Genomic DNA, 127064 nt, shown 5'->3' on the forward strand with positions numbered 1-127064 from the left:
ATATATGGCAATAAAATAATTGTGTACTATTAGACTAGCTGTTTGTTTTTTAAATTGAACATGGCCATATTTCTTTACAACTGTTTGTTTATTAGTAAAATGTGTTTCCAACTGGGTTTTTCACTTCATAAATAGATTATCAAGAATTATCTTGGCGAATGCATATGGTATGGGTGTGTTTTAGTTAAGATAAAGAAACTTAAAGAAACTTTAAGTAGTTTCAAATGGTTTCTGATTCATCATCAGGAACAATTTAAAGTATTCTTATAACCGTACTTTATAAATGTTATTTTAAGAAAAAAATACATTGAAATTTGGGTATTCGGATTGGGGTTTTTTAACATTGAAACTGTGTTCTAAATTGCTACTCCTATATTTATAAATATACGTGAAGAATTATAAATTTAAATCGTGTAATAGTAAATTGATATGAGTCCTGTTTTAACTCAATAAACACATGTTTGAACAAATCATTAATGCACACTAATATTTAAACATAATTGTATACATATAGCAATTTATGTACTTAAATGACACTATTACGGTACTACAGTAACAATTAGACCTATAATTGCACATGTTAATGAATATAATATGTACAAGTACATACTTGTGTTTTAGGTGCGACTGTATGCAAAACTGTTGCTGCTGCCTGAGTAATATGTGAGCAAGAAACATAATTTGGATATACATGTACAGCTGTTTTGTGAATATGATAGCTTAAAGTATGTTTGTTATTTTTGCATATTTGATCGGTTTTTTCATGTTCAATGTTCAATACATCAGAACTCTGAAGTTGTTTGTTTAATTTATTTATAGAATATTAATCTTTAAAACAAACTCACCAGTACTACAACCATATGTTTATAGCTTTACACTTCAAGAACAACTATTTTTTGTATTATGATTATATATGTGTTAATACGAAACAATTCAAATGTGAGCAATTTAATTTTGAGTTGAAATGTTATTAATTTTGTTATACCTGCGTAACATTTGAGTTTGGGTCTGTAAATAAGAAATTATTTGAAATGCAAGCGATTCACTTTGGAGTTAAAATGTTTCGAATTTTGTTACGCTGGCATAACCTTTAAGTTGGGGTCTGTAAATAATAAATCATTTGAAATGCAAGCGATTCACTTTGGAGTTGAAATGTTTGGAATTTTGTTACGCTGGCATAACATTTTAAGTTTTTTGTCTCCCAATAAGAAATGATTCGAAATGCAAGTGATTCACTTTGGAGTTGAAATGTTTGGAGTTTTGTTACGCTGGCATAACAGCTTAAGTGTTGGTCTGTTAATAACAAATTATTCGAAATGCAAGTGATTCACTTTGGAGTTGAAATGTTTGGAATTTTTTACGCTGGCATAACATTTTAAGTTTTGGTCTGTAAATTAGAAATCATTCGAAATGCAAGTGATTCACTTTGGAGTGATATGTCTGGAATTTTGTTACGCTGGCATAACATTTTAAGTTTTGGTCTGTAAATAAAAATTATTTGAAATGCAAGTGATTCACTTTGGAGTTGACATTTTTGGAATTTTGCTACGCTGGCATAATATTTTAAGTTTGGTCTGTAAATATTTTGATTTTATTTCTAGAAGGCCAATGGCCCATAGGGACACATTTTAGTACAAGCAATATAATAATAGACATACAAAAATGATTATAACAAGCACATGAAATTATTATGAGTAAGCGAGGTTACACAACTTTTAAATAATAATTACATAAGTAGTGTCAATAAGTAATTCACAGCATTAAATACACATTAACCGCAATAATAATATTTAAGAGGAGTACTCGTACTTATCAATTCATAGTGCATTAATTTTAACGTACATTTACTCTACCAACAAAATATAAAGAGAGTAAAACAAGAAACTCACGCAGAATACTGATTATACAGCTAAAGCAAATAGTCGGCAGCATTCATAGTTTACACAACTTTTTAAATAATAATTACATAAGTAGTGTCAATAAGTAATTCACAGCATGAGATACTTATTTCTTTTAACACCCAGCAGACTTTTACAAAATTGCATATGAATACGTTCTATAGCATCGCCTTCGACAAAACCTCAAACTTCACTTCCATAATTAAGAATAGGTGATATAAGTTTATCAAACAAATCTAATCGGTGTTTCATTGTAATGTCGGCATATTTGTAAAGGTATTTGTTCATCTTGAAAATAGCCTTTAAGGCTAAATAAGAAATCGTTTGAAATGCAAGCGATTCACTTTGGAGTTGAAATGTTTAGAATTTTGTTACGCTGGCATAACATTTTAAGTATTGGTATGTAAATAAGAAATCATTTGAAATGCAAGCGATTCACTCTGGAGTTGAAAGGTTTGTAATTTTGTTACGCTGGCATAACATTTTATTTTTTTGTCTGTAAATAAGAAATGATTCAAAATGCAAGTGATTCACTTTGGAGTTGAAATGTTTGGATTTTTTTACGCTGGCATAACATTTTAAGTTTTTGTCTGTAAATAAGAAATGATTCGAAATGCAAGTGATTCACTCTGGAGTTGAAATGTTTGGAATTTTGTTACGCTGGCATAACATTTTAAGTTTTTGTCTGTAAATAAGAAATTATTCGAAATGCAAGTGATTCACTTTGGAGTCGAAATGTTTGGAATGTTGTTACGCCGCTATATCATTTTTTGTTTTTGTCTGTAAATAAGAAATTAATCAAAATGCAAGCGATTCACTTTTGAGTTAAAATGTAATGAATTTTGTTAAGCTGGTGTTACTTTTGTTATCTTCAATAAATTAGCATGAGAAGTTTATCACAAAAAGTGGAGTTTTTAAGTAGAAAAATCCTGTAAACCCCCCCCCCCCCTCCCCCCCCCCTTTCAATTGAGATTCATGGACATTCCCTTTTTAAAATAGACACAGTTTTAGTCAATATTTGAACAACTTTATCCGGGATAAGAAAAACTGTAACATGCTTTAAGGCTCTAACTATGAACTTGATCTGTTTGTTTTTGAATTATCCATTAATTAAACATATTTAATAATATTGGTATTTTATAAAAGTTCGTTCAATACAAAAAAATCGCAGTGAATTGAAGGTTAGTCATTTCTGATAACACGGTACACGTCTTCAATATCACTGAGGAATTTTTGTAAAAGCGCTGAGATCCGCATACACTTAACATTTTCAATGTAGATTCAACTATCAAGTATGTCAATAATGGGGTAAAAACCTAAGCTGATAAAGAAATGCAAACGGCAATCCTCTAATAGAGTAAATAGAAAAGAAAAGAGGAAGAAATGTACACTACAACTTTGGACTGCACATTATTTTACCTTTTCTGATTTTTTTTCCGATACAAGTTCAGATGAAACCGATACCATAAAACTCAAATATCGGTAAGTAAATAAACATTACTTTTCAAAGTTTTGATATGTTTCAGAAATGGAAATTGCTTTCTACATGAAAAAGGAAATGACACTATTATCAAGGAAATGTTCTCGAAACGGAAATGTTTCATAACGAAAGTTTTGAAATAAGTAACTTTAATAAATTCACAGCGAAAATACAAAGTTTTGATTTCGAAAATCATTCGTTAATTGTTAAACATTGAAAATCTTTTATACATGACACTTTCTGCCATTGGTCTCATAGCAATTGCATTCAAATAAATATAGTTTTGTCGTAAATGCAATTTTTAATTGCTTCCGAGTAAGCCATCATTATAGTATACCAAGTAACAAGACGACAGTATTTCAATGTGCACGCGTGTTTTTTTGCAGCATACATTGTTGATGCCCATTAAGAAACATAGTTATAACTGAATGTATTTAACACACATACACTGGTCGCTTTGTTCCTGCGTTGACTAATATGCCGAATTAAGATCTTCGAACCTAATTTAATGTTTATTATTAATTCTTCGCTTGCGAAAAACTAAGGTTATGAGTGTGTGTTGCAAGTCAGTCTGCTATTAACTACGCTAGAACGATAAACACATCTGCCTGTTTATACTCTCCCATTGGTACACTGCATACAGCAGTGTGTGTATGTAATAAATAGTGCTTAATAGCTTGTGAGATGCCATTGGCCAGTTGGTCCTTGACATCTGTACATATTGGCTGTTTTCAGGGAAACGGGGCTTAATGCATGTCAAATAAGTGGAGTCCCAGGTTAGCCTGTGCACACTGATTAGCCTGTGCAATGCACACAAGCTAATCAAGGACGACACTTTCTGATTGTATGGTGTTTTTCGTTTAAAGAGACTCTCTGGTACTGGGAAAACAATTAATGCATATGCATTAAGCCCTGTTTTTGCCAAAATGAAGCTTAAATTATATTTTCTATCATGTTCTTCATCCTATTAATTAAAAAGTGAAATACGACAGCACGAACTATTAACTACAAAGTGCAAACAGTGTAAAATAGTGGTAAAATCCTATTATTACCAACGTAGCCCAATTTCTGACATGATATTTTTTTATGAATTAACATCGTTAGATATCAACGAATTTTGGAAAACGCAATATGTAAGAATTTGGTTTACGTGCTTATTTTGTGCTGGAAATGAGCTTTTAAACAAAAATAGTAAAAAAAACACACTTGGCGCAAATTAGTTAGAACAATCTAGCACAGACCGAGTAAAATGTTTGATGAATGGAACATATAAGAGCTATTGGACTTGTCAACATTTGCATTTAATGTCACGTAAGCACGTAATAGCATAGGCTTATTTCTATATTTTAGACCTATCTGTCGACGTTCATATGTAAATATAGGTTAAACATTGTTTATTCAAAACTGACAATGAGTCTAACAGTGTCCGACTCAATATCAAATTGCGTTGTATTGGTGTCCGACTCAATATCTAAAATGGTTCATGTTGTCGGTGGGGAAATGTGTTGATCAATTCAAAGAAACTACGATCAAACTTTAATTTAGTTTACAAAATAATCATAAATATACAGCTTAAACAATGATGTAAATTGCTCAAACAGATTTCAACACTGCTAAACTGTTTTAAACGCAAACAACTCTTACTTCTTTTGCGTTGTCAATTTTGACATTAGCGCCCGTGAAGGTATTTATAGAAATGAACTTCAGGAATGCTGGGAAGAACGCCACAGCAGACAAACTACTTATTTGATTGGTTTAAATATTTATTTCGGTTAATGTACACTTGTTTACATGCTGAACTTAGTAAAAATCGACAGAAAAACGGGTCCAAAAACGTCCGACTTCAGATCGTGTCCGACTCACGATCACTTTACCCTAATAATTTGAGAGAAAAAAGGATATAAGTGATAATTACTTCAAAGTAACCTCGCTGACGAGGCAAATCACGTTTAAATCAAATAAACAACCAATGAGTTCTAAATTTTTACTTTGTGGCATTTTTTAGTAAACATCTAAAAAAGTACTTTCACAATTTGTCATTAAATGCTTAATATTGATAAATGTAAACAATGGATTTTAAAAGCTTTTAAAGAAAAAAAAAGTTACCCTCAACTCGTTTAGACCACTCGGCCATCCGTGCTCATACAATGAAAAATGTATTTTATACTTAATAAGAGCATTCCTCGTAGTATGAAAAAATATTACGACAACAACAGAACTCTCCAAATTATTAAATCGTTTAATTTTGTCAATTTACCAAAACGTGACAAGGTCCCTTTAATGTCTTCAAAATTGCAAATTGAATGAGTTCAATACACTGTCAGATCTTACATCATGAATAACTTACAGGTTTAGTGGTTGCACGTTAGCCTGCGGTCAATAGATTTAAGCACAGGAAACTCAATCTCAAAAGTTGGTTACAGTTGGGCTAAAAAGCAGCGCAACTTTTCAAAGCTTAAACAAGTCAATCCAATTAAACAAATATTACAAATTGGCGACGGTGGATCAATTAGGCCTAGGAAATGATTCCATTCCGGCTCACAACAAGACATGATGCATTAAAAGTCTGTCATGTCGGCAAAATTGTTTCTCAATAATTTAAAGAAAATAAATAAAGTATTAGATACACATAAAACAACATGTACATGTTTCTAGGCGTGTTATTCTTTAGCAAGGCAACCAAAATTATAAAGATGGTTGCCAGTGCAGAAACCAATTGCGAAAAAAGAGACATATTGTTGTTATTAGTTGGTCGCGTTAGCGGCCAGCTAAATTTACAGAGCATATTTTGCAAATCAGTAAGTGCTTAGAAGTCTTAAGTACGATAAGAACCACAACTCACTCTGCAAGGGACGATTACCGCTGCCTGTCTGCAGCAGACGATAAATGATTCTGCCTTAGCAGTGAGTGTATATACCCTCTAGCAGTGAGTTTATATACCAGCTTGTAAGTCGACATTGGCCAGTCTAGTGTCTATCATTGAAATCTGTACATATTGGCTGCTTTCAGGGAAAACGGGGCTTAATGCACGTCAAATAAGATTAGCCTGTGCAGTGCGCACAAGCTAATCAAGGACGACAACAGCGAACAACTGCAGTGCCTTCAGCGCTTTGATTTTGTCTAAGTTATCTCTATAACATAAATACGAGGATAAACAGTGCACTCACATCTCGACCTGTGCTTTAAGACACACTCTTTATACATTTGAATGGGTTGTGTTCATTTCAAACATTCGATATAAAAAGCTACAACATAATTTTGAAAACGGAGTTGCGTCTAAGATATTGCAATAGCGAAGAACTTCAGTGCCTCCAGCGCTTTGATTTATCTTCTTGATTGTGTGCACCACGCCATCTCAAACATGTATTCAAAGTGCAAATAACAGTACATGTATAACATTACTCGTTCATATAACGACGGTAAAAGAAATTGTATTACAATATTCATCGGCAAGCTTAACCGACCGTAGCGCATGTTCAGTATTATATATACACACCTATTTGCAGTAGAAGTATTTGGCGAATGGCCATTGAAACAAAAGATTTAAACTTAAACAAACCGCATCTGTTACATAATCTCTGAGCTGGCCGTACCAGGAGTCTTTGCATGAGGTTTCGCACGATATGATTTTATTTATATTTAACGCGTATGTCATTGTATTGACATAACGCGTGGTTATGGGGATGTTTAAGTTCTTGCGGAAGTATATGTCGTGTTTAATCATTTTGGACCGATCCTTCTATTGATGGTGACAAGTGCAAATCCGGCTAGGCGTCTTTACCACAAAAAATCGTGCTTATCTATTTTTAAGCCGCTTAATCACTGAATATGACGATAAAATCATGTTGTTGACATTAATGAAAACTGCGAAATATTTGAATATGACGATCAAAAAATAAAACTGACTGGAGATACGCTATATGAAATGCATATTTTCACGGAAAGTAATTGGGAAATATAAATGCAATTGAGATAGTTGTTTTAAAAGTGTTTTTTAGTTACCTGAAGAGGGCAAACATTGGTCGCACGAACAATAGATTACTACAAAAAACATACAACAATGGTGTTCTGCAAAACGCTTATGTTTGTGTAAGGCAATCAAAAGGCTGTCCGTGCTGGGTGTAAAACACATATATACTAAGTGAAATATACAGTATACTTGTAAAAGAAGGATATATTAACAACACAACACATCGCGTGGAGACTGGTTCGAAGTTGTAAATCAATACCATATCAACTTAAGATATAGGCAAAATGTCAATTTATATGTTTTTGCCTTAGAAGCAGTTATGTTTGTGAAAATATTAAGCCTATAAAGTATAAATAAATTACTTTTAGTACAAACACATATTATTGAATTAGTTTCGATAAAGAAACTCTTTTGTGTCTGCATGTCTGATAAGAAAAAATATGATACATGACGAGGTAAAAAAGGAATGTTCTGGCTTCTCTGTTACTGCAATACACCATCCGTTAACAAAATTAAAAAAAACACATTCAATATAAACATACTGATTGTAGAAATAAAACGATGATTGGATGAATATGACAAAAAAGTAAAACAAAAACCCACGGATGCGAAAATGAAAGCAACCTTAAAAAATGAAAACATCCGTAGGTTATTTATCTTCTGTTTCACATAACTTTTCTTTGCATGTTAGTACAGGGAAATCGCTATGAATGATATGATTCATATCATGTAGTTAATGCAAAATTATTTCCCAGAAGTATCATTTTACTGAAAAATGTATTAGTACAAAACTGATACGCAGCTAGCAGGATTGTCTAAACAAAAGTATTCAGTTTTATTAATCATTTATTTTATTGGAAATACATATCATAAACTCATATAAGAGTATTTAAAGGGGCCTTTTCACAGATTTCGGCATTTTTTTACGTATTCATTAAATGCTTTATATCGATAAATGTAAACATTGGATCGTAAAAGCTCCAGTAAAAAATCAAGAATAAAATTTAAAAAAGGAAAAGAACATTGCCCGGACCAGGTTTCGAACCAGTGACCCCTGGAGTCCTGAAGTAAAAACGCTTTAGCCTACTGAGCTATTCCGCCGAGTACATATTCGTAAAGTATTTTATACCTTATATAAGCAATCTTCGTAGTTTCGCCAAATTTAACGACAAAAACAGAACTCTCCAAATTATTCAATCGTTTCGCGTTGCAACGCTTTATAATTTTTAGGTTTTAAAATCGTCAAAAGATGCATATAATGGCTATATTAGACCATGGTAAATGTTCAGTATTACTGTTTCCTCACAAATATCATAACTAAAACGAAAATTTGCGAATCTGAAACAACTTTTTTCAATTTTGTCAATTTACCAAAGCGTGAAAAGATCCCTTTAATACTTAGTTCAACCGCGAACTGTTTATATGGACTAAACGACTTATTGTATTACGTTTTTAAATCAATAACATATTATGACACCGTTGCAAGCATATTCATTTTTTCGTAAGTACCGTAACATATATACATATAAATATGTCCAATAATATTAATAATATTACTCTAATTCAAAAGCACGAGTTTACATCGAATCACTCTGACATATGTTAAATTAAATACGTTATAGGTAAATTTGCTTTCAGACATGTGATGCGCGTTGAAAATGTTTATATTATTTACAAATGTGTGTGTAATTAATTTTAAGCAAGTTCGGATAACTTTAAACTGGTTTAAAACTCCAAAGGATTTTACTATTTATGTTTTAATGTTAAACTGGTTGTCGTTACGGGAATTTTGTGTATTAACTGCATTTATGTCCGGGAAATTTTAAGTGTTTATTGCGAACTTTAAGCATCGTGCGCATTAATTGTCAAACGATTGTAAATGTGTAAAAACAACAGATGCTCGGAACCCTAGTATTCCACCCGACTTGCAGCAAGTTGTCGCCGTGACAATGACCTTTAAAGACTAACCAGCATACGAATACGTATCATCGTAATAATTGTCTAGATATTGTGTGCGTGCACTTTTCATAATACAAAAACAACGGGGCCCTGATCTTGGACATAATCACCCCAAAATCAACAAGAATCTTTATTTTCTCCAAAGCAATCTGCATTATCTTTATATTCTATGGAAACCTATATAAGTATACACGCCCCATGTTACCTTGATCTTTAATTTGATGGCCATAGTTTTGATAGGCGTCTTCTTTGCCAATCAAGTAACTACTATACCAATTGTTATGAAAGTGAGTCGAAACTGTGTAAAGATAATATGCGGAAACGAGTTTCCAGTTACAATATCCTGTTTTTATGTTACCTTTACCTTTGACGTGTTGACCTCAGGATAAAATATAATCATTCTTTTTTCCCAGATAACGGCACATATATTTAGATGCTCGTTCGTCAAAACGATGTCTAGAAAGCAATTTCTTGTCAAAGCTCATATGACCTTGACTGTTGAATCAGTGACCAAAAAATACAAATGCGTCTTCTTCCAAGTATCCCCTATAACAATGTGTGTGATCGTATGTCACAACGTTCACCAATCATATTCCAGAGACGAATTTCTTGTTGCAAGCCTCTGTGACCTTGCCCTTTGACCTGTTGACTTCGAAATCAATAGGCGTCGTCTTTTCGTCAAAATATCAATCACACCACTTGCATGCCTGCCAATCTCAGCGTTTTCTAAATATCTGTCGAAAAACGAAAAGTCTAAAAAAACAACCGACTACCGACGTTCCTACTTTCCGACCGACATACCGATCGATCGACCGACCGATAGACAGGCACGTGGAATGCAATACATATTCAAATGATATAAGAGCAGACTTAATCAGAAATAAGGAATAGATGCCTTTTTATGTTTCTATGTTATTATTACTTTATATTGTTGGTAGTTTTTTTATGTTGCGTTCTGCTTTTTGTGATTGAACGAGCTATACGGTTGATAAATACCATGGCAACACGCCGTTGATATTAACATCTAGTAAAAAATAATGTGTTTTTTTTATATCAGACAAGAAATTACACATCCTCGGTTTGTCAAATGGAAGATACTTGTTACAATCCCTAAGTTTATATAACATATCGAATTTCAGTACGAAATACTTGTGTTGTAATTGGATCGTACTTCCTTATTTACCATAAATATGTCTAACTATTTACATGTTTCTCGTTGTAAACAGACAGATTTTAATACGTCTTGTTTTAAACATTATGTAAGTCATAGCCGAAAGCAATCAAATTCATATCATGTTTTACCGCGTCTGTGATATTCAGCTACAGATTCGTATCAAGGATAGTTAGTATATTGCTATGGCGATATAAAGCCTATATAAAATGACCTATATATGGAGAACACCCGGGTATTACCTCATCGTTGTGTAAACACATAAATAGAAAACAGGTCACCGCCAAATAGGTTTGAAAAATATCCGGCCCGGTACGAATACTACAAGTATTTCTGAATAAGTGTTTGTGTTTTTACCCGTATGTTTTATTACAAAGGACCAGCATGGTCCACTCGCTGCTTTAATCTTTATTGTAGTAGTAAGATGTTGTGGATTCTGGTTGACATTGGCAAGATCAAGGCATTGTGTGAGACGTTCTGAACGTATAGCATCATGAATGACTATTTAAAGAAAAACACTTCGTGAGAATCCGTTTACGTTATAAAATATCGATGTATAGTTATGAACAGCTATCACACATGTAAATATGTACGATATGATATTACCAAAAACGATTGTACTGTATAGTTTTAAATCATGATCAAGCACCTTTGGAAATCGCAGCATGCTTTCTCTACCAAATGATCGTAAACAATCAGTTATTGAATCATGTTTTGCTAAATAACGTAGTAACTGTCCAGACAGCCTGTATGATTCCGATATTTGACTTTTGGTATATGATCAGTTCGTGTGACTTTGACCGCTGAACTTGAGATATAGTTGCAGTCCTCAGATCAAGCTGGATTGTGGCCATTCTTGAGCTGTTTTCACCGCATGAATCTTTGAGCATGTTTTGCACATCACATTGTGCCAATAAGTTATTTTGTCCGCGGATGACGAAAGACAACGGAAATAATGTAAATGCATCATATAACAAAATTGCCGTATACTTTAGCATTGCATTAAATACAAAGTCTGACTGATCCAACTGCTTAAAAAGCTATATGTTTGAAAGATTAAATACGTACGTATACGTCAATCTTCTCTGTTTGGTAAACAATCTTCTTGTCAGTAAGTTATACTGTATAAAGATTTCCGGTCGTTTTAATTATTATACAACTCTAAAAAAATTAACACAAAGTCGTAGGTATCCAAACACACGGCACCCGGACAATCGGTACCCTGTCAATTTGTCGACCAGGATAATCGGCGCCCAATTATTTATCTTTTGCTCGCAAAATATTCATTTAAAATGAAACCTCTATCGATTACTTTGAAATCCGATACAAATTCGCTTTGATCCAGCGTTGACTTTATATTTAGGTCTTCAAACACAATTTAATGTTTATAATTTATCGTGTGGATTTTGTGAAGCACAACATCTCAAACATTTATTTCAAGTGTAGCTGAAGAAAAAAATGTGAAGCTCAAAGTGGACATGTGTATTTTTATACTAGGAGACGGAAATTTTGTAACGTTTTACTTTTTTTTTTACTTTTTCAACAAAGGCCCTTTGTATTCTAAAGTAAAAAAATACTGCGGCATTTACTCGTTTTTAGATACAAAAACATATTCCCAAATGACAATGTCCGAAAGAGACACTATGAACATATACATATTTCATACACGTTGTGATATTCCAGTTACTTACAACGAGCAATTCAAGGCATTTTGATGTACCCACTAACGTCTTTTTTAAAAATTATACTTTCATTTATCGGCCGATTTTGACAAATTATATCGTTAGAAAGCCTATGTTACGTAGTTAAAAACATTACATATATTTATATATCTTTATATAGCAGAAAACTACGTAACGTAGCGTTGTGGATAAAGAGACTTAAAACTATGAAACCGTTCGGATGTAATCTAAAAGACAGTGTGTTCCAGTCGGCAACATTAATAGACAGCATATAATGCTTATAATAAATAATAATATTTATGTTTATTTTATAGACATTATATATGTTATGTATATGTATATTGTGAACATGTATATGTATATATATATGTATGTATGTATGTATGTATGTGTATATGTATGTGAGTATATGTATAAGTGTGTTTATATATATATATATATATATGTGTATATATGTATATGTATCTATGTATATGTATGTGTATATATATATATGTGTGTGTATATGCGTATATGTGTATAATATCTATATAATAATATATACACAGCGTATAACCAGGGACCTATACAAACTGTTTGTTTGTATAGGTCCCTGGTATAACTCATAATATGTAGCGACTTCCGATTATTGGCGCGTAACGTCACGTTCACGTCGGGTAACGTTACGTCCTTTGTTTGTATTTACTTCCGTTATGATCGACAGAAGAAAACGCTATGTAAAGTTGTCTTAATAATCGTTTACTGAAGAAGGCCTTTGGCCGAAATATTTAATAAAAGAGTAAATGTATGAAGTTATAATTTGTCAAATCGGCCTTGAATTGAAAGTACGTTCAGCCTCGATCTGAAATTCGACGCGTCACGTGATAAATAAATAGGAAAATTGTATGCACATAAAAACAAATCTATTGGTTACCAATCGACAACTTATGTTACAACGTGTTTGATTGGTCGATCAGTGGGAAACCAGCATTTACTTCCAAGTATTAGAACATCGAAACTGGTTGGGATTGTTCTGGGTGTAATATCCTGTAAAACTGTTGATACTTACACGGTAAGACTTACTATTTTAATATTATTGTAATCATCTGAACAAATAAACGTTAAAGAGCATCGAGATTCTTCTTTATTTCTTAAACAACTTAAGCGAATACTGTTAGAAAACGACCTTCATCGATTTATCAGTGACAGGGTTTATTTTTAGATGTACGCTTTAGCATTCATTCTCCTAGCAGCTAAAGCATTCATTCTCCTAGCCGAGTTGTCGTTCGTGAATGTAATGAACCGCAGTGTAAGAGAGTGGCGCTCTACATGACAAGTCACATGCTACATCATTGGTATTTCCAGTCGGGTATCCCAAATATTCTATATATAACAATGAAGCAGGAAACCTCCCGATCTTACGGGAATCCCAAAATTGTTATGAAACCGAAAACGAGATCTAAAAAGGCGGTTGTTTTAAATTCGAAGAAAGTCAGTACTGAATTGTATTTTTATGTTTCTAACATAAACGCGTAACGGATTTACACGAAACGTAAAAATGTTATGGCAACTCGTCCTTGATTCGGACGGGTTAGCGGTATAAGTCTTTGAAACTCTTTGTGATCAAAGCCGAGACTCAGCTTGTGCAGGCTTTAACTTTAATAACAATCATATCATTTGAATCTATTTTACAAATAATTATTAGATTCACAGCTTATGTTCTTTGAAAATAGTTGAATAACAATACCCACTGAATTTGCCGTAGTTCTTCTTGTATGCTCTGAGCTTTTATAAGTACATACGTACAGCTCAGAGACCCGGAGGGTCAATAGCTGGGAGTTGGATTATTGCAACTAGAATTTGCCGATGAGTCGTACACATTCACCCTTAACATGGACACAAATTTGTATTTAGCATTTATTTCGTTATCCATTCCCTTATTTATAAAAATGCAAATTTCACAGTAACAGCCATGTGTTGATTTTATAAGTTTATTCTGTTGACGAAAATAAGTTATAAAAAGAGGAAAAATGACATCATGGTCACTTGTAGTGTCTATCCCACCTTTACAACAGTGGAACCATTTGTAGCAATGGGGGTGACAAAGAAATGTACAGACATAAAAAGATAAAACATTGTGTGTTTCTTGTTGTTTGTGAGCTATGGGATTCTTTATAGATTGAGTCATGTTAATTGGAATGACTATGTGGTTAATTCTCATCCGTATGCCTCTGCCATTACATTAACTCATGTTCGCCATAAGGGTGAATTGTGTTTGCCTCAAGGGCTAATTGAGTTGTAATTCAATTGTTTACTGTAATACCTATACAATAGAGCAAACCACTGAAAATTACTTTTCATTATTATCCCCACGCTTTTTGAAAAAAAGGTGGGGATATTGTGGTTATCTCCGCCGTCCGTCTGTCCATCCGTCCTGGCCACTATCTCCTCCTACACAAAAAGCACTAGAACCTTGAAACTTACACACATGGTAGCTATGAGCATATGTGCGACCCTGCACTATTTGGAATTTTGATCTGACCCCTGGGTCAAAAGTTATAGCGGTTGGGGTGGGGCCGCGTCAGAAATTATCACTCATTTTTTTAGGTTATTTTACATTTACTTCTTTATTTCTACACCGATTCACTTCAAATTGATACTGGACCTCTCTTATGACAATACAGTCAATCTCAACCATGCATGGCCCCATTCCCAACCCTGGGGCGCCCCGCCCACATAGGCCACACCCACCAAAAATTTCCATTTACTATAATTTTTTCATTTCTACACGGATTCACTTCAAATTGATACTGAACTTTTGTTATGACATTAGGGTCAATCTCAACTATGCATGGCCCCAATCCCAACCCTGGGGCGCCCGCCCACATAGGCCACACCCACCAAAAAATTCCATTTACTATAATTTTTTCATTTCTACACGGATTCACTTCAAATTGATACTGAACTTCTCTTATGACATTAGGGTCAATCTCAACTATGCATGGCCCCATAACCAACCCTGGGGCCCCGCCCACATAGACCACACCCACCCAAAATTGCCTTTACTATAATTTCTTCATTTCTACACCGATTCACTTCAAATTGATATTGAACTTCTCTTATGACAACACAGTCAATCTCAACTATGCATGGCCCCATTACCAACCCTGGGGCGCCCCGCCCACATAGACCACACCCACCCAAAATTGCCTTTTACTATAATTTCTTCATTTCTACACCGATTCACTTCAAATTGATACTGAACCTCTCTTATGACAATACGGTCAATCTCAACTATGCATGGCCCCATTACCAACCCTGGGGCACACCTAGGTCAAACATTCGGCGTGGGGATACGCGTCGGCGTCTGCCGCGCCATTTCTAGTTATAGAATAAGGTTATGTTTTCAATATAAATTCATTTGTGCATGCTGTCAAACGTATCTGACCAAAATGCCGATGGTATACAGATAATCGATAATTGAAAATTCTGAATTTTCCGTCTCCAGAAGTAATTAAAACTTAAACGAATCCAAATTCAGCGTGAGATAATATTTGATATTTCATCGCAAAATTTTATTAATTTTGAGTATAAAGGGTAAATTGTATGTTATAACGTCACAAATCATGCTAAACAAAACTGATCTTTGAAAACTACAAAGAAAAAAATGTCCGACTCAAGGGCAAATCGACTCGAGGGCGAGTTACCCTAGCAAACTGTTTATTTGTGCAGGGTGGACGCACAGGGAAAAGTCTAGATTTTTTTTACTATACTATATATAGTATATACATGTAGTAAACAAAATAGAGACTTTTCCCTGTGGGGCCACGGCCCTCGTTGAACGGAGGTTTGTTACACTGCAGTTTCGAGACACTGAAAATGCATAATAGATTTGTCACGGTAGTTACAAAGTGAATTGAAGTGGGAAATTAAGTTCCTTTGACTTTGATTGACACTTCTATTCAATGGAACAATAACATTGTTGTATTTGAAGATTACTTATTTATAAATGTAACATAATTTTACAAGCATTTTGATACTAAAAAGCTATGAAAAAAGGGGTGATTGACGTTTTGTGCCACTATCAGATCGTGTCACTGATATTTGTGTAGGGTGGCATTGGACGATTCATCCCACTGATAATATATAGGCGGATAGGTGTGAATAATACCGTATATAAGGCTTGAATCATAATGGGAAACTTCCGCACCTTTTATTGTCACCTCTGTGCAACGCAAAAACAACATTGTTTTATTTCATTGGCAAGATTATTTTTAGGTTACCGGTAAATGTATTCTTTACACGCATGTGAAAACCGCTTGACTAGGGGATTTTCATGGCGTTGGTTGATGCATGTCAAAATTCTCCTTGGTTGTCCTTTTTGGCAGACAAATGTGGTCCAACCATGGCTGGGCACTTTTTAAAAATGACATTTGTTTGGAGATAATAGGGCTGTTTTACATACAAATATTGTAGCCAGAACCTGATAACTGTGACCACCACATGTAGCAATCATCAGTCTTGTAGTAAACTTAAAAGAAGCAGCACTTGATTTATCTCTTGAGTTATCGCGCATTTCACATTGGTGGTTGACTGTCAACTGTCCAGGAAAGGTGAAATATAATGCACGTTCCATTGAAATTAGTGAAATACAGATCCCATGGTAAATGGTCGGTAATTGTACAGTTAGTGTGTAAAGTGTTAACCCACTGTTGAAAAAAATATTGATAACAAATTAAAGATTGCTTCACAATGATTTGACGACAAAATGACCAGACTTGTGGAATTAACCCCCAATTAACACAGTATATTTTATTGCTATCTTAAATAGAAATTAGTATGTGAAATTAAAAAAAGGTTGTTGGAAATATATCTTTTTGTTTAAGTAAAACTAGCTGTTTATTTGTAATGTGTACAATGTATGTCTGTTTGTTTTAAGTGTTTTTCACAAAGTTCTGAACATCAAGTTTTCCAACATTTTCTCTCCACATAGATCACCATCCTGTCATCTCCTTTTTTATACACCCGTTTAAAAAAAAACGGGACGTATTATAGTTTCACCTTGGCGGCGGGCGGGCGGTGTCCACAGCAGTTTCCGCCCTCTAATTCAAATAGTTATCTAGGTCAAGTTCGAATATAGGTCATGCCGGGTCAAAAACTAGGTCACGGGGTCACTTAGTGCATTTCAAGCATTTAGCATGGTGTCCACTCTCTTATAGAAGTAGTTTTCATCCGATAATCGCCAAACTTGGTCAGAAGTTGTATCTAGACAATATTTAGGTCAAGTTCGAATATGGGTCATGCCGGATCAAAAACTAGGTCACAGGGTCACTTAAACCATTTCAAGCATTTAGCATGGTGTCCGCTCTCTAATTGAAGTAGTTTTCATCCGATCTTCACCAAATTTGGTCAGAAGTTGTGTCTAGACAATATCTACATGTAGGTCAAGTTCAAATATGGGTCATACCAGGTTAAAAACTAGGTCACGAGGTCACTTAGTGCATTTCAAGCATTTAGCATGGTGTCCGCTCTCTAATTGAAGTAGTTTTCATCAGATCTTCACCAACTTTGGTCAGAAGTTGTGTCTAGATGATATGTAGGTCAAGTTCAAATATGAGTCATGGTCAAGTTGTCCAAAGCATTAAAACGGGTGTATCTTGTGACAGTATGGCACTCTTGTCTGTCTTTTGTCAACATTTTATGTTTAAAAGACTTCACCTTATCCCCTTTGCAGGTTTTCACCCTACTTTACAGGAATGATTTTTAATATTGACCCTCATTCTGAGTTGTTCAAATGTTATGTTAGGTAACATTATATTTATAATTAACCAGGCTTTCGTCAGCAATTATATATTGTTTAATCATTAAATTGTTGTGAAGTGTAAAACATACTACAGAATACCTTCTGATCTAGTAATATGATGTGTTAAATATGCATATGGTATGACTATAACATGTACTTTGGTGTCATATGATAAATGTGTACCTTGTACCTAAATCACAATGACATGATTGTGCTTATTTATCTAACATTTATTTATTTCGAGTACTACAATGCAGTATTTATCATGGTGCAGAATAAAGTGACTTTGTGGAGTTCACAATTGAACGTTAATTGATGTAAATACAATGGTATGTGGTGCTTTTCTCAGGGTTTTTTATCTGATTTTGGGGAAAGGGCCTGGCCTTTTTTGAGGGGAAAAAATCGCACGAAACACCAGATTTTGGGGAAAAAAATCACATGAAACGCCGGATTTTGGGGAAAATAAGGAAAGTCTTAAATAATCAGTTAAGCATATTTTACTGTTTTTAAAACAAATTCAAGGAAACAGAAAATTTAATTATGCAATATTTTTCTTTTTATGCCCCCCTTCGAAGAAGAGGGGGTATATTGCTTTGCTCATGTCGGTCTGTCGGTCGGTCTGTCAGGTGGTTGTCAGACAATAACTCAAGAACGCTTAGGCCTAGGATCATGAAACTTCATAGGTACATTGATCATGACTCGCAGATGACCCCTATTGATTTTGAGGTCACTAGGTCGAAGGTCAAGGTCACAGTGACCCGAAATAGTAAAATGGTTTCCGGATGATAATTCAAGAACGCTTATGCCTAGGATCATGAAACTTGATAGGTAGATTGATCATGACTAGCAGATGACCCCTATCGATTTTCAGGTCACTAGGTCAAAGGTCAAGGTCATGGTGACCCGAAATAGTAAAATGGTTTCCGGATGATAACTCAAGAACGCTTATGCCTAGGATCATGAAACTTGATTGGTACATTGATCATGACTCGCAGATTACCCCTATTGATTTTGAGGTCACTAGATCAAAGGTCAAGGTCACGGTGACCCGAAATACTAGTAAAATGGTTTCCGGATGATAACTCAAGAACGCTTATGCCTAGGATGATGAAACTTAATAGGTACATTGATCATGACTGGCAGATGACCCCTATTGATTATCAGGTCACTAGGTCAAAGGTCAAGGTCACAGTGACCCGAAATAGTAAAATGGTTTCCTGATGGTAACTCAAGAAAGCTTATGGCTAGGATCATGAAACTTGATAGGTACATTGATCATGACTCGTAGATGACCCCTATTGATTTTCAGGTCACTAGGTCAAAGGTCAAGGTCACAGTGACAAAAAGCATATTTAAAAAATGGCTGTCACTACAACTGAGAGCCCATATGGAGGGCATGCATGTTTTACAAACAGCCCTTGTTTCTTACACTGTATCAGGTTAACTTATATATTTAAAGGTTTAAAATAAAATAAAAAAAAATTGTTTTGTTTTTTGGAGGGGAAAATGAAATCTAGGGGAAAATTTACCAGCTGAGGGGAACAAAAAATCGGAGGGGAAAGGGCCGATGATCCGAGGGTCACAAAGAAGGAAAAAAAACCTGTTTCTTCAAATAACTTAAAAACAAAAAATTCTAATGAATTTCAACTAGTGCATAAAAGACATTTTTTATGCTGCTTATAGCAATACTTAATACATCAGGGGAACAAAAAATCGGAGGGGAAAGGGCCGATGATCCGAGGGTCACAAAGAAGGAAAAAAAACCCTGTTTCTTCAAATAACTTAAAAACAAAAAATTCTAATGAATTTCAACTAGTGCATAAAAGACATTTTTTATGCTGCTTATAGCAATACTTAATACATCAGAATTACTTTATTCAATAAACCTGTGTTCTTGGCCAACAATTCAATGTGAAATGCATTCATGTTCACTGTAATGCTGCACGCAACGTAAAATTTTGGCACCGATTTCAGACGGATTCAATGATTTATTCTTAAATCTAAAGATATAGACACAAAATGCAAGACAAACTGTGTTTTTTTTGCACTAAAGATTTTTGCAAATGTATTTCAATAACTTGATGTATAGTAAACAAAACAACTATTCACATAATTTTACAAGGGGAGGTCATATTGCAATAAGAAAATGATCTAAAGTTAAATTACAGTTGCTGCACAGTGGTTATTTTCGTTCAAAATCATGGCCGGTACTTGGCCCAATTTCCAATGGAAAAAAGAATATTTGTTTTTCAATTAAAAAAAATGACCATAAAATTCCCCAATTGAAGATCCCCCCCCCCCACCAAACAAATTATTTATTTTTTTAGATGAAAAACACATAAATTCTCAATTCCAAATTGACCTGGTCCCATTCCTAAAATGGTGAAAAAACTCAGCTCCATCTGGCTCTATTTTGCTCCCACCAAATTCCCTTCTTGAATGATCAACACAAAAAGTGTGAAATATTTCTAAAATGATCAATATAAATGTACAGCTATTTTTGCAAAAATTCAGTAACCCTCAATATTTTTTTGATAAAATTTAAAAAAAGAATAAAAAAATCTATCAACTCTTACAAGTTTCAAGGTTTTAAATGCCATTACATGTCTTGTGTTTAAACATGACATACATGTACAAAAAATGTATCTGGAATAATCAAAAGCAAATGATCAAAGAGTTTAACAGAGTTCATTTCCCATGGGTTTCAAACGTTAGGCCTTAAGTAGTTCTTATTAAAATTAAAATTTAATGCCGGCCAGGAGGTCCAATAATCATGCAGCCTTTGCCGGCCCGGACCGATCTTTTCCGGCCCAAAAAAGAAAATTGATCATTAAAGACAAAAATGATATTTTTTAACAATATTTTAATATTTTTATAGCAATAAACTATTTCAATATTCATAAATGTGTCTGACAAATAATTAAACTTAATCTTCTGCTTAATCAAATAATGTACTTTGAGAGCTTCATTACATTTATTACATTGCGAGCAAGTTAAAAATTGAACTGAATACTTAAAGTTTTAGTGTTAGTTATTTTAATTAATGTTAGGTAACTGTATTGTAAGTCCTGTGCTGATTGACAGTTCGCTGTTATTTCACAATGACCTTTGTTTATGCCCTGCTTACATACGAATTCATCCGACTAAATGGGAACCAAAACGCACATGGTTGTCTTAATTCCCTTTGCAGAATGTACTCATATAGTGATGACGTAGAGTATATTTCTATTTGACGACACGGCAAAAATCTTAGGATACTTTCGATATCAAAAAATGCAACCATTTACCAATAAAAAACCATTTTACATTATTTGAAGATTCATTAATAATTCGGTAAATTCTAACTTTAGCCTTGAAACTTTTATGAAAATAGCTTATGGAATTCCAAATTTCGTCATAATTTTATTACCGGAAATGAGGTCCTGCAATAAAAGAATCATTTCCGGATTTTTATGCCCCCCTTCAAAGAAGAGGGGGTATATTGCTTTGCACATGTCGGTCGGTCCGTCTGTCGGTCGGTCCGTCCACCAGGTGGTTTCCGGATGATAACTCAAGAACGCTTGGGGCTAGGATCATGAAACTTCATAGGTACATTGATCATGACTCGCAGATGACCCCTATTGATTTTGAGGTCACTAAGTCAAAGGTCAAGGTCACGGTGACCGAAAATAGTAAAATGGTTTCCGGATGATAACTCAAGAACGCTTAGGCCTAGGATCATGAAACTTGATAGGTAGATTGATCATGACTAGCAGTTTACCCCTATTAATTTTCAGGTCACTAGGTCAAAGGTCAAGGTCACAGTGACCCGAAATAGTAAAATGGTTTCCGGATGATAACTCAAGAATGCTTAGGCCTAGGATCATGAAACTTCATAGGTACATTGATCATGACTCGCAGATTACCCCTATTGATTTTGAGGTCACTAGGTCAAAGGTCAAGGTAACGGTGACCCGAAATAGTAAAATGGTTTCCGTATGATAACTCAAGAACGCTTATGCCTAGGATCATGAAACTTGATAGGTAGATTGATCATGACTCGTAGTTGACCCCTATTGATTTTCAGGTCACTATATCAAAGGTCAAGGTCACGGTGACCTGAAATAATAAAATGGTTTCCGGATGATAACTCAAGAACGCTAATGGCTAGGATCATGAAACTTTATAGGTACATTGATCATGACTCGCAGATGACCCCTATTGATTTTGAGGTCACTAGGTCAAAGGTCAAGGTCACGGTGACCCGAAATAGTAAAATGGTTTCCGGATGATAACTCAAGAACGCTTATGCCTAGGATGATGAAACTTCATAGGTACATTGATCATGACTCGCAGATGACCCCTATTGATTTTGAGGTCACTAGGTCAAAGGTCAAGTTCACGGTGACCCGAAATAGTAAAATGGTTTCCGGATGATAACTGAAGAACCCTTATTCCTAGGATCATAAAACTTGATAGGTAGATTGATCATGACTCGCAGATGACCCCCAATTGATTTTCAGGTCACTAGGTCAAAGGTCAAGGTCACGGTGACCCGAAATAGTAAAATGGTTTACGGATGATAACTCAAGAACGCTTATGGCTAGGATCATGAAACTTCATTGGTACATTGATCAGGACTGGCATATGACCCTTATTGATTTTCAGGTCACTAGGTCAAAGGTAAAGGTCACAGTGACAAAAAACATATTCACACAATGGCTGTCACTACAACGGAGAGCCCATATGGGGGGCATGCATGTTTAACAAACAGCCCTTGTCCAAATTATTATCAGAAAAGTTCGAGGACTCAGACGGTAATTCGGAAATACCGCTTCAGAACTAAAATCTTTTGTTATGTGGGTGAACTTCTTGGATATTTTGTTGGAAACTTATAAGAATGAAATTATAAATAATTTAGTGTTTAAGTATTTCACATTGTTTGTTAGTTATCAGGTCTGGTCTGGTGATGAAAATATTTTGTACATGTTTTAGTTTCCATTTCAGGTCATGATTAACCATAAACTATTTTCCCAAAATTATGTAGTTTATTTTATCATATTGTCCAGAGTATTTTTTTCTTGAATTATATAAAACTGTACATTTTTATCAACTTCAATAAGCCATTCCCAGGGCAATTAAATATAAAGGAATATACTTTTGTAATTTCAGATTTGGACTTGATTTGAAACAATCATGCAAGATCTTATCCATCATGGCTGTGAAAGTGAAATTTCTAACTCAAACCATTTCTTTTCTGTTATCCTAAAGGGATATCGTGATCGTGAAAGCATATTGTAAGTATATTGTATTTATTATCTGTATGGCAGTTACTACTATCAGGTGAGCTTTTGTGACAGGTCTTTGTCTGTCGTCTGTCCGTCCGTCGTCAACATTTGGTTTGTAAACACTCTAGAGGCCACATTTATTGTCCGATCTTCATGAAACTTGGTCAGAAGCTTTGTCCCAATGAAATCTCGGTCGAGTTGGAAACTGGGTTGTGCCCGGTCAAAATCTAGGTCACTAGGTCAAATAAAAGAAATAACTTGTAAACACTGTAGAAGTCACATTTTATGCCCAATGTTCATGTAACTTTGTCAAAATGTTTGTCTTAATGATATGTTGGTTGAGTTCAAAAGTGGTTTCGGTCCGTTGAAAAACATGGCCGCCAGTGGGCAGGGCAGTTTTCCTTATTTGGCTATTGAGAAACCTTGTAAACACTCTGGAAGTCACAATTTTTGCCCAATCATCATGAATGTTGGACAAAACATTGGTTTTATTGATTTCTCGGACGAGTTCGAAAATGGTCCAGATCGGTGAAAAAACATGGCCGCCAGTGGGCGGGGCATTTTCTCAATATGTATATAGTGAAAACATGTGAACACTCTTGAAGTCACATTTTTGGCCCAATTTTTATAAAATTTTGCCAGAATTTGTTTCCTAGATACGTGAGTTAGGTTTGAAAATGGTTCTGGTCCGTTGAAAAACATGGTTGCCAGGGGGACGGGACAGTTTTCCTTATATTTATATAGTAAAAAGGCTTGTAAACAATCATGAATTAAGGTCATGTAACATGCGAGACAACTCTTCTAAATATTGCATTTAAGTTTACTGTAGTTACTCCCCTTTGATTATTAATGTTTTCATAATAATACAGTGTAGTTGTGTGTATCATTTATGTGTTAATTGTTATTCGAGGTTGGATTTTTTTTAGCTCACCTGATTGCTCACGTGAGCTTTTGTGACCGGTCTTTGTCCGTCGTCCGTCCGTCGTGCTTCTGTCCACATTTGTTCGTAAACACTCTAGAGGCCACATTTATTGTCAGATCTTCATGAAACTTGGTCAGAAGATTTGTCCCAATGATATCTCGATCGAGTTCGAAACTGGGTCATGCTGGGTCAAAAACTAGGTCACTAGGTCAAAAAAAAAAAAGCTTGTTAACACTGTAGAAGTCACATTTAATGCCCAATCTTCATGTAACTTTGTCTAAATGTCTGTCTTAATAATATGTTGGTTGAGTTCAAAAGTGGTTCCGGTCCGTTGAAAAACATGGCCGCCAGTGGGCGGGGCAGTTTTCCTTATATGGCTATAGAGAAACCTTGTAAACACTAGAAGCCACAATTTTGGCCCAATCATCATGAAAGTTAATCAAAACATTGGTTTTATTGATATGTCGGACAAGTTCGAAAATGGTCCAGATCGGTGAAAAAACATGGCCGCCAGTGGGCAGGACATTTTTCTCTCTATGTATATAATAAAAACATGTGAACACCCTAGAAGTCACATTTTTATGCCCCCGGTAGGGTGGCATATAGCAGTTGAACTGTCCGTCAGTATGTTAGTGTGTCAGTATGTCAGTCAGTCTGTCCGTCCGTCCGAAAAAAACTGTAACATTGGCCATAACTTTTTCAATATTTAAGATAGCAACTTGATATTTGGCATGCATGTGTATCTCATGGAGCTGAACATTTTGAGTGGTGAAAGGTGAAGGTCAAGGTCATCCTTCAAGGTCAAATGTCAAATATATGGCGTCTGTCTGTCCGAAAACTTTAACATTGGCCATAACTTTTTTAATATTGAAGATAGCAACTTGATATTTGGCATGCATGTTTATCTCATGAAGCTGCACATTTTGAGTGGTGGAAGTTCAAGGTCAAGGTCATCCTTCAAGGTAAAAAAAAAAAAATCAGAGCGGCGTTCTCATGAAGCTGCACATTTTGAGTGATGGAAGTTCAAGGTCATCCTTCAAGGTCAAAGGTCAAAAAATAATCAAATCGGCGTTCTCATGAAGCTGCACATTTTGAGTGGTGGAAGTTCAAGGTCAAGGTCATCCTTCAAGGTCAAGGTCATCCTTCAAGGTCAAAGGTCCAAAAAAAATCAAAGCGGCGTTATCATGAAGCTGCACATTTTGAGTGGTGGAAGTTCAAGGTCATCCTTCAAGGTCAAGGTCATCCTTCAAGGTCAAAGGTCAAATTTTTTTATTTCAAAGCGGTGTTCTCATAAAGCTGCACATTTTGAGTGGTGGAAGCTCAAGGTCAAGGTCATCCTTCAAGGTCAAAGGTAAAAAAAACACAAAATTTTCAAGGCGGCGCAATAGGGGGCATTGTGTTTCTGACGAACACATCTCTTGTCTTGACATTGTATAATGCCTTTTATTTTGTCGAGAAATTCGATAGTTTCTCTTATTTTATTTTCTTAGAAAGTTCAAACAGTGTAAGGAGAGGAATTTTTAAAACTACACGATTCTATTAATTCAAGATAGCAATATGGCAGGTTTATTTTTGAAGAGTCAGACATCAGGAATAGGGATCCTTCACCGTAACATTTTTTCAGAAAAAGTTTATCAGATATTTGGATTCTACACTGTTACTGTTTTTCAGAAAACAGTGTATCACAAATTTCGAACCCTACACTGTATTTTTATGCCCCCAAAGGAGGGCATATAGTGATCGGACCATCCGTCTGTCTGTCCTTCCGTCACACTTTGCATTTAGGTTTCCCATTTAGGTTTCAAATAATGCTCATAACTTCTATGTCCCTTCACATAGCAACTTAATATTTGGCATGCATGTGTATCTCATGGAGCTGCACATTTTGAGTGATGAAAGGTCAAGATCAAGGTCATCCTTCAAGGTCAAAGGTAAAAAAACATGTATCAAAGCGGCACAGTAGGGGGCATTGTGTTTCTGACAAACACATCTCTTGTTTGCCAAATTTTGATGAAATTTGGTCAGAACATTTGTTTCCTTGATACGAGAGTTGAGTTTGAAAATGGTTTCGGTCAGTTGAATAAAATGGATGCCGGGGGGGGGGGGGGGCACTTTTCCTTTATTTATATAGTAAAAAAAAGCTTGTGAACACTCTAGAAGTCACATTTTTTGCCCAATCATCATGAAACTTGGTGAAAAGATTGGTTTTATATATATCTCAGATGAGTTTGCAAATGGTCCCGATGGGTCAATAAACATGGCTGCCAGGGGGGTGGGGCAGTTTTCCTTATGTGACTATATAGAGAGAAACCTTGTGATCGAACACTATAGAAGTCACATATTTTGCCTAATCATCGTAAAACTTGGTCAATACATTGGTTTTATTGATTTCTTGGACAAGTTGGAAAATGGCTCAGATCGGTGAAACACACTTTTTAGCTCACCTGATTGCTCAGGTGAGGTTTTAGGATTGGTCTTTGTCCGCTGTCCGGCCACATTTGGTTTGTAAACACTCTAGCATTCACATTTCTCAAGCATTCTTTATCAAAGTTGCTGAAAGATCTCAGTCAAGTTTGATAATGAGCAAAATCACATAATTAATGCCATAATTATTGCCCTTAGATTGTCCAAATTTTCATTATATTATACAAAATCCTTGTAAGCAAAGTTTGATGTTTGGTAAGGGGGGTCAACTCAAAATATAGGTCACCATTTCAAATCTTACAAAAACAAAACACTCCCTACGCCAGAGTTTTGGTTCAATAATGATGAAACTTGACCAGGATGTTTGTCTGGTCAATATCTAGGTCAAGTTTGACATTAGGTAAAGATTGAATGAACCGACTCCTCTCAGGTGAGCGAACTAGGGCCATCTTGGCCCTCTTGTTATAATTAACAGGACTATACTTTGTCAGCCCGCCTTTGTTCTTTCGAATTTTTGTCCGGTTGGGGGACCCATTTCCAATGGAAAAAAGTTTCTATTTTTCCAAAATGGGGCTTAAAATTCTCAACTAAAGGTTTCCCCCCACAAAATGTGTTTCTTAAATAAGTCTAATTGTTAAATTAATCTCAATACAGCAATATACATGTAAGTTGAACTATAGTAAATGTAAAATTGAAATCACTTAAAGTATTTTGAAGCAAATATTCAACAATGCTAATTTCCCAATATTAGTCAAAACAACACCTTTTTTAACCAGGTTTTCCGAAGGAAAAAACTGGTTATTAGATTGGCGAATGCGGGCGGGCTGGCTGGCTGGCGGGCTGGCTGGCTGGCTGGCGGGCTGGCGGAACAAGCTTGTCCGGGCCATAACTATGTCGTTCATTGTCAGATTTTAAAATCATTTGGCACATTTGTTCACCATCATTGGACGGTGTGTCGCGCGAAATAATTACGTCGATATCTCCAAGGTCAAGGTCACACTTTGAGTTCAAAGGTCAAAAATGGCCATAAATAAGCTTGTCCTGGCCATAACTATGTCATTCATTGTGAGATTTTAAAATCATTTGGCACATTTGTTCACCATCATTGGACGGTGTGTCGCGCGAAATAATTACGTCGATATCTCCAAGGTCAAGGTCACACTTTGAGTTCAAAGGTCAAAAATGGCCATAAATAAGCTTGTCCTGGCCATAACTATGTCATTCATTGTGAGATTTTAAAATCATTTGGCACATTTGTTCACCATCATGGGACGGTGTGTCGCATGAAAGAATCACGTCAATATCTCCAATGTCAAGGTCGCCACGACTAAAAATAGATTTAAAAAAAAAAAAACTTACAAAGGGGGTTAATTTTGTTTGTTCATTTAAAAGTTCAGTTTGAGTTTTCTCCCTTTATCAGATTTTTTTTCACAATGAAAACCTGGTTTTGTGACAATTTTGTCCCTTGTTCCCAATGCAAAGGGACCTGGCCCCATTCCCAAAATGGTGAAGAAAAACACAGTTGGGGGAAGTTTTTTTTATGTCTTTCCATATTATTTCTGTGTTGAATGTACTACATTTGTAACTCCTTAGTCAAACAGTTGGAGTAATCAGGCCTTTTCCTGGTGTATCTTTGGGTCTGTCAAACCAATTGCAGAAGCAAATTTGTTAAAAAAAAGATCAATTTGCTTTTTTTGCAAAAGTATTTAACTATAATTATTTTGTATGATTTTGTTCTTATACTTTTAATAACAGTAGATTTCGCTTAATTGAATAGCCCATTTGTCACGTCCGAATATTCAATTATCCGGAGTATTCAATTATACGGAATCAGTTATATTTTCAAATGTTATCACTGACCCGGTGTAATCCTCCTGGAAATTGTGCTTTTCATGCATAATCAAAACATTGTTTCGACACGTAAAGCTTTAAAAAAAGTTAATATTGGAATTTAACATTGAATCCATTATAAATATAATATAAATGTTTTGTTGAATTCCCAAATGAGAATACAAATTTTGTAATTCAAAACACACTTTCTAGCTTTAAATAAAATGTCCACATGTATTTCCTTTGCCCCCAACAAAAAGCTAGCGAAAACTATGCAGCAATGTACAATGTCACGCCATACGGTGCCAGTGATTTTTTTTGCTCAAATTTACAGCCGAATTTCGGCTGCTTCCCCATCGCAAAAATACACGTTTTTTCCCAAAATTCTGACCAAAATTTCCCAAAAAAAGCCAAACTTCAAAAAAAAAAAAAAAAAAAAAAATTTTTTTTTTTTTTTTTTTTTTTTTTAAAGAAGTCTCATATAACTTAATTATGATTTCTTAAATCTAGGTCTCAACTTTATTTTTTAAACATCGTACAAAATATATAACTTGAATTTAGTCATTTTTGTCCATAAATCATTCCCAAACTTGCCACTTTTATTTTATTGATTAAAAAAAAAAAAATTTGACCAGACTCCTTTTCTAGAAAACTCCCTGAACATGCACTTAAAAACAATATCCCTTCTGTTACTTATAATCCTATTTATAATGCTTAATTTTTCCCAATTTCATGGTTTATCGCGCTATTTTTCCCAATTTCACGGTTTATCGCGCTAATTTTCCCAATTCAAAAGGCACAGGCTGTAACAAATTATAGCAAAAAAAATCACTGGGTGCGTGTAATGATTTTTCCTATTTTCATTTTATTGCTTACCCAACGCTTACGCTAGCAACATCTGTTGCTCATGTATTGTCCTGGTAAAAAGCGCGCGAAAATCAGCATGGGTGTATATACACTGTCGAAGGGAAACTTTGTTGCGAGGAGAATGCTGTATCTTTGACGTTACGCTCTTTCAGGTAGTTTAGTATTGAAACATATAATGTACTGTGTACTGATTTACCGGAAAATCTGGTCAATACTGGATTTAATTTTGGTTATTGTGAAAACATGATCAGCAGTGTTAAGACTGCGATGTTTTGACAAATGTGTGCGTTTTCGATTGTTTGACATCATGTTTAGATATGATATACTGTGAAGCATTTGTGTAGGTTTATATACACGAACTGAGAATATAGTGTAACATTCCATCACCTATTGCAAACTGTCGAGCAAGACACGTCAACAGTTTGTTTATAATCAGCAACACACTCTTTAATTGTTTCTAAGCGACAACAAACTGTTGAAGTGTGTTACTCGACAGTTTGCATTCGAAAGTTTGCACCTGACTGCACACGGGAGACTCCAGTGTTTGCATTTTACTTGCTCGCATACTACATCTGTTAGTCACGTGACGCTTGACAGACGCTGCATACATGAATGGTGTGAAATGAAAACAAAGGCAGTCAGTTGAGCGTGTCTGTCAAAATCGTCGATACGATGCGTATCCTTGGAGATTTATGACATTCTTTGCTGGATTATAGTGTGGATTATAGTGTTCAATAGAAAATTGGCTTTTCAATTAACCGAAATACGCCATATTTCCTATCAGAATATGTGGAGTTTTTACAACGTTAAGAGATGCAAATGGTTTGGTGTTTTCAATTTCTATTCAATTAACCGAATTATTTGATTATCCGATATTCAATTAAGTGGAATCTACTGTATAATAAAGAGCTATAATAAATAAGTATTTTCCAAATCAGTGGGCATTTTGCCTGAGAAAAACCACAAAGAACCATGTTTGCAACTGATCTTATTTGTTAAGTAGCAGTACATGTACCTCTATGAGTAATGTGGGGATTTAACATGATGAATGACATACAGTGATATTTGAGATTTTGTGGAAGTGCAGAGACCAATTCCCATACATTTTGAAATTTCTTTCAACATTTTTCAGTTGCTACTTAGGACTTTGTTTTAGCCAAAGGGTTTCAAATATTACTTCCAATTATAATGACTTTAGTACCGTAGATACCATTTAGACAAATAGTACAAGGATCATATAACTCTTTCTTCTAACGAATTGCTGCTGACGTGACGATGACCATGAAAATTTCGAGTCAACAAAAAGTTGACAATTTTTTACAGTACCGGTCATTGGATAATTTTTTTACTAGACCATTTCTGTTTACTCAACTGAAACAAGCTTTTTTATAGGATTAAACAACCCCTTAAACCAATCAGCGATCATAATACGGATGTGTATAGGCAATTCATTGAAGATGTCGGTCAGAGAAAAATTTGTTCCCTTTCTTAAAAAATCTAAGAAAAAAAAAGAAGTTTGGAACTATTTTAGTGTCAAACTGATCGATCCTATTAAACCAGCGAAGGAGTCTTGTCAATCATCATTGCGTGTACGATCTGCATGTAGCAGTCGCTTTTTCATGTATTCTTGTGGTGGTTGGGCATTCTGTTGCCGACCGTGTTGATGAACATGCGGATATGGAACCCCATATCCCATAGTGTGAGCGGTTATTGTTATCAGAGGTCCAGATAAGGGTCATATTTTCATAATTACGAATTATTTTCAAGTCAGTTACGTATTTATTTTAAAATCTTGTCGTACCATTAAGAATTACAAAATTAAGTTACGAATATTATTTTAACATCGGTTCGTATCGATTTTTATTGAGTTCTTTTCACGTATTTAAGATCTTATAGGTGCTTATATAAAATGGTTATTGGGTTTGTTTAACAAAGTGCAATTTTTTCCAATGAAAGCGGCGTGTACAGTCTATCTGTCAAAAAACAATGGCGGCGCCCAGAGAGCGTCCTAAAAAACTGCAAAGTGTGCAAAAACACGCTTTTAACATATTGTACGCAAAGTGAGCCGAAGTTAAATGTTAAGAAAGACATTATAGAAAAGATCTTATACAATGTGGTATATTCAGTTGCCGAAACAGTTGGAAAAGCTTAAAAAACGTGACACCCCGGGTCCAAACTTAAACAAAAAAACATTGAACGAGTGGAAGGGACAATGCCCATGGCCAATCGTTGAAAAGATTGAAGGGGAGACCCGTTTTAATTGTGAAATATGTAGAAATTCATCGAAGGCATGTAATCTAAGCACAGTTTGGGAATATGAATGTATATGAAAAATAAAATTGTATAATACTGAATTTACACTGTTGAACTCGTATAAATAAAGTATCTAGTATGTTTATTTTGATTTTATGCATGAAAATAACCATTATTATTTATTTTTACCGGTAGGTCATTTAGAAAAGTTAAGAATTATTTTCCAAAACTTAGTAGTAACGTTAAGAATAAAATTTCAGAGTTGAGAATTCTTTTTGAAAATCTGGTAGTAACATTGAGAATTTCACAAAACCTTATCTGGAGCTCTGGTTATATGACATGTTCATGTGATTGTTCTGATAATGATCATAAAGTTGTTCTTTTAAAATAAAATTACTTTTTATAGATATTTTTATTTACCAATCTGTAATATTCTTCACTCTGTACAAGATTTGTTGTTGTTATTGGGGTTTAACGCCGTTTTCAACAAAATACATGTACGTAACATTGCAGTCACAAGATTTTCCACTCATTCGAACAAATTTTTTTAGCATTTATTCATTATTAAATCACAAAACACATAAGGAGTGGTCATGATATAGAGGATATTTGTTGGATTCGGTGAATTATCGTTTTTAATTCACGAGTGATCATAGACAATGATATTTTCACAAGTGGCGCAGCCACGAGTGAAAATATATATTTTCTATGATCACGAGTGAATTAAAAACGATATTCCACCAAATCCAACAAATTTTCTTTTTATTTTATGCTTTTTTCGCAGTGTATATACATTGTTAAAAAGTTTTACTTAAGAATGTCGTTGGGATTAAGTTGTCATTTTGTCAAATAAATGACGTCATTTCACAGTAAACAGTGAAAATTATCGATAATTCTCACTGATAATTTTCATTGTTTGAAACAGTGAAATTATCAGTTTTAATCCACTGATATTTCTCTATAAACCACCGGAAAGCATTAAATAAAAAGTTCTTTTTGATAAAATATAGCAATATAATGTTAATATCAACAAAAAAACTGTTTAATTATTAAAAACTTCATTTTTTGTTAAAAATGCTGATTAATCGATTAATCGCTGATTATCGCCTCCGATTAATCAACTCGGTTTTTGGGAACCGATTCCAACCACTAATTGAAACAAAGCTTCACTGGCATTTACCATTTTATGTTGTTAATGGTACATGTAGTATGATTTGGACCCATCATTTGTACTATTAAGCAGTTTATGTGTTGTGTATGTAATGTAACTTGTTTTTGTTTTTTTACAGAAATTCCTAAAATGGAAACGGTGATGTAATGAAATTTCAAAAAAAATAAAAAAAAACAATTATAACTGTGTTAATAGTAGTGAATCGGGAACTTGTATTATATAAACAAAAGCACACTATTAAAGTGCATGTCGATGTAAGGCAATTAAACAGAGAAGGACAAGCTTGAGAAGAAAGTTACTTGGAGACTACAACGTTGTCATCGTAAAACTTATGTTGGTCTCTACATGTACTAATTCTAAAACAGGTAATGCTTTTAATATTAATTTTCAATTTAATTTGTCTTGTGTTGTCACTTTTGTGGGAGTGGACTGGTGAGCCCAGAAGAAACACATTTCTGTATGGTGATAACAAGCCAACTTACATGCTCCAGGAGTGGGTATTTAAACCTTGTTGCGGAGGGGAGATAGATGCATTTTAGTTAAATTTTAACTCTGTATTTTCAATTTGGAACTCATTTATCTGTTTGTTGTTTATTATTAATTCAATATTATTGGAAGTGCTTATTAATATCATGAACCCAATCTCATACCTTTTATCATTCACAAAAAAGGAAAACCTCTGTTAAAAGCTCGGCATGTTTTTCACCTACCTTAGTTTTGCGGTTTTACATATAAACAAATATATAGGTAATAGTATGATTATATATATATATATATATATATAAGTGTGTATACATGTATTATTTGTATTTTTTTTTTTTCAAGTATGGACAAACACCCAACATTGGCTCACATATTTGAAGGGTTTAAGAAGATGATACCCTCAAGATTTGATCACATGATTGAAGGGTATAAGAAGAAGAAACGCTGGATCAGCACCGATAAATGTGGCTCTCAGAGAGGGCTTCATGCATGTACAAATTACAGAAATTTAAGGTAAAATGTTAGGCAGTCATATCATCAGATACAACCTATTTTCGAATTGTGATTTGGGACTTATTTTCAATATTGTCCTTTGGGACTCATTTTCAATATTGTCTTTTGAGACTTATTTTCAGAAAGTGCATAATTAACCACTTATTGTCTGATTGTCCTTAACATCATTTTTTTGTATATTGCTTTTCCACTTAAGTTTAGATTGTGCTTTCCCAATAAATTTCATTCTGTGCTTTACCAAACAATTCCTGATTGTGCTAGTTTACCACTAAATGTCTGATTGCGCTTTACCAGTACATTTCAGACTGTGCTTTACCACTAAATTTCTGATTTGCTTTACCAGTAATTTTCAGACTGTGCTTTACCACTTAATTTCTGATTGTTCTTTTCCACTAAATTTCAGACTGTGCTTTGTGACTAAATCTGAATGGCATGATCGGGAGGGGCAGATAAAACAAACTGTTGATCCAGTGAAAAAAGATAAATTTGGTGCCCAGAAAGGAATAAAAAAGTGGATTCCACAAGGCAGTCCCAAATCATTCCCACATTTGAGGTAAATTGCTAATGTTCTAGATTGCATTGTGTGAAGAAGTTTTTACAGATGCACAGTCTGTGAATTGTCCTTGAAATTGCAAATCACATATGTCAAATACGCACAAAACAATCAAAAGAAATGCAGAGAAAATACAAATTAGGGTGAGCATTAAAGCCATAATCAGAGGAGACATTTTGTTATGTCTCCCCAGATGATTTTGCAGTGGATTTGTTCAGTAGAATGCAAAAATAATGGACAACAATTGTTCAAAATGCAAGCAGGTATTTTGTTATTAGCACAGCTGTTTGCGGAGAAAACCCGAGGTATTGTCATAGCCAGCTCGTAGCCCGGCGTCCGCCTACTAACACCGTTACATTTTGTTCTAAAATCAAAGTGCTTCCACCTACAACTTTGAAACTTCATATGTAGATGAACCTTGATGAGTTCTACACACCACACCCATTTTTGGGTCACCAGGTCAAAGGTCAAGGTCACTGTGACCTCTAAAAAAAAAATTCTGACAATCTTTCATTTTTTCAAAACTGCACCTGCAGCCGAGCATTGGCACCCGTTAAGTGGTGCTCTTGTATTTTCTGTATGCTTATACTTCATCATAAAAGGTTATTTATTGTCCCCTACCAGTGAAACCGGTGGGGACGTATGGTTTGCGCTCCGTCTGTCAGTCTGTCTGTCAGTCCATCACACTTTTCTGGATCCTGCGATAACTTTAAAAGTTCTTCATATTTTTTCATGAAACTTGAAGCATGGGTAGATGGCAATATGGAGATTATGCATGTCATTTCATTTTGTTCCTACGTCAAGAATTCTGGCCGCTATGGCAACAAATAAAATTAAAAAAATACTGACAATGGTGGAGTTTCACCGGTAGGGGACCATATTAATTGGCAATCACTTGTTCCCTATCCAGCTTTATAAGTTGAACCTTTGTACATGTAAATGTAATATTGGATACGCTTTAATTCTTTTTTGTTAAGTATTTGTTAGCAAACAAATCAATAAACAACAATTTGTTAAATTGAAAAATGCAATTAAATTCCCAATCAAGCTCAATGAGTTAAACCTTGAAGGGGCCTTTTCACGCTTTGGCAAATTGACAAAATTGAAAAAAATTGTTTCAGATTCGCAAATTTTGCTGGAAGTTATGATATTTGTGAGGAAACAGAAATACTGAACATTTACCATGCTCTAAAATGTCCATTATGTGCATCTTTTGACGATTTAAAAACCTGAAAATTATAAAGCATTGCAACGTGAAACGATTGAATATTTTGGAGAATTCTGTTGTTGTCGTTGTATTTTTGGATACTACGAGGATTGCATATATAAAGTGAAAAATACGTTGGAATGTTATGAGAGCGGATGGTCTAGTGGATAGAGCGGTAGACTTTTGCTTCATGGCTCCAGGGGGTCAGTGGTTCGAGCCCTGTTAAGGGTTACTTTTTTTAAATTCTTAATTTGTATTCTTGTTTTTTTACTGGAGATTTTTAGACCCAATGTTAACATTTATCAATATTATGCATTTAATGACAAACTTCAAAACATGCCAAAATCTGTGAAAAGGCCCCTTTAACAAATATAATGTTACAAATACTTGTTTTCATTATTTTTAGCTCACCTGAGCACAGCGTGCTCATGGTGAGCTTTTGTGATAGCTTTTTGTCCGTTGTGCGTTGTGCCTCGTCAACATTTGCCTTGTTAACTCTCTAGAGGCCACATTTATTGTCCAATCTTCATGAAATTTGGTCAGAAGATTGGTTTTAATGATATCTTGGATGAGTTCGAAAATGGTTATGTTTGCTTGAAAAACATGGCTGCCAAGGGGCGGGGCATTTCATGTCCCCCACTATAGTAGTGGGGGACATTATTGTTTTTGCCCTGTCTGTTGGTCTGTTTGCGCCAACTTTAACATTTTGCAATAACTTTTGCTATATTGAAGATAGCAACTTCATATTTGGCATGCATGTGTATCTCATGAAGCTGCACATTTTGAGTGGTGAAAGGTCAAGGTCATCCTTCAAGGTCAGAGGTCAAATATATGTGGCCAAAATCGCTCATTTTATCAATACTTTTGCAATATTGAGGATAGCAACTTGATATTTGGCTTGCATGTGTATCTCATGGAGCTGCACATTTTGAGTGGTGAAAGGTCAAGGTCATCCTTCAAGGTCAGAGGTCAAATATATGTGGCCCAAATCGCTTATTTTATAAATACTTTTGCAATATTGAAGATAGCAACTTGATATTTGGCATGCATGTGTATCTCATGGAGCTGCACATTTTGAGTGGTGAAAGGTCAAGGTCAAGGTCATCCTTCAAGGTCAGAGGTCAAATATATGTGGCCCAAATCGCTTATTTTATGAATACTTTTGCAATATTGAAGATAGCAACTTTGATATTTGGCATGCATGTGTGTCTCATGGAGCTGCACATTTTGAGTGGTGAAAGGTCAAGGTCAAAGTCATCCTTCACAAGGTCAAGGTCATCCTTCAAGGTCAAACATCATATAGGGGGACATTGTGTTTCACAAACACATCTTGTTCCTTATATGTCTATATATGGCTATAGTAAAATCTTGTTAACACTCTAGAGGCCACATTTATTGTCTGATCTTCATAAAACTTGGTCAGAACATTCATCCCAATAATATCTTGTACGAGTTCCAAAATGATGCCAGTTGGTTGAAAAACATAGCCGCCAGGGGGCGGGGCATTTTTCCTGATACGGCTATAGTAAAACCTTGTTAACACTCTTTCCGATCTTAATGAAACTTGCTCAGAAGATTTGTCTCACTGATATCTTGGATGAGTTCAAAAATGGTAACCTTTTCTTGAAAAACATGGCTGCCAAGGGGCGGGGCAATTTTCCTTTTATGGCTATAAATGGCTATAGTAAAATCTTGTTAACACTCTAAAGGCGTCATTTATTGTCCAATCTTAATGAAACTTGGTCAGAAGATTCTTCCCTATAATATCTGGGATGAGTTTGAAAATGATGCCGGTTGGTTGAAAAACATGGTCGCCAGGGGTGGGGCATTTTTCCTTATATGGCTATAGTAAAACCTTGTTAACACTCTAGAGGCCACATTTATTTCCAATCTTGATGAAATATGGTCAGAAGATTTGTTTTAATGATATCTTGTACGAGTTGGAAAATGGTTACGTTTGCATGAAAAACACGGCTGCCAAGGGGCGGGGCATTTTTCCTTATATGGCTATATAAGGCTATAGTAAAATCATGTTAACACTCTAGAGGCCACTTTTATAGCCGATCTTCATGAAACTTGGTCAGAAAGTTCATCCTAATTATATCATGACGAGTTCAAAAATGATGCCCGTTGGTTGAAAAACATGGCCACCATGGGGGCGGGGCTATATTCATTATATGGCTATAGTAAAACCTTGTTAGGACTCTAGAGGTCACAGAACATTCATCCCAATAATATCTTGGACGAGTTCCAAAATGATGCCAGTTGGTTGAAAAACATGGCCACCAGGGGGCGGGGCATTTTTCCTGATATGGCTATAGTAAAACCTTGTTAACACTCTTTCCGATCTTCATGAAACTTGCTCAGAAGATTTGTCTCACTGATATCTTGGATGAGTTCAAAAATGGTAACCTTTGCTTGAAAAACATGGCTGCCAAGGGGCGGGGCATTTTTCCTTTTATGGCTATAAATGGCTATAGTAAAATCTTGTTAACACTCTAAAGGCGTCATTTATTGTCCAACCTTAATGAAACTTGGTCAGAAGATTCTTCCCTATAATATCTGGGATGAAATTGAAAATGATGCCGGTTGGTTGAAAAACATGGCCGCCAGGGGTGGGGCATTTTTCCTTATATGGCTATAGTAAAACCTTGTTAACACTCTAGAGGCCACATTTATTTCCAATTTTGATGAAATATGGTCAGAAGATTTGTTTTAATGATATCTTGTACGAGTTGGAAAATGGTTACGTTTGCATGAAAAACATGGCTGCCAAGGGGCGGGGCATTTTTCCTTATATGGCTATATAAGGCTATAGTAAAATCTTGTTAACACTCTAGAGGCCACTTTTATAGCCGATCTTCATGAAATTTGGTCAGAAAGTTCATCCAAATAATATCTTGGACGAGTTCAAAAATGATGCCCGTTGGTTGAAAAACATGGCCACCATGGGGGCGGGGCTATATTCGTTATATGGCTATAGTAAAACCTTGTTAGCACTCTAGAGGTCACATTTATTTTCCGATCATCATGAAACTTGGTCAGAAGATTTGTCCCAATGATATCTTGGATGAGTTCTAAAATGGTTTTGGTTGTTTTAAAAACATGGCCACAAGGGGTGGGGCATTTTTCCTTATATGGCTTCAGTAAAACCTTGTTAACACTCTAGAGGCCACATTTAGTGTCCAATCTTCATGAAATTTAATCAGAAGATTGGTCTCAATGATATCTTGGATAAGTTCGAAAATAATTATGTTTGTGCTTGAAAAAAATGGCTTCCAAGGGGCGGGGCATTTTTCCTTATATGGCTATAGTAAAATCTTGTTAACACTCTAGAGGCCACATTTACTGTCCCATCTTCATGAAACTTGGTCAGAAGATTCATCCCGATAATACCTTGGACGAGTTCAAAAATGATGCCGGTTGGTTGAAAAACATGGCTGCGAGGGGGCGGGGCATTTTTCCTTATATGGCTATATTAAAACTTTGTTAACACTCTAGAGGCCACATTTATTTTCCGATCTTTGTGAAACTTGGTCAGAAGATTTGTCCCAATAATATCTTGTTATCTCAGGTGAGCGACTTTGGGCCTTTCAGGCACTCTTGTTAAACAGTTGTAAGAAAAAAATAACACAATTTCCTCATTTTAGTCAAAACTATGAGAATTTTTCCAATACACAGGGTCCCAACCAAAATTCCAAAACGGTGAAAGAAAACACTATTTCAATATGTTGAATGCTTGTGTTTTCCAATTCCCAAATACTTGCCTTATCAAGTCCTCCCATGCTACGCATGGTTGCATGAAGTGTTGTAAGCAGTTTAACTGCAGAGGTATTCACAAAAATAGACAAAACATTTTTACATATTTTGGTTGTACATGTATCTGGATGATTTTATGGCTGTGCGAACATTAGTTTTCTCGAAGGTGGTGTATGTATTGTAAATGTTTTGCATGCGCAGCATCTGGTTGTGTTGAAATACATAGCCGAACAATCGCTCAGCCTTCAAATGTATCATTGTTCATCTTTGTATTTAATCAAATGCAAACAGAATATTAACAAAAGTTTTTTTTGTAATCAAATTGTTCTAAGAGAAATATTAAAAACTATAATCAATCATATTCCTATATAACCCCCAGATGTGTTATCTTGAAAACTATCTTTCTTTACCTATGTTTCAACTCAAATGATCGTTATTTCACAGTTTATAAACTTATCTCTGTCTTGGTCAATTTTGAATAATGAGATTTAATTGGACATTTATCCGAATCTCTGCTTTGCATAATTCTTTATTTCATTTTTGGACAGCTTACTCGATGTGTATTATTTTTTGTTTGAAAACTTACTCTTGATTGCATTTCAGCATTGTCAAGGAGAATCCAGACTTCTCTAGAGCTGTAAGTTTTAAGTTGAGTTATCTTAGGTGCTTTAATCCCTGTAAGAAAGGCCAAATAAAAAGGAGAAATACTTTATAAAAAACAAATCAGGTAAACAAGTCAGTGAATCGATATATTTGCCAGTAGCTATTTGCTGATAGTGGGTTATTTTTGTTAAAAAATCCTTTTTACTCATTTATGCAGATGAGTTATTCTCAAAATACAAAACTAATATTACAATTGCGGGTCTAACATAATTTTCTGACATAAACCAGTGTTGTTTTTTTCATTCAAAAGGAAAAAAGTATATATTTTTCCCAAATTGGAGCTAAAAATTCCCAATAAAAGGTTTCAAAAAAAAAATAAAAAAAATAAAACTCAATATTTTGTTCATCTCCCATGCACATAAGGTCAACCTAAGTAAATAAAATACCGGACACAACTTGTTTCCTCAATTTTGAGGCATTTGTTAGCAAAACAACAACAACACTAATTTCCCAAGTTTAGTCAAAACGCCGCGAATTTTCCCAATCCAAAGGGACCTGGCCTCATTCCCAAAATGGTGAGAAAAAAACACTGTAAGCATAAATGAACTTTTGAACCAAAAAAATGACTCAGTAGTATTGTGGTTACTAGCGTACCTTTAAATACTTAAAGGCATCTTAGAAATGGTTAATGCAAATTTTGAGTTTAAAGTACCAATATCAGATATAGCTATTAACAAAGTTTGTACTAACTGTAACTTTGTCATTCATTATGCAATTTTGAAGTTACTTGCCTATAGTGCCTACCATAAGGAAAAGGCATACACCTGTTCTCCCTACACATGTACCTTAAAGGTCAAGGTGTCACTTAAAGTTTAAATGTCAAAATTGACAAGTAGACAGTCTGTTCTGACTGTAACATGGGCTTAGACATTTTGCCGACAGGGATCGAGTTTGGAGTGTGTTTAATCAAATACTTTTACTTCCTTTTCTATAGAAAACTGACAGGGTGTTTTGTAAAGAGTAATGTTCAATTGCATCTCTGAGTGTTAAAGATATCAACTTGCTTAACTAACTGAATATTTATTCCAATTTTAAGAATGAAGAGAAGGAAAATCTACCGCCACCGCCAATTACAGAAAAAGACAAGGGGAAGTCTGATTGTAGTGAAAATGAAGAAGATGAAGATAGTGACAAATACTTATCATCTAAACAAAAGTTGCCTCATTTTGGCTTAAGAAAAATGATATCCAATGTTGCAATGTATTTGCGTGACCGAGAAATCTTGGCTCGACCCAGTAAACATGATATGACAAAGACTCTCAAAATACAAAGATACATGTATATGAAAGATTTAGAAGAAGCTTATAGTAAAACAAGCACTGACAGAAAACTGCAAACAGCACTGTATCCAAGTTTTTATCAAATGAAAGTTCATAAATGTGATCATGAAGAAGTTGGAACTAATGTTGATCTTACTGAATTGCCTATTAAGGTTATTGACACTGATGAACATGAAGCAGAAACAGATGTTGCCTTACCAGAATATGGTGAGAAAGAAACAGTTTGTGACCAAACACATACTGAAATTGATGTCTATGACACCCATTCAGATAATAGTTTTGAAATGTTTTGTGATTTGTCAACACTGTTTGATGAAGAAAAAGTACCCAATTCTGCACAAACATCTCATGAAACTGATGTTTTTGACACAGAAACAGAAGAGAAAGAAAGAGAAAATATTTCAGAGGTTGAAGATTGTATCATGAATAATTCGTTTGAAAGTGAACATGATAGTAGCCAACTATTAACATATGAAAAACAACCAGATACTGCTCTCGTACATATTGGTGTCAAGATCCGGATGAATGTTGTAAAAGTACTGCCAGCACCTGATGCCAATCCTAATGTTGAAAATCATAGTCCTATTACAAGAAAGAAGCTTACAGTTGAAAATGATCCAGTGAAAATACTGTCCCGAACACAGATGATGATGCCTCGAATATCAGAATGGACTGTCTTCACTGTCATTGGTATAATAGAAAGGTTAGCCCTGGGTCAGCAAGTTCCAGCAAAGGAAAGCATGAAATACGAAATGTTGCGGTTTTGTACTTTCCGTCAATATCCGCCATCTGGGAAGCCCTCAACAATAAGGCTCGCTAAAGCGGGATTTTATTATGCCACAAATCGAGATGAGGTCATCTGCTATTGCTGCGCTAAACGTATCAGCAACTGGAAAGAAAATGATGATCCTTTGCTTGCTCACAAACATGTCACACCAAACTGTGACTTTCTTTTGAAGAATTCTGAAGTCAATATTCCGATAAGCATAACAGACGAGTCTGATGTTATCCAGCGTCTTCTACGCCTGGAATTCGATCCAGTATTTGTCAACCAAGTGTTTAATGAGACGTCTACAGAAGCGCTCGAAAGACTCAATAATTTGTTGACCGACAGCATCGGAACTGATGGAAGAACAAATGATGATCCTAGCAACATTGATGTAACTTCAAACACGTACAGGGCTAACAGAGATAGTCCCGTTGCAAAGGACAGTATCCCAGCAGGTAGTTTTGCAAATTCCTTGCCACCAGTTGGAGCTGAAAACATAAATGAATCTGACAGGCGATATATGTCACTAGTGGGGGAAGATGTCAACAATGCAGCTAAATTATCAACATTTAATAAAATGGAGAATATGACGGGTATAATGGTGTCAAACTTGAATATGACGGGTATAATGGTGTCAAACATGGCCAAAATACCTGATTTTGTCAACACAAAATCTGAACAGCCCACGGATGATTCAAGTACAGATTTGACTAGAGGTAAGGGCTTTGTATTGTCATGGTAAAATAAATTTAATTATTATGTTTATTTTTCTAAAATGTTTATTTAACAAACACTTTTTTGTGTGTGTATATTTTTGTGTTAAGTCATAAAGATATGTTTGTTTCATCAATTGAATACATTTACATAGACCATGAGGGTCAATTTTCAATGTTTCAAATCAAAGGCCTCAGGGAAAACATGTTCACATTATCATTACTCTTAGTTTTCTCCTCATAAAACAAGACTATCCATACATGCACTCATTAAAAATATTTTCCTTTAAATATTAAATTGTAAACAACCAAGTAATCTACGGTGTGTCGCTGCATATTTGCCAGGTTTGAGTACCAGCAGTACAACATCCAGCAACAGCACTCAAAGCACAAGGGCCATATCCCAGTCAAACCTGGCGCCCCAGCTTCCCTCAACAATCACAAGCACCTTGCTCCCAAAATCCAGCCATATTCCTACCACAGTAAACGCGGCCAATGGTGTAACAGTCAACTCTGCAGTGGCAACCACCCTGCCAAAGTACCCAAAGTACTCAACCCGCGCAGCCAGGCATGCTAGCTTCCGTGAATGCCAGCAGATTGCTGTACAGATTGATTTTCTCTGCGATGCTGGATTCTTCTATGCTGGGTCTGGCGATTCTACACGCTGCTTCTTCTGTGGAATTGGTAATTGATTTCTTTTGTAGATGTTTTCACGGCATTTGTACAATAAATAATATCATTAATTGATCATCAGTTTTATTGATAGACATTATAGACATTTTAACTTATTGATAATGGTTGCTGGTCTAGAACAATTTGTTTTGTGAAGTGTTTATGATTTCAAATAGAATTTTAACAAACTTGAGCCATGTCTCAGTCTTTTTGAGAAACAGTTAATTGCTAATATAGGATTAATATCAAGTATAAATATACATGTTGAATAAAAAGACAGTTTTAGTATTCATTATTTTTATTTATTTTTTTACTTAATTCTTTTTTTCATGATATTGTTTTGATGATCGGCATGCTGATCCAGTGCAGATCTGGATGTGAGGTTTGTGAGCGATCTAAAAAATCGCTTCGTGTCAGGATTTGATTTTTTTAATGAGATTGTTTGGCTAAACTCGAAAGCTCACTGCATTGTTTACAGCAGTATTCATGTTTAATAATAGCTATGTATTCTACCTATTTGCCTGTAAGTCAGCATATAGGACCAACTAAATACCCATCTAATGTAGTTGTGTAAATGGATGATTGTACAAATGGTGAGGTCTGTTTCCTGGGTTGAACCAGTAGTTGGTGTGTGTATGTGAAATAAGTCACATATTTATGATATGTTTGCATATTTCCCTCATTTAATTTTATCAGTAAGTAACGCACTGTGAAAATGGAACTTGCATAGCACCTTACTTGAGACCAGTTTGGCCATGTCAAATCAAAAGTGTTTACCAATTATCTACTATGTTAGCGTTACCAATTATCTACTGTGTTAGTGTTACAAATAATCTACTACGTTAGCGTTACCAATGATCTACTACGTTAGCGTTGCCGATGATCTAATACATTAGCGTTACCAATGATCTACTACGTTAGTATTACCGATGATCTACAACGTTAGCGTTACCAATGATTTACTACGTTAGCTTTTCCAATGATCTACTACGTTAGCGTTACCAATGATCTACTACAAAAGCGTTACCAATGATCTACTACAAAAGCATTAGCAATGATCTATTACGTTAGCGTTACAAATGATCTTCTACGATAGCGTTACCAATGATCTACTACGTTAGCATTACCAATGATCAACCATGTTAGCGTAACAGATGATCTACTATGTTAGCGTTACCAATGATCTACTACGTTAGCGTTACCAATGATCTACTACAAAAGCTTTACCAATGATCTACTACAAAAGCGTTAGCAATGATCTATTACGTTAGCGTTACCAATGATCTACTACGATAGCGTTACCAATGATCTACTACGTTAGCGTTACCAATGATCAACCATGTTAGCGTAACAGATGATCTACTATGTTAGCGTTACCAATGATCTATTACGTTAGCATTACCGATGATCTACTACGTTTGCGTTAGCAATTATCTACTACGTTAGCATATCCATTTATCTACTACGTTACCGTTACCAATGATCTACTACGTTTTCTACGTTAGCGTATCCATTTATCTACTACGTTACAGTTACCAATGATCTACTACGTTAGCATTACCAATTATCTACTACGTTAGCGTATCCATTTATCTACTACGTTACCGTTACCAATGATCTACTATGTTAGCGTTACCAATGATCTACTACGTTAGCGTATCCATTTATCTACTAAGTTACCGTTACCAATGATCTACTATGTTAGTTACCAATGATCTACTACATTAGCTTTACCAATTATATACTATGTTAGCATTGCCAATCGCCAAAATCGTTTTTGGCGATTACAATTCCTGGTTCGCGATCATAAATAAGATTTTCATGAAATCTGATATTGAAATAAAGGTACCCTTTGATTTTCAAATGCACTATCTAAATTCCTGTTTTCAGGCCATATAAATCGCAAGAAACATCGACATGATGATCAGGGCTTTTTTTCCTTAGTTTGTGAAGCGGCCCTGGCCCCCTCACTTTGTGAAAAAATGAGTGGCAAACTTTTTAAAATTGTGAAAAAATGAGTCGCAAACTTTTTTAAATTGTGAAAAAGTTAGTTGAGAACTTTTCAAAATTGTGAAAAATTGAGTCGTGAACTATTCAAAATTGTGAAAAATTGAGTCGCGAACTTTTTAAAATTGTGAAAAACTGAGTCGTGAAATTGTTAAAATTGTGAAAAACGGCCAATTTTGTAAAAAATTCACGGCCATGTTAGGTTTGTGAATTGTCCCTATCAACATTTTAAAATGTCCTTCCAGGGCCACTCGCAAAGAAGGAAAAAAAGCCCTGATGATGAATACACAGATAACACCCTTACCGGAAAGACGCGAGCAGAAAAGACGCGAGCGGATAATGAAAACCGCCTTGTTTAGGTCGATAATCCACATCGCTAATCTCTTAATTGGTCAAGCTTTACACTGCAACCAGACTTTTTCGAACATTGGATTACTCGTCGATTTACATTATAACTGAGGCGTGCCGTTTAATAACCTAAATCTTATGATTATACATAATCGAATCTTGATCGGTTCGGAATTGTCATGTAATAAGTTGGGCGGAGTTATGTTTAGATTGACATAGCCACTGTTTCGTTTAACATGTGTTTGTTGCGTGTTTCGATCGGCGATAATTGTGTCTATTTTGTAGAATATGTGTGCGTGAAATTTATGAAAACGATAAATGTTAACAACAATGTTATGTCGTAGGAATTTAATTCCAGTACATGTATTTTTCATCATGTCCATTGATAGAATTGATTTATTCTGTTTTTCTACAGCCACGTGATATTATTTGCTGCAACAAGTTCTTTGTACGCATCTACAGCGCTTACACTATACATATACGCCATGTAAAACCCGTGTTTTAATAAGAGCGCGAAATTGTTGGTGTCGTCTGTCAAGTTCCAGGCGTGGAAAACCTGCTTGTTAAAACAAACCATGTGCTTTAACTAAATATAGACGTGCAACTACTTAAATATAGTATTTTATAATGAACAAATCACATAGGACTTAATGCACACAATGGGAAATTATTTACCTTTTAAAGCTATAGAAAAAATACGTAAATTTATGGCTACTAAATTGCAGTAGATGTATTTTTTAAGAGCCAAAAAGAACAAGACTACGTTGTTTGACAAGTATGTTCATAAAAAAAATGGTGAGAATAAATGCAATGAAGCATTACATTTTAAATTAGTCAAACTTATGAAATATTTTATTTAAATGATAATTTAAACACTGCTCATTGATATGTTTATGATAATAATTATGTTGCTGTTCATTCTATGTTAGTCTCACACACAAAGCTACACAGGTTCACTCATATATACAGCAAAGTAGCTTATGAAGTGGGTCGTCATTGTAATGCTGAATTAGGCTATTTCTTTTTTTCTTAGGGCTTGCCTAGATCTATGTATATTTAAATATTAAAAGTCAAGGGTTCTGTTTTCCATTTAATTAAATTCATTATTTTTCTCATTTCTTTCCCTGATTTTACGTTTCATGTAATTGTTTCATGCCAGCAGATGTGTTCACAACTCATTGAGCGCTGACACGTCTGCAGCAAGGTTTGTTGTAGAAATGTTCCATTCATTGGAGGTGTACATATATGTTCACATTATGATTAACCTGAAGGGGTGTATTATATAAGTGGTACTTGTGTGTCTATTCCCATGTCTGTGTGTTCAACGAGATCTCCTGGGTAGCGCCAGTCAATTGTCTCATTTATGTCCTGTTTGTTGATATTAATGCATCAATCATTAGCCATTTGTCAACAGGAGTATCATAACTCAAAGAATCCTGGTGAATGTTCCATTCCTGAACATGCTTGAGGGCACACTTGCTGTAGCTCTTCAATAATTTACACAAATATGTTGAAAAATCCTAATAATGTTTGACACAATGGTAGATGGTTAGACTACAAATCCGAGGATGGCGGTTAAAATATCTTGCCAGGCTACTTTACGTCTGTGGTGATTGGTCATGAGATCATTTCTATGGCCAAGCCCTCCCTTTCACTGCTGCAAGAAGGGCAGTAGTCAGTTTCTAACATTTGTTTATGTACTGAGTACTGGTAAACCAGCTAACCCAGGAAACGTGTGAGTAGGTTTAATGGTAGAAATGCTATAATTTCATGACTGAAAAATCCAAAGAAAAACATGTGTTTCATGTTTTCTATTGTCCGGTGTAGTTCAGATCAAGACCATGTGATTGCCACATTTCAGGTCTTCGCCACTGGTCGCCGGACGATGATCCGTGGACAGAGCATGCCCGCTTCTCTCTCAAGTGTCTGTTTGTGCTTGAGCAAAAAGGTCAAGAGTTCATCAACATTGTCAAACTGGCTGTCGAGGTTTCAGAGAAGGTACGTTTTTTCTTAACCCTTTCCCGCTCTGAAGCAAATGAAAAATGGCTGTATGCAACCAGCATAAAACCAGAACAGTCTCCGAAAAACTTGCAGGCTGTTCAGGTTTATGCTGTTTGTGGCGTATCTGTATCAAAGGGTTGGAAATGAAGGCTTAAAAACTTGAATCAAGTGAGAAAGGTCTTTCAATTTTAATTTGATTTTCTAAAGGACTTCCAACGCGTAAAATTGCATACATGAGTAGTAAAGTGATTAAAACTAAAAACTGTAAATAAATGTCTTTCTTTTAGTATTGGGGGCAGGGGGGGGGGGGGGGGGGGGCAGTATTGGGGGCTGGTGGCAGTGGTGGGTTTATATTTTTGAATGTCTGTCAATACAATTGATAAAATTGTGAAAAAAGTACAGACCAATCTTGGTATCAGTATCAGAAGGATGTTAAAAACATAATTTGTATACAACAAGACCTGACTGAAATGCCAGAATGCAACCTAAGAATACTTCCTATGACTTCTAAACTAAATGTATCACTGAAGTGTCATCAGTATTTTAGTTAAAAATGACACCTACAACAATTGTTTGAATAATGTTTTAAGTGCACAATGGAAGCAGTTTATTGTTGATATATTATCAGGCACATTATATTGACATTTATTAAGATGTGAACCCTATGCTATTTCCAGTATGCTATTCCTCAAACTTCAAACAGTTCTTTTATGTTGCCAAACAGCATATATTCTGAAACATGGTTTAGTTTCAGTTTAAGGTTGTTTTTATATAACCATTAGATTCACACACTCAATACTGGAATCGAACTTAAGGGTTAAACTGGAGTTTCCAAAACTACTAAACTTCCCTGCATAGTCATTGATCTTTGAGTTTTAAATCATGAAAAGGGAGGCATATTGTTTGCAATTGTTTGTCCATCATTTAATTAAAACTTATTAGTTTATCTATTTTTGTCCCTTACCTGTGAAACTGGAGGGGACTTATGGTTTGCGCTTTGTGAGTCCATGAGTCTGTGAGTCTGTCACACTTTTCTGGATCCTGCAATAACTTTAAAAGTTCTTCATATTTTTTCATGAAACTTGAAACATGGACAGATGGCAGTATGGAGATTATGCATGTCATTTCATTTTGTTCCTACGTCAAGAATTCTGGTTGATATGGCAACAAATAGACTAGAAATATTGCTGAAAATGGTGGAGTTTCACTTCTAGGGGACCATATTGCTTGACAATAGTCTTGTTCATTATGCTTTGTATGCTGGTATATGGATGATTAATTAGATCTCAATAAAGCCTTATATATGTGCCGTGCTCTTTGAAAAAGGGGGTTTAATGCATGTGTGCAAAGTGTCGTCCGAGATTCGCCTGTGTAATCTGCACAGGCTAATCAGGGACGACACTTTCCGCTTTTATGATATTTTCTGTTTAAAGAAAGTCTTTTCTTAGCGAAAATCCAGTTTTCGTGACAAATGTTGTCCCTGATTAGCCTGTGCAGACTGCACAGGATGATCTGGGACGACACTTTACGCACATGCATTAAACCGCCTTTTCACAGACAGCGGCTCATATCTATATTTGTATCTCAATTTGTTTGCAACAAATACACTTTTGCTTTATAATTGTCCCCTACCGGTTTCACCGGAGGGGACTTATGGTTTGCACTCTGTCTGTCATGTCAGTCTGTCTGTCAGTCCGTCACACTTTTCTGTATCCTGCGATAACTTTAAAAGTTCTTCATATTTTTTCATGAAACTTGAAACATGGATAGATGGCAATATGGACATTATGCACGTCCTTTCATTTTGTTTCTACGTCAAAAATTCTGGTTGCTATGGCAACAAATAGTCTAGAAATACTGCTGAAAATGGTGGTTTTCTGGATCCTGCGATAACTTTTAAAGTTCTTAATATTTTTTCATGAAACTTGCAACATGGATAGATGGCAATATGGACATTATGCACGTCATTTCATTTTGTTCCTACGTCAAAAATTGTGGTTGCTATGGCAACCCACAAAAAAAAAAACTGAAAATGGTGGAATTTCTGACAATGGTGGAGCCGGTAGGGGACCATATTGCTTGACAATAGCCTTGTTTTATTTATATGTTGCCATTGTATACAATGTGATTATACTCATCTTTCACTGACAGTTGATTTAGCGATTTTTACAATGAAGTTGCTTTCTTGCTAATCTCAGTTTATATGTAATACATGTGTATACACTGAAGGGACCACACTGTGCTACAAAAAGTTGTATATATGGAATAGGCCCTTTTTGGAAAATATTGAATCTTAATTTCCTGTACAATCATCACAGAAATGGTCTTGAGACTTCTTCAACAATCATTTTTGCAAACGTGTTTGAATTTAAAATGTTTGTATGTGTACTGATTTAATAGAGAATTGTTGATCAAACTGTAGAACATTTTGTAATTTTCAGAATGATGTTTTATCATATTTATTAATGATATGTTGATATTTTGTTCACTATTATTCATTATTGAATGCAAACGCTTTGACAAGAAATTTAATTAAAATAGCATAACAGCTTACCATTCATGTGCATTTGGAAGATAAGTATGTTTATTATGATATTTATTTATTTTTTAAACTTGGATCTGGGACAAATCTTTTGCCAACAAAGCATTGTAAGGTCGCATATAACTGAAATGGAAGATAGAGATTTTATCTGTTGATAGGTGAAATAATTTTAGTTAACATTTCTTCTAAATCATTAGAAAACAACCATTTCAGTTAAATTGTATTTTTCATTATTTAAAGGGACCTTTCCACAGATTTTGGCATTTTTTAGAAGTGATATATAAAACTTGACCACCATAGGTATACTATCTTATTATAGGGACCTTTTCACAGATTTTGGCATGTTTTGAAGTTTGTTATTAAACGCTTTATATTGATACATGTAAACATTGGATCTAAAAAGCTCCAGTAAAAAACAAGAACAAAATTTAAAAAAGAAAAAAAGTAACCCTCAACTGTGCTCAAACCACTGACCCATGAAGTAAAATTCTAATGCTTAGACTATTTGGCCATCTGTGCTGATACAATTAGTGATGTATTTTATACTTTATATAAGCAATCCTGGTTATAGTGTCACAAAATATAATGACAGTAACAGAACTCTCCAAATTATTCAGTCGTTGCATGTTGTAAGGATTTATAGTTTTCAGGATTTTCAGGTTTTTAAATCGTCAAAAGATGCATATAATGGATATTTTAGAGCATTGTAAATAGTCAGTATTACTGTTTCCTCACAAATATCATAACTACAACAAAAATTTGCAAATCTGAAACATTTTTTTTTTTTGGCAATTTATTAGACCAGGACTTGAAAAGGTTCCTTTAAAGGATTGCTTTTATTCCTAATAAAGAGAATACAAGCATTAACTTCACATTATAAATGTGGAGATATTTTATTCCAAAAATGGTACAAATCGGTGCCAAATACATGGCACACAGGAAATTTCTAAAACAAAATCAACTTTAAACTTGAAACAGCATTTAAAGCAAATAGTAACAAGATCATCCCTGTTGTTCACTTAGAGAAGCAGGTTGAAAATATGTTGTTGTTTTCTCTGCTTTTTATTGATCTAGCCAGTAAATGATGTTAAAAGGATGGCCTTAGAGTCACGCAAAACTAACATTTATTTTGACTAATGTGGTGATTAGTGAATAAATAGTTGCATGCTTCAGTATTTAAGTATTTGATTAAGTAAACTTCTTATTATATATTCATATTTCTGGATTGCCAATATGTTATTTGATGGTGTTGTGTCTTAGAAACTTATTTAAATTATGATCTGAAACTTCACAATTTTAGCTCACCTGAGCACAATGTGCTCATGGTGAGCTTTTGTGATTGTCATTTGTCCATCGTGTATTGTGTCAACATTTGCCTTGTTAACGCTCTAGAGGCCACAATTTTTGTCAGATCTTCACGAAATTTGGTCAGAAGATTTATCCAAAGATTTGTCCCAATGATATGGTTTTGATTGGTTGGAAAATATGGCCACAAGGGGCAGAGCATTTATCTTTATGTGGCTATAGTAAAAACTTTTTAACACTGGAAAATTCACATTTATTGTCCAACCGTCATGAAACTTGGTCAGAACTTTTGTTCTTTAATGATATCTTAGATGAGTTCAAAAATGGTTCTGGTCTGTAGAAAAACATGGCCGCCAGGGGGGTGGGGTATATCTTTCCTAAAATAGCTATAGTAAAACCTTGTTAACACTCTAGAGGCCACATTAATTGTCCGATCATCATGAAACTTGGTCAGAAGATATGTCCCAATGATATCTTGAACTACTTTGAAAATGATTCCGGTTGATTGAAAAACATGACTGCAATTGGGCGGGGCATTTTTAACCAGGATTTTTAACCAGGTTTTCCGAAGGAAAAAACTGGTTATTGGATTGGCGAATGCGGGCGGGCTGGCTGTTGGCTGGCGGGCGGGCGGAACAAGCTTGTCCGGGCCATAACTATGTTGTTCATTGTCAGATTTTAAAATCATTTGCCACATTTGTTCACCATCATTAGACGGTGTGTTCAAAGGTAAAAAATGGCCATAAATGAGCTTGTCCTGGCCATAACTATGTCATTCATTGTGAGATTTTAAAATCATTTGGCACATTTGTTCACCATCATGGGACGGTGTGTCGCACGAAAGAATCACGTCAATATCTCCAATGTCAAGGTCGCCACGACTAAAAATAGATTTTTTTTTAAAACAAACTTACAAAGGGGGTTAATTTTGTTTGTTCGTTTCAAAAGTTCAGTTTGAGTTTTCTCCCTTTATCAGATTTTTTTTTCACAATGAAAACCTGGTTTTGTGACAATTTTGTCCCTTGTTCCTTATATGACTTTATATTACTATAGTAAACTCTTGTTTACACTCAGGAGGCCACATTTATTGTCTGATATTAATGAAACTGGGTCTGAAAATTTGTCATAATAATTTATCCCATTTTCAACGCGACATGGACGGTATAACACCTTATGGAATATACTAGCTTGTATTCAACGCTGTGGGATATACATGTCACGTACATGGACTACTTTTTACTTTACCACTGAATGATTTTTTATAATTAATAAAGTCGAGAAAACTTGAGCTACAAAATTATACGACCTTCAACCTTTAAATCTAGTCATATGACATAATTTTTCGCCATCCGTATAATGAATCAGCTGATTGATGGCGTCATAAAATGACACTTATTGCGTCATTTTCAAAAACAAAATTGACGATTTATTATAAACGCGACTTATTTCACATGTACATGTACTGTATATCGACATACGGTATTTGAATTGTCAATTAATCACATTTTCCTTATTTCGTGTAATGTGCATTGTTTATAAGCCATGCATATACTTTTGACATTTAATAATGTACAACAAGCCAAACAAATATCGCACAATTCATAAATAATCTGCAATATTTGCTATCCGATTTAATTCACGTTAAGCATAGAGCTGTGTGAAGTATAAGATGGTAAAAATAGCACCACACTGGAATTCGGAACGTCCCATTTTGTACACAAGTATTATCCACTGATTTATCTGTTGTGTAATGGAATGTTTTCCATTCTTTGTGTATTTATATATTATATTATTTTCTTGTACACAATAAGGGCATTTATCATAGACAAATAACATTGTGCAAGTTTTACATAATTATGTTTGTATGCAGAAATCTGCAAATGCATCCGAGTTTACCAACGGCTATTATTTGATAAACTGCTCCGGTTCATTTTAACAGCAGTAATGTTCATGGAGTACATGACGTAGCGTGTGACGAATAAGAAAGTTTAACGAGTTCATAAATTCATTTGAAAATAGTGATAGGATGGCATAAGGTCCTTTATTTAACTATGCTAAAATAATTATTAAAAACCCTAGATGCAAAATCGCCAATTATTGAGTTAATGGATTATTAGATGGATTTTAAAGGATAATTAAAGGTAAGATACTAGAGCTGCAACGCTTTGATCCGATGCATCGAAAATCGGTTTTAAATGCATCGATTCGATTATGATACCAACCCTACCAAATTCGATTCGATTCTTTAACATATAAACATAGATATGTAAAGCGCGCTGTACTCTGACTTTTTGATACGGGAAGGTATAGGTTTTATCTTTACCTGTAATTACGACGCGCGCAATTGGTTACTTATTACTTTAGTCATCCAATCAAGTGCGTTACGGTCTACTTTTGGAATAAGCGGGTTTCGGGCTGGTAGCCCACCTGATAAAGCTACGTATAAACTGTGCTTCATGGACGTGTCATACCCTAAGTCCGACTCAACCACTAATCTAATTCAACATGTCAAACGCAAACATAACGTTGATTAAGCAGAAGGTAGCACCAGTGCAACTACTCAAGTCGCCAGCCTTATTATTATGTATTTATTTATTATATTATTGTGTAGTCAACAAAATCTTCTAGTCAGAAGTTTATTGATATTAATATTGAATTCCTAATTTGCTATTCTCTTTTATGTGTTTTTATTACAATATTGACATAGTTTGTCAGAAAATTTGGCAGTTTCTTGCTAAATATTTCTTACAAATGTTAATTTAACCCACTTTAAACAGTTTTTAAAACACTGTTCAACCAACCAAACTATATCTAACAAACACACAAATGCCCAAGATATCTAGTTATGCAACACATTTGAACAGAAATGTTTATTTTGAAGCAGAAAAGTGAATAAATGATAAAGCTAGTTTGAAATATGAATCGAATCGAAACAATCGGTATCCGACTGTCTGAAATCGAAATCGATTCGAATCGGGCTGTTGGTGAATCGTTGCAGCTCTATGAGATACTAGTTCGAACGTGTTTTGGTTTTTGTTTGTACTTTTGTCGTTCCCTGTTCTCGGGGAAAAGATTTTAACATGGGGCCATTGATGCATTGGATCACACACGGCATACCCATAACATTATATAAAAAAAACACGTTCTGCGCGTCCTTAAATTCGTCGTCCGAAGTCGGAAAACATATTGCCCTGCATTTTAGGTCAAATTAAGTGTCAGTCGCTGCAATTGTCTGTTTACTCGTCGATAGTGTACATGTATGTAGAATCTATGTTGACATCAACATCCATTTGTCAGGAGCAATCGCCGCCATATTGGATTTTGATCATTTTCTTTCGAAAATAAAATGAATTATATTCAAGTAAGATCTTCTTTTTCGCAGTCGTAATGTGTATCAATTGGCATGCTGCGTAAAATTGAATCGAGGCATATTGTGATATTTTTACTAGTTTTACAGTTTGTGTGTGATTTTTTTTAAGACTATTTTGCGTACTAGAACAAATATATTTATATCACTATGCATGGTTACATTCGTTAGATTTTAAGCAATTTTTAAGAATTAATTAAAATAATTGTTAGGCTAAGGTTATTAGATCTAGTTATGTTAAATGTCACGTTGAAAAAAAATCAAATGGGATAAATAGAATGCTAGGATTAGCATTGAATACAGAGACGTTTATGTTGCTCGGCTCGAACACCGAAAGGGCTCGCCAAGGCTTGCGCTCCCGGCGTTCTAAGCCTCGCAACATAAACTTCTCTGTATTCAACGCTAACCTAGTATTCTCTATATCTTGGATGACTTAGAAAATGGTTCTGTATGGTTGAAAAACCTGGCCCCCAGGGGCAATAGTAAAACCAAGTTAACACTCTAAATGTCACATGTATTCTCCAATCTTCATAACACCTGGTCAGAACATTTGATTTAATGATATCTAGTATCATTTCAAAAATAGTTTGGGTCTGTTGAAAAACATGGCCGCCAGCGGGCGGGGGATGTATCCTAATTTGGCTATTATAGTAAAACCCTGTAAGCACTCTAAAAGTTACATTTAAAGTTTGCTTTTCGTGAAAGTTGGTCTGAAAGTATGATCTAATGATATATTGGGGCTGCACAGAACAGGTCAGTTCCCTGTGTATCTCAGGTGTGTGACTTTGAGCCTTTCAGGTCCTCTTTTGTTTATTTTGACTCCAAGACACTCACATTTTATACCTGTTGGAGCCCTATTGTGTGATAATTATGAATCTTTTCCGTTTTAGATTCGAAAAGTCAGATGCCGTATCATATGATTTCTATTTTTTCCAGGCTTCTAAAAATGCTGTTGTAGCAAATACAGGTCTGTACCAACAGTTTCAGCTAAAACACAGTATTGGTGCTGATAAAGGAATTTTCATGTTAATGCATGAAATAGATCAATTAAACAAGATATGAACCAATTTTAAAGATTGGTAAGCTTGGCATATACTTCTCTTACTTTCCAGAAAATTTCAAGAGGTTTGTGTAACCATTTGTTGAGATATTCCCGGAAACAAGCTCTAAAAATGGACATTTTTTAGCGTTATGTAGTCTCCTTCAAAAAAAGCTTGAATATAAAAAAGAGAATTCTCTAAATATCATACTGAAATTATGCATTATTGGTCTGGTTTTATGCGGAATTCTATCCTGCAAATAATGCTTCTTGAATCAAAGAAAATGGTAAAATATTATGGATTTTATAAGCAAAATACTGTCAGTAGTTTCCAGTTCTAAATTTTGTAGTGTCTGTAACCTTTACAAGTTTATATGGCAATAATTTTGTGCTGTATTGTACCATTAAAAGACAGCAACTCAATAAAAAAAAAGTTACAGACACTTCACAAACAGGTATTAATATGAAAGATAAAGTATTGTTCTACTTGTCATTAGAACATTGTTTTTCTCAATAGAAAATTCCATCTTATGTGATGTAGTACTGAATCTTACTAGGGGACACCCTAGGGTATAATGAGCTTCATTGAAATGTTCTTTCAAACAGTTCAATTTTTTAAGTGATTGAGACTACTTTCAGCACCAATACCGTGTTTTAGCCGTTTGGCCTTATCCAAGTTTTATATTTTGCCTGGGCTTGTTTGTATCACAAAGGGGAGTTGTTCACAAATTAATTAAATTACAATATTTTGTTTATGCACATAAAAAATCCAAGAAAAGCAGAAATGTTTGAATCTTGATAGAAGCAACCTTTTTATTTTGGGAAAATGAGGTTTAATGCATGTGCATAAAGTGTTGTTCCAGATAAGCCTGTGCAGTTTGAACAGGGTAATCATGGACGACACTTTCTGCTTCTATAGTAGTTTTCAATTTTTAAAAGTCTCTTCATAGAGAAATACCAGTTTAAGCGGAAAGTGACGTCCCTGATTTTCTTGTGCAGACTGCACAGGCTTATCTGTGATGAAGCTTTATGCACATGCATGGATTATCTGGGAGCACAGCTCAAATATAAAAGTAGATTTTCCAGTTTCCTTTAGCACCAACAATGCTTTCTAGAACTCTTTAATACTTGCAATTTGTCTTGTTTGCTAATGTCAACCTCACTTTAACCTTGACCTAATTTCGGTGTTAGGTAATGGGAAATTATGTTTTTCTAGTCTTCTACGTTTTTCTAGCAACAAGAAACAACACTGTTTGCTATAATACATGGGAACTTATAAAGCATTTGCTTTTGACAATGGCATAGCCATCCATATCTTTTAACCTCCTTGACTTGGATATTTTACTCTGTTGCTGCTAATTATGTGTCCCAATCTGCCTATTGCTCCTGACCTTTTTTACTTTGACCGTCATAGGACCTTTAATAGTTCAAAGGTGCTTACTAGCTCCAAGTTAAAGACACCAATGCAGGCATGTGGGCAATTGCAGAATCTGTATGTTCTTGTACTTGGCCATTAAGGTCATCTAAATTGTAGTTAGGTTAAAACATTGCATGGCAAAGTCTGTGAACAACTCCCTTGAACTTCTTACCTAGTTGACTCACATATTATTGTGTACTGTATACAGGGTTCATACAGACCTGGACAAATCCAGAAAAAAGGGGCTTATTTTTTTATCAAATTGCAGAATCTGTCTCAATTGGAAGATATAGAAAAATCATGTCCATGTAAATTTCATTTTTTTTATCAAACAATTTAATAAGTAAAACTTGGTTTAAAAGCATTGTTGTAGTTTTTCTTGAATATCCATCCTTTAGTATGTGATATTGATGTACTATTTTGGTTGAATTTCTTTGGGATGGAAAATGCAAGTAAAGCATTCCTTTATTGTGTTTTTCAGAAGTTTGTTTGAACCCTGAAGATAGCTATGTTTGTAAAAATTAACTGTAAAATTCCTTGTAGAAAGCTGTTAGAGTGCTAAAAGCCTTTGACCTGTTTTTTTTATACAGAAAAGGTCAACTTTGCTGTGGTTTTGATCTAACAAACCAAACTAAAGAATCTACATTTGGACTTATTATCAAATTATTTTTGTCTCTGCCAATATATCCATTTAAGTACTTATAGCTTACACAGTCCCAGTATTCAATACTGTTTTTCTATAAATAATTTTGTTAAAAAAAGTTATGGTGAGAACTAATCTTACACTCATATATGATAACACACCATGTAATTGGATAATACCTTACCAATATTACAAGAGTACAAACCATGTGCACTATTGACTTGCTTTTGCTAATGTTCTGCTCAAATTGCTTTAATAAAGGCAAAAAGCTAATGTTCTGCTCAAATTGATAGATAAAGAAAAAATATTGTCTGAAATACAGGAGTAAGTATTTATTTTATTTAATTGCTATTATTGCAAATTTGCTAAATGATTATCTTGTATTATATTTCCAAATACATGTTGTACCTGTGTACTGTGATCTGTATTTCCAAATACATATTGTTATATTGTATGCTTATCCTTTCGTAAAGTAACTTAACAAACTAGTGAAACATTAAGGAAGTTCATGGTTTTGGTTAGATTGCGCAGTGATCAGGAGCTATGCTGTCTGCTAAAATTGCATGCAAGGTTTCGTAGTCTAATTAAGGGGACAACATAGCTACTGACCACATTGCAAGGATGCACAGGCTTGTCTTGCTATGCTAGCTGCATATGGCATGATGACCTATTTTGAAACAATCAACTTATTTATAAATATATATGTATTATGATGACATCATATAAGCACCCTGTAATTTTACTTATCATTGGAGAAATTCACTTGTCAGAATTTACTTATCTGCATCATTTAGGCATTTAGAAATTAAATGCATCTTTTGACATGGGATTTACTTGTGAGAAATTATCTGCATCATTGGACAATGGATTTGCTTATCAGAAATTGATTTATATTAGATAGGTAATAATCACTGTCATACAAGAGATTGTGTTTGTATACAAAATCACCCATTGTTGACAATGTGCAGCCTTCCATTTGTGTAAAAAACGTTAGGGATGTATTTGATTTCCAAATTAATAAGAATTGACAATGAATGAGGGAATGGCGGGCAGGTGGAGTCAACGGCTAGTTAGGCCACGACTTTTATATTTCTTGGTTTACAAAACCGCCGACCCTAATTTTTGGAAAATGGGGAAAAAAAAATCGGAAAATCGTCTTTTTTTTAAAATATTTTATTCCCGACCGCACTGCAAAACGAGCGAAACGAGAAAAAAAAACGATCCGGTTTGAGTACGGTTGCGAATAAAATCAAGTAAGTACAATCAACGATTGGTTCACATATATTGCAGAGATCGGGATATTTTTCAATGTGACACATTATGTACCAGTCCTTTTATGGGCACTTTTCAAAATTTATTTCGGGTAAAAATTACAGACAATAAGAAAATCAGCGTCAGTAAAATGTCGACCCCATCAAAATTTATTTCCGAGTCTGTGACGCAACTTACTATATTGTTTAACATGTTCATTATATTAAACAAACCCGATATTATAGTAGATAAAAAAGTATTTGATAATTAGTATAAATAATCCAATAAAACACTGCCATTATTTACGATATATGTGTTTAGGAATTTTGTAAACACGTCCGCAATAGTTTATAGGAACTGTACAGAAAGTTTGGAAATCGGAACAAATCGGTATATCTCAGAAAATCATTGATAAATGTATTTGTCGTTTCAATGCTTAGGGCCGAGTAATTTCGGCAAATCGGAACTCGACTTGCGTAAAACACTAGCTCAATTAACCGTTAAACTCCGCCTCCGTTCTCTGCAAAAGATTCGAAGGCGGAGCTATGCACGTGCTTTTATTAAATTGGAGGATTGCAATTGAGAAACAAACACACGATTGGTTCGGCATGTTGATTGCTAGACAAAGGAAGCCAATTTTTTCGGCGCGAAATTTGTCGCTTTATTGCTTCCGACAGAAAGCGGCTTTCCTTTGGTGACGTCAAACTGTCAATTCACACAGACTGCACATTTTCGGAAGACTTTAACTGACTCCTTGTTTACAATTCCAGTAAAAAAAACACTTGCTAACATTAAACTTTGGATTAAATTATCAAAATAAAGCAAAAGCGAAGTTGACAAATATGATTAAATTAATTCGCGTCAGTTCAAATAAGACGTTTTGCGTTGTAAATCAACGAGTTTTCATGACAACAACAACTTTGACAAACATTACCGCAACGACGCATGGATCGATCTACCTCGATTTTTTTTCATGTACGATCTCGTAAGTCGAGTAAGAGCAAACACATACCGGGTAATTTGTGTATGAGTAGTTTATCTTACATAAGATTTATGCAACGGGCATCGCATTGCGTAATGGTGCGCATCGAATTATGGAAATGAAGCGCAGTTTTTCGTTTTAATGGGAGAAGAACGCATGTCATGTAATGGAGTGTTTAAAATTGCCTGATGTTACAAAAGGTGCTTTTAGGACTCATTTCATTTGAAGATATAGATGTGTTTCATTGCATAATTTGATGTTTTGTCTCTGTGTTAAGGTTATAAAAGATATGTTGTCTTTGTTCTGATGTTATTAGTATTAACTTTTTTTCCAATGTTTTTTTTTTTTTTTTTTTTTTCGACCGCCCGATGGACCATTTTCAAAATAATTTTTGTAAACCAATAAAAAAAAAAGTCGTGGCCTTAACTTTAGTCTTTTGTTGAAACTTTATATACAGCGAGCTTGCAATAAGATGCCATGGTTGAGGTCACTGCTGGTAAAAAATGGTATTGCTCAATAACTTGAATTTGGATTATGAATTGTCCACAGAAATTTTGTGTAGCATAGCTAAGAATGCATTTGTTGCAAGTCGTTTAAAGGTGACCATTACTAAATAAAGAAAAACTGCATAAAGGTGGTGTCTGGTCAATAGCCTTAGTTTGCATTGATCAATCTTGATAAAACATCTGAATTGTATTTTGGGTATGTTGGGTAAAGTTAAAGGTGATTGTCCCTAAAAATAGACAAATGGTGTATGACATGTAACTTAAGTTTGGATGGAGGTATTGCACTAAAATGTTTTGTTTGTTATGTTATGTTTTTAGCTTACATGCAAACCGTCAAAGCATGTAATTGCACAATTACATAAACAAGATTAATAACTTTTAACTTTCAATACCTAATTTCTATTTGTGCCTTGTTCCTTGTAATGTACTTGCACATAGAAACATTAGAAGTTTTAGTTGACCAACATAATTATAAAAATTGATCTTTGCATTTGACCACCTCAACAGTTTATTACATTTTTTAAAGATATAAATACTAAATGAATTCTGCATAATATGTAAGCTTCAAGTATCAATGCCTCTGCCAAAGTGTCATTGATTAAACTGCTCTTCAGGAAGATCTTTTCATTAGATTATTCCGACTGGTAATATGTCCAAAACATATTGTTCATGTGGCTGTTATATTTATGGTACATTGAACTGACAAAATGGTATTTGGTGGAGCAGGAAACACTTGTAAAGGTTGTAAAATCATTGCACAGTGCTAAATAAATTAAAAGTTGTGTAAGCCTTCCACAAAAAAACCAACATTCACCCCCTTTGTTATATCTATATTATAACTTCTCTGATATATTGTGTTCTGCACTCTGGAATTAAGCCCTTACTCCCTGTTCCCTTTCTTTCCTCTTTCATTGGAAATAACTTTTTGTATATTTGAAAAATGTTTTTAATTTGAGTAGATTGAACTAGTTGAGGAAACCTAAATAATTATTTCTGTAATTGTGTAATCATGTCCTATGATGTAATCAGAACTCAGAAAAAGAAAACAGTTTTAGAAATTACATGTTTAAGTGTGCATATAATCTGATAATTATAAGCTTGTTTTGTATTTGTATTGTAATTTGTTTCCTGTTCCATATTTACTTCCAGTTGCATGTTTTACTGTTACAATGTATGTAAATGGGTTAAGGGAATATAATTGTTGTGAAGATGTTGTTAAAATCTAAATATGTACAGGGTTTTTTGTTCAAAATCGTGGCCGGTATCCCGTATGTATAATTATATATTTTTCCCAAATGGGACCTAAAAATTCCCAATTGAAGTTTTTTTTTTTTTATTTTTTTTTCAGATCAACCTTTACTTTAACTCCTAATCTCCTATCCAGCCCTACAAACGACACTTTATTGAATTTTATATTCAAAGCACTTTAATTCTCATTTTTGAAACATTTGTTTGCAAAAAACAATAACATGCACTTATTTCCCAATTTCGGTCAAAACATCGCCATGTTTTCCTAATCCAAAGGGACCCTGCCCCATGCCCAAAATGGTGGGGGGAAAAACACTGATGTAACTTAGATACAAATAAAGAAATTGCACACTGACTGTACAATACATAATTAATGTTAAGTTTAACGTGCAGTTTTTTTTTAAATAACATCAAATGATTTAAATATTATTAAACTTTCTGAAAGGGGTCACTTTAATTGAAACTAGCTTGCCATTCAATGAAATAGTCAGCTACTTGTTGTCTTTTTGTGTTAAAACTTGTTTACATGTGTTTTTAGTACTGGAAGATAAATTCTGTACAAGACGTTTCCCTATTGTTTTTTGCTAAATATAAATGTGCATGAGCTTTTCATTCTGCTGATGTCATTCTTGTATCAGATAACATTAGAGGTGACAGTCAAGGTCAATAACATTCCATAAATTTATCATGCACAGCATGTTTTACTTTAATTGTATTTAGCAATTGTAACTGCGAACATGGCAAAGCTTTTAAGAGCTTACATGTTTATTTGTTTTACTTGGAAATTTTTTTAAACAAAAGTATGCCACAATTTTTTTTATGCCCCCAAAGGAGGGCATATAGTGATCGGTCTGTCTGTCTGTCTGTCTGTTCGTCTGACCGTCACACTTTGCATTTAGGTTTCGAAAAATGCTCATAACTTCTGTCACTTCAGATAGCAACTTGATATTTGGTATGCATGTGTATCTCATGGAGCTGCACATTTTGAGTGGTGAAAGGTCAAAGTCATCCTTCAAGGTCAAAAGTCAAAAACACAAATCCAAGGGAAGTAATAAGCTTTAAAGAAAGATAATTATCTGTACCTGCCAAGTGAATTTTTTTTTTAATAAATCAAAGCGGCACAGTATGGGGCATTGTGTTATCAACAAACACATCTCTTGTTGTAAAGGCATTTGCATGTTGAGATACTATTCTCTTTAAAAATGAATTATCATGTTCACCATTTGGCTCAAGCAATCTTCATATAATAAAAAATATTTGATATTCCTAATGCAATTAAACTTGAATGTCTGTTAGAGCAATGATTCTGCCCCTCTTAAATGAAGTGGGTGTTAACATGTATAAACTCGCATGTTTCCAGCAGTTGGTCTGTCAGACTCAGATGGTTGGTCGGAAGACCATGTCATAACCACACCATACCTAGAGAGCATTTAAATCTACTAGTATACACAATGGTATGGTGGTTGCATGTGAGGAAAGGACTATCCTAGACATTCAGTTCAAAGGTCAAAGTGGCTTGTGACATGAAATTAGAACACTGTGTTTCCACAAACTGTTTTGTTCCATAAATGTATTTAAATGATTGTATTGCAGATGTGATGAAATCTGAGGCAGCAGTTAGTGCCTTGGCGATGGGTTATACTGCAGATCAAGTCCGGAAGGCTATCGAAACAATTAATGCTCGCACGCAGACATCTGTAGCCACAAATGGTATAGTGGTGCTTGCAATTTTATAGAATATATATAATATAAAATAGCAATCTTTACCTCTACATCTGTTGAGCAATTTGTTTACTTCATTTTGAACTTTTATACTGAAGTAAAAACTCTAAATTACTCAGAAACTGTTGGTAACATAAATATTATATGCATTTTGTAATACCATAAAATGAATTTTCTGCATACAAATCTGACCCACTTAAAGGCAACCATCAACTGAGCGGCCAAGATATATTGGAGGAAATCTTCCGGATTGAAGAGGGTTCTAGCACCACCAACAGCTCCGTAGCAAATACTGAGCATCATGAATCAGAGGCTGACAACCTTGAAGAACAAGGAGCTTGGGCCGAGACGATTCCTCAAAGGTCGCAGTCCGACCTTCTGCCTCTTGGGTCCAGCCGCCTGCAAGTACAGCAGCGTGCTGCCTCTGACAGTGTTGTCCAGTCAGACTTGGAGCGGAAAAAGAAGCGATTGCTGCAGGAAAACAAAATGCTTCGATCTGCGTCGCTTTGTACGCAGTGTCATCGTCGGGAGATATGCATGGTGTTTCTGCCTTGCGGCCACTTGGTGACATGTGAAGAATGCGGCAAAGCCACCAGGACATGTACAACCTGTGCGTCAAGGGTGAAGGGCACAGTGCGCACTTATATGGCATAAATAATTAATACAGACAATACAAGCTTCATTTAATTAAGCGTTTCCTATATAAACTTAGTCTGACTGTAACTTCCGATGAGTTTGGTTGATATAACGTAAAATGAACTGAACTATGGCTTAACCAGTACCACCGAGGGATGATTGGTTTTTAATAGATATCATCGGATTTCAAGCTTGTTAACTATTTTGCAGCGTCTCATGTACGGTTATAGACTTGCTCGTGCTCAATAACGCATCAATGAGACAGCTAGTTCTGTGCAAGATACATACTATAGAGAGAAACTTGTAGTATTCCTACCGTGCAGACATTTTTTGACCTGTTAAATGTGTGGTCTTAAGACTTGCATTCACCAGTACTGAACGGAAGAAATTCAATTTAGGTCAACTAGATTAAAATAACTTTGCACTCAAATCCGGTATTTTATTGGCGACACGCAAGGCATCTGCAATAAGATCATCTTCATCATTTTCATTTTTTTGTAAGACCATTCGAAATTCCTGGCTGCCTAACATAATGCTGCAATACTTATCTGATTGATGATGTCACTTCTCGGTATCTCAACTGTCACAAGGATGCATATGTAGACATGTCCTTGGTGTTTATCCTCCTCTGTGGACTAAAAATGTCAGCTCCAAATATGCCTGTGGTCTGACAGTGGAATCACACGTTGTGGTAAAGCAATGATCGCTTATGTTCTGTCGTTTGTTTTTTCAGTATGTGTTTTGCATTTTACGGTTTCAATGCTGTTCAACAATAGTTTTATGAATGCTATGAAACACAAGACTCAGTAATAATTTACAATTGTAAGACTTAACTGAAGGATTGTAAATAATGAATCCAGCTAAGTCCCCTGTGGTTTCTATTATCTTGTTTTATGCAGCTTAATTGCTTTATGCAGCTAGTTAGATGTGTTTAGTATTATGAATCATGAAATAGTGTCCATACTCAACATATTGTTGTCCATAAAACCCAATCTGATTTACATCACACAAGTTTTCACATTTCTGAGCAGGGGCAAAGACTTGCAGTTGACACTGTGATTCTTTGTTATTTCATGTGTCCTTTTTTTATTTATACATAACTTCATACCTATCATTTGCACATAATGATAATTTGGACTTGCATGCACATGGGTACCCAGATTTTGAAATTCAATGCTAAGTGTGCCCCTGTGTTTCAAGGTCGTTGGGGCCTGATGTATTCATTAACCTTTCTTATAAATATTGCTGTACAAGAATCACTGCTTGCTATTTTTGCCTAAGCTTTGCAGACAGGTGATAGCTAGGTGCCTATTTATTCAACCTTCAAAAACTTTTCCATTTTCATCTGAGTTTCAAACATGTTTTTTTTAAGCCGATGTGATAAATTTTTCCACCTTAAACTGTAAAAGCCATCTCATATACATGTATGTTAAATGACAGTGGCAGACCTTTGAAAACCTTTAAAACAATACTTTTTAAACACACCTTGTTAAACAGGTTGGTGGTGTTGACCAAAAATCCAACCAAACAATCAAACAAGCGTTGCTCATTTAATAGCAACTTCAACCATGACTCAGAACTCCCACTAAAGCCAAGTAGACATTATATATATTCATTCATTCATGCAAACATTGAATGATCGCTTAAATAAGTGTAGTGAAAGGATTGTTTTTTATAAAATATGTATACATCCTACATCTTTATTATTTAAAATTTATTACACTTAAGTTCTGCCTTTGGTACTGGATTCATCCAATTACAACGTTACCTCCATGTTAACCAGACAGTCCCAAGTCTGTGGAAGTGTGAGGGTTTTATCATTTTATGATAATTAAAACAAGAGCTGTGTTTGTGAAACACAATGACCCCTACTGCGCCGCTTTGAAGCCATATATTTGACCTTGAAGGATGACCTTGACCTTTTACCACTCAAAATGTGCAGCTGCATAAGATACACATGCATGCCAAATATCAAGTAGCTATCTTCAGTATTGCAAAAGTTATGTTAAAGTTTTGGGACAGACAAACACACACATACAATGACAGACAGGCCAAAAACCATATACCCCCGATCATTTGAATCCGGGTGCATAAAAATCGTATCTGTGAAAAAAAAACACATCTTAATAGCTGCATAAAACAAATAAAACAATTTACAGTAAACACTGCATCATTAAGTAGCTTTTACCAGGGCCTAGCTGGATTCATTCTGTGGATTCCTTGAGTTATATTTTACGAAAAGTCTGACATATACATGTATTTGTTGTTTTTCTAATTCTAAACCCTTTACATTCTTCTTTCTTTGAAATATTGTAAATGTATATATCAATATCCTAAAATCCTTTTGTGCTTATTTCATCCTAAAATCTTGTATTATGCCTATTTAGCTTATTTCAACGGGTTTGTCTTTTATTCTTATTTCAGGTGTATTGGTCTATTATGCGGATTTGATATGTGTTGGTATTTTGTGCTTATTTCAGATGTGTTTTTCTATTTTGCTTATTTCAGAAGTGTTCGTCTATTATGCTTATTATTATGCCCCCCTTCGAAGAAAAGGGGCTATATTGTTTTGCACATGTTGGTCGGTCGGTCAGTCGGTCCACCAGATGGTTTCCAGATGATAACTCAAGAACGCTTAGGCCTAGGATCATGAAACTTCATAGGTACATTGATCATGACTGGCAGATGACCCCTATTGATTTTCAGGTCACTAGGTCAAAGGTCAAGGTCACAGTGACTTGAAATAGTAAAATGGTTTCCGGATGATAACTCAAGCATGCTTAGGCCTAGGATCATGAAACTTCATAGGTACATTGATCATGACTGGCAGGTGAGCCCTATTGATTTTCAGGTCACTAGGTCAAAGGTCAAAGTCACAGTGACACAAAAAAGTAAAATGGTTTCCGGATGATAACTCAAGAACGCTTATGCCTAGGATCATGAAACTTCATAGGTACATTGATCATGACTTGCAGATGACCCCTATTGATTTTCAGGTCACTAGATCAAAGGTCAAGGTCACAGTGACAAAAAACGTATTCACACAATGGCTGCCACTACAACTGACAGCCCATATGGGGGGCATGCATGTTTTACATACAGCCCTTGTTTAATGAGTGTTGGCTAATTATGCTTATTTCAGATGGTTTAGTTATAGCTCGGTCATTTAGGCTATTTTTGTTGAAGGGTATCAGATTTGATCATCGTCTAACTAACTATCTGATATGGAAGAAGTTAAACAGGTAAGTGTGGGTAAGGTTATTGGAAATTGTTTAAAAAAAAATGTTTGTTTACATTTATTATGACCCCCTTCGAAGAAGAGGGGGTTTATTGTTTTGCACATGTCGGTTTGTCCGTCCAACAGATGGTTTCCGGATGATAACTCAAGAACGCTTAGGCCTAGGATCATGAAACTTCATAGGTACATTGATCATGACTGGCAGATGACCCCTATTGATTTTCAGGTCACTAGGTCAAAGGTCAAGGTCACAGTAACTTTAAATAGTAAAATGGTTTCCGGATGATAACTCAAGAATGCTTTGGCCTAAGATCATGAAACTTCATAGGTACATTGCTCACGACTGGCAGATGACCCCTATAGATTTTTAGGTCAAAGGTCAAGGTCACAGTGACTCGAAATAGTAAAATGGTTTCCGGATGATAACTCAAGAATGCTTACGCCTAGGATCATGAAACTTCATAGGAGCATTGATCATGACTGGCAGATGACCCCTATTTATTTTCAGGTTACTAGGTCAAAGGTCAAGGTCACAGTGACTCGAAACAGTAAAATGGTTTACGGATGATATCTCAAGAATGCTTACGCCTAGGATCATGAAACTTCATTGGTACATTGATCATGACTTGCAGATGACCCCTATTGATTTTCAGGTCACAAGGTCAAAGGTCAAGGTCACAGTGACTCAAAATAGTAAAATGGTTTCCTGATGGTAACTGAAGAATAATAAGGCCTAGTATCATGAAACTTCATAGGTATATTGATCATGACTGGCAGATGACCCCTATTGATTTTCAGTTCACTAGGTCAAAGGTCAAGGTCACAGTGACAAAAAACATATTCACACAATTGCTGCTACTACAACTGACAGCCCATATGGGGGGGGCATGCATGTTTTACAAACAGCCCTTGTTAGTAAACACATTAATGTGTTGTAACGGTCATTGTATGTTCATATGAGGTAATATGTTGATATCTGCTGTTATCAATTATTTTTACAGTGTGCAAAGTTGTAACTTATGCACTACATGTATGTGTGATATATACATTTACTGAGTTAAATTTGGTACACCTGTATATATTTATTCCTACAGGCTATAATGCCATTTATTGCATGTACATTTGATGAATACCTTATTTTGTGTGGAAATTGTGGTAATTATTGAATTTTATTTTGACATATGTACATTTGTAAATAGACACAGTTTTGTTTGCAATTCTATAATAAATATTTTGATAATTGTTGCATACTGTTAAAAAATCTTTGCTTCTGAGACTGATGCATCAAGCAATTTACCAGTATCAAGGTTTTTTTCATTGCAACTGTGACATTGCGAAAATTATATAAATATACTGTTAAATATTACAAACTCGTATATTAAAAATGTTTATCAGTTATGTATTTTTCATATTCATGTATGTACCTCTTGTGAAAATGTGAACCATTCAATATTTATACCTGACATGATTGTGTACATATAATATTAGCGTCTTATAATATGAACAGTAGACAAAATAAGCGTATTAAATGGTTACTCACATTGTTATTATGTCAGTTTTCATGGAAATACTTTCATATTAAACATACGATGGGCTGTTGCTATTAAAACAATTTTTGTATACATGTACATAGTTTTCCGCCAATTTGGTTTATATATAGTTTATGTCTGATATCCCAGCATAAGTTTGAATTTTAATATTGTACTGTTTGTGTTTAATGTTAATAGGCCAACAAAGATGGATTACTTATATATCGTAGTCCATCTGCAGTGTGACAGTTTTAATTATAATGATATTAAGATTTACTTGTACTACTACGGAAATAACTATTCAGCATACATATAATCAGATTTGCTAACTGGGCTTGATATATGTTGCTAAATTAGCCAAGATCTTATTCATTTGTTGGGTTGGGCTAAGAAGTATAATTCATGTTTGTCTAATAGCCATTTAATGCATGAACCAGTTGTCATAATACACAGAATGAACATTGAAAAATCATTTACTGTTGACTACTATTGAATGGGTATGGGTATTTGTAATTGTAGAAGGCGCCTGTTTATGCATCAAAAATGTTCCTAATGTTTGTTCAGATGAAGGTGGAATGGATACTTTCTATTGTTCTTTAATGGGTCAAGTATCTCTAAGTTAGTGTCTTCTTGTCGGTTAATGTGGTATATGCTTATGGGATATAATCTGGTGGTATGGGATCCAAATATTTGACATAAAATCTAGTTGAAACTTGCTAAAAGTGTTTTTGAGTATTTTTGCCTTAAATATATGTTTTTATGTATAGAAAGTGTCATATATTTACAAGCAATTTCAAAGAACTGTTGGGGTTGTATGTTTGTTTCTGTTTTGTTTTGTTGTAGTTTTTTGTTTATGCTCCCCCAAAAAAATTTGGGGGAACATATAGTCGCCGCTTCGTCTGTCCGTGCGTGTGTCCGACCGTCCGTGCACAATTTTTGTCAGGGCTATTTCTCAGCAATTAATGACCGGAATTCAATTAAACTTTATAGGAAGCTTCACTACCAAGAGGAGATGTGCATATTATCAGCCGGTTCTGGTCGGATGATTTTTCACAAAGTTATGGCCCTTTGAAATTTTCCATTAACTGTACATATAGTGCAATTCTTTTTCCGGGCTATTTCTCAGCAACTAATGACCGGAATTCAATGAAACTTTATAGGAAGCTTCACTACCAAGAGGACATATCCATATTATCAGCGGGTTCTAGTCAGTTGATTTTTCACCGAGTTATGACCCTTTGAAATTTCCCATTAACTTAACATATAGTGCAATTCTTGTCCGGGCTATGTCTCAGCAACTAATGACCGGAATTCAATGAAACTTTATGGAAAGCTTCACTACCAAAAGGAGATGTGCATATTATCAGCCAGTTATGGTCTGATGATTTTTCACAGACTTCTGGTCCTTTGAAATTTTCCATTAACTGTACATATAGTGCAATTCTTGTGCGGGCGATTTCTCAGCAACTAATGACTGGAATTCAATGAAACTTTATGGGAAGCTTAACTACCTTGAGGAGATGCGCATGTTATTTGTGGGTTCTGGTTAGTATATATTTAAGAGAGTTATGGCCCTTTGAAATTTTTAAGTTGCTAAACAATCCATCGTATTATTTTGTCCAAAGTTATGCCCCTCAAAACGTTTCCTTTTATCTGAATATATAGTGCAATATTGTGACAAAAAAAAACTTTGGGGAGTATCACCTGTCTCCGACGGTTTCTTGTTGTTTTTTAGTTGGGGGGGGGGCTTATTTAGAAATTCTGATTGCTATATTTTATGTTGTGAGTATTCCTTGCCAACATGAGTATATTTCTAATGGAGATTGATTAAATTCATCATTAATACAAAACTTTATTACGTTAACTTTAAACTAGATGTTGGTTGCATATATAGACCCTTTTGGCTCTTGTAAAACAAATTACCAATTAGATAGATTGTTTCATTTAGTCACTTATCTGGTATAAAATATAGCTAATCCACCCCAAAAAAGTTCCATTCATATCAAAATGCCTGAAAGGAAAATTGAATGTGCACTTTTTGTACAATGAACAGATGACAGGAAGAGCGGCTTTAGACTGAAACGTAACTGTAAACCATATAATTACAAGAAATCGTTTAATGGTGTGTGCCTCAATTTTATTTAAAAATATTTTAAGTGAAAGACATTATTTTGATTTTTTCCTTGCAGACATTCATTCTGCAAAATTTACCATATGCAAATATTTTTGCAGGAATGAGAATTAAATTTTTGTTTCATAATATACCTTATGATATCAGAGGTTAAACTGTTGAAAAGCAACAGGTTATTATGCTCCCCAAAAATTTATTTTGAGGGGGGCATATAGTCGCCGCTGCGTCTGTCCGTCCGTGTTTCCGTGTGTCCGTCTGTGCACAATTCTTGTCCGTGCTATTTCTCAGCAACTAATGACCAGAATTCAATGAAAATTTATGGGAAGCTTCACTACCAAGAGGAGATGTGCATATTATCAGCGGGTTCTGGTCGGATGATTTTTTTACAGAGTTATGGCCCTTTGAAATTTTCCATTAACTGTACATATAGTGCAATTCTTGTCCGGGCTATTTCTCAGCAACTAATGACCGGAATTCAATGAATTTTATGGGATGCTTCACTACCAAGAGGAGATGTGCATATTATCAGCGGGTTCTGGTCGGATGAATTTTCACAGAGTTATGGCCCTTTGAAATTTTCCATTAACTGTACATATAGTGCAATTCTTGTCCTGGCTATTTCTCAGTAATTAATGGACGATATTCAATGAAACTTTATGGGAAACTTAACTACCAAAAAGAGATGTGCATATTATCAGCGGGTTCTGGTCAGATGATTTTTCACAGAGTTATGGCCCTTTGAAATTTTCCATTAACTGTACATATAGTGCAATTCTTGTCCGGGCTATTTCTCAGCAACTAATGACTGGAATTCAATGAAACTTTATGGGAAGCTTCACTACCAAGAGGAGATGTGCATATAATCAGCTGGTTCTGGTCGGATGATTATTCATAGAGTTATGGCCCTTTGAAATTTTCTATAAAAAAAATTCTTGTCCCCCCAACTACTGTGCCCTCAAGACGTTTCCTTTTATTTGAATATACAGTGCAATATTGTGACAAACAAAAAATTTGGGGAGCATCACCTGTTACCGACGGTTTCTTGTTCAAATGGTTTGCCTTTGTCATGTTACATTAAGCAAATAGCTGATCGAGAGCTGATAAGGACATCGGTTTTTCATGACAGACTGTTCAATTAAGGTATGTAAAATTCCTGCGGTCAGTATCCTGATCTACCGACAAATCACAACCTAATTGAGATAATGTGACTGCATGCAATTGTGACCATTAATTTCATTTTTTTTGTTAAGTGAACACACACCTCTATTTTATCAAAAAAAATGTGTAAAATAGATATTGAAATCTGAAATAAAGTATTTAATTTTCAAAGTTATTCCCTTATACTTAAAAATGTTCTCTTTTGTGGTGAATATAAGAGATTACATTTACACATAAAACACCAAACGCCCCTTTAGGACAAATTCATTGAAATCAAAAGACACATAATTGAGTGCTTCTAATATAATAGATAACAAAGTATACATGTGACGGTATAAAAATATTGAAGAAAATTGTAGTCCATAATAAACCTTATCTGTTCAAGACGTGAAATTTATATGCCAATAATGTATTTTACTTATATTTATATTTATTGCATTTATGAAAAATACAAAAGCAATCTTTAGTGAAAACATGAGGTTCCAAGAATATATATTACAAGTTTGATGCGGACAAAATTTATGTCTTATATTTTCACTATGTAATATAGATTTTTACATATTAAATGCACATTCACTAGTATGCCAACCGTTTATCAAAAAGAGAATAGTCTTAGAAAATATTATTTAATGTATGAGATCTTAATAAAAACAGACACACTGTGTGTGGTTAGTCATTTTTCTTCATATAATACGGTTTTCATCAAGAAGCCTAGAGATTGTTCTGTTCGGTCAGTGCTCATGCTGGAACACTAACTTTGTAATTTCCAGCATGGAACAATAATAGATTCAAACTGGCCAGTGAAAGTTATGGCTTGGCTTGTTAATTAACGTTAAGACGTTATTGTTAAATCTTTCGTAGTATTCATTTATGTAGCTTCATTTAATAATTTACCATTTGAAGCAAAGTAGCATGGGCCTTATTCAGTGTTTTACACCGTACTTGTTACGCAATGGTCATATCAATTACTGCTTCATGTCTTTTATAATATTTGGTTAATTTAAAAAAATGCATTGGGGAAAATGCCGTAGCCATGATTATATTATACTGATCTCTAACTGGTTTTATGTAAAATTATAATTTTGGTCTGTGTGTTTAATATAAATATAGTATTAGTTGTACTTTGTTTTCTATAATCCTATATTGTCATAAAAAATACTAAAATGGTATGTATAAACATGTAGTGTGCCATGTCTCGTTTACTTCACTCACTAAACTAAAAAAAATGTGATATTCACTGTATGGTGTTACTTTATTTTTTTCTTATTATGTCTTAAATAATTGCACTTTTTGAATTTATCATTTCCAGTATGACGTTTTTTTCTATGTGAATATATAATACATAGCGCTTGTTTTACCCTGATTAACCCTATACATACATACTCATCCTTGGTAGCTTGATAAAACATAAACATTTCTTGCCTTTCGTCTGATTTTATTTCCGTGTGTTCTTATACATCATTGGTTCAGGTCAATTGTAATCGGATGTGCATTTTTATGCTGTCTGGTGCACATTTTATCAACCTCCGCTCCGCGCGGTTAAGTGGTCTATTGGAAACACATTTGTGCGATAACTTCGGCGTCACAGGTAATACCTCCGTCTCAACGCTTACTTATTTACACGAGCCGAGTTGCTTGTTAAATCACATTGGTACACTTACAGACACGGGCTCGTCTGTACCGAACACTATCAGCCGTAATCAAAGTTAACAGTCTTCTGGGGGCGATGGTCGTATGAGAGAATCCCAATACACTATACAAATGAAGACACATCCTGGTCACACAGATTTGACTGGTTCCGAGCATACCTCATCAAATCCCATAAATGAAATAAGAAACCTGAAAAACTCTTCATCCTTCCATGTGTTTCTTGTTTCAACGAAGTTTATCGTATATAGGGGATGTTACCGCTGCAAATGTTTTTTTCTTGATGTTCACAATTTTCACTACACCAACGCACCTGCTACTGTACAAACAGGTTTTTATGTTTTATATTCCATTACATTTTATGACAAACATAAATTATTTATGATCTAACCATTTAGAATAAAAACAAACACATTTGTTTAGGTGTCATGACAAGCAGGGTATTTTATCGACAGAAAAAGAACGGGGCAAAAAAAACAACGCACAACTAACAGCATACAACACCAAGTACCATATATATTTACAAATCCAAACGAGAAGAAACAATTGTTTGTGTTTCATCCGAATCTCTCACGCAGTGATCCTAAGCGCCAACAGTCTTCCACTGCCCATGCTTTTTTAACACTATCAGATACACCGCTATTTGCAACAGCAGTTGCTTCCCCTGACCGAAATTAATGCAACCCGTAAACATTAGGTTTAAGTCAAATTTCACTAAAGATGTGGTGCAAAATATCTAATTGTCTACTGTAACTCATCTGCTTTGAGCCAACTAAAATGTATTTATTCATTTTCTTACCATTTGTTATGTTTCTAAACGAAACATATATTGCAATATCTAGAATAGTTTCAACCAAGATACATTTTTTCAAGTAGAAGACAGGGCATAAAACTGCATTTGTTTTACAAAATGTCAAAACCTGTTCGCCCTTGCACAATTGAACCATTTTACTATTGAAAATAATAATTATAGCACAATCCTCAAAAATCTTGTATCGCATCCTTTCAATTCAAAGTCCCCAAACCGCCAAACCCCCCAAAAAACGCACCAAACACACCGTTACAAATCTCACATCAAAGAATCAAAGCCTCTACACATCCGCTTTAGTCACTAAGCACCTCCGAACCAGCGGCCCAGAATTGGCCCTTTTCAATCCATCATCAGAAAACACAACCAGACCAGAATTACAACGACCACACGATCCCACAACCCCATGAGCCCACGAAATGCCACACACAATCGCGTCTACCCCAGAGGCAGACAGACATGAAACACACACACCAACATTTTAAATTGACTTTCTGTAACAAAACCGTTTCCCTTGCTTTCTTTTTTGCAAGTATTTTCCAATTTGAAATAAATATTACCTTTGCTAACTTTTTTGCAAGTATTATACTTTTAAAACTATTATTTTTAACCCTTGCTTTCTTTTTTGCAAGTACTGTTTTTGCTTTCTTTTTTGCAAATATTCCATTCCTCGTGTACTGTACACGACTTCGTAAGCACCAGGTGCAAACGGACATACACCAACATGGTTTCTATACATACTTAATGGCTATACAAAAACAACATCCATTTAATCATTTCTACACATATAAACACGTGAAAAATCCCAACTATACCATAAGTATAGCAAAACAGTCAAACCATTCATATCACCGATTCACATATAAACGACATATAGTATAGTTAAATTCGAATAGCAAGAACATTTCTTGAAAAAGGTCTTGAACTGAAACAGAGTGGTTATTACTCATACAAATAGTTTGCCCTTTGTCAAACACAATAATATCATTCTCAAAGTGCATTTGTACATTACCAGCCTCAAATAAGAATGGCCAAAAAACGCACCAAACACACCGTTACACATCTCACATCAAAGAATCAAAGCCTCTACACATCCGCTATAGTCACTAAGCACCTCCGAACCAGCGGCCCAGAATTGGCCCTTTTCAATCCATCATCAGAAAACACAACCAGACCAGAATTACAACGACCACACGATCCCACAACCCCATGAGCCCACGAAATGCCACACACAATCGCGTCTACCCCAGAGGCAGACAGACATGAAACACACACACCAACATTTTAAATTGACTTTCTGTCACAAAACCGTTTCCCTTGCTTTCTTTTTTGCAAGTATTTTCCAATTTGAAATAAATATTACCCTTGCTAACTTTTTTGCAAGTATTATACTTTTAAAACTATTATTTTTAACCCTTGCTTTCTTTTTTTGCAAGTACTGTTTTTGCTTTCTTTTTTGCAAATATTCCATTCCTCGTGTACTGTACACGACTTCGTAAGCACCAGGTGCAAACGGACATACACCAACATGGTTTCTATACATACTTAATGGCTATACAAAAACAACATCCATTTAAACATTTCTACACATATAAACACGTGAAAAATCCCAACTATACCATAAGTATAGCAAAACAGTCAAACCATTCATATCACCGATTCACATATAAACGACATATAGTATAGTTAAATTCGAATAGCAAGAACATTTCTTGAAAAAGGTCTTGAACTGAAACAGAGTGGTTATTACTCATACAAATAGTTTGCCCTTTGTCAAACACAATAATATCATTCTCAAAGTGCATATGTACATTACCAGCCTCAAATAAGAATGGCCAAAATGCTGCACTAGGCCATCTGTGTACCACCAAAACGCCATATGCGTTGCATTCTAGAAAGTGCAAAATTGTTTTTCCTACGAGATAAATAGGGGCATCAACCAACTCAAATCGGCACCCCAAAACTGTGTAAAGCAATCTGCTTCTGTTTCAAAATCAAAGAATTTTGAGTTATATCTTTAAGTATTTCCATTTTTAACAGTAGCCAAGCGATCAATCAAAATCGGACCCGAGCTACCATTTAAATACTCAAAGAAATCTCGTGAGATTTACCATTCATCTGAATTGCTCATTTTACTTATACTGGCAATGGAGTTTAATTCTCTTGGAATTCATTGTATTTCTAGTCCTATATTCATCTTCAAACACATACTAAAATGCTTAGTGCTAGATCATGTTACTCAATTTTAGAACTTCCTACCTTTACCAACTTTACACGTGATTCAGAGTCAGAAAACCTCTTAACAGCCCCCCACCCTTAAAAAATCCCATAGGCACGTAAAACTAGAACTACTCCATTAAGTATTCTATAAGTAGAACTTGTATTGCAATCGTCATTTGACCATATATCGTGAAAAATAAAACATGACATATCAACAATATAAGCCCCACCGGCAAAACCATTTGCATCACTGTAAACTTTTAAAACTTCGACACATGTAGTTTTACTAAAATGTCTTGATTGTATGCCATCTATGCGACCTAACCAAAATCTAAATTCGGAAATAAATAAGCTATCTGGTTCAAGGGCTATAACTCTATGCATTGACGGTCTAGAAACGATTTCAAAATAAAGATATCTAATCTTTACCTAGCCAGACTACCAATAACAGGCATCATTGAAACAATTTTCCCCGTACATCTAGCTAAATCCCTTGCCGAAACCATTGGCATGAAAGAAAATACCTTTAAAAGAGTATTTTTAAAATCAGTTATTCTTCTATCGAGAATTTCAAAAGAAAACATTTGGCTATCCCAGATTAATCCTACCCATTCTAGCCTTTGAACTGGTACTTATATTGACTTGTCCTCATTGATTACAAATCCAGCTTCCGGCTTCATTCACGGCTACACTTGATTGACTAACAACATGAGGGATGTCCTTTAATTCTTCAATACAGCCAGTATTTTACATATCCTGCACCGACTCGTTAATATCTGCTAATCTATCTGCTTTAAAGCTGATTGGTTATTTACAGATACACATTTTTCAGGTAATTATAAGAATGGTAATGCGTAAGCGCCGACAATACAGTCAATTATATCAGGATTGGCACCAATGATTTTCCGAAAAAAGGACATGCCTCTCTTTAAACTACAATTTACAAGAGAAAAACGTGAGAAATGATACTTTTCTTCACAATGTGCGTATTATATGTAAACCAAACACGTCAAACAATTCTCCTCTATCCCCGAGGGCCTACCTTCTTGACCGCTACCACGTGGTCGCTACGTGTGTCCATTTACTGTGCCAGCCCTGTCCCCGCCGGCGAGACGATCTCTCCTCTCATCCTGACTGTCCATATTAATAAAATACCAACGCCAATACGACACAAAAATAAATCAAATTTCACCATGAAATGTGGTTGAGAAAATAAATAAAACGATTTAAATCAAGTCTTCGCTCTACCCTGCTTGCCTGTCGAATGACTAAACCTACAAATCTGTGCACGAGGAAATCTTGATTTCCGCACCATTGGACATATATCACCTTCAAAAACCTGTATAACCAGTTTATTCATTCACACAACGATAATAAATACATTTATGTTCGGGGAGCATTTAGTTGCCAGTTTGTCCTTACTTCCTTCCTTCCGTCACACTTTAGTTACAGTTTCTCATAGCGCCTTCAATATTGTACCGATCTTTTTCAAATTTGGCATGTATGTACCTTGTATGGACCTCTACCTTTTGATGAGGTTTGAGGTCACTAGGGTCAAGGTCATCGAGGCTAATAATAGATTTTTTCCGTCACACTTGTTTGTTTCTCATAGCGCCTTCAATATTTTACCAATCTCTTACATAATTGGCATGTATGTACCTTGCATGGACCTCTACCTTTGATGAGGTCACTGGGGTCAATTACACCGATGCTTATAATAGATTTTGTTAAGGTCACACTTTGGTTACAGTTTCTCATCGCGCCATCAATATTTGACCGATCTCTATGATATTTGGAATGTAGGTACCTTGCATGGACCTCTACCTTTTGATGAGGATTGAGGTCACTGGGATCTATGTCACCTAGGCTAATGTCAAGGTCAAGGAGAGCATCCAAAGTTTTCAACGATACTTCTTGTTGTTAAAAGCGAACCTCCAAGCATTATTTAATGTTTCATTATGTTCAGCATCATAGTTTGTCCAAAAGACCACATAACAGCCACGTTAATTTAAATATATATTATGATACACTTTAAATAATCCAGAAGAGTCGCTTTATAATTGCGTGAGCGTTATAGCCTTGATGCGTACGCCAGCTACTTGATAGTTTGAAACAAGTATGAAGACCGAGACTTTGATATCTGGCTTCTACAGGATTGAGCCTTAGTAATGCAATAGCCATTGCGCCTAGACACGTTTCTATCGTGAGATACTACCGGTAGTTCTTCACATACCTCTGCCAATTATGTTAATATAATAATACTAGCATCATCGACCTAAAAATAAATGTTCGATACTTTTTTCGTTGAACTATTTGATATTTGCTTTTATCAAGAAGTAATGAATGTTCTTTAAACTAAGTCAATTAAAGACACTCGAGTGGATTTTCTGGTTACAACCAGTACATGGTGTCTTTGAAGGAAATCTTCAGAACGCTTAAGTAGTGTCCGATAGATAGGTTGACACTTTATGGAAAAAAAACAAGGTTGTTGACAGGTGTGTCTACTTTCGCCAAGTTCAAAAAGTCCAAGTTCAAAATTTACCGGCCGTCATGTACGCAGTTAACAATAACCTGTGACAGAACCCCTCTGCCACACCTTTACAACAATATATTGATTATGCAATTGCGGATTTGTGCCATTGGGGTCCTACTTTCCACACCTTACGGCTGTTACAGGTGTGGATTTTACAGGTACAATCATGTATACGAACATGAAATTCACCTCAAAATTAGTTGACGATGACCGATTTTCAAGAAAATCGCTTTGATATATACAATGTAAAAATCAAAATCCGTATGAGATATATAATGATCGAAGTCGGGACATGGGATTTACTTTGACATAAGCAGAGTTTCGAGATAAGCGAGTTGGGGATAACGAGAATCGAATGTTATTTGATAAAGAGTACCGTATGCTGAAAACCTATCGTCGGTCTCTATCAAAATGAACGTATAAGGGATTGTCAAAAGGTGAAGATGCGTCATTTTTATTGAGACCGACGACATTAGGTTCTCGACTCTCAACTGTCATCTTAAATATGGATTTTCGATTTTAATCGTTTTCTTTGGCCTAGTAGTGAATGCAATTATATCATAATAATGTGCATTACCATGTCGACTGTGCGCTTCGGATCATGTTGTGCCGTTGTTACTACCTCTTCCTCAAAGGAAACATCCAGCCACTCCATGACTCTGTATTAAAAAAATTATTTTTCTTTATTTTGCCTTTGAGAGATAACCAATACGTCTTCTGTGATAAACGCATACACGCTAAAGCGTTGTCGTAGCGAGGCATATACGTATACTGTATACTATAACAATATTTAGCCTTTATTTCTGATAACTGGGTCACCCTACACATTTCTAAACACACCCGTGGCTTAACAATACATAGATCAATATGGAAATTGTAAAATTGTGTCAATTAAACACAGTTGTAAACCTTAATTGCATTTTTTTAAAGTGAAACTTGACTTCGGTTTGATCAATCAGCGGTATATTTAATGTTTAACCGCATAAACCAGACACATCTTGGATTATAATTTGATGTAACAGACCTATGAAATGACATTGTGCTTAAATTCAGAGTTTTGTTATTATAAAATCATAATCTTACATGTTTTAAACACAATTTTCGACTAATCCGTTCTCGATGTCATGTGTATTTAAACAATTTTTTCGTAGTAAAACATATACTCGACGTCGTAGCGAAACGGACTACGCTTTGACCTCGTCAGCCCCCAGTGAGTTTGGCAACCTGTAAAACGTCCTAGCTTTCCAAGTTCTTTATATATAAAAAGGACCTGTCCTCAACAGTAACACTCCGCTTAAGTGCTCTAAATGAAAATTGTTCAAATGTTTTTTTAATGTTTTCTTCATTTCAAAAAGGGGGTTCCGGTAATGCAGATAATTCCATAATTTTAAATGTTTAAATCATAACATTTCATATTATGATCAGATATTCTGTCATAGGGTCTCAAAATAATACGGTTCAATTGGGACTTATCCCTTTAACTGCCAATATGTGTGTAGTATAAGACATCTAAACACCTAAAATCAGAATATGTACTTAATTAATTATCATACTTTCTCAGGCATCAATAAAGTGAGGGAGGACGAGCCGATGACACAGTGTGAAAACGAGGACTGCCCCAACCGGTTCTTCCACCTAAGGTGTGTATGCCTCACAGATGACTCCCTGCCTGAAACATGGTTCTGCTCAGCGGCATGCAGGCAGCAAGGTGATGAGAGCACGCATTGCGTCTGCAAAAAGAAACGCACCGACATCCCGATGGTGGAGTGCTGCAATATCCTCTGCCAGAGGGTATCTGGTTTCATATGGACTGTGTGAAGCTACAAAGCCTACCCACTGAAGCAGAGCTTTGGTTCTGCTGCAGTAGCTGCAAGACGACAGGAGTTGTCAGAAGCCAGACCCGAGACAAGAGTTACCGCCACAGCAAGGCCTTACTATTCCAAATACTCGGTGACATGATCCGCCATGACGCTGTTAAAGAGAACGATGGTCACGGCATGCTGATGTTCGTGGTTGTTATTTTTCTTTTGTAATTAACGATCTTAATTTGCAAATGACTAACAGTCACAGAAGTTTGAACATGTTCTGTTTCAGCTGTTAACGGCTGGCTACCACACAGATTAGCCAACGATTTGACTTGGAATCGGACAGTTAATTTACATGGTGGACGCGGGAAGAATCTCGAAGCCGACTTAGTAAACGAATTCTTGAACAGAAAATTCAAAGGTAGGTTCTGCGTTTTTTCTGTTGTTGTTGTTGTTGTTTATTCAACTTTATACTAAGACTCAGTAAATAGTGCTACGGTTTAAACAATTTATTTTCCAAGTTCCAATGTTCAAGTGGATTCAATATACATGTACATACCAGACGCTCGTGTCTACTACTTTCAGTTCAATATTTGTGTTATATATGTGTTTTCAATACGTTTTCAGAAATTCTGAAGTCAGTCGGTTCGAGGGCGACATCGGCCACCTTTGCTCGTCACGGAGCACTCGCTGGCGGCCTAGGTAGATTGGTCGATGACCACTTTTCTACCATGGTGGACACAGCGACCGAGAAACCGCCAGCCAGGAAAGAGGTCAGGCGAGACGAGGACATGAAGATGCTCGTTAACATCTTAATGAAAGAGTGTCTCTGTGAGGACCTTGGGCCAAGGTGCTACCAAGGCATGAGCAAACTTAAGGACGTTGTGGTGAAAAAAATCCCGTACTTAGAAAAAATTAAACTTTTATCAGAACGTTTAGATAGGAGGACATCGGTCGTAATACCATAGTGTAGCGTTCGACGTATACCATATGGTGTAATTGCAAGTCTCAATTAATTCTCCTACTAGATTGATCATACACAATTCAGGTATTTCAATACATGCATATACCAAAACACTCATATGGTAAACAAATGAACACATGCATTACCGCCTTTCAACTTTATGTACGTCTTCAATGCGGACTCGAAATATAAAATGATTTAATTAAACAATAGTAAATTATGCCCGATTGGTTATTGTCGGCTCAGATACTACTTCAAGTACCCGGTGTAATTAAAAAAATATACTGCAAAGTATGTGGGGTACAGAAAATATATACCGGTTTTAAAAAGTATTCCGGAGTATGACCGGGTGCGTATTTTCCGTATCCGGGGTACATTGTAGAATACTTCTGAGTACTCGGGGTACTTTTAAGTAGTACCTGAGCCGACAATGACCAATTGAGCGTAAATTATGTGTGGTGTCCGTCGATCGTGTTTAGGCTTTCGCTTTCAATAAGCACGATCACACACAGGGAAATATATGTAAAATTATCAGCTGTATGTGTGTATATGGTACCCCAGGTACTTTAAAGTTTACTACACTGTTCCCGGTGTACGGAAAATATACTAAAAGAACCCCGTCGTATTGCCGGGTGTCTTTAAACGTATTATTCGTACCCGAGGAACATTTAGTTTACCTAAGGGTACACGGGGTACTTTAAAGTAGTTCCTGAGCCGACAGTGACCAAGTGATTATGTGTGGTGTCCCTCGATTGTGCTTAGGTTTTCGCTTACTGTAAATCTTTTAGCTGTATGTGTTTATATTTCATTATAACAATACATATTTATTTCTTTGTTCTTTCTTGTTTTGTTTGTTTATTTTATTTTATGGTGTTTCTTTTTTCCATTTCTTGATACTTTGTGTGTGTGCGTGTGTGTGTGTGTGTGTGTGTGTGTGTGTGTGTGTGTGTGTGTGTGTGTGTGTGTGTGTGTGTGTGTGTGTGTGTGTGTGTGTGTGTGTGTGTGTGTGTGTGTGTGTGTGTGCGTGCGTGCGTGCGTGCGTGCGTGCGTGCGTGCGTGCGTGCGTGCGTGCGTGCGTGCGTGCGTGCGTGCGTGCGTGCGTGCGTGCGTGCGTGTGTGTGTGTCTGCAATATTTTCTATGTATACATGTATATTAAATGATCTAGCCTAATTGCCGAAAACAAATATGGAATATGTTCAATTAATATTTGAATTGGTGCAGAAAGTGTTTCATAGCATTTCAACCCTCATTCACTTAGTAAAATAGTAAAAGTTACACCAACACCACATTGTATCTTTATTTTAATAACAACTTGTTTACAATGCAAACATACGCCCGATATTATTCAACTAACGGAACATGCCACTTATCCGATCGCAGCGAAATTACAGCCATAAGAATGTGTCCTAATTCAAACTACAATGTTATACACAATACAATTTCAACTGCTTCCATAAGACCAGATCGTCAGATACCACTGTTAAAACAATTTGTGCAGTGTAACCTTTTCTTTCCCTTTGCTCTAATGAACAATAACAACTTCCGCCATAAACGATTTGATATCAATTTTATGTTTTGAGCATTTCTCAACAAAGTAGACGCAAATTGATGTCGATTGTAACAGGTATTGTGTTTGTAACAATGTATTAGGTTGATTTAACTCGATTTTATGGACATATGTGTGACATTATTTTTTTACATTGATTTTAATTTTACCAAGAAGAACTATGAGCTGTACGTATGTACTCATAAAAGCTCAGAGCATTCAAGAAGAACTATGACAGATCCATGTTACTGTTTATTTGGTTTTGTGCATAATACAATCTTCTCCTTGATAATTTGTGTTAATGAAGATTGATTGTCTTTTTGCTCCATACTTGTTTGCAGTATTAATAGTGTTATTGTACTATTGCATTCAATCGATGCACAGTCATGTGATGTTGGTTGTTACTGCTTTACAGGGGGTTGAATTTGAATGACACTCACTTTAGTCATAGCTTTTCAATTTGTATCATATTCAGTCTGTTTATAATACTTTACAGCAAGTGTATGTCTTAAGAGTTGTACTAAGATTGTCCTATTGTTTGATTTCAGTTTTTACGGTTTGATGAATGGCAACGAATAAACACAAACATCAAAAACCAGTTATTTCTCATTATATGACCAAGTGGTATTGACAAACCTTACTGTATAAACACATCCATTTAATGGTTTACTACAGTAATGCACTGGTATGCTTTGGTAATGTTACGCTAAAGACTGCATCCCAAAAGATAAATTAAAAATTTATTTTTCAAATTTACCCAAACAATAGTGCTGCTGCTACATGATTGCATTTGTATTGCCCCATGGGACACTGACAGGAGGTCGACTGTACAAGGCCATTATCTTCCTGATCAAGGCAAATCTTCAGATAACACATTATTCCAAATGACACTTAAAGGGGCCTTTTCACAGATTTTGGCATGATTTTAAGGTTTGTCATTAAATCCTTTATATTGATAAATGTAAACATTGGATATAAAAAGCTCCAGTAAACAATCAAGAATAAAATTTTAAAAAGTAAAAAAAAGTAGACCGCAGCAGTGCTCGAGCCAGTGACCCCCAGAGTTCTGGAGAGTTCTGGAGTAAAAGCCAATCAGACCGCTTGGCCATCCTGACAAGTATACATGAAACGCGTATGTTATACTCTATATAAGCAATCTTCGTAGTTTCACAAAATTAAACGACAACAACAGAACTCTCCAAATTATTCAATCGTTTCGCGTTGCAACGCTTTATAATTTTCAGGTTTTTAAATCGTCAAAAGATGCATATAATGGCTATATTAGACCATGGGAAATGTTCAGTATTAATGTTTCCTCACAAATATCATAAATAAAACGAAAATTTGCGAATCTGAAACAACTTTTTTCAATGATGTCAATTTACCAAAACGTGAAAAGATCCCTTTAATCCTTGTACATTAAAATATATATCCGATTATTTTGATATCCGAAAGCATGTGGGTTATAAATAATAATCATCTTTAGTTAAGATTAAGGTCGATTGTGATGCAATTCAATGAAAAACGGGTTGTTAAATAATGCTTTAAATCGTTATCCGATATATTTCAACATTAAAACTTCAATGATTAAAGAAAATATACCTGTACTTTATACGAAGTGTACTTCATTGATGCCTGTACACAAGCTGTAACAACCCTCAGTAACAAATCGTAAAACGCGTCCACTTTCGACGGAAGCTTCGCTTTTTCTATTTAATTTACTATGGCCGTCAACATATTTAGCTCAATAAATTATTGAAAGCGCCACTCTAGTTAAGTAACAATACTATGGCCGTAATATGACAGTTGTTTGTCCCCGGAAGTGAAGTGTCTCGTAAATTCTCGTAGGTCACATTACGTGACTTACAGGTCCTATAAAGCGAAGTTTAGTTTGCGAGGCTTAGAAAATCTGAACCACGAGCCTTTTAAGCAACATCATTTTATTCGTGCCGAGCCTAATATATTACAAAAATTTCAGTAACTAACCTGTTTTTCTGTTTATCATACCTCTACGTCCCCAATTTTAAAGAAATAATGAAAATAAAAACACTAAACAACTGCAGCTTTAGCGGGAAAGCATATGACTTTTGTTGTTTGACGTGTTAATAATGACGTCATGAGTACGCGCACTTAATATTAGTAAATAATGTTTTTTTGCTTTTTGTGTTGCATTTTGTCTTTAAAATATATTACATCTTGGTATCAAATTGTTTGTTTTGTTGAATCTGATTCGATTTGACTAAAAATGATTACTTTATAGTTGATTCCGAGTAATATGACCATCCTCCACCGCGCGTGACAGCTATATTTCAGCATTTCCGAAATAACGGAGAATATATGCCACAGTGGTTTATTTCGACAATGCACGTCTGATGATGAGATAAATTGTATTGCTCTTTATAATCCCATTCTGTTTGCAATTAATTCATACCAATCTCAGATATCTCCATCATTCTAGATGAAAGATAAAGATTATAGAAACAGTAGTCAATAGTCAATACTCATTTACTACCACGTGAACTTATGAAACATTTATTAATGCAGATAGGTGTTGCCGTTAACATTACGCTAGAAAGTATACCGTTTAAAATACTATTGAATTCCTATTTACACCGTAAATACAAAATTGTGGGTTTTCCAAACTAACTATTTTAATAAATTCGGGAATCCCATACTTATCACGATTGGTGACTTTTTAAAAGAATTGGATAAGATAGTAATAAACCTTTAAAGGAGGACGGAAATAATATCTTCTTTAAGGAACATTATTCAGGTAATGTTCCATATTTATTGTTTAACGTTTAATTTTATTGCTGATATTGACATTTTAATATTGTTTTAGGTACAATATATTGCCCCCATATAAAGTTAGAACATCGAACGATTTATCAGGTATCCCACAGATGATTGTCTATTTCAATGTTCGTTTTCAAAATCATAGAATTGCATGCGTGCGTTTTAAGCTGTTTCATTTGAAATTTTCTGTGTCACTTTATTATAACCAAGATCAGCTCAAGCGCGACTTAGTGCCCAATCAGAGTTATTAAACCTCCGATCATGTTTTTACAAAACTTAAAATTTGAGACGTTGACATTTCAACAGAATAGAACTAGTATCTTATTCACATAAGCATATTACAGGTTAAAGTAAACTACAGTCCATGTGAACAGTTGTATGCACTGAAAACAAACTATGCGCTCGTTCAGATGTTATGTAACCACAACTAGTGGAATTCTTTACAAGTGAGTCTTTGATCGAGTTTTAACACCGTGAAATTATTCATTCAATACTGAAACACTAACGCTTTAGCTTGAGAAAGTTGTACTTTTAACCTGAGTGAGGAAAACACACATCCAGGTGTTGTATTGTATGTATGTGTGCAAATATAATGTGGATAACATAATTGAATTGGAAAGTAATTTATTGTATAATATAATTTGTGTGGAGCTACGATAGCCACGATGCTATCGAACAGTTTGCTGACGTATTTGAAAGCTATGACGACTTAATTATATCAACAGTTTTGACGACGAAACACGCAAAAAGTGCAAACAAGTAATAAACTTGAAAAAGTATCTGAAAGAATTATACACCTCATTGTTGTTAAAATTTTAAAAATCGCAATCTTAACAGTTAACTTGACACATTACCGTGCATCTTAAAATAAATTATTTAAAGTCTTAAGTAAAAATCCACAACCCACAATAATCTACTGTGTTTATTAAGGTGTAAATCATTTTTGAGCTGTCAGTTTTGTCATGTTAGCTACAGATTAACACGTCATATTTTTATTAAGATAGAATCCTAAGAATTCCTGAAGCATTGCGAGTATTGTAACCGAATGATTGCTATCGTAGATTTCTATAAATGTTTTAGAAGCCTGACTATACAGAAGTCAAGTAACGCGGGGTTGCGGTGTGAAGAAGGATATATAGAGCAAGGGCTTCGAAAGTTGAAAACAAAAAAGACACATATGACCCACTAGAAGATTTGGCAAACATGAGGTAATTATACGAAAATGTAATATGCCAGATACCAATACTTGAAAAAAACTTCTTGAATATTTCTGATCTTATGTCATTAGTTAGATCATAACTGTTATTATTTGCAAATTACTATAAATGAATGTGAATGTTCAAGTCTTAAATTAATAATTATTAATAATGTCGTACTCATTAGTAAGTCTGACTCAAGAAAATATAGCAATTAGAAATAACGAGAACATTATATTGAAAAAACGTCAAGTAAAAACTTAATCCCTGCTTGCTAACTAGTGCCCAAACGTATGCATATTGTTGTCGAGTTATGCCATATTAAAAGGGCGTGTTGGCGGGAACAAATGTCGCCAACACAGAACACGAAAGAAAGGTAAAATGGGTGACGCATCTGGCTCTATTTGTCGTTCTTGTGTGCAATAATTTCATTTTATCTAGTTTCCATGGTTTTAAAGTCACCAACACTTTAACACACCAGAACGATAAATATACCAAGCAAAACGATAACATGGGCGAGAAATGTCATAACTGTCGGATTAGCACCATTTTATTGACATTCTGGAGGGTATAACTATCGTTCTATCGTGTTGGTAGCTTGAAAATCGCAAACACGACATCTCGTCGGAGCAGCAACAAATACACCTACCAGAACGAAATAAAGGGAAACAAATGTCACAATTGTCGAATTATTATCATTTTTGTCGTTCGGGTGGTTATATTTGTCAGTCTTTCGTGTTTTCTTATTTGCGATCTTCTTCAAGTCCACCAACACACCTGAACGTTATCTCAAAATAAGCAACCATACGTTCACGAACTAAGGGCGTCTCTACTTTTTTCTGTGTTTTTATTTCAGTTTGAATAACTTCAATACAGAAATTCAGGGACACGTACAAGTCTTCACTATCATGGATATAATTAACAGGTTATCAGAAGGACAGCGGGTGCCAGCAAAAGAGAGCATGCGATATGAATTGTTGCGGTTTTGTACATTCCGTAAATATCCTTCATTTGGAAAGCCTTCATTAATAAGACTTGCCAAAGCGGGCTTCTATTATGCTTCAAACCGAGATGAAGTCGTCTGCTATTGCTGTGCAACACGCATCAGCAACTGGAAAGAAAATGACGATCCTATGCTTGCTCATGAACATGTAACACCTGACTGTTGCTTCCTTTTGAGGAATTCTGAGGTCAATTTTCCGGTCAGCACTTCAAGCAGTTCCGATGTGATACAGAGACTTGAACGTCTGGAAAATGATCCAGAATTCATAAGCCAGGTGTTTAATGGGACATCCACAGACGCAATCGAAAGAATTAATAACCAGTTGCGAGATTGTATTAGACTTGATGGTGGAACAGATGATAATTATACAAACATGGATGTAACTTCAGATCATCTACTGGAAAACAGAAATGATGGAATGTTTCATAGGGAATCCGCGGGTAGTTTAGAAAAATGCCTGCCCCTGATAGCAACCGATAACAGAAAAGATACAGACAGGCCAAATATGACCAAACTTGGACATACGACTGCCGATGGAAGATCCATTTGTAAGAAAATGAAAAGTATGACTGGCATTATGGTGCATGACACTTGTAACATACCATATTTTGTCAACACGAAAGCTGTTCAACCGTCTGATGATTCAACCACAAACGTGACACAAGGTGAGAGAATGCTTAGTCATGAAGAAACAGTAGTAGTTTGACTGTATTTAAAGATATGTTTATTTTAAAATATACATTTTCTTTATAACATATGGACTTAATACTAATGTCTGAATAATCCATATGGTTGCAATTTGCCAATACAAACATATATTAAGGAAACATGACGCTTTTAAGGTTGTTGATTTTTTGTCATATTTCTTTACACAGTTACAAACATCAACAAATAATCCTTCATGAATGTGTGTCTGCTATTTGGGTTTACGCGACTACATACATCCATGCGTGTGCTTATTAAACCATTATTTTGAATTTCAAAGTGGATAATGTGGTCAACTCTACTGACGCCTCATCCAAGTACCCCAACCACTCTACCAGTGCTGCCAGGATTGCGAGATTCAGGAAGACCAATCGAAATGCTGTATTTGTCGCAAAATTAAAGATATTGCAATGATCTGTACTTACCATAGCATGTATATGTCATTTTTGCTTTCCAGTGCGTATCTTATGTAAGTCAATTATGATTTTTTAGCTCGGATATTTTCGAAGGAAACACGAGGTATTGTCATAGCCAGCTCGTCGTGTCGTGTCGTTCGAGTCGTGCTGAGACCTTAACATTGTGTTAACCTTTTAAAGATTGGCTCTAAAATCAAAGTGCTTCCATCTACAACTTTGAAACTTCATATTTAGATGCACCTTGATCAGGTCTACACGCCACACCCATTTTTTTGGGTCACTAGATCAAAGGTCATGGTCACTGTGATCTCTCAAAAAATTCTGACAAACTTTCTTATATTCAAAACTGCACCCAGAGCCGAACGTTGGCATCCGTTATGCGGTGCTCTTGTTATTATTAACACTAATCTTGTCATGATTCACTTGGTTAGGACGAAGAACTTTTTACTTACACGATGAATTAAGACCTTTGTCATGATTGTCAAGTTTGATTAATGAATCCAATATAGAGTTCACGTGAACTCTCTATACAATTTCCAAATAACAAGATGTGCAACATATTAAAGATACAAAAGCTAATAAGTATTGTTTGGGGTTTTTTTGTTTGTTTTTTTACTTTGCTAGTTTTAATGTATCTACGTTTTCAGGCGTCCGATAATAGTACAGTACCAAAAACAGGTTAGTTAATTTTGAAAAATGAAGTTATGGTTTTATTATGAAAAGAATACTGGGTCTTGTTTGATACTGATTAGTATATATTTAGCCTGAACAACAATATAATTTGCGAGTGATTCATTTTTTTCTGCTAAGCAAAGAAATTTATCTCTGTTCATTACTTATCTGGAATTCTATTTATTCAATCACTTTGGAAAACAATCTGTCTACACTTTAGCAGCGAACAAATGACATTGCATATGATCGGGAATTCATTACCATATATGTGTTATTTTCTGGCTTAATAGAACGATTCGCAGCTGTTAATGTACTTTTTTTTCTTCTTACGCGTTTGTTTAGTTTGTTGTGGAGCGGGAGCAGATGATATCGTACCAAACGTAACGAAAGACCAGTGCAGAATCACCCAGACTGGTGTTAGCGCTAAACCGCAAACGTTACCTAGTTCAAAGCCTGCTCCACTATACACGGAGTACAGTACAGCTGCTTCGCGAATTGCAAGCTTTGGACAAAATGTGCATATTGCTGTCCAAATCGAAAAGTTGTGTGACGCCGGATTCTTTTATCTCGGGTCTGGAGATGAGACTCGATGTTTCTTCTGCGGAATAGGTAATTAAGTACTTTTGCATATACAGTAAAAAAGGAGTCGTTTAATTTTTGTAGATTAGCATAATGTTAATAAATACAGAATGATGTTAAACATATGTGACGAGCGCATCATTAAAATGTGCTTTCAATATCAATTAATATAAACACTGTTGAAAAGAAGTGTATACGTGCATATACAAACGTGTATGAACAAAACTTTAGTATTGGCATCTTTTTCTACGTGACTCTTTACGCTTATATGTTGCCGTAAGGTGTGTTGCTAAGTGGAATGAAATTTCAGGACTTTGCAATTGGGCTGACGTTGATGATCCGATGAAAATTCATGCCCGCTTCTCAAGCAAGTGTTCGTTTGTCGTAGAAGCCAAAGGATGAACAGTGCAGTAAGGCTGCAACGGATCTGTATCATCGAGAAGGATGCTTAAAGTCTTACCAATTTACCAAAACAAGGTGAATTTGATAAAATTAAACAGGCAAGCAATCCTATGTCATGTTTTCATTCTAAGTGTTAGACAAAAAATTTCAAACTTGTATATACAAATTGATCTGCGGAATGTTTTGATTCACCTTCAAGTAGACATGGTAGTTTCTTCAGAAAACAAGAATTACAGCCATATTGAATATATTTAAACAATAAATTGTTCAGAAGTGTTTTTAGTGTTTCAGCAAGCCAGCATAAGCCGATTAAAAAAGGACCTTTTTTCTTGTTTCAAAGTTTTGTTCATGTCGTAAAATATGATACAATCAATTAACAAAGATATGTACATGTAAATACTTATTTAACCATATGTCTTATGGTTAAAGTATATACTGACTATCACAATTAATCCAAAAACTTAATGTCTATACAATTCCTTTTTCCTGTTTAGCACAGTTTACTTTACTTAAATACTTTTTTATACTTATTTATGTATAACAAAAATTATTCTTAACACAAAAGGTTTCCAGATTAACAACTTCACTTTAACTATGATTACAGTGTTCAAATAACATACATACCGTACTATGTAAGATTATCTATTTGCATTTGGGATGGACATTATATACAAAAATCATAAATGTGACTTTAAAAGAGTACATTATTACAACACTATCCATTATAATTTTAAATTCCAATATGCAAATTACAAAAACTAACTTAAACAAGTAAACACAATGTGCAAGTAACTTAAGTTGGTTACTAGATAAAAAGCAGTTTTTGATCCAATTATCAATTACATATGATAAATTATAATGAAAGTTACAAGGTTGACAACCTTTATTTTTGTATTAATAAAATTATGAATTGTATAGAGGTCTTACATGTATAACTGTCCGTAAAACTCCTTAATTTGATTCACTTATTGTGTTTGCAAAAACAAAAGCAAATCTTAGGTACGCTTTTAATCGTAAAATGGAACAGTCCGGATGATAACTCAAGAATGCTTAGGCCTAGGATCATGAAACTTCATAGGTACATTGATCATGACTGGCAGATGCCCCCTATTGATTTTCAGATCAAAGGTCAAGGGCACAGTGACTCGAAATAGTAAATGGCTTCCGGATGATAACTCAAGAATGCTTACGCCTATGAGTATGAAACTTTATAGGTACATTGATCATGACTGGCAGATGACCTTTATTGATTATCAGGTTACTCGATCAAAGGTCAAGGTAACAGTGACTTGAAACAGTAAAATGATTTCCGGATGATAACTCAAGAATGCTAACGCCTAGGATCATGAAACTCTATAGGAATATTAATCATGACTAGCAGATGACCCCTATAGATTTTCAGGTCACTAAGTCAAAGGTCAAGGTCACAGTGACTCGAAACAGTAAAATGGTTTCAGGATAACTCAAGAATGCTTACGCCTAGGATCATGAAACTTCATAGGTAAATTGATCATGACTGGCAGATGACCCCTATTGATTTTCAGTTGACTAGGTCAAGGTCACAGTGACTCGAAACAGTAAAATGGTTTCCGGAAGATAATTCAAGAATGCTTACGCCTAGGATCATGAAACTTCATAGGAACATTGACCATGACTGGCAGATGACCCCAATTGATTTTCAGGTCACAAGGTCAAAGGTCAAGGTCACAGTGACTCGAAACAGTAAAATGGTTTCAGAGTGATAACTCAAAAATGCTTACTCCTAGGATCATGAAACTTCATAGGAACATTGATCATGACTGGCAGATGACCCCTTTTTGATTTTCAGGTCGCGAGATCAAAGGTCAAGGTCACAGTGACTTGAAACAGTAAAATGGTTTCCTGATGATAACCCAATAATTATTAGGCCTAGGATCATGAAACTTCATAGGTACATTGGTCATGACTGGCAGATAACCCCTATCGATTTTCAGGTCACTGGGTCAAAGGTCAAGGTCACAGTGACAAAAAACCTATTCACACAATGGCTGCCACTACAACTGACAGCCCATATGGGGGACATGCATGTTTAACAAACAGCCCTTGTTTATTATGTTAATTTGCGAAATGAATGTGACTAAGTGTTATTTACCTGATTTGCAAAAAATACTTAATATATACGATATAGTTTTAGCTGCATATTTGTAGATTTCTGTAATATTAGATTTTTTCATGGTGTGATGAAGGAGTCTAGACACCGGTTTGGAGTCATGGGTCATTAAATGTACCCCTGCCATTAAAAGAAAAACGAACATAACAACAAATGAGCAGTAGGGTTGCGTATCCTGCTCGCGGTTAAACATGAATCTAACGATTATAGTATGGGGTGTGACATGTGCACTTCTTGATTGGTGGTATTGGATAAATCTTGCAAATGTCGCAGCTGTTCTAAACAAAACTTATTCTTCATTGGGTGTACACGTTCGATTTAAGCTTAGGCTTACCTTTACAGTTTATATGAAAGATATTGAACTGCTCACAGCCTTAGATGTGTGTGATAAATTGAAGTATTTCAAGTTTGAAATATTTACGGACGTCTCAAGACTTCTCAACTGAGCGGTGCCTTTGAGTCAATCTCCGTTGCACTTGAAGACAAACGGGCATCAGAAAAATTGTGTTGTTTTTCATATGTCCAAAGCCTTGTCAAATACAAACGCCCACTCCTAGTTTGTATCTGTGTTATTATTTATAAGGAATTCCATCGTAAACTTATCAAAAATAATAATGATAAATTTATTAATGATGATGTTGTCAGTAAATATTATTTTGATGTTGTTAATGCTGATGAGGAGGATTTTATAATTTTTCAGACTAGGGAATAAATAATTTAATCATGGTTATGAATAAACGTAATTTAAACTATACGGTGTGGTATTACTCAAGCATTAGATATTATTCGTTAAAATCGACGCTCTACGCTTTTCATACCCGTAACGTCCTTGCTATATTTGAGAGTGCCTCTGAATTTTCCAACACGGTATCTTTTGTCTCTAAATGATTGGACATCTGCATTTTTTAAATATCTTTTGTATCTTTAATAACGGACACGAAAACAAAAGTGTTTTAGTAAATTTAGTTACTTAAGAGTTATAACGATATTTAAACATCCCATTAAAGCCCATTAACCCTAAAAATCAACGAAATATTTCGTAAAATATTTCGAATAATAAAGTGAACACATTCACAATAAATGTTCCGCATAGCAATAGCCAAAATTTCAACGCTAGATGTGGTCTGGTAAATAGATTTAACAAGATACAAAATGCTCTTCTTTGTTTTTTGCGGGACTATATATTCAACACATGTTCATATACCAAGTTAGTGTTCATTTTTCGTATGAATAGGTATTGTTGCAGGAAATTAAAATGCAATATATTAAGCCACACAAAAATAAAAACGCGTATTTTAAATATCTTTAAATATATAATACCGTACCACATCTAGCGTTGAAATTTTTGCTGATGCTATAAGGAACACTGATTTTTATGTATTGTTCTTTTTGGTACCCTAGTTTGACACAATATTGGTAAACTAGGCTTCAGACTTCCCAAAATAAATTGATCAGATTTGTCCTCAATATGCATAGCAGGGCTCATGTTGGTATTGAACAATTTAAGTCACTGAACTGGTTACCTGTTTCTAAGAGAGTAGATCAATTAACTCTATGTCATGTTCATAAGATAAAGTCAGACGCATGTCCTGAATATCTTAAGGAGCATTTTGTACCCCTAAATTTGGCCCATGACCGATGTACCAGATCTAGAGTGTCTGCACTCCCTGTGCCCGGTTCACTTGATAGAAGTTATAGTTTTTGTGACACTGGGAGATTTTCTTTACCAAAAGTTGGAAGTTTTTGTAAGAAATCTTTTTCTTACAATGGTATTGTTCTGTGGTATAGTCTCCCACAATCACTTAGGGATATCGAATCTTCCCACTCGTTTAAGCACGCCATCAAAACCCACTTAATGGCCAGTTGATTTTATCACATTCATTTTAACTTTGCTTTAATTAATGTACCTGTTTTATTCCAATTTTAGTTAAACATTGACCATGATTTACTTAATTGTATATTGATATTAAATCATTGTATTTTTTAAATAATATTAAATGTATTTAAAGTTGTTGGATTAAAGTAAGACTGGCATATCTGTGATACAACATTACATGTGATACTCATAAATATGTGATATATATATAATGTGATCTCATTTAGCATACATAACTGAACTAGTACTTTTGTGCTTACACGGTAATTACCATTGATACAAGTAACATCCCCTCTCGTGGCAGGCTGCCAATATCAGGGACCACAATGAAAATAAGTGAAATCATTTTCACTTGTTTGTGTTATCCCTGGTAATGGTTAGCATTTCATGGTAATATTTATTTATTTGAACTTATATTTGTCATATTATGTCATGTATTACTTAACTAACCATTCATCAGTTTGTGTTAGTATGTATCTATTTGTTTGTATCTTACCATGATTTGTGTATCAGTGCCAAAATAAAACTACTATGTATTAAATATTCGTTGATTTTGAGTATGTATGTTACTTTAAATTTAAAATCTTGAAATAAAAAATATGAATCTTTTATCTCTCTGCCTAGTCGAGATCCACTTATAACAAGAAACTAAGTTTCCATAAGTTTGTGTGTTAACTAAAAATATTTTTATCAATGAATCCCTGTGTCAGACTTGTATAGAATGAGAATCCAAAATATCACAACATGACGCGTTCGTCATAAATAGATTAGGATATTCTTCTAAACGGTATTGGATTCACACTGTCATTTTAATTGGTGTATCTGTGATATTCTGAATTTATGCCAATAACGAGCCTTCATTTTTATACATTTAACAAACAACGTATTATAACAATGTGCAATAATTCCAAACGAGTTTGATTGTGAGATTTTCAATCGACATGACTTAATATCGCATTTCTTAGTGGAAAATTCCTACTAGAGCTTAAAGCGACGCGTTCTACGTGTAGAGGGATCAATATATGAACTATACCCTATGAACCAACAAAACATAGCTTCAAACGCTATTTTAACTGATCCACTTAAGGTAGAAGGTCCGTTATAATATATGAAAAGTAAACCGAACTCGGACCTACGGAAACTGTTTATTTTTTCAAGATGGCCACCAAGATTGCCGCAAAAACCTATTAATGATATTACCATGTAACTTTTCAATCGAATGTGATGATTTTGGTGTCTATACTTTGGTATCGTAAGCAAATACTATATCACGATTATCAGACAGAGCGTAAGTTCATTATGTTACACAGAAATCCAACATGGCGTCCAAAGTGGCCACCGACACAATAAGAAAGACAGCAAGTCCATAACTTCTGCCTCAAACGTGACAAACACCATAGTTTGAACCTGATGTTATTTCTGGATTATGACAAGAGTATCGATATTTTGTGAGAGGTTTCCTTCAGCGTCAGGCAGGCAACACCGAATTGGCAGGTAATGATGCATATCTTTATCAGGGAAGCCAACACCATAGGCAGTTGTCAGTCATAATGGGCATTATGATTTTGACCATAATCAATATGTACTCTGGGTGTGAACAAATCGTGCATTATGTGAACATTTTGTTTGTTTTAAACTTTGCCGTAAAACACAACCTCCACATCATGTTACCATGTTGACCAAACCTTGTATTGGAAGGCTGCCGTAATCATCATCGATGCGCCACATTGTTGGGGTGTTTTCTTACACGTATTAACTTGCTAGGGGCCATAGGATCCCTGATAGAAGAAAACGGTTTAAAAACTTTCTTGAGACTGTCTATGTAAAAAATGCATTTATGCACGTTATGAAAGCTGTCCTGAATGCTTTGCAGGGCCATCTTGTTAAAAAGTACCTACACAGCCAGACTATAGCCGATATGACACAGGAAGATCTCGAAATTCAGATACTGCTGTATTATGCCGAGGAGCTGTATTTTTCCCTTCTTTGTGACGATTTCACAATAGAAGATGCTACATAATCTCAGATTTCGATCAAACTCGAGATGGCTATAGAGAGGAAGAAACATGAACTTGCCCAGACCTCAAGGACAATCAAATTATGGCTGCATTATCAGCTTATGGTTAGCACGGCAAAGATGTTGATCAAAGCGGATTGTACTGTATGTTGACTGACGTATTTGCAGGCAGTGTCTGAATGTCTTTCCGTCTTTGTTGCAGCTGGGCTCTTATATCGTCTACGATCTGCTTATTATTATCTACAGCAAATGAGAAATCTAGAGGAAAGTCAAACATACGTTTATCGACAGTTGGTTTATATTTTTCAAGTTTTTCGTAGGCACAATCAGTGCTTGGCTGGGTTAAGAAGTTATATTGTCATTTATCAAACGCTGACTAGGTCTCTAAAGATAACAGGTGGTCGAACTCGCGTTGGGATGACCGAGGAAATGCAAAACTTGTGTACCTTATATGCACCTGTAACATCCGAATTTAACAGACAAGCCTCAGATCGCTCAGGAAATTAGAGATCATGCTGCAGACTCATCAAGTGAGGCTTTGATGAACCGTATTTCTGAAACAGTCTGTAACGTGCTTGATGGTGGAACTTTGTTTCGTCGTTGAGCATGTAAAAAGGGCGAGTCATATAACACAATTACCGAGTCGTATGCAGCGCTCACTAAAAGTCATAACGGACACCCTACAGTGGTGTTCGCTGCTTTAGAAGACGGTCTTCTATCAAAAGCAGCACACACCAGAAACGAGGAAAACACTTGAACCCTATTGTGAGTTTCAACAAAGAAACATAATACTCATGCAAAAAGGAGCACGTTTTGCATCGCGACAAAACCACGGCAGGCGTGATTGCTCGGATAAGCACAGTTTTGAATAAAAGTTGATGATATGTCGATTTGTCACTAGCGGATGCAAACGCTGATATAATAAAAGCAACAGTCAAACGATCGTGTCATAGCACTACAACGTTGGTGGGCGTGGATGCAGATTGGCAAATCTTGCTCCTGCATTACTCTGAAAGGGACAATAAGACCAACTACTTCCGCTCGGATGTAAACAAACAGCCATACAGTGTATACTATAAACCTTTTGAACGAACTTTAAGAAGAGGAACAGTGCAATGGGTTGCTCTTTGGTCAAGTGTACTCAAGCTGTAATTCAATTTCAAATATTTTCGGCATCGGTAAAAGCCAGTCTTTCAGAAATTAGTAAAACCCGTTCCTATCATGAAGTCATTTGCTAATTCATTCCTCTTTTCGTTCAAAACAAGTCGCAAGAGGAGATCTTGGCAAATGCTTGATGATTGATCTGTTTGGTGGCAAGTCCAATGATTCCTTAGAATCACGGCGCCATAACATTTTCACAAAGAAAGTGGCTAATGCCGAAACATTCGTCACTCCTGAGCGACTTCCCCGCACATCACATTCAACGCAATTATTCCGTAGCCAACGCGTAAACTATTCTATCAAGGTATGATTGAGGATCACAAAAAATGTAAACGACTGATTGGGGATGGAAACATGACAACGACCAATTAATTCCAATCATGACCCACAACAATCATGCGACTGAAGAACGATTGCAAATCTTCAATTGTAACTGTTCTGTAGGATGCGAAACGCTACAGAAGCTAAGGACTGTCTTGCTCTTTTGTATGTTGCCCTTGCCAAATTGAAAACTGAGCAAATCCTAATAATTCATAACGGGTTTGTATACCGAAGAAAGGACGACAACGACAATTTAACTTTCCAATACGATGGTATAGACAAACGTGATTGTGTATCAGGTGATAGGGGACAGCTAAATTTCATAACTTTACTTTCACGATTATTCAAATACTCAGGGATATCAATCATTTTGTTTATGTTTTCCTTTCTCCTAAAACTATGCCGTTTGACATAAAAATCATCACGTTTGATTCAAAAGTTATGCTCTTCAATTTGATCCTGCGTATTTTGTCGAGGGCCATTTAGGACGCCACGTTGGATTTCTGTGTATTATGATAAACTTAATTCTGTCTGATGATCTTAATGTGTTCTTTTCATCCCGAAATATTGGTATTGACACAATAATCATAAACATTTAGTAAATAGTTACATAGTTATGATCAATAATAAGTTTTGGCGGACATTTGTGCGGATATCTTCACAAGGACCTTCCGGAGGTACGATTTCGGTAAACTTGTGATATGGTTTAAAGTACCTTCTACCGTACCAGGATCAGTTAAAATACTTTTTGTAGCAATGTTCGGGGGTCAACGTGTATATTGAACTGAGTAGTTACACCGATTAACAAAATACATTTTTTTTTAAATGAATTGATATTGAGATTTGAATACGATTGTTACTGTCGGTATATTAACATATAGACGTATAATAAAATATTTAAACAATAAAAAGCAGCCTGCAGTGCAAAATTGTTTATGGTACGTTTTATTTGATCTGAAACTGCGTTTCCATCTTGGATAATGGAAGGATTTTGTTTGTTCTTCAAATCCCTTATGTTTCCAATTGACATTTTATATTGTTGCTCAAACAAAGAATGTGAATATGACCAGTTTAATATATCAATCATTTTCCAAAACCGTCAATAAAACCATGCAAAACATAACAAGGTGATATTATTAAAATAAACTTTCTGGTTTGACCGCTTCGTTGTTTTTCTCTATAAATTCTATCAACGTGTAAGATACATATACATGCATACGGATGGTTACTGTAAACCTTCCTTTTAAACAATTGTTGGTTGATGTCGTTCCTGTCTCTAAATTCCTCTTTAAAACCATGGCTTTCATACGAATATTGACCGTGTTATCAAAGATGACCACAACCAGAGGTCATATTTTGAACATTTACATAAAGTAACTAGCTTTTAAATTATTGCTAGCAATAATAAGGCACTGGGCATTGATTTTCAGTATGTGAAAGCAGGAAGAATACTTTTGCAAAGTGTAAAATAAAAAATTTCCTGAGTTAATACTGGCAACACCCCACAAGTCACATGTTTAACAAAAGAAGTTATGGACGAAAATTTTCTTCTTTAAAGGGACAGAACTTACTGTGTAATATTAAGTATATTACACCATATAGTGGTCTTTTGTTAACTTTGATCAAATAATGCCTTTTTGGCCAAAATTTATCACATCCGTGTGGCATTGCTAAATGTATTAAATAGACATACATAGCACGATGTTCAGATTATTTCCTTGTCGTTAATAGCAGCCCCAAACAAGAGGTCTCGAATATAATACCACTGAGTTGCTGTTTCCCAAATGAGATGTTAATAATACTCAGGGGGTTCATGTTAAAATATATCCGCGTGAATATATATAGGATCTGGCACGAGTTGTCATATCATACCATATTTTATTAAACGAGTTCAGGAATTTTGTTAGTAAGCGAGCCTTTGGCGAGTTTCCTGGACGAGTTTAATAAAATATGGAATGATATGACAACGAGTGTCAGATTTGTTTTATCACATGCTTTTAAATGAGCAAATTACTAGTAAATACATATTTACGCAAACATAATGATAAATCTCGAATATTGTTTACATTTCCTGATGTCATTTGGAATGCCTCGGCTTTTACAAAGCAAAATAACAAAATGCGATTGGTCAATAAACGAAAACTAAGCCAATGAAAACGCTTAAAAATGTTGTATTACACATGTGTAATATACAAAAATATGTAATGGTTGTATTACATTGGAAACAGGGTATAGCATGTGATAAAATGATATATACGAAAGCTGTGACCATATATCGTTGGTCATGTGATAACAACTTACGTTCATTGTGTATTTTATATACTGATATACTGAGCATTATGTTTCTTACATTTCAAATTATCCGGAGACAATCGTAACAAACTATCGTAACAAACATATCGAAATAAGTGTCGGTTTGTGCATGCCCCTATTATAAAGCCAGACCATTTGCATACATATGGTTGCAACCACCATTACGTTCTTTGAATTATTGTGATGATAAGTTTTAATAGCATTTAATATTAGTATAACATGCAATTTTTCAAAACAAACAAACGTCCATAAATGTACAAATGTTCAAATGGCATTAATCCATCGGCAGACATATTATAAGCGACGGATGGAAAGCACCATGTTATTCCTGGCAACTTTCTTATATTCTTTAAAATAATTGCAATGAAGCTACATTATCCGCAATTAATATTCAATAAACAACATGAATAGATGATTGGGGAGCAAAACATTTTATGCATTGGTTATTGCGAAGAAAGTCTGTGACTAATTGATAAAATTGATACTAAACGGCGAGAAGATTTCAGAGTGCACAGTTTACCTCTTCATACTCGATGCTTCCTTACCGCAAATCATGTATGCGTATTGCATAAAGTGTTTGAATCTACCAGCCGGACACCATACAGATCATCTTTTTGAATAACTTTTTACTTGCTTAACGATAAGGGTAAAGAAAATCTAAAAATCAATTGAAACATCTAAGTCTTTGGGAAAAGCAATTAACGTTCACGTGTACATCACACTTCATTATTGTATTACTCAACCAGAGCTCAAGGACGTTTACTCTCTGTTGCGGGCTGAAATGGAGCCAATCAAGTATCAGCTAAATCTCTTTTTTTATTAAAACGCTGAAGATCTAAAGCTTCGTATTGTTTTTACATTAGGATCGTAAGTTTTTAGTATAATGAAGCTTATGTTGCCATACTAAGGAAACCGGAAACACAAATGGTCATACATTTCGATGCAAACAACTTCATTATTATCAGCCATGTTATAGTTTTAGTTTAATATAATACATACATCAATAAGAAAAAACTATTTGTATATTTTAAAGTATAATTTACTATTGCGAAATGCTCATACTACATATTTGAATAGTTCTGTGAAAATATAACGAGAAACTTCTACAATAACTTCTCGCAAATAACCATGCGTTTTTTTCAGGTGATATAAAAGTATTGATTTCACGCTACATGTGCATTTTTGCACCACTGAAATACGAGGAAACATATCCTAGGGGCTTATTTAGATGATGCGGTAATGAGGATGAGATACAAATATTTCCGCCGCCTTCATCTTTATTTAATTGTAAAATTTACCGTAAAAATATCCGTTTCAAACCAAAAGCCGTGTAACTGTTTATTTGTTGAGACGACACTCAAATAACTGATCAATATGAAACCTTTATTGCTATTATAATAAAAGTTTTAAACCAAAGGCATTTAAATTAATAATGAAATTAAAAAAACTGATCCAAATTACAATTCGATCACAACAATATTTAAACGCCTGGTATTTAGAATGCATGTATTGATAGTACAACCTATTTCAAACAAGTCGCCAAATATGTAATCTAATATTACGAAAACATCATGCATGTTATGTTATTAAGGCGTACATTTCGAAATGCAGATTTTTAAGGGAAGAGACAAGTTCACAACTCTGAAAACAAATAGCAATTAAAAACGAGTGTTTAAATGCTTTTAATTGTATTGTTTTTTTTTGTACGAGGTATATTGTGCGTATTGTATGTGTAAAATTAACTTACTTCGTAATTAAAGCCGATGTCGATTAACAAAAAATGAACTATAATTTTCTTATTCATCGCACTAAAATTCACAGCGGTGAAACGAAAATGTCGTTCTTAATTTTAACGCTGATTGCCATATACATTCAATTTGTATCGAACCCCATCGTTTATTTGTCGATCTTCCTCACGTACAAGTACAGCTGACTTCCGAATAAGAATTGCCATGGCGACCGCAGAGATGGTCAAACTGATTACATGGATAAGCAGTTCAGTCAGCTTCCCAACCAAGAACAAAGTCCCTCGTTGTCCCCATCATATTGTACGGCTTCGATACCTAGACGCTTTACGCTGACACAGAACGCAGGATACATGCATTTATACACAAATGTCTCCGAAAAAGGATATTTGGGTCATATATGTTACCAAATGCAATGTGTGAATGATATATTTTGACCTATAGAGCCTAAAGCCTTCCTGCTATAGTTTCTGTATAATCGAGGATTTGTATTTGTTGATTTCGTTTTAATAGAATTCCGATGCCTAAGCCGTGTTTACTTTGTCCACTGCAAAACACGTCCTCTCCCAATGCTTGAGACCACTAAGTATTGACTAGTTTGTTATCATAATGCAGTTCTTGTAACATTACTACATCAAATGATTTTGTTTCTCACCGTGTGAAAACTTGATCGCGTTTAGTTTTGAAACTCAGTCCTTTGACATGAAAGGTACACATATTAAACATCGTCATGTTGTAATCTCACGATTATGAATGCTGTCCACCATAAGTCTTTTACTGATATACCCAATAAAGGTGATACCTCTAGCTTTTAACTATAACATTCATTTAGTAATGACATACTGCTATAAGTAAATAAAAAAGATGTGAAAATGATTTATAAAATAGTTGTTTTGTATCAAGGATTTGTCGAAAAAGAAGGCAACTAATGCGACAAGACAATATTTACATTAATACTCAGTACATGCATGTTTACATTGTCCATACCTTATAAAGGTAATACCTCAAAAGGTTCTTGAAAACTGGCAAAAACATCATTTCGATTGTAAAAATTATATAATATAAAGTTAACATGCAACAATAAAGCAGTATGACATGGTGTTAAAAATAAATAATAATACATTTTCTTATCTTAAAGACAATATTAATAAAACTTCATGTACTAGTGTGGTATTTTAAAACTGGTCTAATATTAATTTCTTCGGCGTGATTAAAATTACCACAATTTTATTATTTGTATTTACATTCAAACCCGACACTTATATATGTTTTACATACAATAATGTCTTTGTAGTTCTTTGACATACCTATTGTTAATGTACATACATAACCACGTTCGTGCATATTTGTCGTATGACTGTACCTGGAATATACACGTCTCTTTTATACAATAAAGGGCAAGGACACGTGTTCTTTTTTTCGACTGTGATACAAGGTAATTACTGTTACGTTATTTTTGTGGAGTGCACACATTATATAAATATAAATGACGAGTTTATAAATATTAATAATCAAATGTGGACATCTCTTCTATTTTCACATTTTTATTCTCTATTGTCTTGTTCCACATCCTCACATCGAAGTTTGACCTATCTTGTACATATAAGCCAGTATTAACATAAGTATTGCATCTCTTTGAGAATTTGCTATAGCTCACTCATTGTTATTATCACACCATGAACTACTTTTGTGTATATTAAACCAATATTCCCGTTCAACAAAATGCATTTCAATTTTTCATTCAAGAGACGAAATAAATAAGACTATGATTCCCCTTCCTTATAAACGTGTTGTAGTTATGACATGTAACGTCCCAGTTTTAGCAATATAAAGTACCGTTGTTTGTAATCAATTTTTAGTTTTTCAAAATTAATTAAGTCCAGTTACTTATTTAATGTTGTGTTTAATATAAGACATGGAACATGGCTGAATCAGTCTAATATAATCTGTTGAAAAAGCTCAATGCGCAAAGGCAACAGCCAATATTTTGAACCCGCTGTCAGTAGCTCAACTCGACCTCCTGCTACACAGACAAACTAATTATGTGGGCCGAGAAGCTTATGTTGGCCTTATTTTTTGTATAACATGTCAATATAAGATCTTAAAGACTAATCAGCAAATATACGAACAAAGCATACAACTATAATAATCTCATCGTAAATTTCAGGAAATCAAAAACTCTTTGACGATTAAAAGGTTTGGCATAACCTCGAATTTTGCCGGTCAAAATTCGATTACCGATGTGGATTATTTGCAATTGATTGTGGTAAGCATCAAGCAAATCGTTACAGCTCAACAATTTAACAATACTTCCTAAACATGTTAATTACCCTTTCACATATTGCAATAGTATTAAATCAGGTAAATACATGAGGAACTCAAGTTTCTCTAAATACGAACACCGCGAAGTCGTGTGAGTACATCATCAGATTCATTTAAAAGAACGTTCATATTGTAAATATCTGTTTTACATACAGTTTACATGATTTGTGTATAGGTCGAATATCATTCGCTTGTAATATCTAATACCCGGTGAACATTCAAACAAGTAAATGCCATATATGACGCAATTGGGATATAAACCATGTATTTAATTTGCTTCGAAATGCATTTATAACATATTTTGCGTTATGACCACACATTATCTGCGAATATGTCTTCTAGCGATAGAATATTACAGGTTTACATTTGAATCCGTATATTAAGATTTCAATTCACGCATTCCTGTTAATCAACTTTAAAGTTACAAAGCTGTTTATTCGTGGAGTATTTAAACACAACAGCTTTGTCTCATAAACGTTTTACCAACCATTATTATTTTTCGTTGGAATATAATAACACCTGTTTCCAGATTGTTCACGAGAACGAAAATAAAAACTATCGCATCCCTATATAAATTCATTTCTAGAATCATATTAGTATCGCGTACCTTGAGAAAAATATGCGATGCAAATAGAATTGTATGTACTCATCGACCGCAAAAAGGCTCTTTTGTGGATAATTGTTTACGCAATTGAATTGTAATATAGGCTCACCATTATACTCTTACAATTGTATTCGTGTTGACTCGCGACTTTGAGCGGATTGGTGGTATATTGGTAGCAAAATGACTCCAGAATGCTGCCTTGTTCAAACCCACGTCTTCTGTTTAGCGCCAATATGGGAGAATCACTGTTCACTCGGTTAAATTTTACACACATCCACTTGCTATTTGGCAAGTGCGGATACGTTTTAAATGAAGAACAAACGTAGACAAAGCGCATTAATCACATAAAAAGTGTCAACACATCATACATATTCGTAATAACAACCTATTGCAGTCGAACATGTTGTTATAATGAAGCAAGCATAAAAGCCATACCAGATTGGAACGGTGAATCATAATCAAGAATACTTCCCTGTCTAACGACCTCCTGCAGCTAGGTGCATACAGTTAAGTCCAACATATGTGTATACATAAACTGCATCATAATACGTATGTGATTATACTGCGTATTACATATTATTATTTCATTCTTTATCCTCAAGACATACGTGTTGTATATGCTCGGAACAGCTCTACCCATTCAAAAGATATTACCTGATCATCGTTACATATCTATCAGCTTTCATAAACGTTGCTCTTTTAAAATTGATAAGATGGCTGACCGGTATGTGCAGTTGTTTTTTTACGTTTCTCTTGAATGAGTCACCAGGGTATCCCGGACTACTCCCTTTACGTCGTATATACGTGTGTTTGATTGCTATGGAAACGGACAAGTAGGGTTTACTGCGAATTCTTCGGTTTACCTCTCAGCATAGAGACACACACACACACACACATTGAACATTTTAATCGAAGAAATGCTATACTTCATATTCCAACTTGTTAGAGTCTAAAAGCCAATAAGGCGGGACACATAAAGGGGCCTCATACAAGGCAGCCTCAGTATAATATTACTGCGATTGTTTAGGATTGCTCATAACACTATGTTGATAAATCTTTTGTTCCTTTTCTTCGTTTAGAAATAAGAAGATGCTTGCAGTTTGCAATTATAATTCATGTGTCACCGAATGGCTGTCATCACGGATAACTTTGTAACACGAGGTGGAGAATTTTTTTGTTTAATATTAAAGTGACACTATAATCTAAAAACACTTTTTATGAGAAAAATATACATAACAATGTTTTAAAATTACATATACACAAAGTTAAAAAGAAAGAATTGTCGACAAATGAGACATAAAACAATTCTACTACAAAAGGCACCATAGTACACAACAAACATATACACAATAATAACATGGGAATCACCACTTATGAACGGTCGATGCCAACAATGTGCGCTTAAGCCAGTTTGAATGAGCACCAAACATCACACATGGCCCAGCAAAGCTTTCAATTGTAAATAAAATTAACATTATAACATTACAATTAAACTTCTCCTAAATGGTACGATACAGTGCAGAACTACATAATCACTATGTTCTGATGCACGATGAAATAAAATCGAAGCGTCAACTACGCTTCGTATTTTATGAAAGAACACAAATTCAAAGCAACATACAGTTTGACAGTCCCAATTTTGCAGGACTTGGTTGTTTATGTCCATCTTTCACTTCTCAAGAGTTCATCTGCACCAGGAATAGAGAAACTCGGTCCTTTATATATATATATATATAAAGAAAGAGTTGTCAACAAAGGAGACATGAAACAATTGCCCTTCAAAAGGCTCCATAGTACACAACAAACACATACACAATAATAACATTTGGATTACCACTAAGGAACGGTCAATGCCAACAATGTGTGCTCTAGCCAGTTTGAATGAGCCGAAAACATCATACATTGCCCATCAAAGCTTTCGAGTGTAAATAAAATTAAAATCATAACATCTCAATTGAACTTCTCCTTAATGGTACGATACAGTGCAGAGCACCATAATCACAATGTTCTGATGCACGATGAAATAAAATCGAAGTGTCAACTACATTTCGTATTTTATGAAAGACCAAAATTTCATAGCAACATACAGTCTGACAGTCCCAATTTCATGGCTTGGTTGTTTATGTCCATTTTATTTTTCACTTCTTTCAATAGTTCAGCTGCACCAGGAATAGAGTAACATTTTTATAATGTTCGGTCCTGTATTGATAAAAAATAATAGAGCTGTCGACAAATGAAACATGAAACAATTGTACTAAAAAAGGAACCATAGTACACAACAAACACATACACAATAATAACAATATTAACACATACACAATAATAATGAAAGAAGAAAAATTCATAGCAACATACAGTTCGACAGTCCCAATTGCATGGCTTGGTTGTTTATGTTCATCTTTTACTTCTTTCAATAGTTCATGTTACAGTGTTAAAAATAAATAAAACTCTAACAGCAAATTACACTTAAAACATTTTTTTACAATAATTATTGTTAAATAGTATTCCTTTTTTTCTTTGAATCAAATCGTATCTTACTTTCAATGTGTGTTTCAAATCAAACCCAACATCACGTTCAATTTGTTGTGTAAATCCTATCTCTTCGTAAGTTAAATGCGTGATGTCATTCCAATTTCATAGTTAGTTGAATTTGTGATGTCAATCAGTGCCATTTACAGTAAGCTCAATGACGGTTGTCATTCAAGTATTGTTTCAAGTTGATTTCTTGTTGTCCATTCAATTTCATCGTAAGTTGTATTTGTGATATGTATCCAATCTCATCGTCAGTTCCTTTTGTAATGTGTATTCAAACATGTCGTAGGTTCACTTGTTTTGTCGATCGACTCTCGTCGTAAGCACAATGTGTTTTTTTACCTTTGCAAGCGAACGAACAATGCTTTATTTAATTCGGTTTGTTGTGCTCCAGGATTTCGAGGATTCTAGCTTATTCAAGGTAGTCAACTGTAGTGGGTTTGCAACAGGTTTCCGGTAGACAGCTAATATCTGTTAAATGCAATACGTAGGAATAAACAATTATAATGTGAATACAATCATTTTTATCTAAGTAACTGCATGTTCAATAGAATTATTAATATTAATTTATGATTTAGTTATTCAATTATGTTTGTTAAGTGTTGTGGTACCTTTAGGAGGAATATAAACATCTCCGAGACGAGAGTTCCGACGCAAATACAAACTGCAGTAACTCCAAGCAGTTCAATCGGTTTTTCCTCAAGCATAAGCGACAGAAACAGTCCCACTGCACCCAGAATGACTACGTTGTACAAACATATACCAATCGTCTTGGAGTCGTTAAGGGCTTCTATGTGTACCTTCTATGTAAATAAACCATGCAAAAATTATAAAAAAAGGAATTATTTAAAAAAAAATGAATATTTCGTAATGAAGTTTGAAATCTAAAATTTGGTAAAATATATTCTTTTTTTAAATTTAATATTTGCACACAACTGATTAAATAGATTCTTACTCTGTTTATGTTGACCAGTTCAGTGGGGTAAACGATGGGAACAAACAGTAGCAGACCACATCAAACTACTACTAAAATCTTAGCATTTCTCGAGTTACATTGTATTTATAAATTACATAATCATTAAATGAAATGAAATTTATAAATATAGCATAAATACAAAAAAAAATCACAGACGTATTGCCTAGAACATTTGTATATATATGGTTTTGTTGAATACAATTATACACAGTCGCGTTTATATTTATAAAATAACGAGGTACCGTTTTATATACATTATCAATTAATGCATGACTTTGATAACAAACGTGTCGTATGTGTCTGGTTTCCCAAGCCAAGAAAGCGCCGAGGGCAATAAGAGCACCATTCACTATTTGCAGCGTCCAGTTAAAGTAGTAAGAGTTGTCCGAGACAAAAACACGGTAAAACGGTACAACCTTGTCCCCATGTCTAATGTGACCTTTTTCATTAAAAAACAATGACACATTTTCGAATATTCGATTAAAATAAACATTTCAATAACAATTATTAATTATCTGTTCGATACAATTTTGTATATCAAAAAACAACAAACCTCATCAGACATCAGATGCTGCTCTGTCACTCGATGAGGTGAGTAACTCTCCCACACGATTAGTACAAGTGTGTCTATGGTAACGAGTATACCGATTATGATCAGTAGATGCTTGTTTCTAATGGACTACAATGATACAGCAAAAAACAATAGCAGCATGTTTTGTCTGGATACGAATGAACCATAGATATCGTTATACTATGTAGTTTAAATGTATATTTCAAATTATGTCATTACAGGAATTTGCTGAAACAAGCAAACACACTTTACATGATATAAATTGTAAAATAATTGTAGTTGTGTGTTTAACACATTTTGACATACCACTCTCATTTGTTTATTTTTGAACATTCTGTAGGCAATCCATGTCTTGGAAAGCATGGGGCCAACTGTTGTAGCGAATCCTATCCAAACGCAAAACAATCGCACCTAAATAAAACAGAAAAACTAGTATGCCCAAACTTACAACTCGTACTGTTTAAAACGACTACAACATGGAAATAAATGATTAATAGGACGAGTAAATAGCATGCCAAAGAATATGGGAGCTTCCTTAGAACCATGATATGATAATATGTTTCGATATTTGATGTCCAAAGCCCTAAATGACAATAGGAAATACAGGAAACCACATGACGCGCATAATGAGCTCTATTTATCCGCAGCAAACGATACTATGGCACTATATAGCTTACCGCACACAATGATTTGCTTGTCGTTGCCGTTGTCTTGAAAACAATTGTTACATACAGTAGTAAACAACCGACAAGAACTATGTTGTTTATGTTTGGTGATGACATGTCCACTATCCTACAGAATATAATGAGTCGCATAAAAGTTAGTAATGATAATACTTAAGGCATTAATATGATCAGGAAATATTTATTTTATACACATTGTCAAATGGAAAATATACATTTGCACTTTGTTTTTAAGAAATTGAGTGTAAGAAAAACGAACAATCAAAACATTTTACCGAACATCTTCAGTAACATAGATGCAAAAGATACAGTTCTAACTATTACGTGAACGTTTATTTCATCCAAATATCGGTTAAAAAGTTAATGTGTAGACATTATACCTGTGTTTTCTCCAAACAACATTGAAAACGAAGAAAACGATTGTGACAATTATTCCAACACCAGCTGATACCCACATCGTCAAGTATAATGACATAGGGACTGACTTCTCTTTGCGAATTGTAAGAGCAGAATCAAGTGGGATAACATTATCTGTAAACAACAGTTACGAAATGTGTGATGTTATAATCGTTAACATATCAATAATTTATATAAATAAATACCTCACCAACATAATATATATATATTGCTAATGAAGACGAACCATTCATATAATAAAATATACATCACATTAAATAAAACAATAACAAGCATTTTTATATGATAATATATTTGGCAAATGTTTGCGTTTTATTGAGATTGTTAATTTATTTTACGTTACAACTTTAAGAGATGCATCGTATTCTAATCTTTCCAAATAAGTGCTCCCTGTATCCGATCAAATCGAAAATATGAGCGATAATCTTGCCTAAAATATGCCACCACTTTTGTATTCGCATCTGTAAAAGTATCTAAACGTTTACAAACTGAAAACTAACATTGATATCTGAATTAAACTGTTGTGTAATCAATGAGATGTATTTCAACTCTACTTTAAATCGCTGATGGCACTTTCTTAAAAGCACAAATGCACGTTTATAAATTTGTTAATGAAGTTTCATTACCTTGGATGCGTTGCAATACGACAAGTGGATTTAGAGCGCCTTCTTCAAAACTTATTCTATCTGACGTTCCTACAAATCTAACAATTCCATGCATTCGAGAATCATTTCTTTGTAAATCATCTCTTCTGAAATAAATAGGAAATTGATATATTTGATTAACACTTTTCCATATGAAGATTCGTAATGAATGCTCACACGCGTTAAAATTTTGCCTGAATAACAAACATGTATTCTATCAACTGGAATACCAGATTGGGAAACGGTATGTTTTACTTTCATGCATACGATATACGCGCACATTCACATTAACATTAGCTCGAAAAAAGAAAACTTAAAACCTTAAAATTATTGCCTAAATAGTAACATATTAATTCAATAATTCTAAGCAATCTCTATATTTGAAATAAACACTTATTTGTTTACCATTAGCTTGTTAGAGAAACTCGATAACAGGATTGTTATAGTACATACTATATTTGTAAGAACGCGGTACTGATTATATATAATATATGGTCAAATTGACAATTGGTAAAGTGTATATCCAACTTTCTACTATTGAACGATACTACATCAACTTTGAATTAGCTCAGGTGTGTCAGATCTTCATACATATTAGTATTATTATCTTATTACTGAATTACACATATGCTTTCATTTATTATGTGCGTTTAGCCAGATGTGTCAAGGCTCCCAAGACAAATGATTAAAACATAGATATTATATGTGACTGTAACATCTAGTTCTGACTTTACATCGAGCTGGAAACGTTGAATATTTGTTGCAAGTAATGTTAACAACATCGCATTAACTACAAGTTTCATTACCTTTCTAACTAATTTGAATTTAGCCAAATAAACCAGAATTGACAAAGTTTGCATGACAACTGCTTAAACACAGATGCTGTATTCTAAATTTAAATTCTTAATGTGATTTGATATTGAGCTGAAGACTTAGGTGCCAATTCCACACGTAGATTATTTGTGGCAAGTTATCTTTGCAATATCTGATTAACAGTTATATTCCAGAGAAGCAGATAAATTGTCATATTTGTACAACAACCGCTACATATATACTGAACCTTTGAGCTTATTATCAATCAACAACTATGCAACAATCTTAAAGCTTGATCAATATTTTTTACTTTTACAAAGTTTACAAAACACAGCTGTCAACTTTTATATCATACTTATATGTTGCCATACAATGTGTAAGTGCAATTGTATCAATAATACGAAATTCAAATCCATTTGCAAACGTTTCAGATATATGCTTTTAACAAACATTCTTTGTAGAGTGAACTTACTTTTTTGTGCAACCATCGAGTTTACCAAACAGCTGCAACCCATACCTGGTCGTAACACTTGCCGACGGCGTAATCGAATGGTTCGGAATCTGATACATTAGCACGATGGCGAATATCAGTGATATGGTCCGAGTGTTTATAAATAGAACAAAATCTTTATAAATTGAGACAAACGAACTATTAAGAAATTAAAAATTCCTGGCCTAGTTGAAAGTATATGCTATTGTTTTATCAAATGATTAACCTTGCTTTTCTTATAATTTTTGTATGACATTTCAAATAAAATCTTACATTAAACACGTGTTAGAAAGGATCGCTGTCTAGAACAATTGTCAAACTCATTTATAGTCTGATGTGTTTCTGATATCATACATGTTTTACAATCCAGCAGTAAACAAATTATCTGTATCTGTTTGCGTTTAATTAATGTTTTGAATATGGCGTTCTGAACATCTGTATTGCTTATTAACCAAAAAAATTGAGTGGGTCATTAATAAACTGTATAAGAAGATACAATATTATTAACGTTTTTGTTTATGTATGTTTAGCGTTTATATACTTTTAGCTGCTGATCGATATTCTCATCTTAAACGATTTCCCTTATATGTTATGTTCGCCATTCCCAATTCTTCAAAGGGATTATAATTATGAACACTTCTTATATTTGTGTTTATAACAATACCAATGGACCATGAATATAAAGCCTTAATTACGTATTGATAGCTGTTGACAAACATATGCCATTGTAGTTCATTAAATACCAGTCAATACCCAGCTTATAAATAACCTACTGCGACCCTTTAGTTCAACGAGCGCGAATTCATAGTGTGCTATCTATATGCTTTGCGTCAGAAAACCAAGACATTACAACGTTGGAATGTACACATTTCCGCCTTGACGTATGTTAGCGTGTGTAGCTACGTTCGAAGGGTCACAAACATTTGTCTATTGTTTCATGACTTTCACTAGCGTATATGTGATATGTTTCTTAAGCTTATGAAACCTGGTTTCTTGAGCAAAAATCTGTAAATGACATTAAGGGGATTTATCTAGAACTTAAATTGCAAATGATTTCCATAGTTGTGTTTTGAGCAGCACTTACAACAATGATACGTGCACGCAGTTCCTGCAAAATAAATCAATGCAATACATAACATTCTTTAGGTTTCCTGGAAGTTACATCCGATATATGATTTTCTTCACAAGCCTTAACGTGCGCACGAACACTATTGTACGTACTCACGTGCATATATCACCAATGATAAACTCGTGTGGCTGCGGTTGTACTGGTAAATGGAGAAAATGTGCAAAGAAAGACTTATTCACATGAACATGAAAATAAATGCACACGTGCAGACGTGAAATCACACGCGTAAAGTTATGTTTTAACGCGCGTGAAGACTTGAATGTAATTGTTTAAAGACATATGTTCATATAAGTAATGCTAATCGCTTTGTATTTATGGTTTTACGGAATTTGTATAATATACATGTATTGTGTTTGTACATATGTTCTCGAAACAAAACCTTATTTTCATCAGGTTGATTGATCGCAGAAGTAACATGTTTTATATGAAAATATTAGACGCCAAATATAAAAAAAACATTTAACTCGTAAGATCACTCACTCATGTCAAGTTACTATTTGTATCATATGATTATAGACTACATGTGATGTTAATTGATACAAACCTCTAAAAGATACATTCCCTTACGGAGTGTTCAAAGGATGTATGATATTTGTTAGTGCAATCTCATTAATGATCATTTTGGATGTTTAATCTTGTGTTTGAAACAATTAATTCAAATGTTACAGGATGCTAGTTTTAATTGAAACGTATTGTTCCGAGTGTGAAACAGAACAACCAAAATATATGTTAACTATAGCTATATATAATATGTTTTGTTCAAAATGCAATGCGATGATAACTTATTTGGTTTGGAGCGGCATGAACTTAAAGTGTCTCATAAAAACAAAGGACACACATCGCCTTAGAAGTATCAGTTTTATACTTGAATCTTAAGTCTACTTACCTTAAATACATTCAATTACTGCAGCACAGAATTCGAGCCCACAGCTATGGAATTTCGGGCAATTGCATCTGCTTGCGTAGCCTGGAGTTCCTCCATCAAGTCGTTTATAGTCTAAAGATAGCACAAAATGTGAATGTTTGTGTTACAATAGTATATTCCTACATACGGAAAAACACGTTGTTTGTGAAGACAAAGTTGAACTGGCAAAAGGCGGAAATTGTATGGACATCTGGAAGTTTGCGAGAAGGTTGTGTCAAAAGAAAACTTTAACTTAAGCAATATTTAAACTTATTTCTTTAACATTCAATTAATTCCATCACAAATAATTAAATACATGCTGAAATGACATTCATGTTACAGACATGGGGTTTATTTTTCTATCCACTTTTTTTACATATCATGTAAAAATATTAACGTTCAATAGGCTTTGGTTCGAATATAATATTTACTATGATTTACCTTTAGTGCGAAAGCATATGAACAAAAATCAGATGACATCATGTGTATGAAAAAATATCACACATAGTAAACATATCATTATAAGTTGTCCTATTTTAATGCGGTTCTTCTTAATCATATTTTATTTTCTAAGATGTTCTTAAGAAACTTGTAATTACGCCCAACTGATCGTCTACAATAGAAAATGCTTCCGCAAGTATTTGTATTCATTTAATGCTAGGGTATGCTCAAAATGCTCAATTTTTAAATCAAAGCCATGTATTGTGTACATTCAACTCGAAAGTTTGATTTTGACTCTGCATGCATCCACATGATTGTTGGGTTTCAAACCCCATTTCATGAATAATATGTGTAAATATGAGTGTCAAATTTCTAGAAAATTCTTCAATACATGAGAACAAAGTCTGTACAAGCCCACATTTTACAAAAGAATGTCGATGGACATTTGTTCCAAGATATTTTGAAATCCTTAAACAATGGGAACGTTGCAGTTTTGGGACAGACTGACGAACCGATACATAGACGAAATCGGGACTGATCGACTAAAATATATACCCTCCCCCACTACCTGTGGGTATTATAATAAAAGTCCGCTACCAGTGACAAGTCTTTGTCTTCTTCCTGTATGATCGCTATACGAGTCCAGTCGAAGGTTGCTAACAGTTGCACAAGAGCAGAACCTTCACGTTCCGGAGCTGATAGTCGGTATAAATTGGGGTACCTCCTTCTATCAGCCAGGTTGTACGACGTAGCAAGATATGCAATCTGATTAAACATATGGCAATACTTGTCAATTAAAACAATCAACATCGGGTCTGTAAACAAATGAAGAAATTTTAGATTTCTTTGCTTATTTAATAACAATTAATTTTTTTAATCGGTGCAAAATATAATAAATTGCAAAAATATAATGTACTTTTAAAAACGACAGTGCATATTATTGACTCAAAAAATATGGCCTCATATTATACAAAAGTATTAAAAGTAATAAGAGACATTTTGAGAATTCATTAATGAATGCGTTACATTAGTCTAATTTATAATAGACATGCAATTCAGATAGTTACACCACACCAAAAGTAATTACTGATGCAACAATTTCGTTTTTGTTATGATTTGTTAATGTGTTTTAACGTAAATTAACCTTACTGTATCGAGTTATAGTTTCGTAGTAACGTAATTCGCAAGTATTCCCTTTCGCAAAAATACAACATTTATGGACAATTGGTAAATTGCCTAAAATACGAGACTAAGTGACTTTAACAATAGTTCGGCGCATGTTAATGTATTTGAAACCTCGTTTGACCTATATTGAATATGATTAAGTCGTTGTTTTTGTTATAATACGCCATTTTGGCATCATTTGTTAACACCAATCGACATACTGCTAGCTTAATAAGATTTTTGGTGTTTCGTTATTACAAGTAAAATTTTGTAATTTTTTAAAGACTAATGAACCATTTAAGTGCAGAGTTAAATGCAAAAGACATGAAGCTCTTGCATCATAGTTGCTAAGATCCTAATAATGTTGTAGAATGGACTATTTGCACATCATAGATCTTCAAAATCATGTTAACAAAAGAAACCTTTAAACAGGCATGGTTAATTGTCTGTCGTTTAACAATGAAAATAAAAATGTAAAAAATGTTTTATATAAAGCAAATTATGTCGCATATGTAAAAATCTCAAACAGACAATACTGATACCAGTATATAAATAACATATCAATATTAAATAATAATTAAACATACAGTGTTTGGTTTTTAGCATTTACACATTTGATTTCGTAATACGAGTATGTTTGTTTCACATGTGTATGATTATTAGATACAATTAGTATAAAATGTAATAACGTTTCTAGTTATTACAGTGTACAATTATTTCCGGATTTTCTATTCGTATGTTATTGGGCAACACGCTCTGATAACTATTTTATATGATTGACAAATGATTCCATTAAATAAACGTTGTATTATGACTTTTTGAAATTGTAGAATCATAATATATCCAAGGTCTTTTGTTGCAGTAATCTAACCATCGACTGATTAAAAGAAACTCCAACACATCACGAGCATCTTAATGCTTGTACCAGCAAGAAGTGATTAAATTATCTTTCAAAAGCATGCTTAAAGGGGCCTTTTCACAGATTTTGGCATTTTTTAACTTATTCATTAAATGCTTTATATTGATAAATGTAAACATTGGATCGTAAAAGCTCCAGTAAAAAATGAAGAAAAAAATTAAAAAAAGGAAAAGAACATTGCCCGGAGCAGGTTTCGAACCAGTGACCCCTCGAGTCCTGCCAGAGTCCTGAAGTAAAAACGCTTTAGCCTACTGAGCTATTCCGCCGAATACACATAATGGCGTATTTTATACGTTATATAAGCAATCTTCGTAGTTTCACAAAATTTAACGACAAAAACAGAACTCTCCAAATTATTCAATCGTTTCGCGTTGCAACGCTTTATAATTTTTAGGTTTTAAAATCGTCAAAAGATGCATATAATGGCTATATTAGAGCATGGTTAATGTTCAGTATTACTGTTTCCTCACACATATCATAACTAAAACGAAAACTTACGAATCTGAAACAACTTTTTTCAATTTTGTCAATTTACCAAAGCGTGAAAAGATCCCTTTAAAATCGCATGCACTCGTGAAGATCAATACAATTTAGATGGTTTTATCGTGCCCGAAAAAATAATAAATATTATAGAAGCATTAGAATAATTAGTAAAGAAAGACATAAAGCACGGGAGTGTATCGCCGGATTACTTTTTACTCTGACTGAAGCAACATGTAGTTCATCTGGTTTGAATATTTATTTGATAAATAGCGTTGATGAAAGACACGAACTTCTTAAATTAAATTGATTTGTTTTATAATTAATTGGATATTTTTCTTCTTAGCCTAATACGGACAAAATACAAGTTATTTATATATTTTGGGTTTTTAAAATCAATGTTGCGGAAATTCTACCTGTACTGGATGCATTCTGTCGTATGATACCTGCTCTGTTATAATTGGACAGACACCACCGATTATCATTCACGGATACTTAACTAGTAGCATTACCCACACTAGCATGACATCATTATTCTTTTCGCTGCACTGAAACATATAATTCTAAACTATAATAACTCTTCTGTGCAATACATTTCAAGAACAAGATCGTTTATTTAAACAAGCAAATCCAATGCATCCATATCCCCCGCAGAACAAATTGTGTTTATTGATTAATTCAAATCACCTGATGTATGGTAGAATAAATAAAATTAGGCATATTTAATCAAACTTTGTAACATTGGACCTCAGTGTGTGACCATGATATTGACCCTAGAGTTCGGGGTATTACCTGTGATACACTGCAAGATAAAGGAGAACAAGTGTATAAAGTTATTTATTTTATGCTTTCCGATGGTTTATAGTTTTAAACAGTGAAAAATGACAGTGAAAATTATCGATAATTTCCATTGCTTTACCCGAACTATTTTTTAGATATCTTTGGTTTCCCCATTTTTTGTGACCCCCAATTAAAGGCAATTTTACCAAGGGCGACTACTTTGTATTGATGTTTATAAAAACATACGGATGAGCTCCATTTTAAAATACATAGGGGCGCCCATCGGGGAATTATATTGTCCGGAATGGCAAAATACACAAATAATCATTTGTAAGCATACAATAAAAAGAAAATTTGTTGGATTAGGTGGAATATCGAGTTTAATTCACTCGTGATCATAGAAGAAATATTTTTTCTCGTGGCCAAAAGGTAATGGCTGAATTATGAACAATGCATCACTTGTGTAATCTTTCACGTCAATGTGTGATATTGCAGTGGCCTTCAGGGGTAAGGGCCTTGCATATGACTCAGCCCCAGATGAATGCGAACAACTGTGAAAAGCTGCATGACTGCTGTTCTTCAATGATGTTCAATAATGTGAACATATTATTTTTATTAAGTAACATTCTTTAACCGATTACTACTACTACTACTAATACTACTACTACTACTACTACTACTACTACTACTACTACTACTACTACTACTACTACTACTACTACTACTTCTACTACTACTACTACTACTACTACTACTACTACTTCTACTACTACTACTACTACTACTACTACTACTACTACTACTACTACTACTACTACTACTACTACTACTACTACTACTACTACTACTACTACTACTACTACTACTACTACTACTACTACTACTACTACTACTACTACTACTTCTACTACTACTACAACTACTACTGCTACTACTACTACTACTACTACTACTACTACTACTACTACTACTACTACAACTACTACTACTACTACTACTACTACTAACTACTACTACTACTACTACTACTACTACTACTACTACTACTACTACTACTACTACTACTACTACTACTGCTACTACTACTACTACTACTACTACTACTACTACTACTACTACTACTACTACTACTACTACATCCTCTATAACTACTAATACTACTATTACTACTACTACTTTTACTACTACATCTACTGCTAAGACTAAAACCTCTACTACTACTACTTCAACTACTAATACTGCTAATACTGCTTCTAATAATAATAATAATTATAATAATAATTATTATAATAATAATAATATATTTATTAATAATAATAATAATAATAATATAAAATAATAATTATTATTATTTATTTTTTTATTATTATTACTATTATTATAAAAATAAAATATTTATAATACTAATATAAATAAATATTAATATTTATATTAATGAGAATCATAATATATTTTTGCCTATTAAATTACTTTCAAGTCGAAGTAATCAGACGTGAGGTTGTATCCTACCAACAGGTTCGGAAAAGCGTTGATATCTTCCAGGGCTTTCTGTATGGCTATGTTACACAATCTGCCTTCCTCGTTCATGGAGCTTTCACTCAATGGGAGCAGTGCAGATAAAGTTAAATCTTCAATTACGTCCATATTCGCTAAACAAATATTTACGTTTGAATATTATTTTAAATATTAAATATACACTTTTTGGCATGATTTAATTTGAATCACATGAATTTATAAAACTGGAATGTGAGAGACGAATACTCTTGACGATATCGGAATTTACAGTAATAGTGATGACTTTGAAAAGCCGTAGGTGATCCCCGTTGAATAACATTACATTATGTAGTAACTATCGGAATTTTCTTTTTTAGCGGAATTTTAACTTTCCGCGATAAAGCTTTGCCATTATATAAATTCAGCAACCTTCGGAATCTAGTGAATTAACATATAAGCTGGACGTCGTGCAAATCCTCCGTCAGAAAAATAAGCCTTTAACAGTCCCTGGTTACCCGTTAGGCAGAGTAGCCAACTGCTTATGGGCTCCGCGACTTTTAGGGACCCAATTAGACCATAACGAAGGAAAGCATTTCTCTTTCAGTCTACATTCACGAACGTTTTGGCTGCACTACGAATTTACAGATGATTAATGATGACAAAAGCGACCGACGGACGAACCTTTTCCTTATTGAAAATTCCGTATAACAGTAATCGACTTCAATGACGCAATAACGATTGGATACGCTTACCATTATGGCAAATCGACGTTTTCCAGAATAATTACTTTCGTGATATTTTAAACGACTTCACAATGTGAGATTGACACAAAATACTCTTTGAAGAAGAATGGTATTGAAAACGGTTGACTTGTATTTTACGGAATGAAACCGGCCGAACGGTAACCACCTATAGTAGATCATAATTTAAGTTTCATATTATTGTTTCTGGATAAATAGTAAAATAATTAAAATGAAGACTAAAGTGATTCTTTTCTTAACTTCTTAATGTAATAATTATAATGTCGCATATTCATTATGTTCTTATAAGGACATTTTATACCTATACAAGGATATTATCACATTGTATGTCTTGCCAGCATTGAACTGATTTAAACGAGGCTTATTTAAACGAGTGAAATCGACTGGGCACTGGCGTTCTAGTAGGTACTAGGCCGACTAGGGCCTGGGCCCAAAATGTTTCACTGCCTATGGGCCTCCAAGGAGCTAAATCGGCACTCGCCGTAAAACACTACAAAAAGCCCTTATCTAAAAGGCGCGGAACTGTTTAACCAAAGCATATGATTTGATTTTTTGGCAAACAATTGAGCGGAACATAAATATCTTCCGATAAACAAGTGTAATACATCACATATCTTGCGAATACCTATAGGTTTACCGCACAAATGTTTGATTGGTTCCGAACATTGAAAAAACCAAACACAAGTATCCAGTTCTATTTTTATCATCGTGTGGTAGAGCGTACATAATTAATATAATACAAAACACATTGCTAAAAGGAGGTTTGCATTATTTTGAGATAACGTAACACAAATACATATTGTTAAAATAATGTGCTTAGTGTAAACAAATGTGCACACTTTAATTCTACTGGACTTAAACATCCATTATTATCAGGGTTGTATGGATTGACTATTTTCCGGATGATAAGTTAGTCGAATGTCATTTAATGCAATACAGTCAACAGCAATAATATTTAAGGTACGTTAACATTCAATATGCTTTTCTTGATTTCAGATGATGGCATCTATGTTCGCATGGTAATTCTTAATATGACTCTTTTATAAAGCAAGACTATTCAGATGAAGTAGTACCTTTAACTAGGTATATGACTTTCAATGTGATGTCGCATTCTTAATGTAAACAAGACTTAATTAATTGCGCTCGTGCCAGGATTCCTGAACCGATGAAATCCTTATCTATTTGATAGTAGTATTCATTTGACCGAACACGTATTATATTTCATATTAGACGAACATTGAGTGGTAACATATGGATGAAAATTGTGTACACATTTTTCATTTAGTTACAGTCAATTGATAATTGACCTCTACAGAAAATAATGTATAAGCCTATCATCGCTTTTCATATTTCCAAAAGTTGGTCATATTTACTTTTTGAGAAGTTCTGTTTGTGTGAATAGATATATAGGCATGCCATATTAACAGAGGAAGAAGAATACACAACAAGACAAATGAACAAACAAACATTCTGATGTATATCCTCAGTTTAATGAATATATATTTTTACTTGTTACGCAAAAAATATTAAGTTGTTGTTATATTGTTAGTATCAGTGTCCTAACCTCTGGCATATAGCTCAATGTCTATACCAAGTTTGATGATGATATCTTATGTATTTTTTAGTTAACTTCACTAAGTTTGTTCTATAATTAGTAACAGTTGCCTGACCTACAGCATATCTGGTTAAACAACAGCCGCACATGACTCTCGTATTGCCTTCTATCGGGAAAACAAAGTGTCATCCAAGTGTTTTAAGCAATGTTCAGTTGTCACGATCCAACCATGTTAACCACATAGAAAACATCGAAAATGACGGTGGACGGTTAAACTTATTAGTTCCTATATATTCACCGGTATATGGCTTACACACATTTTAAAAATTATCTTAATAAGAAGGTTATTCCTCAATGCAAAACTCAAGTGAATGATGGATAGAATATAAAACGAATCATAAGAAGCTAGAGGTTACACGTGCTCGGGAAGTCTGATTATTTTGCGTTTTAATACCAGGTGTGCCAACAATGATATTTTGCTGACCTTTAAATCGCGTAATCTCTTACAAAGAATTGCAAGTCTTTAAATTCTTGCCAATCTCTGAACAGGTCCTATTAATTTGCATAAACTGTACATGCAATCGAGTTCAAATTCATATGTTACAACTAACTACACTCGGTCACGTACTAGCGATATCATTGCTAAGCACACGAAGATTTGGTTTATCAGTCTGTGAACAGACAATGCAATAAATATTGCGAAACAAAATACGTGTGCATTGCTCAAGCGATTGAATAAAAACTTAATATACGTCATGATAAATATGTGTGCATGTGAACGATACAATTTTCATGCAAACTGATCCGCACCTGATCGAATTATCCGCCCTTGAACTCAGACATTCTTATGCATACAACAAGATAAGTTTGTTCAGTCAGAAGCACGGTGTTTAAATTCGTGAAATGCTTCTTTTTTAGTTAAGGTTCTTTTAATTTTAAATCTTGGCAATCATAGGGTCTGCGCATCACAGGATCAACTAGGGTCGTGTTTAAGATTACATCTAAAAAGATCGTAGTTTAAATTACTATAACGATGTCTGCTATTCCTGTGACAGGCCACTTGGGGTGCTATGCAGTTATATTAACAAAAAATCATTTGTTCAAATCGCACCATTCATTCGTTTTCAGTAAGTTCTTGAATGTTTCATATGATAAAATATGTTTAAACGCTATATTTATATAAATATTAATAAACATGTTTATCCATTAAGACTATACATTTTGTCATCTTTCAAATATTTTTTAACGACAACATAGTATATCCAATTGTGTAAATGGGATATTGTTTTTGATATTCGTGCCAAGTTCCTAAAACATAGGGCAGAGCATCATCTTCTGTGTATTCACCATGTAGGCAAACTTAATGATTTGCAAATGTAATAACATCCTGTTAATGAGTGCGCGTACGAATGGATAACGCAGTGACTTTATAACTATGATCCTATGAAGTGTTTTGGGGAAGTATCATCAAATGCCTAGCGTGTTAAAGCTTTGCAGAACCGTACAAATGTTATTACGCATTATACACGTGAGTTCTAAGTGTAGAGGTAACATATGTACCATGCTTCAAGCCACAAACAAAATGGCTTTTAGATCTATCAAAAGAATAATCCACAAACGGCATTCATATCAGTTTTACTTAAAGAAGAATGCATCATACAATTTAATAGTTTTTAATAAATAGTGCAATATAATTATTGTATATTATTGCAGTTCATTCATTTGTATTTTCACTTTACACGAAAAGATTTGTCAATGGAAACATGTACAAAAGTAAAGTGATTAATTAATTACACAACTGTGCAATACTCATCCGCAATATGAGTTGTTTTGCCGCCCACACTGACCTCATCCAGCCGATCGTATACAATTAAAAATATAAAATAAAAACGATATTGAAGATTAAAAGAATGCGATACTTTCATTATAAATTATGATCACGAATCTCTTTGTCAAAGCCCAAAGAAATGAATTTATTTTATGAACCTCCATCAGGCAATACAACAATCGGGCTGTGCCTGTTACGAGCTATTTATCTACTTGTGCATCTTAGTGGTTTACATTAGTATTGGTTTATGATCTGATTGGATATGTTACGATGAAAAGAATTAGTGGCTGTGAATGTATATGATATCATTAAAAGCAAACAACAAATCCAGTGCATATTAAGCTGACGTTTCCACAATATTCTTAAACACTTGATTGATATACACAATGAATCTAGAGACTATAGATATTGTAGTTAAGGAAAACGTTTAAGGCAAGGCACAGCCGATGTCAATATGTTGCTGTTTTTCTACGGTGAATTTTAATTCATATTATAATGTTAGATACTCAATACGTATATGACTACTTCAAACCGGTAATCTTTAACTCAAGTTACATTTGTTTGTTTTTTCGTCGCAATTAAATGCGCGGATATCAATGCCAGTTATTTTGAGCTCCAAACATTAACGCTAAAAAACGAAATTTTGAGATGATTTTTACTATCGTAAGACTACATGTGTCTCGTCAAATGATTTATGTATAGGTCATATAATTATAACGTTAATGTTTTCGGCTACTTCTACAACTCGAAATCAACATGAAATAGTGGCGCATAGAAGCAGATTATTCTTCAACAATATAATTATAAAGGTACATCAATAGTAAAAGTTCATCTTAATGTGTCACATTTCATTAAGTCTGATTACACTCCAGTTTCGAAAGGAAATGTCCCATTTATAGTTTAATTATAAAACATGCACACGTAATTATATATATTTTAAACAATTAACATGACCCATTAGTTATTCCATAAATTAAATAATTATATATTCGATTATTCCATAATTTAAATAATTATATATTCGATTAGTCAAATGAACTGAATAAACAAAGGATGAATTTCAAATGAAATAAATTGTTTCGCGCTTGTTATGCTTCATAATTTTAAGGTTTTTTAAATCTTAAAAAGATGCATACAGTGGATATTTTAGAGAAACGTTAATGATCAATATTACGTTTTCCTCGCATATACCATTACTACAACGCAAATTTCAATTAACAAAACGTTAAAAAAAGGTCCCTTTAAGTGAAATATTTTGCATTATTAATTGTAACAGAAGGGAAAGAGTTGAGGATCAAAGAGGACGCAATGAGGATAATATTTGAGAACACTTAATCACATAAAAATATATGTTTGGCACTTGGATACAATTATTGAACAAAAAAGAACATTCGTTGTAATTGTTTATGTATGTCATTTAATATAAAAGTCCATAATTTTGTTGACGAATACATTTTCGAATTAGTTTTAAATCGTCGTTTGTTTGCTAATTTTCTCCGAAGCGCGTTCAGTATTTTATCAAATACACTCGATGCGATGATATTAATAAATGTCAATTGTTGTACATTCAAACTCATATGGGATCTGTATATACATATTTACCCCTCCATTCGATTGAAATATAAATTCAGGATTTCATTTCCTACTCTAATTCATACACACAAATAATACTATTTCTATATGTTGTACCGATATTGATATCAGATATCATTACTTAGAAATAAGTTCATAAGTATAACTTAATGAAACAAATCAAATTTAAAACATATAAGAGGAAAGAAAAGCATGTATTATGCATGTTTTTTGTTTCACATTATAATAAACAATCAAATATAATAACATAAAAATAGGCAAGGTTCAAGCGCAGAACATCGGTTGCATTCATAACATTACCAACCACATTGGCCAGTTACGATTACTAATACTGTTCTCACTTGCAATCACAGGATTGTCCTATACTTTATATTGCACTAAAATACATATACATGTACACAGGATGCAACTTTCAATAACGCATATGTAATTTTCCGTGAAAATATAAATGCTTAGAAACAACGTTATCACAACAGTCGATAATATGTTGTATCAACAGCTCCTTTTATCAACATTTCCAATCGCTTCAGTGTTATCGCCTTCAGTGTAACGTTTCTGTACTTAATTATTGTCTGTTTCCCTTCAACTGACATCGAATTGCAACTTGCGTTACATTTATATTTGGTACGCTGACGGATTCTAGAAATACCGTTAACTTTTGGATTCCATAAACTACAACACGTAGAAGGAACCCCGAACACTGCGGCAACTTCTACAGCCTCACTGATTGC

General features: G+C 34.5%; 2 protein-coding genes across 10 annotated transcripts; both read left to right on the plus strand.

Annotated features, from left to right (window-relative positions):
• The first annotated feature begins 3245 nt into the window (after positions 1 to 3245).
• On the plus strand, positions 3246 to 73475 carry LOC127834078 (uncharacterized). Of its 6 annotated transcripts, XR_008027786.1 has the most exons (13): positions 13107 to 13211; positions 23094 to 23218; positions 32795 to 33041; positions 33502 to 33672; positions 34076 to 34225; positions 39795 to 39828; positions 40891 to 42619; positions 42962 to 43300; positions 47505 to 47641; positions 55795 to 55825; positions 63538 to 63654; positions 63869 to 67023; positions 67788 to 73475. XR_008027786.1 is itself a non-coding variant. In XM_052359657.1 (12 exons), exons 4-12 carry the CDS (start codon positions 33503 to 33505, stop codon positions 64318 to 64320), a joined length of 3159 nt encoding a protein of 1052 aa, XP_052215617.1. In that variant the 5' UTR covers positions 3246 to 3380; positions 23094 to 23218; positions 32795 to 33041; position 33502; the 3' UTR covers positions 64321 to 73475. The 6 variants fall into 6 exon arrangements, 4 of the variants coding, with proteins under 4 accessions (XP_052215617.1, XP_052215615.1, XP_052215618.1 ...); XM_052359657.1 differs by lacking the exon at positions 13107 to 13211 and adding an exon at positions 3246 to 3380 and having other exon boundaries at positions 63869 to 73475; XM_052359655.1 differs by having other exon boundaries at positions 63869 to 73475.
• A 10381-nt stretch (positions 73476 to 83856) lies between these two features.
• LOC127834085 (uncharacterized) lies at positions 83857 to 96285 on the plus strand. 4 transcript variants are annotated; one of them, XM_052359685.1, is made up of 8 exons: positions 83924 to 83960; positions 87023 to 87124; positions 87759 to 87886; positions 88731 to 89542; positions 89863 to 89963; positions 90646 to 90676; positions 91013 to 91279; positions 91560 to 96285. In XM_052359685.1, exons 3-8 carry the CDS (start codon positions 87882 to 87884, stop codon positions 91649 to 91651), a joined length of 1308 nt encoding a protein of 435 aa, XP_052215645.1. In that variant the 5' UTR covers positions 83924 to 83960; positions 87023 to 87124; positions 87759 to 87881; the 3' UTR covers positions 91652 to 96285. The 4 variants fall into 4 exon arrangements, with proteins under 4 accessions (XP_052215643.1, XP_052215645.1, XP_052215646.1 ...); XM_052359683.1 differs by lacking the exon at positions 87023 to 87124 and having other exon boundaries at positions 83857 to 83960; XM_052359686.1 differs by lacking the exons at positions 83924 to 83960; positions 87023 to 87124 and adding an exon at positions 84680 to 84812.
• The last annotated feature ends 30779 nt before the right edge of the window (positions 96286 to 127064 follow it).

This window comes from Dreissena polymorpha, chromosome 6, assembly GCF_020536995.1.
Source record: "Dreissena polymorpha isolate Duluth1 chromosome 6, UMN_Dpol_1.0, whole genome shotgun sequence".
NCBI classification, from domain to species: domain Eukaryota; kingdom Metazoa; phylum Mollusca; class Bivalvia; order Myida; family Dreissenidae; genus Dreissena; species Dreissena polymorpha.

Excerpts from the sequence above, each read along its gene's own strand:
- LOC127834078 (XM_052359657.1), top strand. The coding sequence starts at position 33,503 with ATGGACAAACACCCAACATTGGCTCACATATTTGAAGGGTTTAAGAAG. Across the intron at positions 39,829-40,890 it reads ATCCAGACTTCTCTAGAGCT|AATGAAGAGAAGGAAAATCT; the intron begins GTAAGTTTTAAG and ends TCCAATTTTAAG. Across the intron at positions 63,655-63,868 it reads GACATCTGTAGCCACAAATG|GCAACCATCAACTGAGCGGC; the intron begins GTATAGTGGTGC and ends ACCCACTTAAAG.
- LOC127834085 (XM_052359683.1), top strand. Across the intron at positions 89,964-90,645 it reads GGAAGACCAATCGAAATGCT|GCGTCCGATAATAGTACAGT; the intron begins GTATTTGTCGCA and ends CTACGTTTTCAG. Across the intron at positions 91,280-91,559 it reads ATGTTTCTTCTGCGGAATAG|GACTTTGCAATTGGGCTGAC; the intron begins GTAATTAAGTAC and ends ATGAAATTTCAG.